The sequence below is a fragment of the Mobula hypostoma genome, chromosome 11 (genome assembly GCF_963921235.1).
Source record: "Mobula hypostoma chromosome 11, sMobHyp1.1, whole genome shotgun sequence".
NCBI lineage: Eukaryota > Metazoa > Chordata > Chondrichthyes > Myliobatiformes > Myliobatidae > Mobula > Mobula hypostoma.
The window spans coordinates 55,168,244-55,312,422 of record NC_086107.1 but is presented as its reverse complement, the minus strand read 5'-3'; the positions used below and the strand labels follow the sequence as shown (position 1 = coordinate 55,312,422).

General features: G+C 47.6%; 1 protein-coding gene and 1 long non-coding RNA gene across 3 annotated transcripts; one reads left to right on the top strand and one right to left on the bottom strand.

The window, feature by feature from the left end:
* Window positions 1-53,810: 53,810 nt before the first annotated feature.
* LOC134353760 (tryptophan 5-hydroxylase 1) lies at window positions 53,811-82,637 on the bottom strand. Its single transcript, XM_063062107.1, has 11 exons — window positions 82,300-82,637; window positions 76,229-76,375; window positions 72,541-72,724; window positions 68,814-68,914; window positions 67,247-67,314; window positions 64,808-65,004; window positions 62,626-62,761; window positions 60,920-61,046; window positions 60,728-60,823; window positions 60,085-60,218; window positions 53,811-58,223 (listed from the first exon to the last, which is right to left on the bottom strand). Exons 1-11 carry the CDS (start codon window positions 82,387-82,389, stop codon window positions 58,016-58,018), a joined length of 1,488 nt encoding a protein of 495 aa, XP_062918177.1. The 5' UTR covers window positions 82,390-82,637; the 3' UTR covers window positions 53,811-58,015.
* On the top strand, window positions 80,884-99,195 carry LOC134353761 (uncharacterized). Of its 2 annotated transcripts, none has more exons than XR_010019671.1 (3): window positions 80,884-81,028; window positions 94,461-94,664; window positions 98,952-99,195. It is a non-coding gene; the product is annotated as an uncharacterized LOC134353761 (long non-coding RNA). The 2 variants fall into 2 exon arrangements; XR_010019672.1 differs by having other exon boundaries at window positions 94,380-94,664.
* Window positions 99,196-144,179: the final 44,984 nt, after the last annotated feature.

Genomic DNA, 144,179 nt, shown 5'->3' with positions numbered 1-144,179 from the left:
TGATTATGGAGACTAAAACCATTGTCTCTTAAATTGGACTTATATTCTTTGTAGTTTAGAAGAGAAGCACGATGGTCTTACTGGAATATGTAAGACCATGATAGGATAGGTGTTAGATGTTTCCACTAGTGGGAGAGACTCAAATGAATGGACATGGTCACGAGATAAGGTGGTGGTCACTTAAAACTGAAGTGCTTAGGATTTCAAATTTCAAAGTATTTTTTAATCAAAGTATGTATATGTCACCATTTTCTTGCAGGCATTCACAGTAGAACAAAGAAATACAATAGAATCAATAAAAAAACTGCACACAAAGACTGACATGCAACCAATTGCAAAAGTAGAAAAGGGGTGCAAAGACAAAAATAAATACATGTATAAATAACACTGAGAACAAGAGTTGTACAGTTCTTGAAAGTGTCGGATCAGTTCAGAGTTGAGGTGAGTGAAGTTACCACATTGGTTCAGGAGCCTGATGGCTGAAGGGTAATAACTGTTCCTGAATTTGATGGTGTGGGACCTAAGGTTCCTGCACCTCCTTCCCGATCACAGCAGTGAGGAGAGAGTATGGCCTGGATGGTGGGAGACCTTAAAGTTCAAAGTTCAAAGTCAATTAATCATCAAAGTGCATATATGTCACCATATACATTTTCTTGTGTGTATTCACAGTAAAGACAAAGAAATACAATGGAATCAATGAAAAACTGCACACAGCAAGACAGGTAAACAGCCAATGTGCAAAAGACAACAAATGTGATAATAAATAAATTAATAATAAAAAAATAAGAAATAATTTTCGCAAGCATGAGATGAGAAACACTTGAAAGTAAGTTCATAGGTTGTGGGAACAGTCCAGAGGTGGGGCAAATGAAGTTGAGTGTAGTTTTCGCCCCACGATTGAGGGGTAATAATGAATCTGGTAGTGTGGATCCTAAGGCTTCTGTACCTCCTTCCTGATGGCAGAAACAGGAAGAGAGCATAGCCTGAATGGTGGGGGTCCTTGATGATAGATGTTGCTTTCTTGGGGACTGTTTGAAGTCATTGGCAATACTCCAACAATACTCATCATCCTCCCTACCTCAGCCAGACCCTTAATTTCCCCAACGGCACCATCAATGAAACATTCTACAATACAACCCTGCTAAATCTTTCTCTCTCTCTCTCTCCCTCTCTCACTCTCTCTCTCTCTCTCCCCCTTTCTCTCTCTCTCCTCTCTTTCTCTCTCTCTCTATCTCTCTCTCTCCCCCTTTCTCTCTCTCTATCTCTCTCTCCCTCTCTCTCTCTTTCTCTCTCTCTTTCTCTCTCTATCTCTCTCGCTCTATCTCTCTCTCTCCACCCCCACCCCACACCCCCCCCAGACCCAACACTTATCATTAAACTTACCTCTGACTGAGTTTCTTAATCATCCGTCCTTGTATTTCTTTCAGCCCTAGGTGTCAACTTTTAACAATTTTATGTTTAATAGCGTATTATGTTTGAGGTGCTAAATAAATGCAAGGTATTGTTGCAGTTGTTATGGTGTGACTGGGAAAGAATGCTGATATTTATAGAGGGACTTTGAAGGAACACTGATGGTGATGTGGACTAGGAAAGAATCACATGAGGATGGTAATGAGATCTGATGGTAATGAGAGTGATGAGGTTATAAGAAATTGACAGATTACTAATATTAGTATTAATGGGATCAGAGGTCAGCCGATGATTGTACAGATTAATGCTGGAAGATGTGCTAGCTGTAAGAGGGCATAAATATTGGTAGAGGTAAGGCAAGGAGAGGAGTCTTTGTGCCAAAACTGTTCCCAATAGGAATAAATATCAAAACAAGAGTGATTATTATATTTAGTACTGAAAGTTTATTAGGGTTCCATCTGAGCTCAGTAACAGTTATTAACCTTTTCCATTAACCGATGATACAAGCAGCCTAGGAGAGATCAGTGATGTAGCAGATGATGAAATAAGAAAGGATATCTGAAAGTGGTGAGACTTCATTATCAAACTGTAGGTTAATTTGATGTTTGTAATGACAGTGTAGAGGTTCCAATGCAATGGTGCTGGATCAGTAGTATTGTTTGGGGAGAGGCGAGGGTGTGGGGGTGTTAGGCCTGATGGGCTTGCGGGACTTTCAAGAATATTTGTAGCATTGATGATGGAATTGATAGTGAAAAAATATCTTTGCAGATCTCAGTGTGAATGGGGAGGAACTGATGCTGATAATGAGACCTGTGAGTAATGCTGATAATGGTTTTATTGATCCTGTGATATAAAATTAATCCAATTCTTTCAACATGGAGGAAAATTACTAATAATAATGTTAGTGGGATTAGTAAGTGACTGTTGCTGTGGTGGTAGTATATGTACGAAGTACTGTTGACATCGGCTCCTTTAAGGGTTAAAACCACAACTTCAACTAAACTGATAGATAACACTGGCATCAAGAATTTTGAGGATGAAAATTGTAATTACATTGTTAAGGATGGAGCTGAGGGAGAAATCTTGCACGTTGATGGGACATAGAGAGAAAATGACAAAATCTAGACCGAGAGAGACATTAAGTGTTCTTTGATAATGATTTCAGGTTGGGAAGGAATACTGTTCCAGATGGTGAGGAGAATGGAATTGTGATGGAAGAGTTAGATTCCCACCCTGCCCACAAACTGTTTTGGCCAAAGTCATCAATAGCTTTCTGTACGATCAATGCAATATTCCATTTTGATGACTGTGGTCTACCACATATTTGACCACACTATTCTTTTCCATTATCTGTTTCCTGAAGTGATTTTTTTCATGGTCTTGCATTTGTATTGTTTCGTTCATACCTGTCACGGTCACCATTATGACTTTTCTTATAGTGCCCATTCTTCATGTCTTTGTGCATTTTGTAACCCTTCTCTTTGGCGATGTCACAGCTAGTAATGCACCACCAATTGGGGAACCATTGTTCACAATCTTTTAAATATGCCTTATATACTGAGGTATCAACACCCTTAGAGTATGCAAGGTGCAATATGTTACCATAGCTTGATTATAAATACCAATGCAGTTTTGAGTTTTGATTCATTACAGTAACCCAGTGCTTTCTGTGCTAAACGTGGCAAGTCCTGCGGTGGATGTGTGGTAGTGAATAGGTCCGAAAAGCATTTGAAAGCCAGGAAGAATGATTCCAGTGTTCAGGATACAGGAGCTGAAAGCATCTAAAGTCTGCATGGACCTACATTTCTGCTTGACTCTGCCTGCTTATTTTTTACCCAGGCAAAAATTTAATGTTCAGGTTTGAGAGAATTTATGGATTGACCATAGAATTTATAGGTTTTGAAGGAAGGAGGAATTTTACGGTAAGTATGCATTCATAGCAATTCCCAAAATACACTGCACATGTCCTTGGTTATCTCTTTATCTGTAAGGGAGAAAGAGAGAAAGAATGTGCAAAATCATAAATAGAGAAGGGTTATCCCATTAAAGATTCTTGGTGAGACAGCTGTCTTCCACATCATTTCCATTCCCTTCACATCTAAAATATTCTAACTGTTCATGATGACTCAAGGATTGCAACTTAAATTAACAACTTTCTATTTGTATTTGTTGGCACCATTTATATCAAACACCCTGCAAACAAATATAATAAGAACGTATGCTGGAGACAGAAATCTGAGCAGAGATTCATGTGCATCCAGAACAGCAGGCTATATGGGATTTAACCATCTTGGCTTTCTTAGCCATTTTTCAGGAGCAATAGATCAAACATATTGTATGACATGGTGAATCGTGTTTTCATGTGGTATGAATAACAGACAAGAGGCAATAGAGGGCTTTGCATTCGTCCTCTATGGTGATTAGACAGGCTCAGCCATGATACCCAAACCCCGACTTAAAAATCTCTGGGTCTAAAATGAACCTAAAATGCAGTATGATGTTTTTGTGCAGGACCTCCATTGCTGTTTGTGGCTTTTTTCCATGCACATATCAGTTTATATATTTCTCTACATTACTTTAGAGACTATATTCCAAAAGTACTTTATTGACTGTGAAGTATAAGTATTAAGGTTGTGTGGGGTGTTGTAAAATCACAAATGACTTAATTTTTCATTTCAAACGTATCGAGCTCAAAACATTTCCAATGTATTGAGCCTCTTTTATGTAAGCAATATTTCAAGTTTCAGGCAAGGTTTAGTAAGTAAATTTCCTCAGAGCAAATTCACACTCTGCCCCAATGGCAGTGCACAGTCAAGGAATCAATGGGAAGAAAGGCCAACAGGTTCAGACTTACAGGCTTTTTCAGGAAGCCTTGATCAGGTAGCGCTTACTGTACGTAGGTAAAGGCAAGATTCAACCACAGAGTACCAGCAACCACCCCTCTCCAGCAAACTGCAGTGCATTGTCTTCGGCGACTGTCATCTCTACTTCCTAAACATTGACTTCTTCTCCAGTCAAACAGCTCTCTGAGACTGAACCAGACTGCTCACAATATTATAAACACCAGAGATTTTGAAGCTGTTGGATATCTTGAGCAACACACACATACAAAATGCTGGAGGAACTCAGTAAGTTAGGGGAATGAATAATCAGTATTTTGGGCCGAGACCATTCGTCAGGACTGGAAAGGAAGCAGGAACAAAAAGTGGGAGGAAAGGGGAAGAACTACATACTGACAGGTGACAGGTGAAACTGGGTGAGGGGGAAGGTGCGTGAGTGCGGGAAGGGAACTGAAGTAAGAAGCTGGGAGGGGAGAGGTGGAAGAGGTAAAGACCATGAAGCCATTAGGCACAGGAGCAGAATTAGGTCATTTGGCCCATCGAGTCTACTCCACCATTCAATTATGGTTGATCCTTTTTTTGCTCCTCAGCCCCACTTCCCAACCTTCTCCCTGTAACCTATGATGCCACGTCCAATCAAGAACCTATCAAACTCTGCCTTAAATACACCGAATGACCTGGCCTTCACAGCTGGCTGTGGTAATAAATTCCATAAATTTTCTACCCTCTGGCTAAAGAAATTTCTCCGCATCTCTGTTTTAAATGGATGCCCCTCTGTCCTGAGGCTGAACACCCTTGTCCTAGACTCCCCCATCATGGGAAACATCCTTTCCACATCCACTCTGTCCAGGCCTTTCAATATTCGAAGGGTTTCAATGAGCTCCCCCCTCGTCCTTCTGAATTCCAGCAAGTACAGACCCAGAGCCATCGAACATTCCATATACGATAACGCTTTCATTCCTGGAACCGTCCTTGTGAATGCCCTCTGAACCCTCTCCAATGCCAGCACATCTTTCCTTAGATGAGGAGCCCAAAACCATTCACAATACTCAAGGTGAGGCCTCACAAGTGCCTTATAAAGCCTCAGCATCACAACCTGCTCTTGCATTCTATACCTCTTGAAATGAATACTAACATTGCATTTGCTTTCCTCACCACCAGCTCAACCTGCAAGTTAACCTTCAGAGTGTTCTGCACAAGGATTCCCAAGACTCTTTGCATCTCAGATTTTTGGATTTTCTCCCCACTTAGAAAATAAAACACACATTTATTTCTACTACCAAAGTGCATGACCATGCATTTTCCAACATTGTATTTATTTGCCACCCTCTTGCCCATTCTCCTGATCTGTCTAAGCCCTTCTGCAGCCTGCCTATTTCCTCCAGCAATCTTCATAGCATCTGAAAACTTGGCAGCAAATTCATCTATTCCATCATCTAAATCATCATTATACAGCATTAGAAGAAGCAATCCCAACACTGATCCCTGCGTAACACCACTAGTCACTGACAGCTAACCAGAAAAGGATCCTTTTATTCCCACTCGTTGCCTCCTACCAATCATCCAATGTTCTAACCATGCCAGTAACTTTCCTATAATACCATGGGCTCTTAAATTGGTAAGCAGTCTCATGTTTAACACCTTGTTAAAGGCTTTCTGAAAGTACAAATATACAATCTGCATCCCCTTCATCTATCCTACTTATAATCTCCTCAAAGAATTCCAACAGGTTCGTCAGGCAAGATTTTACCTTAAGGAAACAATGTTAATTTTGTCCTATCTTGTCCTGTGTCACCAAGTACTCCATAACTTCATCCTTACCGATTGACTCCAACATCTTCCCAACCACTGAGGTCAGGCTAACTGGTCTATAATTTCCTTTCTGCTGTCTTCATCTTTTCTTAAATAACAGAGTGACATTTGCAATTTTCCAGTCCTCTGGTACCATGCCAGAGTCCAATAATATTTGAAAGATCATTGCTAATGCCTCCACAATCTCTACCACAATCACTTTCAGAACCCTAGGGAGCGGTTCATCTAGTCCAGGTAACTTATGTATACTTAGCTCCTTCAGCAACTTCTCCCTTGTAATAGTAACTGCACTCACTTCTCCCCCCTCGCACCCTTCAACATCTGGCACACTTCTACTGTCTTCCACAGTGAAGACTGATGCAAAATTCTCACTTAGTTCATCTGCCATCTCCTTGTCCCCCATTATTATTTCTCTGGCCTCATTTTCTAGTGGTCCTATATCTACTTTCATCTCTCTTTTATTTGTTACATTCTTGTAAAATCTTTTACGATCCACTTTGATATTGTTTGCTAGCTTGCTTTCATATTTCATCATTTCCCTCCTAATGATTCTTTTAGTTGCTCTCTGTAGGGTACTAAAAGCTTCCCAAAACTCTGTTTTCCCACTAATTTTTGCTCTGTTGTATGCCCTCTCTTTTGTTTTTACACTAGCTTTGACTACCCTTGTCAGCCACAGTTGTTCTATTTTGCCATTTGAGTATTTCTTCATTTTTTGAATACATCTGTCCTGTACCTTCCTCATTTTTGCCAGAAACTCATGCCATTGCTGCTCTGCTGTCATCCCTGCCAACAGCTCCTTCCAATTTACTTTGGCCAACTCCTCTCTCACACCACTGTAATTTCCTTTACTCCACTGAAACACTGTTACATCAGAATTTACTTTCTGTGATATCTACTCTACCTTCTTCCATTTCTGACCTCTTGAATAGCAACCTTCAACCACCAGGGACCTAAGATCTAGAATTCCTTCCCTGAACATTGCTACTTTTCACTCCTCTTCTAAAACTCAGCATTAAACCTATATATTTGACTAATCTGTCCTGACCCAATATTTTCTTGTAAGGTTGGGTATCATTATTTTTGTTCAATAGCGCTCCTGTGAAGTACCTTGGGATGTTTTGTTAAGAATGAATACAAATACATTGTGGTTGTTATTGAAGGTGCTATAAATATTTAAAGTGATATTTTTAGTAGCTGCAGAGAGAACTCAACGAAACACAAGTTATATTGCCTAAATTATTTCTGGTCAAGAAAATTGTGTTAAATCTACTTAACAAAGTTGTAAGAATTATAAATTCATAGATGATTGAGGTACTTGGCATGGAAAAAGGTCCTTTGGCTTTATCTCACCATTATCTTAAGCAGAATATTATTCAAAAGATTCTGTTTATTATCAGAGAACGTATACAGTACACAACCTGAAATATTTAGTCTTCACAGACATCCACAAAAGGCAGAAGAACCCCAAAAGAATGAATGACAGAAAAGCATTCAAACCCTAAAGCTCCCTCTTCTCTCTCCTGCAGATGCAGCAGCAAGCATCAGTGCATCAAACTCCCCCTCCCCTCACCCGTTTCAGCAAAAAATGCATCAGTGCCCACCACCCACCAAGCAATAGCAAAGCACCCAAGAAGAGAACTTAATCTGCAGTCAACAGAAATAGTTCGACATACCATAGACTCTCTCTCTCTCTTTCTCACAGAGAGATGTCACCCATTTCACAGTGAAAGGGGAGACTAACAGTCGCTGTTCCAATATTATAGTCTGCCGTGTTGCTTTCTATTCCGAGATCCTCCAACTCGAGAATCGACAGCAAACTCTTCCCATCATTGAGAGAAAAGAAGAGGGAGTGCGATTGCTTGACTACAGAGACCTCTGTCTGTACAACTGGCACAGCTAAATCCTGATGTTCCTTCTCCCACATCGCCGTGGTCGGCAACAGCGGCCTGGAGTCGCCATCTTCCAAGCCGTGCCTGGAAAATGTTGGAAAATGGTCGCCCAGCAAGTTCCAGGAGTGGAAACCCAACTGCCATTAAGAAAAGCTGCAGTTTGAGTGCTGTTGCAGATAGGACCTCGATAGAACCCCAGCCACCTTGAAAAGGGGGAGAAAGGATAGTAAAGAGAGGAATTAAAGATGTTTCCACAGATGAGCTCGAAGAGGCAGCCACCTGATGCCATCTTAACTCCATTTTCAGGGATTCTGGGTTGTCATCTCCATACCAACCCAGGTGTCTAACTGAGTTGGTTCCACTAGCCTCCAATCAGCTCTTATTCCTCTAAATCTTTCCTATCCATCTATCTGTCCAAATGTCTTTTAAACATTGCAATTGCACCTGGGTCCAACCATTTCCTCTGACAACTCGTTTCCATATTGTAAACTCACCACCCTCTGAGTGAAAAGGGTGCCCCTCAGGTCCCCTTTGAACTTACGCCTTCTAGTTTTAGACCCCCCTACTCAGGGATAAAGACCACGACTATCTATGCCTCTGATGTTTATACATCTCTATAAGGTCACTTCTTAATTCCGGTGCTCTAGGGAAAACAGTCCCAGCCTGTCCAGTTTCACCTTATAACTCAAGCCCTCCAGTCCTATCATCATCTTTGTGAAATTTTTCTGCACCCAATTATGAACAACTACATTTTCTTTAACTGGAATAACTTGTTCTAAGGAAAAATTTTCTGAACTCTTCAAACTTCAACAGATCTTTAATATCACAATGGGACAATTGGAAGCAGTCCTTTGAATAGTTGGACAGAACCTTATTTTACATGTAACCTGCATTCTACACGACTTGAAGCTATTGATTGAGAGAAAATAAAATCTAGTTAAAGAGCTCCATTACTATACGTCTGAAGAGGACAGAACAAACCTCGACACTCGGATAATCATGTAGTTTTCCAAAAAGGTTATTTTTAAAAACAGTATTGGTGTCCTTTCATAATGGAAAGTAATAGTGTTGTGGGGTCAGGAAAATAAAACTGTCCCTGCATAATTCTGATTATTATAAGTTGTGGAGGTAGTGTGGAGGAGCAGAGGGATCTGGGGATACAGGTCCACAGATCCCTGAAAGTTGCCTCACAGGTAGATGCTTTGGGGTGTTAGCTTTCATAAGTCGAGGGATAGAGTTTAAGAGTCACGAGGTAATGATGCAGCTCTATAAAACTCTGGTTAGGCCACACTTGGAGTACTGTGTCCAGTTCTGGTCGCCTCACTATAGGAAGGATGTGGAAGCATTGGAAAGGGTACAGAGGAGATTTACCGGGATGCTGCCTGGTTTAGAGAGTATGCATTATGATCAGAGATTAAGGGAGCTAGGGCTTTACTCTTTGGAGAGAAGGAGGATGAGAGGAGACATGATAGAGGTATACAAGATATTAAGAGGCATACATAGGGTGGACAGCCAGCGCCTCTTCCCCAGGGTACCACCGCTCAATACAAGAGGACATGGCTTTAAGATAAGGGGTGGGAAGTTCAAGGGGGATATTAGAGGAATGTTTTTTACTCAGAGAGTGGTTGGTGTGTGGAATGCACTGCCTGAGTCAGTGGTGGAGGCAGATACACTAGTGAAGTTTAAGAGACTACTAGACAGGTATATGGAGGAACTTAAGGTCGGGGCTTATATGGGAGGCAGGGTTTGAGGGTCGGCACAACATTGTGGGCCGAAGGGCCTGTAATGTGCTGTACTATTCTATGTTCTATGTTCTATAAGTCCATATGTTTCATTAAGCTGAGTGACTGTATTACACTCTATACTTATCTTCCTTCGGTAACACAGTGTTAATTAAAACACCACTTCGAGAACCAGTAAACAGTGATCTTCTATTTAAAATACAGATTACAAAACAGCTATTGAGGGCTACCTTCGCCAATTTTCTTTTCCCTTCTTCCAGCTAAGTTTTGATTCATACTGGAGTACAGTTCTGGTTCAGATACAAGCCAGATCACAATTTTCATTCCCACTGCAACTTCCAAAAATGCTCTTGATTTGTTTCAAAGACTTCTTGAGAGGGGAGAAATTTAGTAATGGTTTTCACTCATTTTCAGTTTCCAGAGGTGCGTCAGGAAAAGGCCTTTTGGTACGAGATTAATTGAAAACAACATCCAGGATAACTAAAAAGGACTTCATAGTAGAATACTCTGATGGGATTCACTGCCTTGGCCAATAGATGAGAAGATCTATATGGCAATGTACTTAAGAATCAGTGGTGACTGTACGGTTATCTCCAGCAGGAGTCCTACTTCTACCGTAAAAATAGGAAGATTTGGGGAAGAGAGCTACATACATAGAAAGTGCAGGTAGAATATGCTACAATATTCTGTTGAGATAATCTAATCTCCCCATTTTGTTCATTTGTATGATGTTAGTCTGTTGCCCAATACTAGTGGGTTAATTAGAAAAATATTTGATAGCAGAAGATTGTCCTATGAAAATAAGATACATATAGCTTAGAGAGAAAAAAAAATCGAGGAGAAAAACCGAACATAAAGAAGAATCTTGAAGGACCTAGCATTCTAAAATCAGAAATTCGAGCAGCCGTAAATAAAACAAAACATAACAGAGCAACTGGTCCAGACAACATCGCTGTTGAAATGATACTGGCCTTAGAAGATTTTGGAATAGAGAAAATAACAGAAATAGCAAATGAAATCTATGATCATGGGGAGATACATGATGAATTAAGTAAATCAGAGTTCATCACATTTCTAAAGAAAGAGGGAGCAACAGAATGTGAGTTACTTCATACAATAAGCCTGATGAGCCACGTAGCAAAAATTGTTCTCAGAGTAATCATGATGAGAGCGGGACGCTGTATAAAACCAGAAATCAGTAAAGAACAATGCAGCTTTGTAGAAAACACCGGAACCAGAAATGCAATTTTCATGCTACGGATGATCTGTGATCGAGCCATCCAGGTACAAAAAGACATCTACCTACGTTTCATTGACTATACAAAAGCTTTTGACACTGTCAGACAGCAAAATCTTCTGGAAATACTTCAAGATCTTGACATAGATGGGACAGATATACGTTTCTTAAGAAACTTATACTGGGACCAGACCGCATCCATCAGAATAGAAGGAGAAGTGAGTGAGTATATGAATATCATGAGAGGAGTCAGGCAAGGTTGTGTCTTTTCGCCAGACTTATTCAACCTGTATAGTGAAAATATCTTGAGAAGTATCAAAGACATCAAAGGATTTACAATTGGAAGCCATAATATAAATAACATCAGATATGCAGATGACATCGTACTAATAGCTGACTCAGAAACAAAACTTCAAGAACTACTCACTATAGTGGCAGCAGAAAGTAATCGCAGAGGCCCCTCAATCAACACCAAGAAGACAGAAAGCATGGTCATCTCCAGAAAGTCAAACATCCCACAATGTGTGATCAAGATCGGAAATACAAACATCAAACAAGTCAACAAATTCAAATATCTTGGCAGCCTAATAACAAGTAATGGCAGGTGTGACACAGATATCAAATACAGAATAGCAATGGTGAAAGAAGCTTTCCAAAAAATGAAGACCATCTTAACAGACAGAAAGATGAGCACGCACACTAAAAACAGAATACTGCAGTGTGACATTTATTCTATCCTGACTTATGGAAGTGAATGCTGGACTATTTCTCCAGCAATGGAAAAGAGACTAGAAGCAGCTGAATTATGGTTCTACAGGAGAATGTTAAAAATATATTGGACCACACACACATCAAATGAAGAAGTTCTCAGGAGAGCCCAAGCAGTTTGATCATTCATACCGACAATAAGAGAAAGACAACTCAGATTCCTAGGACACATCATGGGGAAAGATGAACTAGAAAAACTCATACTCTCTGGAAAGATTGAGGGGAGTAATCCTAGAGGAAAACCTCTGCTTATGTACATCAAAAGCATAGCCAGGTGGCTACACATTGAGGAAATGGAAGTCATCCAAAAAACGAAGGATAGATCTACATGGAAAACCATGGTCACCAAAGTCCGCATCGGATATTGTACCTAGACAGACATAGCTTAGACCTTCAGTATTACAAGCTACTGAAAATCTCAGGTGCATTGGCTTCTGTTCCTATGCCTGACCAAGTTAAGATCAGTAATAAATTATATTTATTTTGTGACAAGAATACACATAGATTACGATGTAGCTGTCCTGTGCTGGCACCAGTGGGATCAGCAGTTGGTCTGCCACCTGTCTTCAGGAGAGAGAGATAAGGAAAACAATGGAGCAGCATTTGGAGATGTTAATGAAGGGGAAGGAGAGCTGTCAAGATCGGCTCCCCCTTTGAACCCTGAACTGTTTGAAGTGATGGACAGGCGATACCCCCGCAGGGGGATAAAAAGGGACAGGTTCGCTAAGGCAGGACACACACGACACCCGAGGTAACAAGACCCTGGAAGCGGTGCGTCTCTCACAAGTCGGTGGAAAGTACCGGGCCATAGACGCACAGGGTGGAAAGGCACGATCGGTGGGAACCTGGTGTGTGTCCACCCTTGCCTGGGTGCCGGGTTCACTGCAGGGAAACGATCGCATCTGGAAACGGAGGGGTCACGGTCGGTGACCTCAGATGACATCACAAAGGACTCGCCCGAAAGCTGACTGCGAAGGTCTGTGTGGAAGCCTTGAGCATTCATTCGTTTTTGCTCTCTCTCTCCTTCCCCCACACTGTCCATCTCCCACGGCAGCGATTACTGCGAACTAACCTGAACTAAATTGAACTGAACTTTGCATCACTTTGAAACTGGTCATTTACCCCTAGACAACGATAGAGCTTGATTGATCCTGTTATCTTAATTCTGTGTCCATGTATGTATATCATTGCTGAACTGTTGCATTCATTATCCTTTTGATTAGAGTACTGTGTTGTTTGTTTCTTTAATAAAACTTTCTTAGTTCTAGTAATCCAGACTCCAACTGAGTGATCCATTTCTGCTGGTTTGGCAACCCAGTTACGGGATACGTAACAATTTTTACTAATACAGAAATGGATAAAGGTGCAAATAGAATATCCAAGCTGCCTATAATGTGCACTTTATTTAGGAAATTACACAATAATAATCTCTGGGATCATCTATATAACTATGCAACATTATATAACTCTCCAAAGTATCTCGACAATTGCATTTAGGTTATCAATTTTGTTATTCATTAACACTTTGGGACATTATGGTTAAGTTCAAGGACTTACAGGTTTCCTCTGTGAGGAATTACATACCTTTCTGGGACAGGTACTGCACAAGTTGTGACAGGAATAGGAATCAAATCTACAACTCTACCTTCAATACTATAATTTCAAGCAAACTCATCACCAAACTCTGGACCTTGGGAGTCAGAGTCTCACTCTGTAACTGGATCCTTGACTATTGTACCAGCAGATTGCAATCAGTAGGCAGCAACACCCCCACCAAGGTTATTCTAGACACTGTTGTGCCATAGGGTTGCATCCTCAACCCCTGTTGTGTTTCATGTACACTCATGACTACATGGCCGGATTGGAGAAGAGGAAGGAGATAGAGAGCTTAGTGACGTGGTGTCATAAAAACAACTTTTCCCTCAGTGTTAGCAAAACCAAAGAGCTGGTCATTGACTTCAGAAAGGGGGTTCGTGCACATACTCCTGTCTATATCCATGATGTTCAAGTTACGAGGGTTGAGAGCTTCAAGTGTCTTAGGATGACCATCACCAGTAGCCTGACCTGGTCTAACCATGTAGATGTCACAACCAACAAAGCTCACGAGCACCTCTACTTCCCAGGAGGTGAAGGAAATTTGGTATCTTCCCATCAAACCTTAGCAATTTCAATCAGTACACCATAGAAAGCATCCTATCTGGATGCATAACAGCTTGGTATGGCAACTGCTCTATACGTGACCACAAGAAACTGCACAGAGGTGTAGACACGGTTCAGCACATCACGAAAACCAGGCTCTCCTCCATGAACTCTTTCCAGACTTTAGTAAAGCAGCCAACATTATCAAAGACCTCACCCACCCATATACGCTGTCATCTCCCCTCTTCCATTGGGCAGAAGATACAAAAGCCTGGGCTCAAGGGCAGCTTCTACCCGACTGTGATAAGGCTACTGAATGGTTCCCTTGTAGGGGATAAGATGGTCTCTTGACTACACAGTCTAGCTCACTATGATGTTTCACTTCATCCCGTTTATCTGCACTGCACTTTCTCTGCAGCTGTTACACTTTATTTTACAATGTTATTCTTTTATATGCTCTACATCAATGTTCTGTGTGATAATATGATCTGTATAAACAGCTTTTTTAAAACTTTACCTTCATACATATGACAATTATAAACCAATATCAAACCCACATTTACCACCATGGTGCCTGTCTAATCTCGGAATCTAATATTCTTTTTAGATAGGAAAATTATTTGTCATTTCTGGAATGTAGAAAATTTGCGAACAGCAAGATTCTACCAGCAACAATTAATTGAGCACTGAGTCACAGTAGGACTTTGCAACCAGTGACGTACTGCTGCCAAGATCTCTGTCGTTTGTGATATACGTTAGTGACTTGGATGTGAATGTAGGAAGGAATTTTAAAACGGATCTGAGGGGATTTTTATTTTAATATAGAGTGGTTGGTATCTGATGCCCAGCTATACTAATCCCATTTATCCACTAAAGGTCGGTGTCCTTAAATGCCTTGCCTATGCAGGTGCCCATCTAAATGCTTCTGAAACATAGTGATTATATCTGATTCTATCACCTCCTCTGGCAGTGCATTACAGGTGTCAACAACTTGCTGTGTAAAAAACTTCCAATCAGATCCCCTTAAAACTCCTTCCTCTGATCTAAAACCTGCATCCTCTTTTTAATAATACCCATATCATAGAGAAAAGATTCTATCTACCCTAACTATGCCTATTATAATTTTATACTGAATACTCTCCCTGCACCATTTCACCCTTCTACTTCTGTTACTCCCTGGAAAACCAGCCCAAGTTTGGGGCAGCAACATCGTGGAGGTGGACAGTGTCGAGATATCTGTCCAGAGTCATGACCTTGCAGTAGGTTATCCGTCAGCCAGTCCTTAAATTGACTCTCTGATCTAAAGAGATCAAGAAGCACAGATTACCATAGGAGAGATATCACTACAGAAAATTACCCTGGGATAAAAGCATTATGCTGAAAGCCTGGGAATTTTACTATTGTTTTGTGGTTGGGGGTGGATTGAAAGCCCCTGAGGCTGATGAATTCTTGTGATGGTTTCAGAGGAGGGTGGATTGCATGAAATTTCTCTTGATGATGAACTGTATCTGTAGAAACACAAAAAATCTTCATAGAGGGTGCCTACTTGTACTGACTAATGTCATTTCAGACAAAGGTGAAATTATTGGCAGTCTTGGTGAACAAATCTTCAATAAGTTTCCATAAACACTTCTATGCAGCTGTTTCAAAGAATGGGAGGGATCTCATTGAAACCTATCAAATATTGATAGGGCTAGATAGAGTGGATGAGGAGAGGGAGAGTCTAAGATGAGAGGGTGCAACCTCAGAATATAAGTACATGATGAATCTGTGGAATTTATTGCTATGGACAGCTATGAGGCCAAGTCATTAGAGGTTGATATGTTCTTGATTAGTAAGGGTGTCAATGGTTATGGGGAGAAGGTAGGACAACAGGTTTGAGGGGGATAATAAATCAGCCATGACAGAATGGCAAAGCAGACTCAGTGGCCCAAATGGCCCAGTCTGCTCTGGTCTTATGGTCTTTAAAAGCCGAGCCTTGAAAGTAGCTTGAGACGTGTAGTATGAATGTGATGCTGAGCTTTGAGGTCACAAGTGTGGTCATCTGGTTCAGCAGGCAAGGAATCTAATTCATGGACATTTCAACTTTTTCCACCTGGTGTGATGTCCTGGAGCCCCTGAGGCATTGTGGCTCAGTTGTAAATAATACCAAATCAGCCTGTAGATGTTGCTTTATGGATAGTGTCTCCTGTGAGCTGGATTTCTTTTATCTGCCAGTCCATCTCCTACTCCCTTCTTTACTGCCCAGATCCACAGAACAAGACCAAGCCACCAGCCTTTCTTTTTCTTATGACTTCTTTGTTTTTTTTACCTTCCCAAATGGCCTGACATACCTTTTAATTTTTAGAATCTGTTTCTCAGAGAACAGAAAGAGATCAAGTTAAAGAGGCTATTTAATTTTGGAAGTAGATTCATTTTAGAACCAGCTCTATACACAATATGAAGGTTAAGCTAAATGTCTATGTTAAAACTAATCCTACTAAATATTAGATTATATTTAACCCTGTTCTATCTGAATGAATTCTCTTTGTACTTTATTCTAGTATCCTGTATTCACACATACAAATTTTTGATCACTGGTGAACAGTTCCTTTCAGACTCCAAACTCCCAGTGTCTATATTGTTCTAAGTGTTCACCCGCTCTCTCTCTGAACTCCTGGTACTTAGACTCCTAATTGTTCTATTGAAGATCATGGGAGATCAGAACCACTACATCTTTTGATTAGGCATTTTATACCTTTCCAGACTCACGATGGCTCCCAATGTTTCAAATCATAAACAATGTCAACATTTTTCTTGATGTTGGTTGTGTTATTACCCTTTACAGCTTCTCTAGAACCTTATGTCATTTACTTTACCCACCATTACTTACCACACATTTTTCATGTACCATTTCCTTATTGTACTTTAATCTCTCCTGGGTTCTGTTCCATCTCAAATGTTCCCTTTTGCTCTTTCCTTCTATCCCATCATCTCCCTCTGACTCTGACCTTCCTAGAAATTGGTTACATTGTTGAGTTAGAATTGTAGAGATCATTTGGTCCATTTTGACCTTGGCCATTCTCCAGATGTACCCAATCAGAATTGTCTCTGACTTTTAAAATTTCTATCACATATCTTTACTCTCAGGAGAAAACAACTCCTCCAACATTTCTACAGAATGATTCCCATCAGTCTGGCACCATTTGAGTGAATCCTTTCATCATGATATTGAAGATTTTTTTGTAAAGGTCAGTCAGAATTGAATGTAATTCCAACTAAGTTCGAAGAATGTTTTACAAAGGCTTATAATGTCTGCTTTAATTTTCTATTCATAAATCAAAGAATCCTGTCTATATTTTTAAACAGCTTTTGTGTCTTGTTCTGCTCTAAGAGATCTGTGGATATTTACCTGGTGTATTTCATACATCTCTTGAAAAACCATCTATCCAATATCTAATGCACTAGATATACTACTTTACTTCAAAGAATTCAATCAAGTTAAATTTGCATGATTTGTTCTTAACAATTTCATGCTTTCACTTATTAATCAAAACTTTTCCAGATGACAATTAATTTTGTCCTGGGTTAGAGGGAGTTTGGCACTGATGGTGCCAGGGTTTGTCTCTTTTCCTTTAATCTAGATGTCATCCCCCGTCAGCATCAAATAGGATCGAACTCTGTGTCCAGAACCAGCAGAATTTCTACAGCATAAGATGCATTCATCCAGACCAGGTAATCCCTTTAATTACATTCATGTTATTTTGCCCTTTCAGTTATTGCTATTTCCTTGTCATTTACTGCTCTATGAGAAGTATCTTTGTCCCAGGTGGGGACATTCAAACTTCTCTGCTACCTCAACCCAGATTCCAGAAAGACAACTCCTTTTGGACCTCATTGGACCCCCCAGACTTACTTAAACTTTTACTTAACGGGTGCCTAAAAATAATTCTGAGCCCAAACATGGGAGCATCTAGTTTTGTCTCATATTCACTTTTTGCAATTCAATCGTTTTTTTTTTAGAGTTTTTCTACATTTCCTATATTCAGCCTGGTTCTCTGCTGTAACATGAACTTTGCAGTCATCATAAATCTCATTTCTCAATCTCTATATCTTTATTTGGCTTTAGATGCCCTTCCTTTACCTTTCAAGGATTCATTGATTTTTGATTCCAATCCACCTGGGCCACATCCTTTTATCCCTCACTGAAGTTAATTCACCTCCAGTTAAGTACTCATTTTACATTTGATTGCACCTTGTCATTTTCCATGATCATTCTAAATCTGATGAAGTTATGATCATTGTTCTCCAAACCCTCTCTCGCTGAAATATGTTTCCTTGCTCTTCTTTAGTCACAGAATTGACATTTCTTCTTTTCAGACTGAGCTGGAAACTCAGTCAATAGTATTCTCGTATTGACATTACAGCCACCCGGCCCCCCAAACATCCAAAAACATATGCATACCAATGAACTGGGAATATCGAAGAATTTCATCATTTTGAGTTATTATTGTCACATGTACTGAGATACAGTGAAAATCTTGTCTTGCATACTGTTTATACAGAACAGATCATTACACAATGCATTGAGCTAGAATAAGGTAAAACAGTAACAATGCAAAATAACGTGTAAAAGTTTCCAAAACAGTGCAGTGCAGATAAACAATAAAGTGCAAGATCATAATGAGATAGACTGTGAGGCCAAGAGTCCATCTTATTGTATAAGAGATCTATTCAAGAGTCTGATAACAGAGGGATAGAAGCTGCCCTTGCGCCTAGTGGTACATGCTTTCTGCATTTGCATCTTCTACCTGATGAGAGAGGGGAGAGGAGAGAATGTCTGAAGTAGGTGGGGTCTCTGGTTATGCTGGCTGCTTTACTGAGGCAGGTAGACGTATAGACAGAGTCCATAGAGGGGAGGCTGGTTCCTGGGAAGTGCTGAGCTGTGTCCACAACCCTCTGCAGTTTCTTGCGGTCACTTGCAGAGCTGCTGCAATACTGATCTATAATGCCACCAGACAGAACGCTTTCTGCAGTGAAAGTTGGTAAGAGTCCACAGGGACATGCCACATGTTCAGGTACTGGCCAAGGCTGCCGGTTCCTTCCGCTGAGGAAACTGCGTTACAGAATGGCGCAGCTAGTAAACCTACTGCCATCCAACACCAGAGGCACAGGTGATGTCTGTGTGGAGTTTGCATATTCTTCCTGTGACCATAGTGTTCCTTATATTCTTCCTGTGACCACAGTGTTTCCTCCAGGTGCTCTTGCTTTCTCCTCAAGTCAAAGATGTGAGATAGAATCACTGATTCACTTAGCACAGAAACATGCTCTTCGGCCCAACTCGTGCCTACCAATCGGTATCTTTATCTGGGATAGACCCATTAGTCCCATTTGCTTTTAAGTTTTTCCTATTCGTGGACCTGCCCAAATGTCTTTTGAACATCGTATTTACACCCGAATCCTAATTTTTAAATGAGATTAGTGTAAGTGAATGGTTGATGGTTGGTGATCAAAGGCCAGGCTCCATGCTGTATCTCTCTGTCTCTCTGTGTCATTCAATAGTGCTTGCAACTACTGTAATTTGTGGGCTGGAAACAAAGATGTTCAGGTCAGGTTCGAACTTCACTTTCTTACCTCAGGCGATAAAATCAATTGTTTTGGATTTTAAATGTAGTTTTAATATTCTCCACAGAAAAACAGAGATCGACTTTCATTGCCTGTTTTTACCTACAGAACAGGTATGGCATAAGGTAACAAATGGGGTTGCAATGCTTGTAGGACCACACCTCACCATAAGTTAGGACAGGAGATGTGTAAGGAGACAATATTATATGAAATCTTCCTTAAGCCTTTAAAAGCTACATCGCATCTCCCACGTGATATTGTATACAGAATGACCTCATCAATTTTATACGATATATAATATATTCCACAAATAAACATGTACTCCCCAAGGATTTGTCTACCTGAATAAGGAAGTTTGTTCCTCAAAGATACTGAAATGAGTAAAAAAAAATTCTATTAGTCAGGATTAATCCCATAAGAGCGCAATAAATATCTTCTCTTCCAACCTTCCTCTGATGCACATACAACAAAAGAGGCTGCAGTCCAAAAGTCCTGGTAAAAGCTCCAATAATTGTCGGTTTTTGGACAGTACTTACCCTCAGACAGCATTGACAATCCACCTTCTTCAATACTTGCAGTCTCAAATGACTTGATCCTACAGACTGAAGTACTAAACCACTTTAGAGGACAATAAAGAGGTTTCACATCAATATCTCAGTCTCAAGGTCAAATTTGGACAGTTTGTTTTAAATTCCACATTTATTTTTACTGATTTCAAATTCTCCAACTAAAAAGGCAAGATTTGAAATCAAGATCTACAGATAATTAGTCCAGACATAAGAATTATTAGTCTGGTAACATAATCGTTACAGTTTTGGCCAGAATTTGATATAAATGTTTTAATAATTATCTATGAATGTTCATATTTTAATAAGGTCTACCTGTAGTCAATTGTACTTCTCACACCAAAATTTCTATTGGTGCATAAAATTTGGAAAATAGAAAAGGGGGCAGAACTCTTACCTCTCCAGGGTACTTCAACATTTCATTAGATCCAGATTGGTCTGCACTACCTCTTTGACAGCCTTTAATCCTTATTCTGTGATAACCATAATCACAATAAAGAAGAAATCTGTGGAGCTGTCAGGAAATGTTCGAATTGGCCCACATCCACAGCCCTTTAAGGAAGATCATTTCCAAGTTTTGGTGTGAAAAGTTATTTCCTGATTTTTTTCTTGAAAGACCTACCTCTTGTTCTGGACTCCAGGGAATCTGCCTTCTCTCTATCTACCCATTCAAACCTCTTTTTCATTTTAAATTCCTCAGTTTTGTCACACCTCATCATCTAAATTTAAGGGAATGAAATCCTAGTTTATGCAAGCTGTATCTCTCCAACATCAATATTCTTGTTCAGTTTACAAATCTACGAGCAATATTCAGTACGGATTTGGATAGAGGTGCTGCACAACTTCATATCATAACTGTACTGTATTCTAGCCCCCTTTGGATGAAGGTCTGTGTACACACATCTATTGATGCTTCTGGACACATCCTCAGTGATGTTCCTGGAATCATCGGGTATTTCGGGTCTTTCAACATCATACAACCTCCTCCAGGTGACCCAGCCGGGGCTGATCAGACCCCAGCTTGTGTCCAGATGGCTAGCTACTTATGACTCCATGGCTCCCCTCTTTTGAGCCACAGCCATCTTGAGGCCCTCTCTGCTGCATCGGTGGTACTGCGGATGGCTCTCCTCTTCCTCTCTCCCTCAATGCCCAAAATGCTGAAGGCTCTAACTAAAGAATGGGCTACGAATCCCCTACAACCAACCTCCACTGGGAGACACCTCGCTCTCCATCCAGCCTGCTGACAGTTGCTGACCAGTCCTGCGTACTTGGAGAGCTTCCTTTCAAAGGCCTCTTCCAAGCAATCTTCCCATGGGACTGTCAGCTCCAGCAGCACCACTTGCTTAGTAGACTCAGACACAAGGACGATGTCTGGTCACTGGGTGGTGGCTGCGATATGGTTGGGGAACTTCAGCTGCCCTTCGAGGTCCACCAACAGCTGCCAGTCCCTTGCAGAGGTCAGAATGCCTGTCGATGTTCTTTTGGCAGGTATTGGCTGCTCCCCAGCTCTGACAAAGGCAATGGTCTGCTTGGAGGGTCGGGACCACTTCGCCCACTCAACTCCTGCACTGACAGGATGGTCAAGCGATGGTCTTCAGGACCTGATCATGCCTCCACCTGTACCGTCCCTCACCAAGTGCCCTTGCACAGCCGCTGAGAATGTGCTCCAGGGTTCCTCACTTGGAGCACAGTGGGCACGCAGATGACTCTGCCTTGCCCCATGTGTGCAGGTTTGATGGGCTTGGAAGCACATCGTACACTGCCTGGATGAGAAATTGGATGCAGTGTGGAAGTTACCTTGAGCTTTTTTGATTTCTTTGCAGAGAATATGATTGACACCCGCGTTAGCCAGTGAGCTGGGTCTGCATGTATTGCCATCATTATCCCCAGGCAGAATTAAAGTCCTTGGGCAATTCTCCCACCTAGCCTCACTCAGAACAGCATTGAAGCTAATGTCTAGAAATGAATTCACACAAGTAATTTCTGTAAAACTTTCCCACTGCTCACTGCAGACACAATAATGTTTTATTTTTCCAAGATCTTTACATGAATAGATACTCCTGACTGATGCTGCAGTGCATTTTAAATATCTTTTGTTTGTTGATTAAGTTGCTTACTATAAAATCACTATTTATTGATAACAGTGAACACATCAGAGTGTAGGTATACCAATGTCAATTGAAACTGAAATTGAAAATAATGCTGAATGATTTATTTCAGAGCAGACAAAGTCTGCTTACTCAACAATGTATTTCTATGTTAAATTGGATAATATGAAAAGCAGACTATTGAATTTATTTTGAAAATCTTCATAACTGAGAGAAAAGCAAGTTCTTTAAGCAATAAATACAACTTCTGATGATTATTCCTCTACGGAGTTTTTATATCTGACTACCAGCATAGTCTAAAGTGTCACTGTCTAGTTCTCAGTGAGTACAAAGAAAAGGACAAGCACTAACTCTGTCAGATTTTAAAGAGTGGGATCAGTAAGAGCTGGTGCCTGAGGGGTCGTTGTGCGGGAACCTAAGAGTGCATGTCAGTAGTCAGTGTGAATAGTGGATGTCACGTCTTTATGTACCTAGTGTGATCATAACACGACACCATGTTCCTTGTAGTCATTTAGCTGGGCACCTTCTGCCAGACACCTCTCCTCTCCTCTCCTGTCCCTTTGCTAGTTTATGATTGATTGCAAGCTGTTGCTGCCTAATGTGTGAACAGTGCAACTCCCTTTAAGGGCCAGAGCTCCAAGGCAGCAGCTGTTAGAAGTTCCACTGGGTGTGTTTGCAGGGCATGTCATGTTTCAGATCAGGAAGCATCTGACACAACACAAATACAGCACTCTTGGAGCAATCCTATGGCAACTTTCAAAACCAGAACTAGGGAAAAGCATCACACAGTTCTACCACTCCTGTTTGAACATGAATTTTTCGGCCTTTATATTTAAAGAGAGCTTAGGCAATTCTAATGTAATACAGGTTTAATTTTCTAACCAATCTTGTTTGATAACTTGCAAATCATCATCTGGTGAGATCCTGACTTCCATTATTCCTTCCATGATAGTTACTTATTGTTCTGTACCAATAATTTCCTCCCCTAATTTATTTCTGGTCCCTCGCATTCTTGATCACATTTTTCTTCCTCTACCATGACAATGCATATATATATATGAATTTGACAGGACTGACATTGCCTTATCAATTGTTACTGTATTACCAACATTTATCTTTAATTGGCCTGCATTCCCCCTTTAACATTCTCTTTCTCTATACTCAGCTGAAAAATATTTTTTTTAGTATTGACAACCTTGGCAACCTTTTTTTATTCCATGCTCTCATTTCGATTCACTTTTTGTGCAGACTTCATTTATACCATATGTGCATGTTACTTCTTTATATTTTTTGCAGTCTGCATGGAATTCTAATCACTTTTGCAATTGAGCACCGCTGGCTGTTTACAGCTTCTTTATGTTTTAGTCACTCGTTGTGGCTGCGCTGCATACAGTAAGTGGCAGCGTGCAGTTTTGACAGTACATACAAGTTTGGTTTTGTACCCAGCATTAGTCTAAAATAATTACTACTGTTTATGTGTGTATTTTTACCCGCCTTTTACAGGTGCTGCTGATCTGTTAAGTTTTTACACCCTTTTCTGAAGCCTAATTTACTGAGTTTCAATAGTTTTGAATTAGTCTTAGTCTGAGGATACCCCTTTCCAAGTCAAAATAAAAAAGGCACGTATATGGTGTGACGAGAATACACATAAATTAAGATGTTTGCTGGCCTGGGCTTGCACCAGTGGCATCAGCAGTGGTCTGCCACCTGTCCTCAGGGGAGGGAGAGATAAGGCACACAATGAAGCAGTATTTGGAGGTGTTAATGAAGGAGCCATCAGTCTGGGTATTGACAAGAGCGGCTCCCCCTTTGAACCCTGAACTGTTTGAAGTGATGGACAGGCGATACCCCAACAGGGGGATAAAAAGGGACAGGTTCGCTAAGGCAAGACACACACGACACCCCGAGGTAACGAGACCCTGGAAGCGGTGCGCCTCTCACAAGTCGGTGGGAAGCTCTTGGTCGGCTGATCGGGGGATCAGCCTTAAACGCATAGGGTGGAAAGGTACGATCAGCGGGAACCCGGTGTGTGTCCACCTTCACTTGGGTGCCGGGTTCACTGCAGAGGATCGACCGCATCTGGAGGAGGGGTCACAGTCGGTGACCTCAGGTGACATCACAAAGGACTCGCCCGAAAGCTGCTTGTGAGCAATATCGCAGGTCTGTGAGTGGAAGCCGTTCTGAATGATCAGTCGTTCTCGTTCTCTCTCTCCCTCCCCCCACGTTGTCCATCGCCATGGCAACGATTACTGCGAACTGAACTAAATTGGACTGAACTTTGTGTCACTTTGAAATTGGTCATTTACCCCTAGAGAATGATAGAGCTTGATTGATCCTGTTATCTTAATTCTGTGCACATGTGTGTTTATCATTGCTGAACTGTTGCATTTATTATCCTTTCGATTACTGTGTTGCTTGTTTCTTTAATAAAACTTTCTTAGTTCTAGTAATCCAGACTCCAACTGAGTGATCCATTTCTGCTGGTTTGGCAACCCAGTTACGGGGTACGTAACAATGGTCATTGTTTGCAATAGGTTACAGTCCTTACACATCATTGAGTTTATCACCATCAGTTCCAGTAATCTCTACCTTTCAACCCATTCTGCTTATTCCAGTTTGTGAAAATTGGTACAAATATCCTATTATAATCACATTGATGCTGCTACGTACACCCGTAATTTCCATACTTATACCTTCCTCCACTCTGACTGCCTTCAGGAGTTCTGCAGATCTTTCTCCATATTTTGTTTTAGCTCACATTGCTTCCGTCACCTGTCCACTCAAGCTGATATTTTAGTCCAGTGCCCTTAATTGTTCGCTTTTTAATGAATCAGTTTCATGCCCTTTGATTCTGTAGTAGTAATGACAGTGAAACTATCACTGTTTACTATTGTTATTCAGTGAGATGCAACTTCGGAGCCTCTGTGTGAGCTATTTTTAGGGCCATGTGATTGTTGAAGCAATACACCTTTAAAATTCAGTTCTGAATTTTGCTTAAAATTCTCAGGGTGCTGCTGGGCTGCTTTGCAAATAGTTGAACCACCTCCATTCAAGTAATTTCTTTCATTTACAAAGGAGAGGCTGGAAAAAGCCAGGGAGGTGTGACAGAATTCACAGAGATCCCAAGTTGCTTCCAGTTTCACCTAGGGAGACTGGAAAAGACCAACAGCTTTGCCCTCATTACCACCACAAAATCTGGGCCATCGTACCACTTCCTTAAATTGTAAGCCTATCTAGAAATAGCAGTACTATAAAAGACAAATTCAACTGAAGCATGCTTCTCCAAGAGCATGACAGATTCCAGGTTCCTAGAATGATAAAACCTTTACTGACCTGAGAGATTTACCACCGTCTGACTGACTGCCAATCATCTTCATTCCTGATGTGGACAATTTTTAACAAGTGCTCAGAGCAAGTAAATAACAGACAAATTAAAATTATTTTGAGTGATTTGTTTCCATATCTGTCATTACCCATTTGCTTGTGGATTTACATAGATCTGAATCATAATTAATAAAGTTGAATGTGAATTAACAAATTTGAATATCAGTCAGACAGCTGAATGAATTTGCATTTAGCTGAATACATTTGCTGGAAGAACTTGAACCTTAGCCAATTTACGCTGCAAGCATCTGAATAATTTCAGGATGAGATATTTTCACATATGAAGTGTGAAGTCAAGGTGTCACAAGGATGTGCAACTCAGAAACTGTTAGAAAATCACGCTCTGTGATATTACTGGTGAGCACACCATAGTGTGGCTCATTGTAAGGCAGAAGATAACAATAACCATGTAATGCCTTGTGATGAATTGTGTTTATCAGGCATACTGAAGTAACATGACATAGAAACATAGAAACATAGAAAATAGATGCAGGAGTAGGCCATTCGGCCCTTCGAGCCTGCACCGCCATTTATTATGATCATGGCTGATCATCCAACTCAGAACCCAGCCTTCCCTCCATACCCCCTGACCCCTGTAGCCACAAGGGCCATATCTAACTCCCTCTTAAACATAGCCAATGAACTGGCCTCAACTGTTTGCTGTGGCAGAGAATTCCACAGATTCACCACTCTCTGTGTGAAGAAGTTTTTCCTAATCTCGGTCCTAAAAGGCTTCCCCTCTATCCTCAAACTGTGACCCCTCGTTCTGGACCTCCCCAACATCGGGAACAATCTTCCCACATCTAGCCTGTCCAATCCCTTTAGGATCTTATACGTTTCAATCAGATCCCCCCTCAATCTTCTAAATTCCAACGAGTACAAGCCCAGTTCATCCAGTCTTTCTTCATATGAAAGACCTGCCATCCCAGGAATCAATCTGGTGAACCTTCTTTGTACTCCCTCTATGGCAAAGATGTCTTTCCTCAGATTAGGGGACCAAAACTGCACACAATACTCCAGGTGTGGTCTCACCAAGGCCTTGTACAACTGCAGTAGTACCTCCCTGCTCCTGTACTCGAATCCTCTCACTATAAATGCCAGCATACCATTCGCCTTTTTCACCGCCTGCTGTACCTGCATGCCCACTTTCAATGACTGGTGTATAATGACACCCAGGTCTCGTTGCACCTCCCCTTTTCCTAATCGGCCACCATTCAGATAATAATCTGTTTTCCTATTTTTGCCACCAAAGTGGATAACTTCACATTTATCCACATTAAATTGCATCTGCCATGAGTTTGCCCACTCACCCAACCTATCCAAGTCACCCTGCATCCTCTTAGCATCCTCCTCACTGCTAACACTGCCACCCAGCTTTGTGTCATCCGCAAACTTGGAGATGCTGCATTTAATTCCCTCATCCAAGTCATTAATATATATTGTAAACAACTGGGGTCCCAGCACTGAGCCTTGCGGTACCCCACTAGTTACCGCCTGCCATTCTGAAAAGGTCCCGTTTATTCCCACTCTTTGTTTCCTGTCTGCTAACCAATTCTCCACCCACACCAATACCTTACCCCCAATACTGTGTGCTTTAAGTTTGCACACTAATCTCCTGTGTGGGACCTTGTCAAAAGCCTTTTGAAAATCCAAATATACCACATCCACTGGTTCTCCCCTATCCACTCTACTAGTTACATCCTCAAAAAATTCTATGAGATTCGTCAGACATGATTTTCCTTTCACAAATCCATGCTGACTTTGTCCGATGATTTCACCGCTTTCCAAATGTGCTGTTATCACATCCTTGATAACTGATTCCAGCAGTTTCCCCACCACCGACGTTAGGCTAACCAGCCTATAATTCCCCGGTTTCTCTCTCCCTCCTTTTTTAAAAAGCGGGGTTACATTAGCCACCCTCCAATCCTCAGGAACTAGTCCAGAATCTAACGAGTTTTGAAAAATTATCACTAAGGCATCCACTATTTCTTGGGCTACTTCCTTAAGCACTCTAGGATGCAGACCATCTGGCCCTGGGGATTTATCTGCCTTCAATCCCTTCAATTTACCTAACACCACTTCCCTACTAACATGTATTTCACTCAGTTCCTCCATCTCACTGGACCATCTGTCCCTTACTATTTCTGGAAGATTATTTATGTCCTCCTTAGTGAAGACAGAACCAAAGTAATTATTCAATTGGTCTGCCATGTCCTTGCTCCCCATAATCAATTCACCTGTTTTTGTCTGCAGGGGACCTACATTTGTCTTTACCAGTCTTTTCCTTTTTACATATCTATAAAAGATTTTACAGTCCGTTTTTATGTTCTCTGCCAGTTTTCTCTCATAATCTTTTTTCCCCTTCCTAATTAAGCCCTTTGTCCTCCTCTGCTGAACTCTGAATTTCTCCCAGTCCTCAGGTGAGCCACTTTCTCTGGCTAATTTGTATGCTACTTCTTTGGAATTGATACTATCCCTAATTTCTCTTGTCAGCCACGGGTGCACTACCTTCCTTGATTTATTCTTTTGCCAAACTGGGATGAACAATTGTTGTAGTTCATCCATGCAACCTTTAAATGCTTGCCATTGCATATCCACCGTCAATCCTTTAAGTGTCATTTGCCAGTCTATCTTAGCTAATTCACGTCTCATACCTTCAAAGTTACCCCTCTTTAAGTTCAGAACCTTTGTTTCTGAATTAACTATGTCACTCTCCATGTTAATGAAGAATTCCACCATATTATGGTCACTCTTACCCAAGGGGCCTCTCATGACAAGATCGCTAATTAACCCTTCCTCATTGCTCAAAACCCAGTCCAGAATAGCCTGCTCTCTAGTTGGTTCCTCGACATGTTGGTTCAAAAAACCATCCCGCATACATTCCAAGAAATCCTCTTCCACAGCACCTTTACCAATTTGGTTCACCCAGTCTACATGTAGATTGAAGTCACCCATTATAACTGCTGTTCCTTTATTGCACACATTTCTAATTTCCTGTTTAATACCATCTCCGACCTCACTACTACTGTTAGGTGGCCTGTACACAACTCCCACCAGCGTCTTCTGCCCCTTAGTGTTACGCAGCTCTACCCATATCGATTCCACATCTTCCCGGCTTATGTCCTTCCTTTCTATTGCGTTAATCTCTTTTTTAACCAGCAACGCCACCCCACCTCCCCTTCCTTCATGTCTATCCCTCCTGAATATTGAATATCCCTGAACGTTGAGCTCCCATCCCTGGTCACCCTGGAGCCATGTCTCTGTGATCCCAACTATATCATAATCATTAATAACAATCTACACTTTCAATTCATCCACCTTATTACGAATGCTCCTTGCATTGACACATAAAGCCTTCAGGCGCTCTTTTACAACTCTCTTAGCCCTTGTACAATTATGTTGAAAAGTGGCCCTTTTTAATGCTTGCCCTGGATTTGTCGGCCTGCCACTTTTACTTTTCTCCTTTGTACTTTTTGCTTCTACGCTCACTTTACACCCCTCTGTCTCTCTGCACTGGTTCCCATCCCTCTGTTGTGAACTAACCTCCTCACGCCTAGCCTCTTTAATTTGATTCCCACCCCCCAACCATTCTAGTTTAAAGTCACCTCAGTAGTATGACTAAATGAACCCGATTCTATTTCAATTGCATCATCTCCCAGGATTTTTGTTTTGTCACACCAGAACAATAAATAAACTCATGGCTGCTTCTTACTACTTTTCAAGGGGCTAACCATGTCAGATTATAGAAACATAGAAACATAGAAACATAGAAAATAGGTGCAGGAGTAGGCCATTCGGCCCTTCGAGCCTGCACCGCCATTTATTATGATCATGGCTGATCATCCAACTCAGAACCCCGCCCCAGCCTTCCCTCCATACCCCCTGACCCCTGTAGCCACAAGGGCCATATCTAACTTCCTTTTAAACATAGCTAATGAACTGGCCTCAACAGTTTGCTGTGGCAGAGAATTCCACAGATTCACCACTCTCTGTGTGAAGAAGTTTTTCCTAATCTCGGTCCTAAAAGGCTTCCCCTCTATCCTCAAACTGTGACCCCTCGTTCTGGACCTCCCCAACATCGGGAACAATCTTCCCGCATCTAGCCTGTCCAATCCCTTTAGGATCTTATACGTTTCAATCAGATCCCCTCTCAATCTTCTAAATTCCAACGAGTACAAGCCCAGTTCATCCAGTCTTTCTTCATATGAAAGACCTGCCATCCCAGGAATCAATCTGGTGAACCTTCTTTGTACTCCCTCTATGGCAAAGATGTCTTTCCTCAGATTAGGGGACCAAAACTGCACACAATACTCCAGGTGTGGTCTCACCAAGGCCTTGTACAACTGCAGTAGTACCTCCCTGCTCCTGTACTCGAATCCTCTCGCTATAAATGCCAGCATACCGTTCGCCTTTTTCACCGCCTGCTGTACCTGCATGGCCACTTTCAATGACTGGTGTATAATGACACCCAGGTCTCGTTGCACCTCCCCTTTTCCTAATCGGCCACCATTCAGATAATAATCTGTTTTCCTATTTTTGCCACCAAAGTGGATAACTTCACATTTATCCACATTAAATTGCATCTGCCATGAGTTTGCCCACTCACCCAACCTATCCAAGTCACCCTGCATCCTCTTAGCATCCTCCTCACTGCTAACACTGCCACCCAGCTTCGTGTCATCCGCAAACTTGGAGATGCTGCATTTAATTCCCTCATCCAAGTCATTAATATATGTTTGTTGTCAACAGGCTTTTACAAATTAGTGATTACCCAGTTTTGGTATTAATTGTAAAAAACATTCAGAATGTATTAGTGATAGTATTGTTCATTATAAGGAGTAAGGAGTCAGCTGTGGCCCACTTGCTCATGAGTCAGAAAGGTCAATTAACACTCAAGAAAGCTAAGTATTAAACCCAAAGTGATATCCAAGTGCAGAACTGTGGTAAAACTAGAAAAGGAATTAAGTGAACAGCAAATAAATTGGAGTGGATGTAAATTTGCAAATAAACAAAAGCAGCAAATATCCTTTCATATCTGAAAAGCTCTTCACCTGCTTCTGTTTATTTGTCTAATAAAGTTCTAATATTTACTAGAATTGATTTTTAAAAATAGCTTTTCAGTTTGCTCTTCTGATTTTTCATCAACTAATTTGGAAAAACAGCTAAACCTGCTGTAAAAGAAGATGAGAAACATTCTTCCAGAGAGGAATTCTCACCTCTAATTTTAATCCTTCCCTGTTCTCCTCCCTTCAGGTTCCTGTAACCTCCTACGGCTAAATCGCTACAGAACATCTTGAATTCTGACCGCTTAAACCTTCAGAATTAGAGGGAAATATGGCAATGATTAGCTACTGCATACAGCAGCGGTCTCCAACCACTGGGCCGCAGACCGGTACCAGGCTGCAAAGCATGTGCTACCGGGCCGCGAGGAAACGATATGATTTGCCGATAGGAGTCAGCTGGACATAGAAACATAGAAACATAGAAAATAGATGCAGGAGTAGGCCATTCGGCCCTTCGAGCCTGCACCGCTATTCAGTATGATCATGGCTGATCATCCAATTCAGAACCCTGCACCAGCCTTCCCTCCATACCCCCTGATCCCTTTAGCCACAAGGGCCATATCTAACTCCCTCCTAAATATAGCCAATGAACTGGCCTCAACTGTTTCCTGTGGCAGAGAATTCCACAGATTCACCACTCTCTGTGTGAAAAAGTTTTTCCTCAACTCGGCCCTAAAAGGCTTCCCCTTTATCCTCAAACTGTGACCCCTCGTTCTGGACTTCCCCAACATTGGGAACAATCTTCCTGCATCTAGCCTGTCCAATCCCTTTAGGATTTTATACGTTTCAATCAGGTCCTCCCTCAATCTTCTAAATTCCAACGAGTATAAGCCTAGTTCATCCAGTCTTTCTTCATATGAAAGACCTGCCATCCCAGGAATCAATCTGGTGGTTTGTTGAGTTCTCAGAAAGTTCTCAGTTGAGTACTTCTGGCATTCTTTTGGTTTTGCTTCCTTATCAGTTTCTTTGCTTCTTAATCCCTAACCAGTTCTGACATAAATATATTTTTCTCTCTCCTGACCTTCCAAGCATTCTCCTTTATCTCAGATTCCCAGCAAAAACTGCATTCTGTACTTGGTTTTCCTTCCCTCTCTCCTCCCTGTACTTCCATCTCCTCCAGACACATTAGTTGTCATTAACAAAGCCTTAGGGATCTGTATTTTCTTGGGCTCCATCCTATCACAGCCTTTTCTGGTCTCTTCATCCTTCGTAGTCACTTCAAAGAGTAATTTCTCAAATCTGCCATATTTCTGAAGCAAGGACACTAACCTGCAACATTGAAGTTGTTTCACTCTCCACAGGTGATGCCTGGCTTGCAGAGTACCTCTCCTAGTTTCTGTTCTTATTCAAGTTCCTTGGATCATTTTCTCTAAAAACACAGCAATCTGCCGTCTCTGTATGTTAAATCTCCAATCGATTGCTTGCACTGGATTACTCTGACTGGACGCTAGCTCGAAGTGGAATCCTTTGGACTCCAGAGCATCACAAGAGAAAAGAAATTGGAAGTTCTATTATTATATTCAGTGAAGTTCTTCCCTTGAAACAATCATTGTTTAAACAGACAGCAAGCAGAAGGAAAAGGAATTTCCCACTAGGCTTTGGCTAAATCTTAGTTCTCTGCTTTTGCCTCTGTACCTTCTACCTGACTGGATGAGCTTTTATGACATCTTTGTTCTCATTTCATTTGAGAGTATTTGTTGCTAGTTTGGCATGGAAGAATGTTTAAGTGGATGACTGGGACCCCTGAGCTGAGAAGAGTGGATGTCGGGTGAAAACATCTATGTTGTAGACTGCGGGTTTACCCACAACTAACCATGATTTGGACAAGGTATGAGGGAGAGGTGCGGATTTCTGGAAATATAGCCACCACTGTCTGTATTTCTCTTGCCGTGCCTGCTTTAGCACGGGAGGAGAAAACGTGACTGGCCAGCACTCCTTAGTTGCTAGTCAATGCATTGCAAGAGCTCCAATCATCTCAGAATTGCAACAACACCTAATTCCACTCTATGAGTAAGTGCTGTCGCATGCATTAACATTACAGGCAGCTCCGCCAGACACCTGTCATCAGTGTTCACTAACACAAGTCTGGCAGCCCAAGTTCCCTGTGATTACAAGAGCCAGTTCTCTGTCATTTGGGGTCTGGTTGTTGATGTTTAAACTTGTCTCCACACAGTGAACCACAGGGGACGTTTATTAGACAGTCCAAAGAGATTCACAAGACCAATTCCTGAGATAAGAGGATTGTCCTATCAAGGAAGGCTGAACAGGTTGGGTCTGTATTCTTTAGAGTTTTCAAGAATAAGGGATGATGTTATTGACACAGACAACATCCTGAGGGAACATGGGGACATGGCTGGGGTGAATGCTGGGTTGATTTCACTAATTTGAAAATGGGGACAGAGTTATAAGATAAGGGGCCATCGTTCAGGATGGAGATTCATAGAAGTTTCTTTTCATGGAAGGTTGTGGATGCCTGATCATTAGATTTATCGAAGAAGGAGGCAAATAAATTTTAGAAAGATTGTGGAATTGAAGGCTGTGGGGAGCGAGCACATATGAGGAATTAAGGCCATAATCATGTTGAATGGTGGCACCGGTCTGAGGGGCTAAATGGCCTCCTCCTGTTCCGATATCCTTGTGTGCATTCTTCTTGTGTGCAGGATCCTGGGATCTGCTAATACAGTCTTTAGTAATTCATGGAGTTGTGAATATTTTGACAGTGGAATTAGGGTACTTAACAGTCGTAAACCATTGTCAAAGATACAAATTGTTAGTAATTTTGTTTGAAAGTATCTGTGTTGTCTATAATGTTATACCTAATACTCATCCATAAGCTGCTTACAACTTTATAGACAGACTGAGAAAGGTAATTACAGGCTGCTAGCTCCATCTGCTGATGACTTTTCAAAGCAGGTTTACCATGGATGACAAGTTTCCACTGTCAAATGAGCTCCACATAGATCTAAATCTACCAAACTTGTATTTTAAAATCTGTCCTGATAGTTATCCCAACTCTAAAAGTCAACTTTGTGGAAATGGTGCCAACTCACGGGACATTGTTAGATAAAGATATGTTAAAACCCAGCAGCCCCTCCAAGAGCAGCTACCCAAACCAGTCGGCCCCTCTGAGGGAAAAACTCGAACCAGCTGGCCTCTCCGACGGCAACGACCTGAACCAACAACCTCTCCAAGAGCAGCTTCCTGAACCAGTTGGCCTCTTCGAGGGCAGTGACTCGAACCAGCCAGCCCCTCTGAGACCATCAGGACCCAACAGCCTCTTCGAGGGCAGGGTCTCAAACCAGCCGCTCCCCGCCCCAGTGGCCCCTCCGAGAACTGCTCGCTCCCCTCCACAATTGCCTTGATGATCCAATCTTCCTCGATGCTTTAGTCAGCCAGAAATGTAGTCAATCATGGCCCCTCGTCTCGTCTCTGAGCTTCTCCTCGTGGTAGCTCTTGCTCACATTGCTCTCCTGGAGTTTTTTCAGGGACAGCAGAATGCTCGTTCACTCGCTGGAACTACAGACCATAAATCCCAGGCTCCAGCAGTTTCAAAAACAAAATTCAGATAAAGAGAATAAGGAGAAGACGTAGAAACTCTGAAATGATTGACTATTTGGAAGATGTCGCCCGAAGAATCGTTGTTTGCTGATGCCATCTTGTCCGAATCTCCGTGTGGAATATAAGATATGGCTCTTCTAGTCTGAGTTGGGCCTCATCCTGGCAAAACCAAGGCAAAGTTTAGACAGGCCAGTGCGGAACTGGGCAATGGAGAGCTCAGGATGCCTGTGCAGATTAATCATAGGTGTTCAATGAAATGGACGCTGAGTCTGTACTTGGTCTTGCCAATGCAGACGAGGCCACATTGGGAGCACATGAGGTTGGGGGAGATGCATGTGAACCTTTGGTTCACCTGGTAGGGCTGCTTAGGTCCCTGGATGGTGATGAAGGAGGAGGTTAAAGACAAGTGTTACATCTACTGTGATGACAGGGGTCAGGAAGGGATGAACAGACCACGGGGTCCCTACAGAAGGCAGAAATGGATGGGAAGGAGAAGATGTGGCTGGCGGTGGGATTTCATTGCAGCTGGTGGAAATAACAAAGGATAGAATGCTGGATACCGAGGCTCATAGGGTGAAAGGCAAGGACCAGAGGAAGTCTACCTCTGTTCTTTCAGAGTGAGTGCAGGAATGCAAGAAACAGAAGAGATGCGAGATTAAGTTCCATCAACCAGAACAGAAGGAACATCATACTTCCTGAAAAAGGAGGACATTACGGATGTCCTGAAACAGAAAGCCTCATCTGGGAGAAAGGAATAGCATCCCTACAAGAGACAGGGTAGGAAGAGGAGTCAGCGGATTTGTAGTAAATGTCAGCATCTAGTTTATCTCCTGAGATGGAGACAGGGAGATCTAGATAAGGGAAAAAAGTGTTAGAAGTGGTCCACGTGAATTTGAGAGCACAGTGGAAGTTGGTGGCAAACTCCACCAAATTCCAGGGTGTAAATTGGTGATGAATTTGATGAGCTCTGAGCGGTTGCAAGAAACAGTACTAATGGAGAAAGAGTCGGGAAGTGGTGCTGGAGAAGGTTTGTAATGTAACCAAGAGAAAGACAGGCATAGCGATGATCCATGTAGGTGCCCGTGGCTACATCTTTAATTTGTACAAAGTAGGGGAGTCAAAAAAAGTTGTTTAAAGTAAGAACAGATTTGTCTACGTGGATGAGAGGGTTGATTGAGGGGAACTGGTTTTACCTTCGTTGGAGAAAGAAACAGAGGGCTTTTAGTATTTCCTGATGGTTTCTTGAGATATATAAAGACTGGATATCTGTAGGAAAGATAAGGTAGTGAGGGCTGGAGAATTGGAAGTTATTGAAATGTGGAGGGCATATGATGTGTCTCGAATGTAGGTGGGAAGGGATTAGACAAGAGGGGACAGGATAGGGTCAAGTTCTGTGGAGATAAGTTTGGTGGGGCAAAAGGGGGCAGAAGCAGTGTGTCTACCAGGATGGTCCTGTTTGTGGATCTTGGGTAAAAGATAGAAGCAGGCAGTGTGGTGTTCGGACACTGTCAGGTTAGAGGCAGTGGAAACATAGAAACATAGAAAATAGGTGCAGGAGTAGGCTATTCGGCCCTTCGAGCCTGCACCGCCATTTATTATGATCATGGCTGATCATCCAATTCAGAACCCTGCACCAGCCTTCCCTTCATACCCCCTGATCCCCGTAGCCACAAGCGCCATATCTAACTCCCTCTTAATATAGCCAATAAACCGGCCTCAACTGTTTCCTGTGGCAGAGAATTCCACAGATTCACCACTCTCTGTGTGAAGAAGTTTTTCCTAATCTCAGTCCTAAAAGGCTTGCCCTTTATCCTCAAACTGTGACCCCTCGTTCTGGACTTCCCCAACATCTGGAACAATCTTCCTGCATCTAGCCTGTCCAATCCCTTTAGGATTTTATACGTTTCAATCAGATCCCCCCTCAGTCTTCTAAATTCCAACGAGTACAAGCCTAGTTCATCCAGTCTTTCTTCATATGAAAGTCCTGCCATCCCAGGAATCAATCTGGTGAACCTTCTTTGTACTTCCTCTATGGCAAGGATGTCTTTCCTCGGATTAGGGGACCAAAACTGCACACAATACTCCAGGTGTGGTCTCACCAAGGCCTTGTACAACTGCAGTAGTACCTCCCTGCTCCTGTACTCGAATCCTCTCGCTATAAATGCCAGCATACCATTCGCCTTTTTCACCGCCTGCTGTACTTGCATGCCCACTTTCAATGATTGGTGTATAATGACACCCAGGTCTCGTTGCACCTCCCCTTTTCCTAATCGGCCACCGTTCAGATAATAATCTGTTTTCCTATTTTTGCCACCAAAGTGGATAACTTCACATTTATCCACATTAAATTGCATCTGCCATGAATTTGCCCACTCACCCAACCTATCCAAGTCACCCTGCATCCTCTTAGCATCCTCCTCACAGCTAACACTGCCGCCCAGCTTTGTGTCATCCGCAAACTTGAAGATGCTGCATTTAATTCCCTCATCCAAGTCATTAACTATCCTGATGTAAGGAGATCTATGAAAGTGCAGGAGATGATAGCCTGGTGTTTGTCGATGAGGTTATTGTACTGATGTTGCAAGAGCAGGCATCCGTGAACTGTTGTCTGGCCTCTACAGAGTGAGTGGAGGTCTGGGAGTTCAAATGGAGTGAGGTTAGAGTGGGCCAGGGGAGTGAAGATATCAAAATGTTTGAAGACACAGCAGTAATTGGAGATGGAAGGGTTGAGGGAGGGTGAAAGGTCTGAAGGGGGTGTCCAAGAGGAAAGGTGGGGTGCCGTTAGATATGTGAGAAGGGTGAGCACCCTTTAGAGAGAGGGAGGTCAGTGGAGGGGAGGAATGATAAAGATCTAGCAGGTTTGGAGCTGGACCAAAGATTAGGGTCATCAGAGGGAGATGAGGGTAACGAGAGGGGGACAGGGGAGATGAGATGAGAGAAGGTGGTGGGGTGAGAAGGGGGATCACAGGGGAAAGAGGGGATGAAGAAGCTGTAAAAGTACTAAGTGTAAAGTGGGAACAAGTGATAGGATAAAAGGTCAGAAGGTGAGGGACTGGTTAGAACATAAGAGAAAGAGCCAGAGGAACTTTGGGAGCTTGTGGTTAAGCAAGAGAGAACAAGAGGTACTAACAGAGCTTTAGAAGACAGAGGAAGTCCAGATGGATCTTCGGCTGTCTGGAGTCGGGAGAGTTTCTGATACTTTTTGGAGGTCATGAACAAAAAGAGCTGCAATTTGAAGGAATAGATCCATTGGAGACCGAAGAAGAATTGTAGACCACAGCACATTTGGAAAAGTGAGTTCCAAAGCTGTGGGAAAGAAGGATAGAGGATCAATGAATGTCCAAGATCATAAGGGAGAAATGGTGAATTGAATGCACATACATGAGACTAGATCCCTGATTACTTTCATAAGTTAGTGGAAAATCCCTACAAAAGCTGAAGCTATTTTAAATCTGTCTCTAGTGTCAAATTTTACATTATATCATGCATGCATGTCACAGCTTAGGGCACGGTGATTAAAAGGTGGTCAACCTTACCGGGTGTCACTAGACAGCCAGTGCAGTCACATCAGCACATTGTACTCTACTGCTGAAAGTCTTTCCATTGAAGTCAAAGGACTGACTTTTAGATTTGCAAGCTTTTTTATTGATTGATTGATTGAGATACAGCACGGAATAGGGCTTTCCAGCCTTTTGAGCCACAACACCCAGCAATCCTCTGATTTAATCCTAGCCTAATCGTGGGACGATTTACAATGATCGATTAACCTACCAACCAGTATGTCTTTGGACCGTGGGGAGAAACCCACATGGTCACGGGGAGAATGTACAAACTCCTGACAGGCAGAGGCAAGAATTGAACCCAGGTCGCCTGTACTGTAAAGCATGCCACTTACCTCACTTCTATAGATTCTGTGTCCGTCTCCTGTGTAAGTACAGATATAAAAAAAATAAAAATCCCCCCCCATCTGTTTTGGCTCCACACATGGATTACCATTCTGTCCTTCCAGAGGACCAGTTTTGTCCCTTGCAATCCTTTTTTCCCATATTCTGCAGGGAATTCGGTGACCCATGTTGTTCCTCAAGGATCTGTTCTGGGATGCCTGGTCTTTGTGATTTTTATAAGTGACTTAGATGAGGAAGGGGAAAGGTGAATTGGTAAATTTGCAGCTGACACAAGGAGTGGTGGTGATGTGGCAGATCTTATCAATCTCCCATACGTTACAATAGGATACTGACAGGATGAAGAGCTGCGAGAAGTCACGGATGGAGTCCAATCCAGAAGAAAATGAAAAGAGTTCAAGAGCCATGAGGTAATGTTGCAACTCTATTAAACTCTGGTTAGATAACATTTGTAGTATTGTGTTCAGTTCTGCTTGCATCATTATAGGAAGGATGTGGAAGATTCAGAGAGAGTGCAGAGGAGATTTACGAGAATCTGTCTGTATTAGAGAACATGTTTTATGAGGATACGTTGAATAAACTAGGGCTTTTCTCTTCAGAGAGCTGAAGGATTAGGGGTGACTTGAAGGAGTTGTACAAGATGATAAAAGATGATGGAGTGTACAGCCAGAGACTTTTTCCCAGGACAGAAATAGCTAATACAAGGGAGTATAACTTTAAGGTATTTGGAGGAAAGTGTACAGATATTGTCAGAGAAAGGTGGTTTCCACGGAGAGTAGTAGGTATATTGAACGCACTGCCATGAGTAGTGGTAGAGGCAGATACTTTAAGGACTTTGATCTTCCAGTAAGTTAAAGGGCTGAAGGGCCTGTACTATGCCCTACTCTTCTATGTCCTCTGTTCTATAATCTTGCCATAACATCTTGTAGGTAACCCAGTTTTAATGACCTCGAACTTTCTTGGCCATTTTGTCCAATGAACTCTGGCCTCATTCATGCTCTTTAAGCTGAGGGAGGTTATTTCATGACCAAGAGTGAAATCCTAGACTAAAACATGGTTATGTAGCAGACATGGATTCACAGATAGAAAAGATGCCTGTTCATGAATGTGTCTGCAGATTATGTGGCCAGCTTAACACTGAAAATATGTGCAGTACTGCAAGTCAATGGCCACTAACCCTTGCAGTGAGTTCCAACAGATTTAAATAAATGTATACACAGAAACAAGACCAATCAAGCTACAAAGAAAACCTGCCATTTATAAGTAGACTCTTCTATTGAAAGCCTGAGAGCAGCTCTCATACAAGAGAGAAGCTCAAAGTGTTTGCACCGAAGCAGTTGTTTTAGCTGAAGTAAGGTATGCCAATGTAGATAAGGAACTGTTAGCAGTTTTGAATGGCTGTGAGAAATTCCACACCTATCACTGTGGAAGTAAACTTGTAATAGGAAAGATCATCAACTGCTAACACAAATACTGGCGGGAATGACAGCAGAGCAGAGATGGCTGAAGTTTCTGGGAATAGTTTACAAGATGCAAGATAGTTATGTCCCACAGAATGGCTGGGGTGAAAATAATTGATATTGAAAGTTTAAGCAAATCCACTGATAGAAAGGCTGTGAGTGGTGGTAAATATCTTCTGAGGTGTATATATTTCAATGCTAGGAGTATTGCGGGGAAGGCGGATGAGTTGAGGGCGTGGATTGACACGTGGAATTATGATGTTGTAGCAATTAGTGAAACTTGGCTACAGGAAGGGCAGGACTGGCAGCTTAATATTCCGGGGTTCCAATGTTTCAGATGTGATCGAGACAGAGGAATGAAAGGTGGGGGAGTAGCATTGCTTGTTAGGGAAAATATTACAGCAGTGCTCAGGCAGGACAGATTAGAGGGCTTGTCTACTGAGTCCTTATGGGTGCAGCTGAGAAACAGGAAAGGTATGGCCACATTAGTGGGATTGTATTACAGACCACCCAATAGTCAACGAGAATTGGAAGAGCAAATCTGCAGAGAGATAGCAGACAACTGCAGGAAACATAAAGTTGTGGTGGTAGGGGATTTTAATTTTCCATACATTGATTGGGACTCCCATACTGTTAGGGGTCTAGATGGTTTAGAGTTTGTAAAATGTGTTCAGGAAAGTTTTCTAAATCAGTATATAGAGGGACCAACTAGAGGGGATGCAATATTGGATCTCCTGTTAGGAAACAAATTAGGGCAAGTGACGGAAGTCTGTGTAGGGGAGCACTTTGGTTCCAGTGATCATAACACCATTAGTTTCAATTTGATCATGGACAAGGATAGATCTGGTCCTAGGGTTGAGGTTCTGAACTGGAAGAAGGCCAAATTTGAAGAAATGAGAAAGGATCTAAAAAGCGTGGATTGGGACAGGTTGTTCTCTGGCAAAGATGTGATTGGTAGGTGGGAAGCCTTCAAAGGGGAAATTTTGAGAGTGTAGAGTTTGTATGTTCCTGTCAGGATTAAAGGCAAATTGAATAGGAATAAGGAACCTTGGTTCTCAAGGGATATTGCAACTCTGATAAAGAAGAAGAGGGAGTTGTATGAAATGTATAGGAAACAGGGGGTAAATCAGGTGCTTGAGGAGTATAAGAAGTGCAAGAAAATACTTAAGAAAGAAATCAGGAGGGCAAAAAGAAGACATGAGGTTGCCTTGGCAGTCAAAGTGAAGGATAATCCAAAGAGCTTTTACAAGTATATTAAGAGCAAAAAGATTGTAAGGGATAAAATTGGTCCTCTTGAAGATCAGAGTGGTCGGCTTTGTGCGGAACCAAAGGAAATGGGGGAGATCTTAAATAGTTTTTTTTTGCGTCTGTATTTACTAAAGAAGCTGCATGAAATCTATGGAATTGAGGGAATCAAGTAGTGAGACCATGGCAACTGTACAGATTGAAAAGGAGGAGGTGCTTGCTGTCTTGAGGAAAATTAAAGTGGATAAATCCCCGGGACCTGACAGAGTGTTCCCTCGGACCTTGAAGGAGACTAGTGTTGAAATTGCGGGGGCCCTGGCAGAAATATTTAAAATGTCGCTGTCTACGGATGAAGTGCCGGAGGATTGGAGAGTGGCTCATGTTGTTCTGTTGTTTAAAAAAGGATTGAAAAGTAATCCGGGAAATTATAGGCCGGTGAGTTTAACGTCAGTAGTAGGTAAGTTATTGGAGGGAGTACTAAGAGACAGAATCTACAAGCATTTGGATAGACAGGGGCTTATTAGGGAGAGTCAACATGGCTTTGTGTGTGGTAGGTCATGTTTGACCAATCTGTTGGAGTTTTTCGAGGAGGTTACCAGGAAAGTGGATGAAGGGAAGGCAGTGGATATTGTCTACATGGACTTCAGTAAGGCCTTTGATAAGGTCCCGCATGGGAGGTTAGTTAGGAAAATTCAGTCGCTAGGTATACATGGAGAGGTGGTAAATTGGATTGGACATTGGCTTGTTGGAAGAAGCCAGAGAGTGGTGGTAGAAAATTGCTTCTCTGAGTGGAGGCCTGTGACTAGTGGTGTGCCACAGGGATCAGTGCTGGGCCCATTGTTATTTGTCATCTATATCAATGATCTGGATGATAATGTGGTAAATTGGATCAGCAAGTTTGCTGATGATACAAAGATTGGAGGTGTAGTAGACAGTGAGGAAGGTTTTCAGAGCCTGCAGAGGGACTTGGACCAGCTGGAAAAATGGGCTGAAAAATGGCAGATGGAGTTTAATACTGACAAGTGTGAGGTATTGCACGTTGGAAGGACAAACCAAGGTAGAACATACAGGGTTAATGGTAAGGCACTGAGGAGTGCAGTGGAACAGAGGGATCTGGGAATACAGATACAAAATTCCCTAAAAGTGTCGTCACAGGTAGATAGGGTCGTAAAGAGAGCTTTTGGTACATTGACCTTTATTAATTGAAGTATTGAGTATAAGAGCTGGAATGTTATGATGAAGTTGTATAAGGCATTGGTGAGGCCGAATCTGGAGTATTGTGTTCAGTTTTGGTCACCAAATTACAGGAAGGATATAAATAAGGTTGAAAGAGTGCAGAGAAGCTTTACAAGGATGTTGCCGGGACTTGAGAAACTCAGTTACAGAGAAAGGTTGAATAGGTTAGGACTTTATTCCCTGGAGCGTAGAAGAATGAGGGGAGATTTGATAGAGGTATATAAAATTATGATGGGTATAGATAGAGTGAATTCAAGCAGGCTTTTTCCACTGAGGCAAGGGGAAAAAAAAACCAGAGGATGTGGGTTAAGGGTGAGGGGGGGAAAGTTTAAAGGGAACATTATTGGGGGCTTCTTCACACAGAGAGTGGTGGGAGTATGGAATGAGCTGCCAGACGAGGTGGTAAATGCGGGTTCTTTTTTAACATTTAAGAATAAATTGGACAGATACATGGATGGGAGGTGTATGGAGGGATATGGTCCATGTGCAGGTCAGTGGGACTAGGCAGAAAATGGTTCGGCACAGCCAAGAAGGGCCAAAAGGCCTGTTTCTGTGCTGTAGTTTCTATGGTTCTATGGTTCTGGAAGTTTTCAAATGGCAGGTCTAGGCAACCGTGGCTGACAAGGGAAGTTAAGGACTGCATAAAAGCCAAGGAAGGGGCATATAAGGTAGCAAAATGAGTGGGAATTTGGATGATTGAGAAGTTTTTAAAATCCAGCACAAGAAGCTATAAGAAGGGAAAAGATGAAATATGAGGGCAAATTAGCCAATAATATGAAGCAGGATATAAGGGAGGTGAGAGTAAATATTGGACCACTGGAAAGTGATGCTGGTGAGGCAATAATGAGGGACAAAGAAGGCTCTCAGGCCTTCAATAGAAGAGTCTACTTATAAATGGTAGGTTTTCTTTGTGGATGAACTTGATAAGTACTTTGCATCAGTCTTCACTGAGGAAGACACTAGCAGTGTACCAGAGGGCTGTGAGTGTCAGGGAGCAGGACTAAGTACCATTGCCATTGCAAAGGAAAAAATACCAGGCAAACTGAAAGGTCTTAAGGTGGATAAGTCACCTGGACCAGGTTGACTACATCCCAGAGAAGTTGATGAAGAGACTTGGAAACTAATGATAAAATAAGTCAAAGTCAGCATGGTTTCTGTAAAGAGAAATGTTGCCTGACAAATCTGTTAGAGTTCTTCAAGGAAGTAACAAGCAAGGTGGACAGAGGAGAGGCAGTGGATGTCACTTACTTGGATTTTCAGAAGGCATTTGATAAGGTGCCACATGTGAGGCTGCTTAACAAGATAAAATCCCATGGCATTACAGGAAAGATACTGGCATGGATAGAGGAATGACTGACAGTCAGGAGGCAGCAAACTGGAATAAACCCACTAGTGGTGTTCCTCAGGGGTCAGGATTGAGGCCACTAATTCTCACATTGTTTGTCAATGATTTAGATGATGGAATTGATGGCTTTGTGGCAAAGTTTGCAGATGATACAAAGATAGGTGGAAGGGTGGGTAGTGACAAGGAAGCAAAGTGATTGCGGAAGGACTTAGACAAATTGGAAGAATGGGCAAAAACGTGGCAGATAGAAAACAGTGTTAGGAAATGCATGATAATGCATTTTGGTAAAAGAAACAATAGTGCGGACTATTATCTAAATGGGAAGAAAATGCAGACATCAGAGGTGCAGCGGGACTTAGAAGTCCTTGTGCGGGACTCCTTGAAGGTTAATTTACAGGTTGAGTCTGTGGTAAAGAAGGCAAATGCAATGTTGGCATTAATTTCAAGGGGAATAGAATATAAAAACAAGGAGATAATGCTGAGGCTTTATAAGACACTGGTCAGGCTGCACTTGGACTATTGTCAACAGTTTTGGGCCCCATATCTCAGAAAAGATGTGTTGTCATTGGAGAGAGTCCAGAGGACCAGGAATGAAGGAGTTAACATATGCGGAGTGTTTGGCAGCTTTGGGCCTGTACTCAGTGGAATTTAGAAGAATGCAGAGGGATCTTGTTGAAACCTACCAAATGTTGAAAGAACTAGATAAGGTGGATGTGGAGAAGATGTTTCCTCTGGTGGGGATATCCAGAACTAGAGAACACAGTCTCAAAATTGAGGGGTAACCCTTTAGAACAGAAGTAAGGAGGAACTTTTTTAGCCAGACAGTAGTGAATGTGTGGAATGCTGTGCCACATACAGCTGTGGAGGCCAAGACTGTGGGTATATTTAAAGCAAAAATTGATAGTTCACTGATGGGTCAGGGCCTCGAAGGTTATGCCAAAAGGGCAGGTATATGGGGTTGAGTGGGATCCAGGATCAGCCATGACAGAATGGCAGAGCAGACTTGATTGGCTAAATGGCCGAATTCTGCTCCTATGTCTTATGGTCTAATACAGTCAAATAAAATAGTGTTACTCTGGGAACAAGGTACAAAAGACCGTACCAACAGGCACACATAGCACATATAAGATATCAATAACATACAGTAACACAACAAATATAGTCCAAGTCCCTGAGTCCATGAATAGTGCAGCAGTCTGCAGTCAAACACAATACAACTTGCCTTCTACTGAACGAACAACGGGGGGCAGCACCAACTCCAGCTTAGATGTGCACCACACATCTGCAGAGGAGTGCACTGACTCCAATGCTTCTCTCCTGGGCGGCTGTAAACAGGCAAGACCACGGCTTGAGGCCTAGACCTCAGTAGAGCCAAGGTCACACAGCTCCTCTGCCGTTTGCCAATAAATCAGTGAATCAGACTCGCAGCATTCCACATTAACAATGTGATCACAACAAAAGCAACTAAGATGATCAATTGCTGTTGGACTGCACACTGCCTTTGTGCACTGACTCCTCTGGTTCCCCTCTGATACAGGTAGTTCACAATCTGTACGAAGTCCAGCTTCTTCAGTTTCTCTGGCAACGAGCAACTCACCAATGGGGCAGACCTGCAGTACTTTAAGTTCTTAAACTCCAGCACGGCCTTGCGATCATATAAAATATGTTTATAAAAGACAACACCTCTGGTTGACCCTGTAAAGGTCATGCAAATGAACCCACTGCCATCTTACCTGAAAACAGCAATTAGTTTAATTAAAGAAACTTAAAAGCAATAGCAGAAACAAAATGTTTTTCTCTGTTAATACTGCTTGATCTGCTGAAAGTTGCTAGTATTTTCTATTTTCATTTTGGATTAATGGAGGTTTAAATTCCAGGAAAGTACTTTCTTTCAAAGGTAACTGACTTTCTAATTGATAGTGTGTTGACCCAGCACCACATACCTCCTTGTTCATACAGAAACTAAATAGCTACCTTGCAGAAAACACCGAACGAAGGAATAAGATTAAATCTGGTATCAGAGTGAAAATATCTCAAAACGTCACAAGATGGAGCTCATGTCCATTGTCAGAGCTCTGCAAATATCTTTTGAATCTAATAAGCCACAGACGAAGCCTTTGGTTTCATCAATAATAAGTGCATGTGCCTATTCTAATTTGCTACAGAATGAATTATTTATCCACTGAGTTCGTGAAGGCCTGATGCAACCATTTTGGGGGATGAAGTGAGATGGAACAAGGTGTCCACTTGCTATTAAACCCTAGAGCTGACAAATCTAAGCTGTGGTCAGATACTTTGTCTGGAAGCTGGGTAGAGGCCTGTATTATATCAAGTACGTTTGGGTGTTGGATAGGTGTGAATGATGGTGGACTCATTGGGAAGATTCAGGTACCAGGACCCAATACTTTCTCAATGGTTTTCAGATGGGAGGAGGTACCAGAAAGTGGGGCAAAAAAGACATCAATCCAGTCTTCGTAAAGGGGAAGAGAAACATTGATGGAAACAGCCAACTTGCTAAAGATGATTGGGATGAAAGAAATTGAGAAACAGTCAAAATGTATATCTTCCTAATATGTGCGGAGCTGAAGGGTCAGGTTCTACAGGATTAGGATTAAAACTGTCTTTGAGAATTATTGTGGCAGAGAGAACTCCCCATTGAGGACTCACTGGTTGTATAAACAACAAGTTTAAAGTTCTTGCTGGAGCTGGTGAAGTAAGCAGCATGTATCTCGATGCCCTCTGTGCAACACTCATGCAGGCCTGCTGAGTTCCTCCAGCATTTTATATGTAATGTGAAATATAGTTTTTAAGGTATGTTCTTTGGTTTTTGTGGAAAATGGAATATTTGGTGGTCTGTCTACAATTTTAAAAATTGCTAAATTGGACCTCTTTTGCAAAATTTTTACCATTATCTTTCACCATTTTATCTCATAAATAATAGCATTTTTGTCAAGATCTTCCACTTGGTTGTGTGATTTAGCCTTGCCCTACATATTATTCTCAATTATTTTTCCTCTTCTCCCTACCTTCTATTCATAATGTGGACATATGTGGAAATGACAGTATTAATACCTAGAAAGAACTGATTTTTTCCTGCTGGAAATATGAGAACAAATACAGATCAAACTTAAAAATGTTCTGTTGCATCAGTCAAAGTTGATGCTTCCAGCAAGTTGATGCTTCAGGCAAATGTTAAGTTATTCAAGAAATATCAATGCAAGTTGCTGGTTTGATAGATTATGCACACAAGCTTTAGTTTGTCCACAACTGTAACTTGACATGCAATGTGATACAATAACAAAGTTACTTTGATCCACAAACTTGTCCTTCGTGATATGTTATAAACACATACACTCAGTGGCCACTTAATTAGGTACCTGCTATACCTAATAAAGTGGTTTCTGAGTGTACATTCGTGGTGTATGTTCTGAGTGTATGTTCGTTAGCCTCTGCTGCTGTAGCCCGTGCAATTCAATGTTCAACATGTTTGTGTTCAGAGATGCTCTTCAGCACTCACATTGTAATGTATGGTCATTTGAGTTACTGCCGGCTTCCTGTCAGCTTGAACTCATCTGGCCATTCTCCTCTGATCTCCCTCATTAACAAGGGGTTTTCACTCACAGAACTGCCTCTCACTGAATGCTTTTTTTGTTCTCACACCATTCTCCGTAAACTCTAGAGACCGTTGTGTGTGGAAAATCCCAGGAGATCAGCAATTTTTGAGATACTCAAACCACCCCATCTGACACCAGTCAAAGTCACTGAGATCACTGAGATCACATTTCTCTTCCCCACCCCCCACTATGCTGATACATGATTGGCTAATTAGGTAATTGTATTAATGAGCAAGTGTACAGGTGTAGCTAATAAAGTAGCCACAGAGTGTACATTTCTTGAGAAATGGTCACATCTTCTGCCAACAACCAATTCTGTAAAAACACCAAAACTTACTGGATACTTTAAAGTTTGTCAAACCAACTTCTGTTTTGCTCTGTGCAAAAAAAAAATCAGACCTTGAGTATTATTTGTTTCTCATTTCCTTTTAATGGATTTATTTACATGGTTGGAGAAATTTATATTTTCTATAGGCCATCTTATCGACTGCTCATAGGGAACACCATTAGGATTAAAGAAATTAATTCAGATGATCTGGAAAACCATGGTGGAGATGCCCAGAATCAGTTTGAATGGATACCTTGCAACAAATTTTAAAATTTCACATCTTGCTGAGTAAAGTGAGGAGATAGACTATTTTGTCCAGGAAAGAGAGAAATATGTGAAAATGTGGCATAATTGCAATTTGTAACATGGAAATTCTGAACAGAAAAATGAAAAAAGCATGTATGTGACTTATGAATATTAGTGACAAATTTTTCCAGAGGATGAAAATTAACACTTCAAGCTTCCAGATACTTCCTGTCTGGCCCAAAATGAAAATATGTTTCCCCGAATAGGTTCCTGCTTTCTAAAAACTAAATGGACTCTGAAAAGCAACCAGAACAGCATACCGTCAGAAGTACACTAACTCTTTAACTGAGGTATTATATTCTGCTTACTGGGAAATACAGCACTATAAATAATAAAATTTGGTTTGAAACTACAAATCTAGTTTATAAGATTAATAGATAAAAGCAGCATTTAATTTAAAGAGTTTCTGGGTTTACAAATTGGAAAGATTCAGTCTGTAGTGACTATCCAGTTGGATTAAAAAATACTTTGGATTCCACTCACTGGGTGGAAGTCCATCCTTCATTACTCACTGCCCCATCTATTCATGTAACTAGAGCACAATATTGATAATGTATTTGTTAGTGGTTGATACTAGAAATGTACACAAAAACATGGTCTGTAACACACATCACAGTGCATTAACATATAATGGTTAAGCAATGATTAGTAATTAAGCTGCATCAAATGAATATAGCTCAAAACACACAATGTGCTGGAGGAGCTCAGCAGGTCGGGCAGCATCTATGGCTGGGAATAAACAGTCAACGGTTCGGGCCAAGACCCTTCATCAGAACTTGAAAGGAAGGAGGAAGACGTCAGAAGAAGGAGGAGGGAGGGGAAGGCAGGAAGATGTACAAAGGGGTAGGTGATAGGTGAAATGGAGGGGGAGGGGTGAAGTATAGTGCTGGGAAGTTGATTGGTAGAAGAGATAAAGGGCTGAAGAAGGGGGAATCTGATCTGAGAGGACAGAGAACCATGGAAGAAAGGCAAGGAGGAGGAGCACCAGAGGGAGGTGATGGGCAGGAAAGAAGAGAAGGTGTGAGAGGGAAGCAAGAATGGGGAACGGTGAAGGAGAGGAGGGGGTTGCAATTACCAGGTTCGCAAAATTGACATTCATGCCATCAGGTTGGAGGCTAACCAGATGGAATGTAAGGTGTTGCTCCTCCATCCTGAATGTGGCCTCATCATGGCAGTGGAGGCCATGGCCTGACATGTCAGAATGGGAATGGGAAGTAGAACTGAAAAGGGTGGCCACCAAGAGATTCCATTTTTTGTGGCAGATGGAGCGAAGGTGCTCAACGAAGCAGTCTCCCAATCTATGTCAGGTCTCACCAATATACAGGAGACCACACCAGGAGCACCGGATACAGTAGCTGACCCCAACGGACTCATAGTTGAAGTGTTGCCTCACCTGGAAGGACTGTTTGGGGCTCTGAATGGTAGTGAGGGAGGAAACGTCGGGGCAGGTGTAGCACTTGTTTCTCTTGCAAGGGTAAGTGCCAGGAGGGAGATCGGTGGGTAGGACGAGTGGACAAGGGAGTCGAATAGGGAATGATCCCTGCAGAAAACCAAAAGTGGGGGTGAGGGAGGGAAAGATGTGCTTAGTGGTGGGATCCTTTTGGAGGTGGCAGAAGATGTGGAGAATAATGTGTTGGATGCAGAAACTGGTGGGGTGGTAGGTGAGGACAAGAGGAACCCTATCCCTGGTGGGGTGGCAGGAGGATGAGGTGAGGGCAGACGTGTGAAATGGAAGAGATGCAGGTGTGAGCAACATTGATGGTGGTGGAAGAAAGGCCCCTTTCATTGAAGATAGAAACATAGAAACATAGAAAATAGGTGCAGGAGTAGGCCATTCGGCCCTTTGAGCCTGCACCGCCATTTATTATGATCATGGCTGATCATCCAACTCAGAACCCAGCCTTCCCTCCATACCCCCTGACCCCTGTAGCCACAAGGGCCATATCTAACTCCCTCTTAAACATAGCCAATGAACTGGCCTCAACAGTTAGAGATAGAGGATATCTCCCTAGATCTGGAATGAAAAGCCTTGTCCTGAAAACAGATGCGATAGGAGATAGAAGAATTGAGAGAAGAGGATGGCACTTTTACAAGTGGAGAAGTATAGTCAAGATAGCTGTGAGTGTCAGTGGGTTAATAAAAGATATCAGGAGGTAGACTGTTTCTGGTGATGGAGACAGGGAGATTGAGTAAGGCGAGAGAGGTGTCAGAAATGGACCAAGTAAATTTGAGGGCAGGGTGGAAGTTGGAGGCAAAGTTGATGAAATTGACAAGCTCAGCATGGGTGCAGGAAGCAACACCAATGCAGCCATCATTGTGGTGTAGGATGAGTTGTGCAATGATGCCGGCGTAGGCTTGGAACATGGACCGTTCCATGTAGCCAGTGAAAAGACAGGCATAGTGGGGACCCATGTGAGTGTCCATGACTACAGCTTGGGTTTGAAGGAAGTGTGAGGAGCCAAAGGAGAAATTGTTGAGGGTGAGGACTAGTTCTGCCAGATGGAGGAAAGTGGTGGTGGAGGGGAACTGGTTGGGTCTGTTGTCCGGATAAAAGTGGAAAGCCTTGCAGCCCTCCTGATGGGGGGTAGAGGTGTATAGGGACTAGTTATCCATAATGAAAATAAGACAATCGGGGCCAGGGAACTTAAAGTCCTTGAAGAGATCGAGAGCGTGAATATAGTTCCCACTGTACCATGCACACATCACCTGCTCTGGAAAATGGAAATAAAACCTTGTAACACAGGCAAAAGTTTGGCTCGGTAAGCATTGTACACGAGTCTGATTGGGTAAAGATGTCCTTTATTTGTGAAGTACAAGCGCATTGGACAAGTATTTGGCACAAGGACAAGCACGTTTAAAAAAACTAGAATTCAGCAAGACTCATACGGTTGAAGACCATGCCTACTAATTAACATAGGTAATTAATGCTGATCATACAGACACTGAAGGGAATTGTTTCTTCCAATTTCATTTCAATACATACAATTCATTGCATAATGCTAGATTACAACAGCTGTACATATTTGCAGCCTGGTCTACTTCCACTTGGGTTTTCATTCAAAGAAGTTAACCAGTCAGGGAGCCTCCTTTGATGCCGTCCAGCAAAAGGTGGCAATAGAGCATTGTCAAAAAGCACTATTACCCCAGGTTTCATCCCATAAGCCAAAGATCACAGGTGCAACTAAATTCTTTCTCTGTTGCAGTTTTTCTTCTTGTGCAGATGACCCTGGTGGTCTCCAAGTGCTACAGTATAGCCAGGAAATGATTGTGAAAGACTCATAACTGCCAGCAATGGGTCATTGTGTACGGCAGTATTCCAATGCCAGAAGCAAATCTCTGCTTGGGACTGTGCCCTTCAGAAAATGTAACAGCTAAAACAAACTCTACCAGCCAGGCAATACATAACTCGCTCTTTGGTTATAGAACATTCAGACACATCATGTGTTTACAGGGGGATATAGTGAGCACTAATTCCTCCACAACGCTGATGATTATTAATTAACATTGTCTGTTGACAGTCATCAACAGAAGTGAGAGCAGGGAGGAGGTCCTGAAGAGAGTTAGGTCGAAAGCTGAAAAGCAAGACCTCCAGGGTAGTAATCTCTGAATTGCTGCCTGTGCCAGGTGCCAGTGAGGGTAAGAATAGGATGATTTGGCAGGTGATTGCGTGGCTGAGGAATTGGGGCAGCAAGGCAGCATTTCAGATATTTGGATTTCTTCTGAGGAAGCTATGATGTGCACAAAAAGGACGGGTTACACCTGAACCCGAAGGGGACCAATATCCCTGTGGGCAGGTTTTGTAGAGCTATTGGGAAGGGTTTAAACTAATTTGGCAAGGGATAGGAACTAGAGTGATAGGCCATTGGTATATATCTAGATGCAGTGTGTAGTGAGACTGTGAAAAGGGACGGGCAAATGATAGGGCAAAATTGCAGTCAATGGGATGAGTTGAAGTGTAACATGGGGCAAAATCGAAAAGGGTGATGAATACCGAACTGAAGGTGTTATATTTGAATACATACAGAATGCGGAATAAGGTAGATGATCTTGTAGTGCTTTGGTGCTACGTTGTGGGCATTACTGAGTTGTGGCTGAAAGAAGATCTTAGTTGGGAGTTTAACATCCAAGGATACACATTGTATCAAAAAGACAGGAATGTAGGCAGAGAGGGTAGGGTGGTACTATTGGTAAAAAATGAAATTCTTTGAGAGGGGTGACATAGGATTGGAAGGTGTCAAGTCCTTGTGGGTGGAGTTAAGGTAAAAAGACCCTGATGGGAGTTATATGCAGGCTTCCAAATGGTAGGCAGGATGTGAGCTACAAATTACAACAGGAGATAGAAAAGTCATGTAAAAAGGACAATCATGGGGATTTCAACATGCAGGTAGATTGGGAAAATCAGGTTGGCGCTGGATGGCAAGAGAGGGAAACGGTAGATTGCCTATAAGATGGCTTTATTTTAGAGCAGCTTGTGGTTCAGCTCACTAGGGCAAAGCCAATCCTGGACTGGGTGTTATGCAATGACCCAGATTTGATTAGAGAGCGGCAGGTAAAGGAATCCTTAGGAGATAGTGATCATGTGATAGAATTCACCCTGCAGTTTGACAAGGTAAAATTGGATGCATCGTTATTACAGTGGAGTAAAGGAAATTTCAGAGGCATGAAAAAGGAATTGGCCAAAGTTGATTAGAAGGAGACTCCAGCAGGGATGACCGCTGCTGTTTCTGGAAAATATTTGGAAGGGGCAGGAAAGATATATCTCAAAGACAAAGAAGTATTCGAAAGGGAGGAAGACACAACTGTGGCTGGCAAGGGAAGTCAAAGACAGCATAAAAGCAAAAGAGAGAGTATATAATATAGCAAAACAGTGGGAATCTCATGGATTGGGAAGCTTTCAAAAAACAACAGAAGGCAATTAAAGAAATCAAAGAGAGAAAAGATGAAATATGAAAGTAAACTAACCAATAATATCAAAGAGGATAGAAAAAGTTTTTTTTCAGATATATAAAGAGTAAAAGAGACACAAGAGTGGATATCAGACCACTGGAAATTGGCAAGGTAGTAATGGGGGGAAAATGGCGGTCGAACTGAATAAGAGTTTTGCATTAGCCTTCACTGTGGAAGACACTAACAGAATGGTAAAAATGCGAGAATGTCAAGGGGCAAAAGTGAGTGTCATTGCTATAACTAAAGAGAAAATGCTAGAGAAGCTGAAAAGCCTGAATGAAGGTAGTTAAGTCACCTTGACCAGATGGACTACACCCCGAGGTTCTGAAAGAGGTGGCAGAGGAGATTGCGGAGGCATTAGTAATGATCTTTCAATAATTACTAGATTCTGGAATGGTTCCTGGGGACTAGAAAATTGCAAATGTCACTCCACACTTTAAGAAGGGAGGAAGGCAGAAGAAAGGAAATTATAAACCAGTTAGCTTGTCTTCAGTAGTTGGAAAGAAGTTGGAGTCTATAACTAAGGATGGGGTTTTGGGGTACTTGGAGGCAAATGATAAAACAGATGAAAGTCAGCATGGTTTTCCAAAGGGGAGATCCCACCTGACAAATCTGTTGGAATTCTTTGAGGAAATAACAGACAGGGTAGACAAAGGAGTCAGTAGATGTTGTTTACTTGAATTTCCAGAGGGCCTTTGATAAGGTGCCACACATGAGGTTACTTAACAAGATAAGAGTCCATTGTATTACAGGAAAGGTACTAGCATGGATAGAAGATCGGCTGACTGGGAGGAGGCAAAGATTGGGAATAAAGGGAGCCTTTTCTCGTTGGCTGCCAGTAGTATGCCATAAGGGTTGGTGTTGAGACCACTTCTTTTCATGTTATATGTCAATGATTTGCATAAAGGATTTGATGGCTTTGTGGCCAAGTTAGCAGATGATATGAAGATACGTGAAGGGGCAGGTAGTGTTGAGTAGGCAGGGTGTTTGTAGAAGGACTTAATCAGATTGGCAGAATAAGCAAAGTGGTAAATGGAATATAGTGTAAGGAAGTGTATAGTCGCGCACTTTGGCAGAAGGAAAAAAGGCATAGACTATTTTCTAAACAGGGAGAAAATTCAAAAATCACAGGTACAAAAGGACTTGAGAGTCTTCATGGATTCCCTAAAGATTAACTTGCAGATTAAGTCGGTGATAAGGAAGGGAAATGCAATGTTAGGACTAGAATACAAAAGCAATGATGTATTGCTAAGGTTTTACAAGGCATTAGTCAGACCGCACTTGAAGTACTGCGAACAGTTTTGGGGACCTTAGCTAACAAAAGATATCCTGGCATTGGAGAGGATCCAGAGGAGGTTCACAAGAATTATCTCAGGAATGAAAGGGTTAATATATGAGGAGCATTTGATGGGTCTGGATCTGTAGTCACTGGAGCTTAGAAGAATGAGGAACCATTTCATTGAAACCTATCAAATTTGAAAGGCCTAGATAGACTGGATGTGGAGAGGATGTTTCCTACGGTGGGGGCGGGGGGGAGTCTCAGATCAGGGGGCACAGCTTTGGAATTGAGGGACATCCATTTAGAATAGAGATGAAGAAAATTTTCTTTTGCCAGAGGGTGGTAAATTGGTGGAATTCATTGCCACAGGCACATGTGCAGGCCAAGTCACTGGGTATATTTAAGGTGGATGTTGATAGGTTAATTAATCAGGGTGTCAAAGGTTATGGGGAGAAGACAGAAGAATGGGGTTGACCAGGATAATAAATTAACCATGATGAATGGATGGCCTAATTCTGCTCCTATGTCTTATGGTATATAACCCATCAAGCAAGTGTTGGAACCCACCTTCACAACAAAGAATGTGGCTATTGAGTGTGGACTGTCATACTACTGCACAGGGCCAGTGTGAACAACCATAATGGCAGATCAAATTAAGCAGTAGAGACTCTCCATAATATGGTCTTAATCTCTGGTGCAGTTGCTGGATTATAATCTGCATTGTTAACCATCAGTAGAGATACAGCTTGTCCTAAATTACCGTCAGATCAGTGTCGTAACAATGTGGGGACACTCAGCCCAAAAACCTCTGGATATTCTAAGTTTTAGGGGGCCAATGTCTAAGAGAGCAATGTCCAGAATATTCATGTGGCATTCCAGAATTTCACGTTTGGTTTTCAATCCCCCACTCCCTGTTCAAGCAGCATCCCCTGCAGAGCTCCCTCCAGAAATGACATCACTGTATTTATGACTGATCTGGCCAGAAGTATCAGTCACACGCAATATGATATGCTCCCCATTAGCCTTCAGCACCATTTGCTGAAGGAAATGCTAATATGATTCTGATTTCCATCATTCCCAACTCCCCCCGCCCCACAGTGGGGAAAGGGTGAGGGACCGAAAAGCTAATCAAAGCAACCAGCCTGGAGCATTACATCAGGAACATTACCTGGAAGCACAAGGAAGCCCGGGAAAAATTTCTAACTAACACTGATCCCTTTACATTGACTGATGGGGTTCAGTGATGGATGGGGGGAGGGGCGTGCTTCCTTGCAAAAGTCAGAATTCCTGCTTGGCTGATAGCACTGTTGAAGCAGCAGGGAATCATGATTATTTTCTGCAAATGATTGCAATGGGAAGATTCTTTACCATCTCTCTCACTCCTTAACTACTCTATAAGTCCACCATTTCAATAAGAATATCCTGTCTCAGCCATAAACCTAAATATTGCAAGTTGAGCTAAGATGTTAATAAGGAATTTATTTCCTTGGACCAATGGGGGAGTGCACACAACTTTTACTGGTTCAGTTCTATTCATGGAACTTTCATTACAAAAGCAACATTCCTTAGGCTGAGTCATCATGTTCAGATTGGGCAGATGGTTAGCCAACATTTCCATGCAGAACCCCGGCTAGCTACAGCGTGCCTATCACATTCCCCCCACTACCATTAAGGAGTTTGTACGTTCTCCCCGTGACAGAGTGTGTTTCCTCTAGGTGCTCCAGTTCCCTCCCACAGTCCAAAGACGTACCGGTTGACAGGTTAATTGGTTCATGTAAACTGTTCCGTGATTAGGCTGGGTTTAAATTAGGGAATTGCTGGGCAGTGTGGTTGAAGGGATAGACGAGCTATTCCGTGCTGTAGCTCAATAAATAAATAAATATTGCAGACTTCTCTGCTTGGGCTTTGCTGAGTGGAAGAGCAGGTGTGTTGGATGCCAGATGAGTCCAGGGAGTTTTGTAGTGTTCCAAATATGCCACGTGCTACCATAGCCACCGCCCTCATTTGAATAAATCACCAGACTTAACTAGAAAAATAAATTACTCTCTCTCGCTCTCTACTTTCTATTTTAATTACTAGAGGCTCAATGTATTCAGAATAAACTTTTCTGATTTAGTTAATAATGCTGAGTTTTTATTTAATTTAATTTTAACTGACTTCCATGGACACTTGAAAAGCAGAGCAGATCTTTGGTTGCACAAGCAATGGATGGCCATCAAATTGAGGCCTCGAGTTGATTGGGAGCTCTGCTTGTTACAGCTGTGAAGCCAGTGCTTGGAACAGGCAGAGGTTACATTAAGCATGATTAGTCAGCAAGGTGGCCTTTTAATTTATATTTTTAATCATAAGTAGTGGAAAAGTGAGGAACCTGCTGCCTTGTACAACATCTTTTGATGTGAAAGACTCTGCATAACGTGCTTTGTCGTCCAACAGAGTAAATGATTGAGACTGAAGGCCAAATCTTTGTGAAACTCGGCTGCCCTCAGCACTGGAAGTGAACCACTGAAATGTGGCTGCAATATCCACCAGAAGTAGATGATTTGTTTTGGTAACCGTACTGGAGCTGAGCATTGAAAGGTTTCTTAAAGATGGTCATTTGAACAGGAAGAAGAGGATATGTGCTGAAGATTCAATCGGCTGTACAAAGATATCTGCAAAAAATGGGTAGAGGTAACTGAGAGCTATGGAGTCATTAGAAGTGATCTTTCAAAGATCACTAGATTCTGGAATAGTTCCGGAGGACCGGAGAATCACAGAAGTCACTGCACTCTTTAAGAATGCAGGGAGGCAAAAGACAGTAAATTATAGGCCAATTAGCTGACTTCAATGGTTGGGAAGATGTTAGAGTCCATTATTAAGGATGCGGTTTCGGGGTACTTGGAAGCACATAATAAAATAGGCTGAAGTCAGCATGGTTTCCTAAAGGGGACATCTTGTCTGTCAAATCTGTTGGAATTCTTTGAGGAAATAACAATCGGGATAGAAAAAGGAGAGTCAGTGGATGTTGTTTATTGGACTTACAGAAGGCCTGCGACAAGGTGCAGCAAATGAGGCTGCTGAACAAGATATCACACAGTATTACAGGAAAGATACTAGCATGGATAGAAGATTGGTTAACTGGCAGGAGGCAAAAGAGAAAGGATAAAGGAGGACTTTTCTAGTTGGCTGCAGGTGTCTAGTGGTGTTCTGCTGGTGTTGGTTTTGAGTCCGCTGCTTTTCATGTTATATGTTAATATTCTGGATGACAGAATTAATGGTTTAGTGGCCAGGTTTATGGATGATGCAAAGGTAAGTGGAGGGGCAGGTAGTGTTGAGGAAGCAGGGACATAAACAAATTAGGAGAATAGGAAAAGTGGTAGAGAGACTATAGTGTAGGGAAGTGTTTGGTCATGCACTATGGCAGAAGTAATGGACGTGTAGACAGTTTTCTAAATAGGGATCAAATTCAGAACTCAGAGGCACAAAGGTCCTTGGGAGTCTGAATGCAGGATCCCTTAAAGGTTAACTTGCTTGTTGAAGAAGGCAAATGCAATGTTAGCATTCACTTCAAGAGGACTAGAATACAAAAGCAAAGCTGTAACACTAAAGCTTTATAAGACATTGGTCAGATTGCATTTGAAGTATGGTGAGTAGTTTTGGGCCCCATTTCTGAGAAAGGATGTGCTGGCATTGCAGAGGTTTAAAAGAATGATCCTAGGAACAGAAGTGTTAATGTATGAAATGCACCTGATGGCTCTGGGCCTGCATTCGCTGGAGTTTAAAGGAATGAGGAGAGATCTCATTGAAACTTGCCAAGTATTGAAAGGCTGAGACAGAGTGGATTTGGAGAGGGTTTCCAAAAGCGGGAGAGTCTAGGACCAGAGGGCACAGCTTCTGAATACAAGGAACAGAGATGAGGAAAATTTCCTTTAGTCAGAGACTGGGTGTATTGGTGGAATTCATTGACACTAATGTTGTGGAGGCCAAGCTACTGGGTATATTTAAGGAAGAGGTTGATAGGTTCTTGATTACTATGGTGCCAAAGGTTATATGGAGGGGGAAATTAAATCTGCCACAACCGAGTGGTGGCTGAATGGCCTTATTCTGTTCTTATGTCTTATGGTTTTATGGATTGTTTCTAAACCAAGATATGACTTCAGTGATTACTTTTGCAGGTTAATGTTTTATCTGGTTATTCATCTATTCATACCAAAGCAGTAATAACCTAGTTTAACGAGCGGTGGATGTGTGGGGCTACTCTGTGGGTGGGGGCGCAGGGGGAAATTCCCAGATGCCGAACGGCTTGTTCATTCTGTTCAGAGCATCCGAAACAGTATCGAGCTCCTGACGAAGTTCCTTCACAACACTTGTGATGCTCTTGATGTCTTTCAGAACTTCAACAGACTGAGTGTAAGGATTGTATCTCACACTGAACGGGCGCTTGATAATCTTTGCAAATTCCCTTCAAAACAAATTAATAAATTAGGTTAAAAAGATTTCTGTGCAAATACAAGGCAGATCACTTTCTAACCTAGAAGATCCCAGAATACATCCCTGACCTACATCAAGTTAGCCTTCAGTGTTCCTGAACTGTATGCATATAGCTGCTAAGAGCCCATACTGACTGATTAATCAGTAACTCATTCTTATTAAATTATCTGTTTGGATAGTTGTTGAGACAAGCCAGGTTACCCATGATACATGATGGCCAAAATAGCCTGCACTGAGTTAGCCATATAGGTTCACATATAAGATGTAACCAGTTGAACAAGGCAACAAAAAAGAAAATTTGCAGGTGCTGGAAATCCAGAGCGACACACACAAAATGCTGGAGGAACTCAGCAGGCCAGGCAGCATCTACGGAAAAAGGTACAGTCGACATTTCAGGCCAAAAAAAAAGTTTTTTTTCTCCAGTCCTGCCAAAGGGTTTCGGCCCGAAACATCAACTGTTCCGTTTTCCATAGATGCTGCCTGGCCTGCTGAGTTCCTCCAGAATTTTGTGTGTGTTGAACAGGGCAACAGAAAGTTTGTAAGTGTTGAGCTGTCCCAGAGCAATGAACAGAAAAGAGGGATGAATTTCAACAGACATCTGAGTACATTGTTTTTTACTGTGGAAATATGATCAAAATCAATGACTGGCTTTCCCTCTCTTCCTCTTAACAAGAGCCTAGGTTGTTATGGATACACAGAATCATAGAAATTTTATTTTGAAGAGGGAGCCCATTATGACTGTGTCAATTGAAATAGAGCACCCCACCTCACAGGTCACAGGTCTTCAAATGCAATGCGGGTTTCTGCTTCTACTGCAGTGAATTTCAGATCCCTACCAACCTCTGGGTAAATTCTCTTCCCTCTCTTGTAATCCTTCTACCAATTATTTTAAATCTATCCCTCCCATTCCCAATCCCCCTATCACTACCCTGCTTTCTGACCTTCCTGCTAAGAGAAATTATCCTGCTTCCTCTATCTAAGCCACTCATAATGATATTCACCCCTCAACTTCTATTCCAAAGAAAATAATCACAGCCTATCCAATCTTGCTCACAACTAAAAATTTCTAGTCCTGCCAACATCCTTAGCAATCTTCTCCACACCCACTTCTGTAGACTCACAATTGTTACAACATGGTGCCCAGAACTACATGTTGAAATCAAGCTGTGGCCTAACTGGTGTTTATACAGCTTTAACATAACCTCCCTGCTTTTATAGATTGCACCTCACTAATCCTCACACTCACTAACACTAACATTCACCTCACTGTGGGTGTACCTACACCTCAGAGACTGCAGCGGTTCAAGAAGGCAGCTCATCACCACCTTCTCAAGGGCAACTAGGGATGGGCAATAAATGCTGGCTTAGCTGGCGATGCCCACATCCCGTAAATGAATAAATAAAAAAAAAAGAAATGCATCCATTAAGCTGCTTATCCATCTTATCGACCTGTCCTGCTATCTCCCTGTTTATCTTCCTACCTCCATACTTCCCAGTGTTGAATATTCCCTAAGCTTGTTGCCTCTCTTATCCCACTCAAGCAAATGCATAACCTCACAATCCCCAGGACTGAATTCCATTTATAAATCTAATAAATATCTGACCAAGCCATTGATAACATCCAGTATTCTGAAGCTTTCTTCCCTGCCCCTCAGCCACACGTCAATGTTTGTACTGGCTGTAAATTTCTCTATCACGTCCCCCTCCATTGACATCTAAATCAATAACATACACCACAACCACCGTGGGACTGAAATACCAAGTTCCAAATTTAATTCTTTACATGTTTGTCACTCACTCACTCCAATCTATTCTCATATCTGCCTACTTACCTCATCTTTTCTTTTGCCTCTTCAAAACTTTCTGAAACAAAATAAACATCCTGAAATGTGGTGATGAGACACTCCTGCTTGGAAGTGACTTTTGGGTCGAAAGGCTTCACCTTGGCATTTCCTGAGAGCGAGTACTATAACGTTACAAAAAACACAGATCAGTGGTCTTCAGAAGTGAGATTTACAACTTTGGTACTTCTGCTTGGGAGATGTATAAAAAAATGGTTAAAGGAGAAAAAGAAAATGCAGATCACCAACAAGAATAAATACTAAGATGCAATATTTTGGTTATGTCAGGGGCAGGAGACCAAAGGAGGCAAAGAAGTTCAGAGTCCTTAGGACCTGGTAAATAAGAAACAGAATCTAGCAACTGTAACTGAAGCTTAGAAAGAAAGAGAGGAACATCTATTAGTTTATTTATAAAAACAGTAATTGAGCAAAAGAATTGGAATGGTAAGAGTAAGGGTTGAACATCAGAGGTAGCTAAAAATGTAAATAACAATGTCCTCATACACTGAATGATTCCAAAGAGAATATTGTGTGAAGAAATGTTGTCACTTGGAGATCCTTACATCATATTCAAATACTAATTACGCAGATCCACTGAATGTGCAAGTCCCAGTCTAGATAGACTAATGCTAACCTTCAATTCACTGACAGATGACAGCAGTCCAGCTCCATAGACTCTCAGCTGACCATCCTGTTTACACAGTCCAAATTCCACAGTAAAAAAGTAACACTGTAAAATAAATTAATCAACATTGAATATCATAATTAAAGTTCAATTAAGCACTTCTACCATTTCAAGCATATTCACAATGTTCCCATAACTTACTGTGGCAAGTTTCTGAACTGCTTCATCAGAGGCTCCCAAAGAAGCCAAGCCAATCTCCTGAGAAAATTGGGCAAAACTCGGCTCTGCCAGAAGAGGAACATGTCCCATCAGCTCATGGCATGTGTCACTGAAAGATTAAAAAAACATGCAAATCTTTCCACTGGGGCTACAAGAAGGTTTCTGTAACTTACTGAAGCTATGGCGTTATGCAGGGAATAAGCAAAATATTATACTTTACAAGTAACAATTCAGGTGCAATTAAAGGGTTAAGTTGCTCAGCTGCATTGCAATGAATGAAATAATCCTGAATATCATGTACTTTGAGGATCAAACAACATAGCTACATTTATATAAGTATATTTTCCTGGGAAGACGCTGTTGGAGTCAATTTTGTTATAATGCGTGTTTAAATGGCCTTGTGAAGCCGTAGATTTTTCATAGACATAGTGATGTACAGCAGAGAAATGGGTCTTTCAGTTCACCAATCTATAGCCGACTTTTCACCCATCTATAATAATTGTGAATTACATATTGTTTAAATTGTACACTGAGTTGATCTGTGAGGTGGTAGCTTTGTGTTATATGAGACACAGATTTTTCTCTTTGGTTATTTTTTCATTTAACAAAAAAAATAGCAAATCCTAAATGTGAATATCTAGTTTTTTCTCAAGTAACTTTTAATTCTTGTATCATTTTACACTTTTACTTACAAAACATTTTTAAACAGAATGTTTTGAGATTAAGTGAACATTCTCCACTCTGCTCTAATGCTTTTTAATACCCCATCTCTGCTCTCTTTATCTTCACATGGTTCTTAGCAAAATCATAATCAATACCATTACCAAAAGGTACAATGCATTGTACTCTACAGAAGCTTCAATTATTATCCTAAAACATTTTACACTGCATCGTATCTTCCCTACTTCAGATTCTATCCTGTCATTTCCCATATAGTTTTTTTGTTCTCTATTAGATTCGTCAGTTTCAAACCAACATTCCCTCTAACTTTTTTTTTACAACTCTGAGCAGGAAATTTTTACTTGGCCTAAAAAGTGCATGGCACTTTAAACATTAACATTATATTAAAGCAAATTCCAGCGGCGCAGCAAGAAAGGCTATGTGCGTGGAAGCATTTCAGTAACTGCACAACTGTGCTCCCACACAGCTTAGAGGGAATAGTGTTCCTAACATTCAACCTTACAGCCTGACCTAAACTCTACTGTAATTTCTGCCCTTACTTACATCTTATCTCACACCTACTCTGTTTAAATCTTACTCAGTATTTGAAACCCATCATCATAAAGATCAAACAGCGCTGAGAAAACTACTCCAACGTTTACGTTAGAACTCATTCAATGCTTTTGACTTCCAGTTTTTAATTCTGTTAATCCAACACAATGCAGGATGGGCATTAGAATACAAATTTTATATTGCCAACACCATTAATAATGAATTAAGTATCAAGTTTGCCATCTGAATTTTATAAGTGGTTTTTACCACTACACATCCTCTAGTGATGAAATTAGAAACAGTTGTCACTTGGGCTCTATTTTTAACTACATCAATGTGATATGACTCATTCTTAAATCTTGGCAGAGTTAAAGAGACCCTTTATTACAATGTTCCATATCACACTGCCCTGCTGACCTCCCCCATCTTACCCATTATTCATCATCACACCAAACTGCAGCCAGTGAAACACTCACGGTTCAGGTGTGTAGAGAGGGTCTGAACTGTGCCTCACATATTGAGTACAATGAAAGACTCGAAAAGCCAGGCCGGCCAGGAAATCCCGGGGAGACAGATATCCAGCCACCGGTCGGATAGTGAACCCAGTACGTTCTAAAAGACAGAACCAAAGGGTATCACAGCAAGAGCATAAGAAATAAATTGAGTAATGAAACAAGTGTCAAAGATAGATACAACCAGAGGATTACTCCATATTGGTATGCCATAAATAATTAGCAGTTTTAGGCAACCAGCAGGAAGGATTTGGACCAACAAGTTTATCCCTTTGAGTTAATTAACCCAACTACCGGAGAACACCACTTCTCCCATTCCTGCAAAAATACATTAACTTTCTATTGAGTCTCTCAGTGTTCACTACGGTAACCTTTCCAAGTGACTTTACTCCACACGTGGCCAAGTGGTTAAAGAGTTTGTCTAGTGAGCTGAAGGTCGCTAGTTCGAGCCTCAGCTGTGGCAGCGTGTTTGTGTCCTTGAGCAAGGCACTTAACCACACATTGCTCTAGTGTCTGTGTGAGGAGTGGCGCCCCACACAGGCTTCCAATCTGCTCCTTGTAAGGTATGAAACTGCCCGATGCAGGTCTCTCATGGACTGAGTCGACGTTCCCTCCCTCCCTTACTCCACAAAAAGTGCATCTAACTTCTTTTCCAACAACAATTCCTCCAATCTCAACATGGACCACAACTTAACTTTGCGGACTATGCAAAAGTAGAATGTGATTCTTAAAAAGTCTTTTATATTGCCAGACAGTTTCTCAGAGTCTGTGTGCTGCTGAATTTTGAGCGGTAGGACCTCAAGTAAGACATCTGCTAACTAGCCGCAAACTTTACTTGGTTCTTTCAGACACCATATAGTCTGTGGGCTATGGAGTCAGCAGGAGCATGCACTCAGGTGTCACTTTATTGAGTACACCTGTACACCTCCTCATTATTGCAAATATCTAATCAACCAATCATGTGGAAGCAACTCAATGCATAAAAGCATGTAGATGTGTTTAATAGGCTCATTTGTTATTCAAACCGATCAGAATGGGGAAGAAATGTGATCTAAGGTTCTCTGACCATGGAATAATCGTCGGTGCCAAACAGGGTGGTTTGGGGATCTCAGAAACTGCTGAACTCCTGGGATTTTCATAGACAACAGTCTGCAGAATTTACAGAGAATGGTGCAAAAGACAAAAAGAAAAACACCCGGTGAGTGGCAGTTCCGTGGGTGAAAATGCCTCATTAATGAGAGAGATCAGGGGAGAATGGCCAGACTGGTTCAAGCTAACAGGAAGATGACTTTTTATTCAAGTAACCACACATTACAACAGTGGTGTGCAGAAGAGCATCTCTGAATGCACAACAAATTGAACCTTGGAGTGGATGAGCTGCAGCAGCGGAAGATCACACCAGGTTCTAATGAATACCTACTCAAGTGGCCTCTGAGTGTATGTGATGAATGGTCTCCTAGAGTATGGTATGGCAAAGGATCCATTTACTGTCATAGTGTCAGTAGCAAATAATCAAAAGGCACATAGTGAAATTACCGGTCATACATCTTACCCTTGCTTTGTAGGTTGGGAAGGAAGAAGGAAGCCTACAGGAATCCTTCAAGGAACACATGCATTTAATGGAACTGATTGGCAGAAAGGTTCCACTAATAAGTTCATTATAATATTTTTTCTACAGAATGAAACTGAGCTGTTGTCTTAGTCCATTCAGTTTGCTTTATTTAATTAACTCATTTGCTAATATTTGGCCTCATCTCTCCAATGTGTTAATGTTGGATTTTAGAAGAATGCACTGGGATGACTGCATCCAGTCCACAGAACCAGACATCCAAAGGAGATAGCTAACAGACTTTTAAATGCAACCTGTTTTAACACCAAACCTGCAAGAGATTCAAGGCATCAGGACAGAACAAAGCAGAATGTAATTCATTTCACCAAGCCAGTGAACGTATAAAACGTAATGCAAGACACCAACCCACAAAACGAAGGTAAAATGTATGATTTCACTATATGCCTATTGATTATACCAGCTGACACTGACAGTAAATCAATGCTTTACTAATTGTGCAATGCTATAGTAATTATCTCATCAGAAAGTAAAATCAGTGTAATGATTTCCCGCAGCATTATGATTTCTGCTACTTGCCCTTTAGAAACTTGGAGACATCTTCCAGCTGAGGAATGTTGTCTTCTCTGTAGCCACAATACTTTATTAGCAGAGGCAGATTCTTCAAATATTCTCTACAGGCATGGGTTGGATAGAGCTTGGTCAATTCTCGGAATACAGTACCCCATGTCCTTACTTCTTCCTCCGTAAATTCTATCCGTGGAATGGGATCGCCGCTGAGGAGGAAGTTGACAATTAACTTTGGAAGGCCTTGCGTAACAGCTGTGAAAAGTTACCAGAGTATACCTGTCCATATTACTATGACATCTCATTGTGCAATAATTTTTTGTAAGATTGTATCCAAATTGAGGGAAATTTACTCTTGTGGGAACAAGTTGCATTTTCATTTATTCTCATAGTGCCACCATTAATATTTCCCATCAACAATAGTCTTGCAGAGCCTCTTCCATGCTTAAGAAAAGATTAGGGCAAATGACCAAAAGCTTGATCAAAGCTGAGTCTTAAGGAATATTGTAAAAGGGGAAAGTTAGGTAGAGAGAGATGGGGGTGTTTAAGGAGTGAATTTCAAATCTTAGGCCTTAACAGCTGACGATACAGGGACCAGTTTTGGAGAAAATAAGGAACTCAAGTACACAGAACTGGTGGAGCACATACATTGGGAGGTTATGTGATTGATGGAGCTTACAGAAATGTGAGGGAAGAGGTCACAAGTGGTTGTGAAAGAAATTGTGAAAATTTAATTTGATGCGTTGGTTAGTAATGAGCCAACGTAGATCAACATGAGGCAGGAAGATGGGTGGATAGAGCCATCTTAACCTCAAATAGCAGCTGTGGTTCTCATTGAGTTAGAGAGAGAATGGAGTTCACTCTGTATCATTTTTATTTTTAAATCTTTTTTATTAATTATTATTGAAAATCAACAAAAAAAACATTAATCAAGTCAACACGTCAGTATGTACAATAAGAATTACATTATCAAATAACTGATTAACAAAGCTAAACAATATATCAATAATAATAAGAAGAAACAAAATGTTAGAACTAAATGTTTTAACACTGTATCAAAATAATGCCTTGGGTAACAATGGAGATAGAAATGTTATGCTATATAAATTGTTTTCATAGCATCAAAGAATGGTTACAGCACATGAGGCCATTCATGCTGCAATGTCTGTACTAGCTCTGTACTAGAGTAACTCACTGGTTCCAGTCCTAGCCCCTCATCATAGCTTTGCAAATTATTCCTCATATTATTATTCATTTCCTTCCTCAAGGCCACAATGGAACCTGCTTCCACCTCAGGTGGAGGAGAGGCAATGAATTTCAGATTCCTAAAGAAATGCTGCAGAGAAGCATTTTTTACTCACATCACTATGGTTATAACTGTGACATCTGACTCACAACCCCTCCAGTAAAGTGAATAGCCTCTCATTATGCACACTGCAGATCCTTTATCATTTTATTTTATTTATCCCTTTATCATTTTATTATTTTATTTACTTCTAGTAAAGGTTCCTTCAGCATTCCCTTCAAAGAATGTGTAATCCATGTTCATCTTTAATGGACTGCTCTTCTCCGTGTTCTATTTCTTTTGCTACTCACATGCCCAGAGAACACTTTTGGATTCCTTGTTATATGGCCAGCTTTTAATCATCCCTCTCTGAAAAGTGCTAATGTTCACTTCCCACCTGATGTATTTGCAACAAGCCTAGGTCTCTTTGCCCTAGGCAGCATTGTCGCCCTATATCTTCACTTGTATCTCTTTCATCATCCATGGAGCTCTGGATTTGTCTGTTTCTCCTTTGCTCTTCATGGGGAAAGTGCCTCAGCTGAACATAAACCAGAACCTTTCTATTGCTTCTGATGTTTGTTGTGCATGAGCTTTGCCTATCAATATTTGCTTCCACTTTCTCAGGACTAAACCCATTTACATCCCACTGAAGTTACTCCTTCTCCTAAATTTAATAATGTTATGATCACTATCTCCTGAATGTTCCCTCCATAAAAACCTTGTTGACTTGACACACTCATTCCTCAAACCAAGCACGGCAATGTAACACCCCTTCCTTAGATGCAGCCCATTTTACAGCACTCGATTCCAGTTTACTTGGGCTAGATCCTCATTGGATCTAAAGCTGAGTTGTATTTGCAATCTATCTATGCTGGTACTAGCCTCTGCAAAATACAATGAGCTTGAATCCCATGTCTCAGAATTCCTCATCCCAGTATAAACTCACAACTCATCCCACTATATCCCCCAAGTTCATGCTGGTCTAACAGTAACTTCTCTAGCCAGGTTCCCTCACCATCTCTGTAAGCTCCATCAATCGCATAACCTCCCAACATATGTGCAAAGACGATGCAATAAATGAACTTGCTGATATAGCAAAACAAGATAAAATCTTACATCTCCAATTGTGGGGATACACATTTCAGGGTTATTGGCAGTGCACTTACTGCTTATAGTCCATGGCCAGATCAGCAAAATATTTTCTCCTTTTTCGGTAGACGTTGTCTTTGAATCCCTTTTGAAATCAGAATAAATAATGAGGAAGTAATCAGACATTCTCCAAATCAATGACGCATTCAGGAAAGACAGTAATACATAATGAAAAGAAACTTTAAATTATATTACCTCAAAGGGTTCTTAAATGTGCTTCACATAACCTGGACATTCAATGAATTAATTATATACTGTATTCAGACTCTGGTCTAATGTGCATTGGCTATTGAGCCCCAGTAACAAGTTCAATCTGTACGCTCACTTTCAGTCTCCATAGAGTGACCACCTCAACCTCACCTATGACGAAACTATTTTGTGCAACTGAGTTAGACTGACACTCACTGTTGCAGCTCACACAGGATGAGGGTGGGACTGCAGGTGCTACAGAGAGCCTGCGAGGAAGTCACACAGTTCCCAAGATGTGTAGGAGTCAAACAAATCCAAACTAAACACTGTAAAACCAAATCCAATGGATACTGCTTCTGATGCAGCTGTGATGGTGCTTACACAACCTTGTCCCTCAGAGTCCCGTAACACGGGCAGCTCCAACATCACATCACAGCAAACGGTGTGTGTGGGGGGGGGGCAAGTTTCTGAATAAAAGCTCATCACAGCAAGTCTTGATGGCCTTTTTCAAAAGCTTGCTACTATCAAAGGCCCTTACATCATTCATCTATTTAAATCAGACACTTGCAAATGGGCTTAAGTAATTTAACAAATTAAAGAATAAATTTAATTGAAAATGCCTTAAAGTACTAGAAATAAAGGAAAAGAAGTAAACTGCATATCTACATCTACCTTTTTACTCAAAGTCAGCAACCTCATCCAATATGTCAGCCATGGTTGGGATAGCATGAATGCGAGGTGCATCCAGCCCATTTCCCCAAAACATCAGGGACTGCTCTGTCACTGGACCCAGTTTGAGTCCTATGGGGAGGTGGCAGGCGCACCAATCATCTCCAGATTCTGCTTTTAAATGCATAGGTCTGGAAGTCAAAGACAGGGCAACCAGCAAGGAGGATGTGGTAAACCATATATATATGTTGTAACTGGGTTACCTGTCTGGACACGCCCCTCTGCTGACTGCTCCTGTGGTTCCTCCCACAGACCTCTGAATAAAGGCGATTGTGTCACTGCTCCTCCCTCAGTCCAGGACAAATACTCAGCATAGACGTTGGTCCATTTACTGTTATAAAAGCCTTTCAGTATTTACTCTACTTCCAGTCTTTTGGAGTAATTGATAGTACATCAGAGGACTTTACCAAAAAGTTCCCTATGGAAACGCTGGCCATGGGTGTGAGCATGCTCCCACCCAATCTTTCCTCAAACCTGCCCACTTTGTTTTACTGGAACCAGGAGGAGAGGCAGGAGGATAATCCATTCCCGAGAGAATGGCTGGCCATTCGAGTAGAATGACAAGGCTAGAAACCTTGATTTAAGAAGTGATTTATTTCATAACCATAAGCAGCCAGTGAAAGCAGGGGAGAAGGCTGACTTCATGAGGTAACTGCCTTTACATACCGGGTGATCTGCATCCAGGTCAGAACCGTACATCAGCACCCGGTTTGCACATTTATCCAGGTCCTGGATCTTCCTTGGAAACCATGGAGTAAATTCCATATCTGCAGAGAGCAGAGTACTTACATTATAAAGCAAGTGCTGTCTTCATCTTTACACAGAAATATGTTCAGTCGTCACGTCAGCACATTATACACAGAAGCAACATTAGTACTGAATAGAAGCATTTGGGAATTTGTATTAGCTTCTCTTGGAACTCATTTGTAAAAAAATGAAACAGGCCATTTTTAATTTCAACGCTGAGGAGACGATGCTACTTAACATTATTCCATCAGCTGAAATGAGAATCACAGAGTGAAAATTGAGTAACATCTTCTCCTCAGCATTGAAATTTAAAATTGATCTGCATGTCTATTAACAAACAAAGATGGTAATGTCTCTCTTATACATTGAGAAACATGCTTGTTGTAGAGAAGAAACAGTCCATATTTACATTGGGACAGAGGCATATGACCGGTAGCATTCCATAATTAGATAAAGATAGATATGACAAATAAGTATTACAATTTTAAATGGAAAAGCAGTTTATATTCATATAATGCTCACACAGCAGACAGACGATACATCACATATGTAAATGCAAAGGCAAATATTATAAATTAATATTACCCCTTTATAAGAGGAAGACAAATAATGCCATAAAGATTCTTTATATACAAAGAAAGCTATACATTACTAATGACTATTATTTGTTTGTAAACAAAAATGAATATATTACTAACAGTTTATATTCTATGTCCATAAAGAGAAACTACATATTGCAGATAAATAACATTAATTTCCTTTGAGACTGGTAGAGAGGTAAAAAATGAGTAATAACATGTACTTACGTAGAGACAAGCAAAGATTAAAGACAAGTAATATCCTGTTTTAAGTATTTATGTAGGGAAAGACATTAAATCATACATAAGCAGGTCCTTTTGATCCACCTTAACAACGATGTGTGTCTACCCTAATCCCATTAGCTTGCACTAGGCCCACCAGGCCCGTATCCCTCTACACCCTTCCTTCCAAGTACCAGTCCAAATCCTTTTAAATGATATACAGTAATTGTATCTGCTTTCACCACCTCCTCTGATGGCTCATTGCAGATATTGACCCTCACCCTGTTTGAATCCTTTACATTTCCCCCTTTCTTCATTGTATTGACTTTAAAATGCTCACCTTCATTTTTAAATCCAATTTTTACCTCACTTAACCACGTTTGCCACCAACCTCTCAACATTATCACTTTCTTTTCTCTTGTAGGCCTCTTAATTTTCCTTGTTCATTCCCTATTCTCAATGGAAGAATCTTCCATCATCACCCCCTCTGTGTTAATTACTGATACAAACTCTGACATCAATGACCAGTCTGTTCTGAAAAGACCCATTTACTTTATTGTTGCTGTGCCAATTATTATATCTGTGGTTAAATGTTTAAACACTTATGGATTGTTTAATAAAATATGCTACTGGCTCGTCCATGGAATCACACTAACATACTGAGTAACATGCACTCACAGTGATACAGCTCCACTTACGAACACATTTACTGATAGAAAATGACATATACACGCAGTGACTACTTTATTAAGTACACCTGCACACCTACTCGTACTCACAGTGATACAGATCCAGTTCAAAGGCATCCGTTAGTCTTGTGAGACCGTGGATCTGCGCCTGGAAAGTCTTCACTCTCCAGGGCGTAGGCCTGGGCAAGGTTGTATGGAAGACCAGCAGTTGCCCATGCTGCAAGTCTCCCCTCTCCACAACACCAATGTTGTCCAAGGGAAGGGCATTAGGACCCATACAGCTTGGCACCAGTGTTGTCGCAGAGCAATGTGTGATTAAGTGCCTTGCTCAAGGACACAACACATTCCCTCGGCTGGGGCTTGAACTCACAACCTTCAGGTAGCTAGTCCAATGCCTTAACCATCTGGCCACGTGCCCACACTTACAGATCCACTTACGAACACATTTACTGATAGAAAATGATACATACACTCAGTGACTACTCTATTAAGTACACCTGCACACCTACTCGTTAATGCGACTATCTAATCAGTCAATTATGTGGCAGTAACTCAATGCATAAAAGCATAGAAATATCGTCAAGAAATTCAGTGGTCTGAGTATCTCAGAAACTGCAGACTTCCTGGGATTTTCCCACACAGCAGTCTCTAGGATTTATTGAAAATGGCATGTAAAACAAAACATCCAGTGAGCAGCAGTTCTGTGGGTGAAAACACTTGTTAATGAGAGTGGTCAGAGGAGAAGAACCAGACTTGTTCAAGCTGACAGGAAGGTGACGGTAACTCAAATGACCACACATTACAGCAGTGGTGTGCAGAAGAGCATCTCTGAATGGTCAACATTGGCAGTGAAGTGCTTGAGCTACAGCAGCAGAGGAGGTACCTAATAAAGTGGACACTGAGTGTATATTATCATGGACTGACATATGAACAGTAATACTCAGGTTCATAAATGCCTGTGGCCTGCTGGGTCTCAAAACCTCTCCCTATACCTGGACCTTGGATTTCTTGACAGAAAGACCACAGTCAGTCTGTGTTGGCAGCAACATATCTAGCCCACTGCTGATGCATGAACGCGCTGCTAGATCCATTTCATACCAAATATTGTGTTCGCTGATGAGATAACAGTCGTTGGGCACATCAACAATAATGATGAGGTGGCACACAGAGAAGAAGTAGAGTGGCTTGTAGAATGGTGCAGGCACAACAATTTGAGTCTCAACCTGGACAAGGCCAAAGTTTTGATTGCGGAGTTTAGGGAAGTGCAGGCTGAACAAACCTCACTGCACATAAACATCTCCTCCATGGACAGAGTTAGGAATACCAGGAATCTGGAAGTACACCTAACAACGATCTCACCTGGTCCCTCAACACCACCTCTTTAGTGACAAAAGCACAGCAATGTTTCCACTTCCTGAAGAGATTGAGTTGAGCAAGGCTCCCCACCCCCTCCTGTTGTAACCAAGTTTTACAGGAGCACCATTGAGAGTACCCTGATCTACTGTATTGCCGTTTGGTGCGTGAATTGCAAGGCACCAGACCACAAGACTCTACAAAAGAGTGTGAGATCTGCTGAGGGGATCATCAGGGTCTCCCTTCTACCCATCTGGGATACTTATCAGAGCAATCCTTAGCATTGTCAGTGATCCCTCCGATCTATCTAACAATCTCCTTGACTCCCTACCAACAGGCAGAAGGAATCATAGCATTATGACAAGGACTGCAATGGGAAAAAGCTTCTTCCCCAGGCCGTGAGACTACTGGACAACCCGCCACCATCCAAGTCTCATCTTGTACAGTATGAAGCACCAGTAGCATTTATACTGTTTTACTTTTTAACTTGTGTTGTAAATGCAACTTATTATTTGTTGATTTATTTGTGGTAATATTACTTTATGTGTTGTGCATGAGTTATATGTACTGTGTTGTGCACCTTAGTCCAGAGGACATTATTTGGTTTGGCAATACTGTACACAGTACTGTACATAGTTATGGTCGAATGACAATAAACTTGAGCTTCAACATAAATACACATAAATCAGCTCAATGATAATGACAGACATATTTTCATAAAACACTCTTACAGAACCACTGTTACACTCACTGGGACTCCTCCAATAAAGCACATTCACACAAACAGACTGCTTTGATTCTTACCATCGTCCTGTGCATAAGAGTTGTCAGGCGAGTTCAGAGTGACTACGTTAACATGACTTTTCAGAATCTGGATGATTTCATTAAGTTGTTCTCTGTTACTGTCACAGTCTAAAAAAATCTCAAACTCAGAGTTCCTCCGTTTGGACTTTCGGGACTCGATGTGAAGCAGATTCACGTGCTTCTCCTGGGGAGTGAGAAGACACAATAGATAAAACCAATGAGGTTTAAGCTAAGAATGACAAAACTACACAGCAAACTTACAACAGTAAGCAACCTGACTTTGAACTTCACAAATGTTGTGCTATCTTTGACTGTAAAATATTCCAAAAGAACCTTGAGAGCATCTACTTCTCTTTAACTAAACTTTAATAAAAGCTGCCATGATTAAACAACCAATAGAGGGAGGTAATAAATACTGAATCTAATTGGCTCCTTATTATACAATCCTCAGGTACAGCTCCAAATAGAGAATATCCATACAAGTGGAATATTAGATCAAGGGATCAGCCTATCTCAACTGAGTAAACCTTTTGAGGTGGAAGTTGACAAGGACCAAATCAACTTGAGATGGAGTGAGTTGTGAGGGTCTTAACTGAGCAGCAACACAAGTTGTGAAGCACTAACAGTGTCCCCGGTAAATAAATATGAGAATCTCTTCCATTGTTATTGTTTCGCAGTGCTATTCATAATTTCTTCAAATGGCTTTTGCATTAACTATGTTGGAGATATCTTTAGGAAAGCTAGCTACATAAAGCATTAATCGTTAATCAAAATAAAAGAAGGAATTACTGGAAATGCTCACAGAGTCAGTCAGCATATTTAGAGACAGAAACAGAATTGTTATTACAGGCTGATGATCTTTCATCAACATGATGTTATTTATTTTTGCATTTGCTGCTTTTCCTGTTTTCTAACGTTCCATATTTTAGTTGCAGATATCCAGTGTTCACTAGGCTTTAATTTTACTAATTATTACATGTGCATGAAAACTTCCCTGGCTTGGTGAAAAGGATCATGTTGAACTCATGCACTTCTGTACGGGGTAGAATAAATAGTCAGACTGGGTTCATTGCTGAGAATTGTATAAAGCAAGAGAAGGTTATCAAAATCTAGGTGGTATCAGCAGAATGAAACTCAGATTTAGGATGCACCTTCTAATTAATCCAATTTAAGATGCCTTATGAATCCCACAGACAGAATTTACAGCTGAAAAGTCCGTGAGTTAAGATGACCATAAAGTAATTTATCCATTTCATTTAAGCTTTTTTTGTATTAACAGTGAAACACTCCTAAATATTCACATTGGTTCTACATTTTCTGATGCTACAGTTTAGACTTCTGTTATTAATGGAACTTAGGTCAGTTTAGTATGTGGAAAGCAATTGTAAAGTTGCAGGTGAACGACTATGGATTTATTATCTTTCTATTAGATGATGTCGTCTAATTACAAAATCTAGATTCGTTCTACCTAGGGACACTTAAGCATTACATGCAATTTTACTGAAAATAGAGGTTCTCCAAAGTAGTTGTATATAAAAATGCCTCACTGTGAAATATTTTACTTCCATTGGCATTTAATGTTAACAGTTTATTTTCACTAAAGCTGCACAAATGGAAATTCTATAGGAAAATAACATGGCTTTGGCATATTTCATTTTGCATGACTATTTTCTAAAAAACTGAAGCACTAAAACAGGAACTGTGTACTTCCCAAGAGCAACTGGTAATTGAACCAAATTGCTGGCACTTTGCTGTGAATGAATCACAAAAGGACACCAATTCTTAAAGAAAGCTTGACAGCCAGTCAGCCACCACATGTAATGAGAAAAGAGAGTCTGCAGGAAAGAGGGAGAACACTTCCAGATCCATTCAGTGGTAGTGGGGCTCGTGAATGCCAGAGGCAAGGCTGAAGGATTCACTATAGTGTTCAGCCAGAAGTACTAAAGAACTAATCCATCGCAACTTCAACCATCAACTAATTCAGTCTTTGGCCAATACAATTTACTCCATGGGATGTAAGTAAACAGCTGAAGCACTGAATATACTGTATACGGCAATAGTTTTGATGATCCTTTGGTAATTTCATCTCTGTGAGACTTTATGGGTGCAGCTGAGGAATAAGAGAATGATCACCTTGTTGGGGTTGTACTATATGCTCCCAAATGGACAAAAGGAGGTAGAAACACAAACAGTTGAAAAAATTGTGAAAAACAAAGTTGTCATAGAGAGGATTTTAGCTTTCAAACATGGACTGCGGCTGCCATATTATTATATGGGACAGCTATAGGCAGCTGAGATCAAGTGATTCCCACAAGAAAATACAGGGGACATTGAAGTGTACTCGAGAAGCAAGTCAAGAGTGCGAAGGGGCACATTAGATTGCTTTGGCAAAGAAAACTGAAGATTTATGTGTAAAGATTTTTTTTAATATATTGAACAACTAAAAGGAGAATAAGGCCCCTCAAAGACCAAAGTGGACATCTATGTGTAGAGACACAGAGGATGGGAAAGATCATCAATTAATATTTCACCTATTTTTTTTATTTTTGAGAAGGGCCTGAGGACTGGAACAAGGAAGGGGATACTTGAATTAAAACTCCTCTTCCTGTGTATCATCTGCATCCCTCCATTCCTTTCATATTCATAGGTTTATCTAAAAGTAAGTGCCCACTGTCTCCTAGTAACCCACTCCAGGTACCTAACCCATCTCTTATATTTTATCTATATATCCTTTGTTTTCTTCAGAGTAATGGAGCCTGATAGAAATTCAGTATATAAAATTGAAATACATAGACAGGGTAGATAGTCAAGAGTCTCTATCGTGGGGTGGAAATATCAAAGATGAGGTTGGGGAGGTTTAAAAGAGATTTGCAAGGCAGTCTTTTAACAAGGGTAGGAACATGCTGCTAAGGGAGGCAGATAGAACAGAAACATTTAAGAGGCAGTTAGGCAGGCACATGAACAGCAGGGCTTGAAAGGATATGCAGGCAGATGAGATTGGGTTAAATTGGCATCATCACAGGTGAAGTCATTGTGGGTCCATGATGTACTGTTGCTGTGATATAATATTTAATGCATGCCCAAATTTAGGAACAGGCATGAAGACAACCAAGATGATCGGGAGAGCTGATTTGTAATAATAATAAGTTGTAGACTCAGAACGTGAGTATCCATATCCAGTAAGTGTCATCAGACCTGGAGCTGCTCCTTCAACAAACTTTGGAAGTAGATGTTATTGTTTGCTCAGGATTTGTATTTGAAGACACTGAAGTTTCACTCTCAGACTCCTTAAGGACTTCCTTTGTGCATGTCCCTAGTGTGAAAGTTGGCACAGTGATGCAGATGTCTCAATGATTCTGCAGCTTGGGTTCAATTTTGTACTGTGATGCTGCAGGTATGGACTTTACACATTCACTCTGTGGTAGATTAATTGGTTAATATAAAGGTCTGGGTGGGTGGGAGAAGAAGCAGGGTGAATTTAATAGGCACGCACATGAGAGTTGGTTACTAGGAGGTAAGTGGGGGAACTGAGTTGACAGGATTCCTCAGAGAACTGACCGCGACATGACGGGCCGAAAGAACTCCATGTACAGCATGCAGTACGCTTTTTAAAAAGAATATGAATGAACTGGAAAGTGAATAAAAAGAATTTGTGTTGCTAACTCCAAATTTAATGCAGTAATGTCACCTGGAAAAGTCTCAGTGCCTTTGCCAGACCTCCAACCTCATTCTTCAAAGAGAAGACAACTGCCACTCGTCCCCGCTCCACAGACACATTGCAATTCTCCTTATTCTCCTTGCTCTCTTCAATCTTGCAGAAATTCGATTTGTTGATCTGCAATAATGACAAAAGAGTGACAGGGATAGTCCTGAGAGGTTACTTAAGAAAAGTGTCTTCTGGTAACATGAAGTTGTCTCACTAAATTGGATGTGATTAAAAAATGCGTAGAATCTAGTGTATTTACAAATGTAGTGAATCCAGTGAGATAGCAATTTCCATGAGGCAGCACACAAATGTAAAAGTGGATGCCTGAGGCAGAGATACAGAAAGGGCAGAAAGGCCATGCACAGGCTCTCACTTCAATTACATCATTAAAAGTGTAACTAACACAATTCTGCTCAATTGCACAAGGGAGAAGAGGCCCTGGGGGAAAAATGGTGTGGCAGATTGTACCAAAAGTTGCAGACAGGTCTTAAAAAAAAAGAAATGATAATGCACAACAGGGGCTATTATTAGAGTTTTTTAAAGTTTTATTTATGTCAATGTGCGTCATGTGCTTACTGTCTGTAAACTGTCAAGTTGTGTACTATATATATTAAGTATTTGTAAAAGTGTAGGATACCTTTGTGTTAATGAGATGTCCTCTGTAATAGTATGTTGGTGCAAAGGATGACAATATCACTAATGTGTCTTCTGGTGGGCATCTCACTCACTGATAGCCAATACTGGAAAATCACTCAATATTTCCCAGTATGTATTGCCAATTTTGGCTAAATTGGATAACATCCACTGGAAGAACATTCTGCCATGTTTTCATCTGCTGTGGATAGTCCATACTGCACTACTCTTTAAAGTGAAGAGTACTATGGGAGGTGATGGCATGAAGAGGTAAAACAGGGAACCCTCAATCTTCATGCCCATTATTGACTGTCCAATTGTTAGTAAATTGGTGAAGTGGAATTAATTATTGCATCTCTGTGTTTGTTTGTGTGTAGTAACCCTTTGTGTAATGAGTTATTTGGCCAGTGTGTGCATAGTTACCACCATTTGTGTGTGTTATGCACTCTGAGTGTATCTTTATTAGAAACCTTGTTTATTCATCTGTGTGCCTTTAGTGGCTCAATATCCTGAATATGAATGCCTATCCATATACAATGATATTATTTTCTCAACAAGGTGGCACACATACGAATCTATGAACTACAAGAGGAGTAGGTTACCTGACCACTCAAGCCTACTCTGTCATTTAATGAGATCATGATGGATATGATGGTAAATTCAACTCTGCGTTTTCATCTATCCATGGTAACCTTTCCATCTCTCACTTATTAACAATCCATCCACTTCTGCCTTAAAATATTCAAGGACTCTGGTTTCAATGCTCTTTGAAGAAGAAAATTTCGAATACTCATGATCCTCCAAGGAAAAAAAATCATCTCAGTTCTGTCTTAAAAAGGCAATTCCTTTTCTTTAAACAGTGATCATTGTTCTAGATTCTTCAAGGGGAAGTTTCACATTCATTTTGTCAAGATCCCTGAGGATCTTGTATATTTCAATCACGCCCCCTCTCCTGCTGAGCCTGTGCAACCTTTCTTCATAATGTGCATGGCACAATCAGTATGTTTGCTGATAATCTTAAATTAGCAGATCGGGTTGATAGTGAAACAGATTATAATGAATTGCAAAGCGGTCTTGATCAGTCAGGAAGATGGGCTGATCAACGGCAAATGGGTTTCAATTTACAGCAAACACATAAAATGGTGGAGGAACTCAGCAGGTCAGGCAGCACCTGTGGAGAGGAATAAAGAGTTGACATTTTGGGCCAACACTATTCATCAGGTTTGGAAAGGATGGGGAAGAAGCCAGAATAAGAAGGTGGGGAAGGGGAAGGAGTACAAGTTGGAAGGTGATAGGTGAAGCCAGGTGAGGGGGGAAGTAGGTGGGTGGGGAAGGGGGCGGTTGAAGTGAGAAGCTGAGAGGTGATAGGTGGAAAAGATTGAAGAAGAAGGAATCTGATAGAAGAGGAGAATGGACCATGGGAGAAAGGGATGGAGGAGGATTACCAGAAAGGGTGATAGGCAGGTGAGAAGAGAAGGGATAAGAGGGAAGCCAGAATGGGGAATGGAAAAGGAGAGCAGGGGGATGGGTGAGAATTTACCAGAAGGTGGAGAAATTGATGTTCATGTAGTCAGGTTGAAGGCTACCCAAACAGAATATGAGATGCTGTTCCTCCATCCTGAGAGTGGCCTCATCATGGCAGCAGAAGAGGTCAAGTACCGACGTGTTGAATGGGAATGAGGATTGGAATTAAAATGTTTGGCCTCCGGTAGATCTTCCCTGGTGTGAACGGTGCTCGACAAAGCGATCCCCTAACCTATATCGGGTCTCGCCAGTGTAGAAGAGGCCACACCGGGAACATTAGATACAGTAGATCATCCCAACGGACTTGCAGGTGAAACGTTGTCACATCTGAAAGTGTTTTGGACCCTGAATGATGGTGAGGAAGGAGGTGAATAGACAAGTGTAGCACTTGTTCCGATTGCAAGGATAAGTGCTGGGAGAGATCAGTGGCAGGGACAAATGAACAATGGAATGAAAGAGAGAGAGAGAGAGAGAGAGAGGTCCCTGTGGAAAGTGGAGAATGGGGGGAGAGGGGGAGGGGTGAAGGTAAAGATGTGTTTGGTGGTACGGTCCTGTTGAAGATGGAGGAAGCTGCATGATGTGCTGGACGTGGAGGCTGATGAGTGGTAGGTAAGGACAAGAAGAACTCTATCCCCGTGAGGCTGTGGGAATATGGGTTTGGATGGATGTCCAGGAAATGGAGGAGAGGAGATGAGCAGTGGATAGCATCATCATCATCTCCTCCAGGTCACTGGTTTCAACTTAGATAAATGTGAAGTGATGCATTTTGGACAATCATACCAAGGTAGGACACATGCACGGAATGGTAGTACACTGGTGAATATGGCGAAAACAGGGTGATCTGGGAATAAAAGTGCACAGTTTGCTGAACGTGTAGACAGAGTGGTGAAAACGGCATTGGGCATGTTGACCTTCATCAAGTTTAGGAGTAAGGACATTATGTTGCATTTGCGCAAGTTACTGCACATGGACTATTGTGTACAGCTTTCGTCAATAAGAAACACGCGATCAAGATGGAGGGACTGCAAAACGATTTATCAGGACGCTGCCCGGATGCTGACTAGAGGGTATGAGCTATCGGGAAACCTGCACCGAACTGCTTCCTTGCATTAACACGTTGCTTACATAAATAAGTCAATACTGCATACACTTGTCTCAATGTGGTCACCAATGCCCTTTAAAACCACTTTAATTCCCCTAGTAAACGATATCATTGACAAGGCAAACAACAGAATTCTGCAGATGCTGGAAATTCAAGCAACCCACATCAAAGTTGCTGGTGAACGCAGCAGGCCAGGCAGCATCTCTAGGAAGAGGTACAGTCGAGGTTTCAGGCCGAGACTCTTCGTCAGGACTGACTGAAGGAAGAGTTAGTAAGAGGCCCCACCCCCTCCAACTTTCAAATCTCTTACTAACTATTCCTTCAGTTAGTCCTGACGAAGGGTCTCGGCCTGAAACGTCGACTGTACCTCTTCCTAGAGATGCTGCCTGGCCTGCTGCGTTCACCAGCAACTTTGATGTGTGTTGCAACGATATCATTGAGTTAGCTTTCCTAGATGCCTGTTGTACCTGCAAATCAGGTATCCACATCTCAGTGCTCTGAAATTTCTCAACGTTTTTGAGAATATGCTTTTCTTTTCTCTCCCCTGCCAAAATACTCAATTTTACCTTCCCCAACATTAAATCCCATTTGCCAGAAATTTGCCGATTTGGGTAACCTGACTGTGAGTCCCTTGTAGCCTCCTTGTATTGTCCCCAAATATCTCTTTCCACTCTCTCATTGTTATCATCAGCAAATTTAGCAATTGCGGTCTCAATCCAAGTCATTTTATAAATTGTAAAACGCGGAAGTCCAGCACCAGTCTTTGTTGCATCTTGCCTATCGGATCAAGCATATCATTCGGTCTTCTGCCCATTGCAGTGTTACGTCTTGTCAGCTTTTATTTTCTGCAGTAATATTTAATTTGGTACCTTGTTAAATGTCCTCCGGAAATCTAGATGTTATACATTCATTGAGAAAGGTAAAGTGCAGCAATTTGGACTTCTCCTTGCCCTCTCGGTCATGCTAACATTTTACGCCACAGATTGCCGGCAACCGTGGGCTGATAACTGTGACCTTAGCTAACAGAACCAGGCAGCCGTGAACACCGGAAGCTCTCAGATTGAAGGACTGTTCGTTTACTGGTAAGGAACTGTGAATCATTAAACGTGAAAGCATTTAAAATCAGGTGAAATTACAGCAAGTAATAGCAAGTTTGAATAACTGAGGAGGAAAAACTAGAAAGGAAATGTTTCTTTAAAAAATAATTAATGGTGTTAATTTTTAAGCAATTAAAACCCAAAGGTGTACCGCACGGTTAATTTTATGGGCCTGACGTCAAGATTAACAGTAAACAGTAACATTAACGTCAAGATCAGTTTTCCAATTTTTCCAATCATTTATTTCTACGTGCAAAGTTCATCCTACAATCCTACTTAATTTGACGAGTTTAATGAAGGTCGGCTATGAATAGCTGGCTTTAGTTAATACGTAATAAACAAGGCTCTCTGAACGTTGGATTAAATAATTTCGTCTCCAGCCGGTACCTTTATGAAGCTCCAGCGGCAAGAGACAAACACCTAAAAGTGAGTTTGGGGTGTCAACATTTAATAACTAATATCAAAAAAAACTCCACCGCTATGTTTACGCCGCCAATTCCCAACTCTTTTATGTCTAATTAACAAGGCGAAATACAGTAATTAAAAAATCCCTATTCGCACTTAGCGACTAATGGTGTAGCCTCAAATATCGCAGCCTGCACCCAAGTAACGGAAGCGTGAGGTAGAATTTTGTGACCTTCAAAGTAAGCGGGGATCGATTTGCACAAATCTCTTTGCTTAATACCTTAATGCCAGTAGAATCGCCATGGCAATGGGCCAGACTCAGGGAACTGAGATGCTTTCAGTTTTTGGTAAATTTCTGGCGAAACTTTGTGTATGATCACTGGATGACCGATTCTTCTTTTGGTTAATAACACAGTGTGTTAAGAATTTGGTATTTGTCAGTACTGTATCTAAATTTGCATGGAGGATTCCGACTCTGTCCTCTCAAATCCTGTCAAAGCGCCTGCTGGTGGATTACACGGTCGTAATATTTCAAGATCACTGCGACCCAAAGAACTTCTCTAAACCCCAGAAATTCTCACTCTTGGACAGGAGCCTGAGCTGGACAATTCAGATTTATAAGGATGATAAGGATATCGGAACCGACTGCCAAAATATTTTTGTAGGAGGAAGGAGGGAAAGCGACCGATAATGGGGGTTGGGAATCCATTTGAAGTTTTGTGAATCCTGACTATGTATCCTAAAAACGCAATTGGTTATTAGATTCAGATAAATTCAATAACAAAAAAATTATATCGAAAAGCTCACAATTTATCACCAACTTCCTCATTACTTCAGCTTGTTCTCATCCAAGCGCGTTAAATAAAATGACACGTAACACACAAAAAGATTCTTGCCCTCGTCAAATATTGCTACGCTCGGAGTAATTTTAGAAATAACGCTAAACAAAAACCCGTTTTACGTGTTCGCTGCGCTTCCCTCTACATTTAGCCTAATACTGTTGTGCATGCTCGTTCTACTCTCAGGCCTTTCCACCCTTCTCTCTGGACTACCCCACTAGGGATGCATTTATCCCGTATACGTTTTCTTCAGCTTAGTGACAGGGAGTCCACGGCCGGTAACTTTTGCCCACCTAAAGGAATAGGCAGAGTACAGAACTGGCAAAGCACATTCAACCTTTATCTTGACGAACGTCCCAAAATAGTTTCAAATCCTTCCTATACAAATAATGAGATTGTGTTGCAGGCGACAACTGACGCATTCACCTGACGTATCGACTTCAAGCGACTAACCTCGTTATTTAGAAGTTTCTCGTCCAAGTTGGAGTTCATGGATTCAAACGATTGTCCTCTCCTGGGTCCCTCGTTCTTGTAAGAGTACATGATGCCACGATCCGATGTGCTCTTCTGTCCGGCTCCTAGTGGCTCCTGTCTGGTTCCCTAGCTTTGACAGACCTAACACTGCGCCCACACTTCTGTCCTGTCGCACACTCTGTTTCTCCTGTTATTCGCACCACTCGGCTGCCCCTTTGCCTTGCTGCCTCCTCCTGCTCTGCTCGCCACTGCTGCGCTCTGCTATTTATACCCGACCGGGGAACCGATGCCACGCCGCCCAGCGCCCCAACTCCTCTTAATCTCCAAGGAAAAGGCAGACAGGGAGGATTCGCGTCATCTTTACAACAACCACACTGCCCAAACGGAGGGCACCGGGAGGATGGGCAGTGGTGGGGGTGGGGGGTAGGATCTGATCAACATCCACCCTCTACACCTCACCCTATTAAATTTACAATCTGGAACAAACTGTTGTTGCCGGATGACGTTAGAAGTATAAAAATATAAGCCGGAAGGCGAACAACCGATCCGTGTCACTTGCTGCGGTGAAAGGGGAAGGTAGATCAGGAATTGAACGCCGGAATGTCAATATGCAGAGTAAAATGTTCGACGATTAGCTCAGTGCAGTACCTTGTTTTGTGTTTTAACAAGTTGCTAATTACAAATACATATATATATATATCTATCTCACAGGTTTTCCTTGCAGTGAAAGCTAATACTTGCAGTGAGAGCAATCATGTAACTCCGCAAATTAGTTGAAATATTGTAACCATTCCCTGAAATCTGAATCGCTTGTGTCTCTTCAACTCGTATTAACCGACCACTCTCTATCTCCGTCTCATCGATTACTTTACCTTTCACTCCTTTTTGTGCATTTGCATCTTGTTCAGTCTCCCTTTGCTTTTTTGAAATCTATTTTGCTACCTTTTAATTTCACTTTACATCTGTTTCGTTCACGTGTCCGTTTCTTCCGGTTTCCCGCCACTTTATTTATTCCACATCGTTTCTGATCATCTTTCTCTCTTTTTCGGCTTCTTAATCAACAACCACCCCCCGCCCCCCCCGTCCTTTCTGAATTTGAATTTGATTCTGACTGTTACTGTCATTCAGCACCATCAGTCACTATCTGCCCACCCTGTTTCGTTTCTTTCACTATCTTTTATATTTTCCCTCGGTAGCTCCTGTCGTTTCTCCATCTCTGAACTGCTCCGTCGTTTGCCTTTTTCATTATATGGTACTGTGCAAACGTCTTCGACACACATATACAGCTGGGGTGCTTAAGCCCTTTGCTCAGTACTGTATATTGGTTAAAATAGGAAACAGAAATGAGAGTACTAGCTCAGTTATTTGGTAGCTGAAAAGACATGATATACAGTACTGTACTGTGCGAAGGTCTTGGGCACCCTAGCTCTGTCTATGTACCGAAGACTTTTTGCACTTGCACTTGCTACATCTGTTTCCCTGCCTTTTGTATCTTTATTAACATGTTTTCGCTTTAATTTCTCCCTGTCTATTGAACCGGTTCCGTCACCATCATTCTTTGGTTTGTTGCATTATTTGCCACGCGCTGTGCTTTACATTATTGTTTAAAACGCTGGCGCAAAGAACAGATCAAAGGTTTCCTAATGCCTAATACAGTACTCCAATCGTTCGGTTTACCAACACGACACAACTGCAAGGGCGACTTCGCTGTCATTCAATGTGTGGTGCATTTTTCACATTTCGGAATGACTTATATTAAACCTAAGAGACCATGCTCGGGTAAAGCGGTCCAAAAGGCTCTCATAGTCATCGTTGCGCAGACTTTTTTAATTTGTATCCCTTCAAGAAAACTAGGGACGCTCGCGTAAATCATCGCGACGTGAAATGCAAATATCTCATTGTCATCACCGAAAATGATCACATTTGTAACCAAAATGTAAATATCGGGACAAAGAGGATCACCAACAAACTGAGGGAGATGCCGAACCAATTTCAAAAGCCTAATACACAACGTAAAAAGATGAAAATAATTAGTAATAGAAAGATTCCAACTGTTGTAAATTGAATGGAAAGAACGGAAATATTTCAGTTGAGAATCCCAACCATGGCGCGACACGGAAGCCAACAAACTGAGCTACTGCCTCATCGCTTCAGTGACAGGGGTTCGATCCTGCCCCTCCGGCTCTGTCCGAGTAAACCTTTCACGTTCTCGACTTTAGCGCGTGCTTTTCCCCGGAGTGCTCCGGTTCTTTCCCACACCTCCAAAATGTACCGGTAGATGAAGTGACTACTGTAAATTGTCCTCAGTGTAAGCAGGTAGCGGGAGCTGACGCAAAAACAAGGAAATCTGCAGATGCTGGAATTTCAAGCAACACACATAAAAATTGCTGGTGAACGCAGCAGGCCAGGCAGCACCTATAGGAAGAGATACAATCGACGTTTCGGGCTGAGACCCTGACGAAGGGTCTCGGACCGAAACGTCGACTGTACCTCTTCCTATAGAAGCGGGGGCTGACGGACAGTTTACAGAGGGCGGGACCCTCATGTTCAAGAGGTAGCAGAGTCGTCGGGCCGAATGGTCTCCACAATAGCATGCCACCACTGATTATATTGATAAGTTGATCATGAGTAAGCTAGGTGTCAATTTATTCAACAAAAGTTGAACTTTATTGTCTGAACACTCGCCCTGTTATTGCCACTGAAATGAAACCCCTCTTTCCGCTTTTGCTATGTCAATGCCTGTTACTGGGATGGAATAATTTCCTCAAAACAGCACGTTTTTCACGCTGGAAGGAGAACGTGCAACTTCACCATGCACTGGAAAATTTCTGAACCAGTGATGTAATGGAAGGGACATTTCACAACATGTTAAGTTCATGTTACAAAAAGAGAGGCGTTCTAGTGTTGTAAAAGAAATGATGGTGGCCCATAGTATTATTGAGATATTCCGGATTATTTTCGAAAGAAAAGATCCCATTCATTATTGTTACCTAAAAAAACTTGAGGTCAGTCTCGCTCCAAAACCCATCGTGCACTTATTTCATTGAGGAGGGGCACAGACCCCTAAGGTTTGGTGTCTGTTCCTTCAGCAGTCACACTCAAGTGTCCACAAATTAACGAGTGTAATAGAAGTGATGGAAGATCGTCTATGTAACGCTTTCATCGGACGATAGGACTCTAAAAGTACTGTCAGTAGCATTTGACAAAGTTGCAGCCAGAAACTAGCTTTCTTATTGGCAACAACTTTTTCTGAACACAAAAATCACTATCCGTTCTCTCTGCAATTCCCCAGCAGTTGTATGTTCATGGAAAAAAAAAGTGCAGATGCCAGTAATCTGAAATAAGAATAGAAATACTGGGAACAGCGCATTCACAGTTTGTGAAGTGAGAGATGTGTGGGAATAGAAGAGCTTTAATCAGTGGAGATCAAGAATTCAAGAGTTAGGTGGGGTCAAGGGGAGAGTCATGATCAACATGGGAGTGTCAAAGTTAGAGGCATGAAAGAATCATGGAAGAGGTTAGATTGCTCTCTATCGGGGCCACCAGATCCACCAGGTTCAAGAACAGTTACTACCCCTCAACCATCAGGTTCTTGAACAAAAGAGGATAATTATACTCATCTACTGAGATGTTCCCACCAATTATCTGAATTTAAGGACTCTTTATCTTGTTATTACATGCTCTCATTATTTATTGCTATATGTTTGTAGTTACATTTCAACAATTTGTTTTCTTCTGTGCTCTTGCTATTTCATTGATCCTGTTTACAGTTACTATTCTATAGATTTGCTGAGTATGCCCACAGGAAAAAGAATCTCAGGGTTGAATGTGATGGCATGAGTGTACTCTGATAATAATTTTTTACTTTGAACTTTGAAGTCCTAAAGAGCCTGAAGAAAGCCTGCTGGGTCCATTGTTATTTGTCATCTATATCAATGATCTGGATGATAATGTGGTAAATTGGATCAGCAAATTTGCTGATGATACAAAGATTGGAGGTGGAGTAGACAGTGAGGAAGGTTTTCAGAGCCTGCAGAGGGACTTGGTCCAGCTGGAAAAATGGGCTGAAAAACGGCAGATGGAGTTTAATACAGACAAGTGTGAGGTAATGCACGTTGGAAGGACAAACCAAGGTAGAACATACAGGGTTAATGCTAAGGCACTGAGGAGTGCAGTAGAACAGAGGGATCTGGGAATACAGATACAAAATTCCCTAAAAGTGGCGTCACAGGTAGATAGGGCCGTAAAGAGAACTTTTGGTACATTGGCCTTTATTAATCGAAGTATTGAGTATAAGAGCTGGAATGTTATGATGAGGTTGTATAAGGCATTGGTGAGGCCGAATCTGGAATATTGTGTTCAATTTTGGTCATCAAATTACAGGAAGGATATAAATAAGGTTGAAAGAGTGCAGAGAAGGTTTACAAGGGTGTTGCCAGGACTTGAGAAACTCAGTTACAGAGAAAGGTTGAATAGGTTAGGACTTTATTCCCTGGAGCGTAGAAGAATGAGGGGAGATTTGATAGAGGTATATAAAATTATGATGGGTATAGATACAGTGAATGCAAGCAGGCTTTTTCCACTGAGGCAAGGGGAGAAAGAAACCAGAGGACATGGGTTAAGGATGGGGGGGGAAAAGTTTAAAGGGAACATTAGGGGGGGCTTCTTCACACAGAGAGTGGTGGGAGTATGGAATGAGCTGCCAGACAAGGTGGTAAATGTGGGTTCTTTTTTAACATTTAAGAATAAATTGGACAGATACATGGATGGGAGGTTTATGGAGGGATATGGTCCGTGTGCAGGTCAGTGGGACTAGGCAGAAAATGGTTCAGCACAGCCAAGAAGGGCCAAAAGGCCTGTTTCTGTGCCGTAGTTTTCTATGGTTCTATGGTTCTAAAAGCCACAGTGAGAAGGAAAAAACATGGTGTGTATGAGGTTGCCAATGCTATAATATATAGTCCAGTCTAGTGGAGCAGCTTCCCTTTAAGTTATTGTGAAACAGACCACAAATGAAATTCACACCTGTAATTTTGATGGGCTTCATATGTGCAAATTAATTTTGTGGAAGTGTCATCAAAATATGCATTGAATGTAGTTTTGGCACCATAGAATTTGCATGGCACTCAATGTTCTTGGAACTAACTTGAGATCACTGCACAGTGAGTACCACATCACTTTTTGATATTTGATTCTGATTAAACTGTGATGCATTATATACATTAATTTTGTGCTCTGTTAAAATATTCCTAACACATATCTTTTAATCACATATTTGCCATCCTAGTCTCACAGGATGACAAGATAAGATAGGAAGTGGTTTGGAATTTAACTCAATCCTTGAGTTTTTCCAGCACTTCAGTTTCAGCTAGAGCAGGGCTGTAGTTCGCTGAATATAAAATTGTTTCTGGTGTCATCCTCATAACAAAACATACAGTTTTTGGCCAAAGTTTATTTTCTTTGCCAAGCCATCCACACTCACCTCTAATCTACATGGTAAGAACACATTCTACCTATTGCTGATAGATGCCTTCACTCCCTGAGGCTGTCCAGGCACTAATAGTGAAGTCCTGAAGTATAAAGTCTGCTTATCAATGGAAGTAGGGCAGGCGGAGAGGGCAGAAGATTCAGAACAAGTCCCACCCACATACAACAGCTGAACAAAATGTCAGCTGACTGTGCCATATTCCCAGTTTAGCCAGCTTTCAAGGATGTGAAACTCTATGTTTCTGAATAAAACTGGCAAAAATTAAGTACCGAGAACACATAAACAATTAGAAATACTTTAAGTTCAATTAATTCAAAAAGCTGTGAATGACATAATACTTACCCTTCTCCTTTGCCTCTGTTCTCCACAGTTGAGGTGAGAGATTTCCCAGTGTAAGTGCTGGGCAGTTGTAGGATGTTCGCACTTCGCAGATGCTTTCCATAAGCAGTGGAGCACAGTCAGAAAAATTCCGGCAAAGAGTGGGCAGCATGTTCGGGATTTCTGCAATTGCATGGGGATCCCAAACTTCATTACATCATACGGAAAAATTCTGGGTGTTCCATGCAGAACTGCTGGCATTTTCCGGCAAGGTCCAATCCAATGGTTTAGCATTTATAACCAATAAAAGTGGGTACAGTAAGGCAACAATGTTCCATAGCACAAGGGAGCCAGACTGCCTGTTAAATACTGATTAAATATTAAATAGAAGTATAAAGACAAAGCTGAAGCAAATCCTAACCTCCTTTGATTGGCACAAAGCTCTTTCTTATCCATTTGCTGAATGGCCTCCAACCCCATTAGTTAAATTGCTTGCTGACTACAGCAGCAAATGTACTGCAGGTTGTCTAGCCTGCCACAGTGTGAAATCCTTTTTAATAGTTACACGTAGACTACAGTACTGTCATTTGAAAATAGAAAGAACACTTGGAATATTTGGAGATAAAACGATGAGTACTCTAATAAAAGATATCCCATACAAAGTGATGAGAGGACATTTTCATGCAGTTATTGGAGTTGTATAGTGAGCAGTGAGAAAGCATTCATCCTTTGCATGCATATAAAAAAAATGTAATCCCTTGGTTGCCAGAAGTATTTTTGGCTAGTAGGAGGAGAAATAATTGCGAAGTTAGGTCCTCCATTTCAAAGTTTGAAATGTTAAGAATGCAAGTTCACTAGCTGCTTGTGCATATATGGCCAAATTGGAGTTTGACTCTTCCCCCAGTCTAGCAAACTTCCCCGTTTATTTCAAGAACCAAAGCCCCGTAAATGTGGCAGGAATTGTCCAGTTTGAATGATTTTACTTACCCCACAAATATTGTCATTTTTCTCAATGCTGCTAAGCTAACTTTATGAAAAAAGGTACTATTTTCTAAAGAGTACTTGATGCCTTATTCCCTAACTCTCAATATACTAGCAAAACAAATAAAAGCTGTGTCTCCATAAACGGAATCCTAATCCTTAAAGGCATGGAAAACCATAAACGGAATTTTGTAATTAATCCAATGCACAGTATCCAGTTTATTGGCCAGATTGCAAAAGCATCCTCCTTGATTTGTCAGATCACTTTAGGAGTTTTCTTTGGCATTCCCTTGGGATAGAGGATGACCGGCTTCTACTGGGAAGTGGAAGGTGCCTGTGTGTGATTTTTTTTTTAACCTGGGGTAGCCCCTGCACAATAGACTTAACATAGCCTTGACAGAACAAGTTCCTGGTCTAATGCCAACGAGATCCAAGACAATAAGAATCCATAGTCTGACTAAGACTTGTTACGTACCCCATAACTGGGTTGCCAAACCAGCAGAAATGGATCACTCAGTTGGAGTCTGGATTACTAGAACTAAGAAAGTTTTATTAAAGAAACAAGCAACACAGTACTCTAATCAAAAGGATAATAAATGCAACAGTTCAGCAATGATAAACACACATGTACACAGAATTAAGATAACAGGATTAATCAAGCTCTAATCGTTGTCTAGGGGTAAATGACCAGTTTCAAAGTGACGCAAAGTTCAGTTCAATTTAGTTCAGTTCAGTTCGCAGTAATCGCTGCCGTGGCGATGGACAGTGGGGGGGAAGGAGAGAGAGAGCAAACGAATGAATATTCAAGGTTTCCAGACAGACCTTCGCAGTCAGCTTTCGGGTGAGTCCTTTGTGATGTCATCTGAGGTCACCGACCGTGACCCCTCCGTTTCCAGATATGATCGTTTCCCTGCGCTGAACCTGGCACCCAGGCAAGGGTGGACACACACCAGGTTCCTGCCGATCGTGCCTTTCCACCCTGTGCATTTATGGTCCGGTACTTCCCACTGACTTGTGAGAGACGCACCGCTTCCAGGGTCTTGTTACCTCGGGTGTCGTGTGTGTCCTGCCTCAGCGAACCTGTCCCTTTTTATCCCCCTGCTGGGGTATCGCCTGTCCATCACTTCAAACAGTTCAGGGTTCAAAGGGGGAGCCACTCTTGACAGCTCTCCTTCCCTTCATTACACATCTCCAAATGCTGCTCCATTGTTTTCCTTATCTCTCTCTCTTCTGAAGACAGGTGGCAGACCAACTGCTGATCCCACTGGTGCCAGCACAGGACAGCTACATCTTAATCTATGTGTATTCTTGTCACAGTTCCCCCCTTTAAGGATTTTTACCGGGGGTAAAAATTACAAACATGAATACATTATTTGATACACACAAATATACATCTTTATCAGCTATTTGGCTAATACAGCGAATTTGAAGTTGTCAACACCTTGACAGACAGTCAGCAATCACATTTTCCGTTCCTTTTATATGTTATTAGTAATCCCTTAGACCAGGCTCCAACTTAGCAAACTTCATAGTGGCCAAAAACACTGATGAATTGCGATCAATGTAACCTCTCATCGGGTTTCGTCCCGGACCATAATAACAAGGGTCATCCCATTCCGACTTAGTTTTCTCTCGCAAGGGCTTAGTAGGAGGGGGAGGGGTAGTGACCGCAGAGTTATTGCAAAACTTCCTACAGTACCCCACCATCTCCAAGAGCCTTCTGAGGGCCCTCTTGTCTGTCGGGGTTGGGAGGTCAGCGATAGCCTGCACTGTAGCTTGCATCGCTGCCAGCTGCCCCTATGTCACCACAATTCCCAGGTAAGTGACCTTCGTGTGGCCGAACTCATTTTTTTCAAGGTTCACTATCAAGCTGGCTTCAGACAGCCGTATTAAATTGCCAATACACACCTCTGTGTTCGTCAGCCCTTTAGTCACTGAATTACTCATTCTATATGAATGTTGCTCACTAGGGTGACCTAGTGTAACATACACCACCCAACGTCCCAGTTCTTTGCATCGCCTCGGGACAATCAAACACATGGGTGCGAGTCGTTTAATTACTTCTCCTAAAGAGTCGCTTTGTTCGGGGATTAAGGGAGAGACCTTATCAGCAGACCTGGCCAAAACAATAGCCTTCTCCCATCTGGTCGATACCATACTCATCTTTTCAAAATGGGTTTTTTCTCTTATCGGGGGGACCCTAGCTTCATTGATTTCCGCGCTAACACCGACTAGGTTTGTTAGCATATCAAAAGCCTGTGACCGTCTCAGTTCGCGTCGGTCATAATCAATAACATCCTTCCCCCGGGCAGCCGGTAAACTTCTTTCATGATTCCACCAACTGTTCCCTCCAGTACCGCAAAATGTCCACCGGGGGGTACCTTGTGGGCCAGGTTAAAAACCTCATCCCCATAACTCTTTTGCACCACCCTCCATTCCTCATCTGCGGGCACAGCACTTGGTCTCCCTTGCTTCCTTAGCACTTCCTCCTCTACACAATAGCCTACTAGTTCCCTTGTTAAGTCTGTGTCAGAGAGAGCTGTCTCTGCCAAAACCATCAGCCCCTCGTCTCGCCCCTGCATCTGCACAAATTCTTTCCTGGCTACTGCTACGTCTGTCCCAGCTCCCTCACTACCTCTTGTCTCACTACACTCCTTTTCACTTTCTACCCCCTTCTCATACAAGGCTGGCAGAAACGTCTCAGCTAAATTTACTACCGCGGTCCTGTGATGAACCTGTGAGTTCATGGGCGGGGCCTCAATGCTGGCAGGCTGACCTGTCAATCTCACTGCTTCGAACACGATTCCCCCGGCGAGGTCATTACTGAGCAAGACTTCCACACCTTTCATCGGTAATTTGGACCTCACCCCGATTGTGACTAGTCCAGAGACCAGGTTGCTTTGTAAGTGTACCTGGTGCAAAGGGACTGTCTCTGTCCCTTCTCCAATACCTCTGACCTTGACCTCCCCAGTCTGGGTCTCTGAGCTAAACTCTAATACACTCTTCAGTATTAGTGACTGACACGCTCCCGTGTCTCTCCAGATCCGCACTGGAACTGGTTTTAACCCCTCCTTCACTGACACTAATCCGGCCGAGATAAACTTCTCGCGCCCTTCCTGAACTTTGGCAGACCTGTCCTTCCCTAGCGGTTCGTTTACCAGCTCAATACAGCCAGTCAAAATCGCCGTTTTTCCTTTTCCCATCTCTTCTTTGGGGCAAAGCACCTGGACGCAAAGTGTCCGACTTTCCTGCAATTATAACAGACGACCCCAGGAGACTTCCTACCAGACTGCTCCCGGTCTACCTTATCCTTCTCACTAGTCCCCGGCTTACTTTCTGACTTTTCCGGCGGACTCTCCCCGCCGTCCTGACTACCCTTCTGGTAGCCTTTACTCGGGGCAAACTTCATTTTATGCATCAACGCATACTCATCCGCTAACTTAGCAGTTGCGGCTAACGTGGCTGCCTCTTTCTCATCTAGGTAGGGTCTCATACCCTCAGGGACACAACCTTTAAACTGCTCAATCAGGATCAGCTGTAGCAGTCTGTCATAATCCCCCTCTACCTCCTTCGAGGCGCACCAACGCTCACAATATGTCTGCATCTCACCGGCAAACTCTAAATACGTGCGGTCCCACTGCTTCCTCGCATTCCGGAACCTCTGCCGGTATGCCTCCGTGACCAACTCATAAATCCTGAGGATGGCCTCTTTCAGCACCTCATACCTCTGGGCATCTTCCGCGGACAAAGCTGAGTAAGCTTGTTGGGCTTTCCCTTTCAGTACACTCTGAAGCAAAACAGCCCACTTATCCCTCGGCCAGTCCTAACTTATAGCCACTTTTTCGAAATGGAGAAAGTACCGATCCACATCGGTATCGTCAAATGGGGGAACCAGCCTAACCTCCTGGGTCACCCGGAACCCTCCACCTTGGTTCAGCACAGGCCCCTGCTCTGCCCTTATCTTTAACTTCTCCAGCTCGAATTCCCTTTCCCTCTGTTTCTCCTCTCACTCCAGCTGTCTCTCTCTCTCTCTCTCCTGCCTTTCCTACTCTCTCTCTCTTTCTCCTGCCTTTCTAACTCTCTCTCTTTCTCCTGCCTCTCTAACTGCTTCTCTTCGTGTTCTAACTGCCGTACCCGGAACTCGTGCTCGAGTCTCAGTTTTTCAAGCTGCACCTGTACCGCGTCTCCAGCTGGTTTTTCAATAGACACCACCTCCAGCTCGCCTTGGGGAAACACACCTTTAGATACATAGTGCTCTATGATAGCTCTGTGTATCTCCTCTCTCCTCATTGTCGACTTCCCCTTAGCAAGATTCAACCGTTTGGCCACAGCCACCAATTCCGTTTTCCTGGCATCCTCTAATGCCTCCAAGGTCGGCACCTTTATAATTTACTCAGCTTCCATTTCTGCTGTTTGTCTTTTCTTTCTTTCGGGAATTTTGACCCAATCAATTTACTCCGTCCCAAATTTAGCGTTCAAAATCGCGGACTAGAACCCCACTTATGTTACGTACCCCATAACTGGGTTGCCAAACCAGCAGAAATGGATCATTCAGTTGGAGTCTGGATTACTAGAACTAAGAAAGTTTTATTAAAGAAACAAGCAACACAGTACTCTAATCAAAAGGATAATAAATGCAACAGTTCAGCAATGATAAACACACATGTACACAGAATTAAGATAACAGGATTAATCAAGCTCTAATTGTTGTCTAGGGGTAAATGACCAGTTTCAAAGTGACGCAAAGTTCAGTTCAGTTCGCAGTAATCGCTGCCGTGGCGATGGACAGTGGGGGGGAAGGAGAGAGAGAGCAAACGAATGAATATTCAAGGTTTCCAGACAGACCTTCACAGTCAGCTTTTGGGCGAGTCCTTTGTGATGTCATCTGAGGTCACCGACCGTGACCCCTCCGTTTCCAGATACGATCGTTTCCCTGCGCTGAACCTGGCACCCAGGCAAGGGTGTACACACATCAGGTTCCCGCCGATCGTGCCTTTCCACCCTGTGCGTTTATGGCCCGGTACTTCCCACCGACTTGTGAGAGACACACCGCTTCCAGGGTCTTGTTAGCTCAGGTGTCGTGTGTGTCCTGCCTCAGCGAACCTGTCCCTTTTTATCCCCCTGCTGGGGTATCGCCTGTCCATCACTTCAAACAGTTCAGGGTTCAAAGGATGAGCCGACCTTGACAGCTCTCCTTCCGTTAGACTCTCCCGTCCCTTCATTAACATCTCCAAATGCTGCTCCATTGTTTTACTTATCTCTCTCTCTCCTGAAGACAGGTGGCAGACCAACTGCTGATTCCACTGGTGCCAGCACAGGACAGCTACATCGTAATCTATGTGTATTCTTGTCACAGACTGCAAGTACAGAATTTTGAACACATCTCCTCTTCTCCCCACCCTTCATCCTGATCTCCTCCTCCTGCGAAGTTGCAGCAAGACAAAAGTTAAAATGATGTGCAGACAGAAAAAAAGTGCAAAGATTGCGCAGTCTCAAACTGAACAAAACTTCTGAGAGCTGGACTTCCCTTCGTACAGCCTTTTCTGCATGTAGAAGTAAGGTAAGAGTCATGATGATAAGCTGACTGAGACAGTGTGCAGACATAGTGCAGTCATCCAGGCTGAACAAGGCCCTTGAAAGCCTCAATCCCCTATGTGCGGCTTTTCTGTTCAAGCATGGGAACCAAGATCACCAAGCATAGCAAGACAAGATACAGATGCAAATGAAGGATTCCAGGGCAACACTTACTATTAGACAATTATTTTACTAATTCTCAAGTATTATTGGCCTTTATTAACACCTGAAATATGATTGGTACTTGAATATGTAAATGATGGAATTCAGAAGTGCACAAAGTTTCTGTTGGATTAGTATTTGCATACAACTAGTCAATTTTTGTACCTGGAAAGTTAAGCATTCTATTAGAATATGGTTTAAGCAATTACTGAGATCCTCTGTTGGTCAGGGTCAACCATGGATGGTGCATCCAAGCTGTCTACTTGATGCACAAGCCAGTATGCAGGCCAGGGCAGTACAATATGGACAGCAAGTCAATGTAGCAGATTCCCCCTCTGCACAGCTGATGAATCCAAAGGAACTGCATAGACCAAAACAGTCTGGCACCAGCAACATCTTAGGGTTGCCAGTCAGTGTTGAACTCAAGAGAGGATCTTCTTGGGGACTAAGCCTTCCACATAAGTGGAGGTTTGAGATCAGAATTTTCCTTCTCATTGATGAGCTGCCTACCACAACTGATGAGACCCATCTGCCCAAAGCAATTGGCTCTGCAAGCCTTAGTAGCTAAGCTGCACGTGAAGGCCAGGAGCTGGACTTGGTTGTCACGGGCTATTTGAGATGCATGTCATTGGGAGCAATTAATAGGTAATGGGAGTTTATCACCACTAGCTCCCCCAACTATGACAACCTTAAAGAACCTTTAAGCTATAAAGTAGTGAGATTATTTTACAGCAAATGAATATGACAACACAGAGTATAACTTTTAATATTTCCATGTTACTATTTTCACATTATGACAAAACAAGGTTTCACAATATGAATTCTCAATATTAAACCAACCTTTGAAACTCTATTTTTTATATCTGACATTTGATTTTCAAGGTTATAGTCTCTGATGTTCCCTTATCATTGATGCAAGTTCTCCAAAAATAAAATGACAGTGTCCTTTAATCAATATTTCTCTAACTCAAACAGAGCAACTAAACTTATACATTAAAAAAGAAATGAATTTTAGATAGATCTTTTGTGAAGAGAATATCTCATTTATACCCATTATGCACTTGTAAGTGTTTTGTACTGCATTATCAACCGTTGAACAATATGAGTAAGGCTAAAGTGAAGAGGAAATGTTTTCCTCCCTAGGTAAGAATGAGCTTTTGAATTAATAGTGGTCTTTATGCTTCCATATTGGGTTTTCTATTAATACCTATCCACTTACAGTAGAATGTTTTCAAAAGGTTATGCAGATCTATTTTTCCTATGCTAATCTGACGTCAGTGTACATTTAGCCAAGTATTGAAGATCCAAGGGTTACACTGATTGTTTTGGAATTCCAGTGCTGCCATAGCTTACACTGAGGTCAAATCGTGACTCTCTTCTCCTTATCTTTGTATTTAAACTTTGTTCAATAGCTTATATGCACAAAATCTATTTTTGATTTTCATTGCTTTTCTCATGTGTGTATAAGTATTCCGAACCTTTATGTTGTGGGAAGGAAAAACGACATCTCTCAATACCTATCCTATTTACTGGAATATGCACTCCATCCATCACCTAAAGAAGTGCCAGAGAACAACAATGAGAAAAGTACCAATGAAAATTCCTTCCCCTTTTCCTTACTTCAGAGATTGTTTTCCTCATAATTAATCGCTAGTTGACCTTCTGCACTGAGACAATATTCCATTAACCAATTCCCACTCATCATCTTACCTCACCCTCACCTCTTACTCATTGTCCAATACTCATGTGTTCAGAACTGGGAACTGCTGTTTCCATCCATAAGGCTACAGTCACTGGTAACAATCTTCACATTCTCCTTCGTGATCCTCTCAACTTTTTTAAAATTTGATACCATTTATCAACTTTGAGTGGAAAAGCCCTTTTTAAAAATAATATCAAAGTATTGTTGATACATATTAAACCAACTCTTTCTCATCTATGTTCATTGATCATACCATTGAGACCATAAAGCATTAACATGTTAGATAACGTATCCTAGGCCCAGTACATACTGTAGATGCAATCAAAAGAAAAATGCACCCACATCTTTATTTTCTGAGGAGGTTCAGAAAGTTCAGTTTGCACAGAGCACTCTAACAAACTTCTGTAGATGTACTGTTGAAAGTGTCCAGACTGATTGTATCATGGTCTGGTACAGCAACTCAAATGCATAAGAATTTCAGAAGCTGCAGAGAACACCAGGTTCTGCCTATCATGGGCACATCCAATCCATTGTTAGCATCTACAGCAGGTGTTGCTTCATCCAGGATCCCCACCATCCAAACCACGCCATCTCCATGCAGCAGGAGGTACAAAAAGCTTCAAGTTCCACACCACCAAGTTCAAGAAAAGCTACCTCCCTTCAACCATTCAGTTCATGAACCCACTGGCAAAACCCTAATCACTACAGTTTAGCAACAATATGACCACTTTGACCACTCTGCACTAAAATCAACTTTATAAAACCGTAGGAGCAAAATTAGGCCATTTGGCCCATTGAGTCTGCTCTGCTATTCAATCATGGCCAATCCTGTATTTCCCCTCCTCAGGCCCACTCCCTGACCTTCTCCCCGTAACCTTTGATGCCATGTCCAATCAAGAACCTATCAATCTCTGCCTTAAATACACCCAACGACCTGGCCTCCACAGCTGCCAATGGTAACAAATTCCACAAATTCACCACCCTCTGGCTAAAGAAATTTCTCCGAATCTCTGTTTTAAATGGACGCTCCTCTATCCTGAGGCTGTGCCCTCTTGTCCTAGACTTTCCCACCATGGGAAACATGCTTTCCACATCTACTCTGTCTGGGCCTTTCAACATTCGAAAGGTTTCAATGAAATCCCCCCTCATCCTTCTAAATTCCAGTGAGTACAGACCCAGAGCCATCAAACGTTCCTCGTATGATAACCCTTTCATTCCTGGAATTATCCTTGTGAACTTTGATTTTCATTTTGTTTTAATTTGTTTTTATTGTGTTCTTTCTTGTAAAAATTGTATATACTTTAAGTTTATGTTTTCTTGTGAAATTTGCTTTGTGCCTGTGATGCAGCTACAAGGAAGTTTTTTATTGCATTTTCACACTGTACTTGTGCATACGGCAATACACTTGAATATAATTTGTCTCTTCAAACATCTTGTATTATATTTAATTTACACTACATTAGGGCTCTAAGTATGATTAACCTTTTCTCATAGGTCAGTGGCTCTGTTCTCCAACTCCACTCATTAACTTCTACCCCTATTTATTATCCATAAAGGTGAGGACAGGAGCTGCACCCACATGCAGTATGTCCACATTTGACTAATTTATCATTTATTCCTAATTCTATTCTAAATTTGAATCTTGGTACAAAATATATTATTACCCTGGAAGATATTATAGGAATTAGAAACTCAAGGCAGATTGCTGGATGCACCCAAATCTCAAATTGTACGGTAGGTGCACTTCATTAAAACATATTGTTATTAAATTAGAGCACACCACATCCTCAGTTTGTTTCTTGGAGAACATGGAAAGCCTTTAGAAAAACAAGGAGTTGAGTAATTAGGCACCTGGTTAAGGTCAGTTTCTTGGCCGTGGTGATCCCTAGCATGTTGATAGTGGAGGGTCTGCCAATGGTAACCCCGCCGAATGTCAAGGGAAAAGTGTTGGACGACTCTTGCTGGAAATGGTCAATGCTTTGCACCCTATGCAAGTATGTAATTTTCTATCCTATCTGCTCGGTCAGAATCTTGTCAAGGTCAGGATAGGAGACTTTCAACAATAACACTGCAACCAGACCTTGCACCTTCAGGTACTTCAGCTTAATGCATTAAATAAATTGCCGTAAAACAATAAGAAGGTAAACCCTCTCGCAGACAGGATTAAGTGAGGCTAATTCCAAATTCATTCTAATGATTGCTGATGCAAGTTCACTCATGGCTGTTATTCTATTTTAGGGAAGTGCAACTCTCAAGCCACCACACCAATTCACTGAATGTGGTCTCAGAATTTATTCAAGGGGCAAGACACCAAATCTCTGTGTCACATTTCAGAAGTTTCTGTGAGAGGTGAATTGCTTCAGTTTGTCTCCTGTGTGATGAAAAATAACTATGTTCATCTCTTTTTAGAACAACTGCAATGTTAGCTCACAAAGCTATTTATGTGCCTATGTGTCAGAGAATGTCAAACACCAACAACTGAGCACTGGGGATGTTACCTCGGCTGGTGACTAAACGTCTGCAAAATAATTGCCAAGTTCGGTGAACACCACGACGTCCAACACCTCAACCCAAGCTACCAATATTCACGACCATCCTAAACATCAATCTATCTCAAATAATGAATTGAAAATGCATCAAATAAAACCAGTGAAAATGTACTCCATTTGTTTGTTTTTTTTTGTTCCTTCTCTTCCTCCTCGTTATTTTTTCTCTGTCTCCATTTCATTCTATACCTTAGCCATTTCTTCTTGCCATCTGTAGTGTCAAAGAGGCCAGTCTTTAGACAACTCAATTCAGTGACATCAAAAGCAATGGACAGCACTGACCAAGCAATACCCAGCCGTAATACTAAAGACTTGTTCTCCAGAATCTAGCCAAGCCATCTGCCCACACAACTTCCATTATTTAGTTCTATGCTCCTCCTTCCTTTCATATCAGATTTCATCATCTACCACCCTTTGTTGCCTCTACCTATCACCTCCCAGACTCTGTCACTACTTCAACTCTTCCCTCCTTCATTGACCTGTCACTCTTCCTTCCCTGGTTCTACCTAGCTCTTGTTCCAGCCCTTCCTCTGATCTCATCTCCCCTCGATCTTTCGGTCCAGATGAAGAATCTCAACCCAAAACCAGTTCTGTCCACAAAGCTGCCTGACCCACTTAGTTTCTGTAGCAGTTTCCTTTCTGCCCTGATTCTTAATGTACAGTACATGTGCTGTGAGCCTCTAATCTCATCATAATCCCTTTGCACTGATGGAGTACCTTTCTAAAGTTTTTAGCTTTGTTCCACTATCTTTGAAATATGAGAGGTCAAAATGCAAACAAAATTTTGATAAAATGATATATATGAAGATGAGAGTGAGAACAGAAAATATTGTTCTAATCCTATACCTGTTGTAAGTTTGGATTCCCTATTCTATTTTATAGCTTTCTGCCTCAGACTTTCTCTTGAGTTCAAAGATTCAAAGGTATAATTTAATGTCAGAGAAGTGTATACTATATACATCTTTAAATGCTTTTTCTTCACAACCATCCACAGAAACAGAGTGCCCCAAAGAATGAACGACAGTTAAATATTAGAACCCCAAAGTCCCCAGCTCCCCCCGCGCGTAAGCGGCAGCAAACAACAATCCCCTCCCCCCACCAGCAAAAAAAAGCATCAGCATCCGCCACCAAGCACATAAGTGTGAGCAAAGCACCAGCAAATTCACAGACTTGCAGTACCCCGAAGACTTTGCGTTTCATCCAGTTTCAATAGTAATGATCACTTACATAAGCAATCTTTGGGTTAGATAGATATCTCCAAGCCTTACAATTAAAATTGTAATATTATAGTGCTGCACTTGTTAAACTGTTTTTGAAATTTCATTCCTTTGACACCAATGCAATTAAATTCAGGGGGTATTCCAATCTGATACATTTCTAGCTATGTATTGGATAATACAGTCTGTGACAACAAAATCTTCAGTTGTAGGAACTAGACTTTGCTCACTTTATGTATCCTCAATTGTGCTTTTCTACTCCACTGAAAGGTGCTACTGAAATGAGCTCCAGATTGGTGCAATCAATGAAAAATGAAAAAAAAAGTCAATTTTATTGTGTAGAGTAAACCATTTTACTAACACTTATGCATGGTAATCTACACTCAGTGACCATTTTATTAGGTCTGTTAATGCAAATATCTAATCAGCCAATCAAGTGCAGCAATTCAATATATGAAAGCATGCAGACATAGTCGAATAGTTCAGTTGTTATTCAGACCAAACATCAGAATGGGGAAGAAATGTAATCTAAGTGACTTTGACCATGGAATGATTGTTGGTGTCGGATGCAGATCTCCTGGAATTTTCATGCACAAGCCTCTGGAGTTTTCAGAGAATGGTGCGAAACATCCAGTGAGCAGTAGTTCTGTAGGTGAACACACCTTGTTAATGAGAGAGTTCAGTAAATGGCCAGACTGATTCAAGCTGGCAAAAAGGTGACAGTAACCCAAATAACCACACATTACAACAGTGGTGTGTGCTGTAGCCCACTTAAAGAATGGACTACAGCAGCAGAAGACCACAAACATACAGAAAGACACTCAATAGTCTCTTTATCAGGTACCTCCTCACTGAATTAAGTGTATAAACCAATAATGTCAAATCAGAAGTACTTTTGAAGGGGCAGATGCTCACTCTGTTCCTTTATATATTTAGCGTCAATATCTTACCCACAGTTCGCTTATTTTTTCTTCTGGTCCAGTCCCAATTCAAATCCAATTCCCAGCCTTGATCTTGACCTATTTCTCACAGCAGCTGTTACAAATGACCTCAGATCTGTTCTTTTGTGGCTCTCCAAGACAAAATGTTTGGCAATTGGCCACTGGCTCATTCCCTGTCCAGTGTTGGGCTAGTGGTAAATCTCTCTTGAAATTAATTTCTGCAAATGTTGGAATATTAAAACATTTCAAACTCTAAAGTCTATAAGGGCCCCTGGCATTTTCTTTTTAACAAATTTTCATTTCTGTGAGCCTACCTGAGGCAAATTTGCAGGAGAATTCTGAGCCACTGCACAAGTGCCGTGAATCTAACAACTTTAAAGTATGTTTCAATACAAGTTACACTCAAATCCTCCATTTTTGTTACAAAAATTCCAAAGTACAATGACCTTATAAAGTGAACTAAAACAAGAGAAGATGGATAAACTCAGGATTGGAGGGCCAGGGTGTGTGAAGGAGAGCAGTAGAGTCATTAAAGTTGTGTTTACAGAAATAAACAAGGCTATATATGTATGTGAGATTTTCATTCCCAATCCCATGAGACAGACAAAAGTCAAACAGATTTGGAAAAATATAGATATATAATTACTCTCCAAATTTTAATTTTTTTTTGTTAGATATGAGAAATAAGATAGTAGGAAGCAAGGAAGGAACCAATTGAAGGTGAAGATCTCTAGCTTTTTCCAATCAGCTTTATGGGAAGCAGGTTGAAGTGGGTTGAATGTTAGAAAACTAAAAGGTGAAATAAGCAACAGCAAAACAAGACAGCAATGGGAACTTGGACTGAATGGATTATTCCAGTAATGAAACTGCAGTAAGAAGAGGAATAGAGAGCGGGCACTTGAACAGCTAAAAGGAGGGCATCAGAGGGGTCAACCTTCATTACCAAACTCTTGGCCACCTCTCACCCAAGAGGAATAAAGCAAAACTAAGCCGATAGTGAAGCAGAAGACAAAAGAAAAGAAGTGAATTAAAAGGAAGAGACAGTAAGAAACTGTAACACAAAAACATAGCTACTAGATAAGTGAGAGCGTATACTGTATCCTCTGCCTTGCCATGCAAAAAGTCGAGCTGTAGATATATAGCAATACATTAAAATTATAGATGCAAATACATGCATTTTTCATAATTCTCATTATAAGTGATTAATTCCATATTTATAGTGGTGTTACAGTGATTGTTGCCTCTCCTCCCCTCCTCTCTTCCCCTTCCTCCCCTCCTCCCCCCTTCCCCTCTGTGACTCCTAAGGCTGTCAGTTTATTTGTGATGTTCTGACAAATAAAGAGGCTGCTTCATGTCTACCAGTACTTCTTTCCAGTGACCTCATTCACAGAACAACAGTGGAAACTGCCTGAGTAAACCTGTTTCACTGTAATGACAGCTTCTTGCAGAAATGACAGTTCTGTACAAGTTAAAAGAATTCACGACTTTAAAGGGAAAATTTGCATGTACTGAGATGATTATATTTGTGTCTGCCGCACTTCACCTGAACAGCTCAGTAAATGTAAATCTACATATCTACAGTGTAATGTTTATCCCTATGTAGACAGTTAGGGACAATTTGCAAGTGCTGCAGCAAATGTTTTGTGACCCTTCATCAGAACTGGGAAAGAGACCAAGGAAGCTGGTTATGCTCTAGGAAGGGTAGATATCACTGATAGTGTGAAACTGGGGTGAACATAGGGATATGCTATGAACATAGTTATCTGGTCAATGAGTGAATGGGAACAGATATAAAGTGAAAGCATAGATATGCATATCCGTCATGCCTTCTCAGCTGTGCAATTTTGGTCACTCTGTCCTCCAAGTTAACAATGTACATTGTTCACCCACAAAATGATCCAGCCACTTCTATTACTTTCATCAGTAGCCAGTGAGCTGTAACAAGTGCTGGCTGGCAGCACCTTGACAACTGTTCCAAAAAGGATTGTCCACAACCTTCCTAAAGGAAAGTCAATGATCTATTGGTCTGTCACCTCACGGGCAGAAACTCAGCTCCAGAGAGAAAGGAAATTATATATCATGAGAGGAAGCATAACCACCTTATAATTCTTGGGCTAAAGTGAAGTTTAAAAAAGGACAAAGAACAGAGTGTTCTCAGATATTACATGTACAGCAGGAGCTATTAGACAATATCACAAAGAAAATGGACCGAAGCCTTCATCTATATATATCTAGTCAGGACTGAATATCACCAATAACCTGCCCTGATCCACTATCTTGATGCCATGGCCAAATAACCTGACAAATAAGTGGAAAGATTGTTGATGCCAGATAGGGTGGTTTGAGGATCTCAGAGACTGATAGAAAACATAGAAAACATAGAAAATAGGTGCAGGAGTAGGCCATTCAGCCCTTCGAGCCTGCACCGCCATTTATTATGATCATGGCTGATCATCCAACTCAGAACCTGATGATCTCCTGGGATTTTCATGCACAGCAGTCTCTAAAGTTTATAGAGAATGGTGTGGTAAAAACAAAAAAACATCCAGTGAGTGGCAGTTCTGTGGGCAAAACCACCGTGTTAATCAGCGAGATGAAAGGAGAATGGTCAGGCTAGTTCAAGCTGACAGGGATGTGTAGAAGAGCATCTCTGAAGCTGCAACACACCTTGAACCTTGAAGTGGATTAGCCACTGCAGCAGAACATACACTCAGTGGCCACTTTGTTAGGTACAGGTGGTATCTAAAAAAGGTGGCCATTGAGTGACCGTGTGTATGTGTATATATAAGTAAATTATTTGCCTCACTGAACTTTTTCCATCTGCTTTTTAAAATAGTTTCGAGAACCCCTATGGTAAAGAAACAACTCTGGTGAAAGGATCATTTCAGTCATCTTTTCTTCCAATACTTCTGCTTCCTCCTGCTAAACACAAGCTGGCGAGCTGTGCTTGATGACCTTTTCATCCTTCAGTGACTGATCTGTCTGCAGCTTACATAAAAGCACAACACCTGCCCTCGTTTACTCACTCGTGTTTGCTGTTGTAATATCAACATATTCAGAGGACAATAAACAATTATTATGTAGCTTTTAATAGGCTCCTGTTTGTCTCAATTACATTGCAAAGAAAACATAGTGGAGTTGAGGTAGATATCACAATTCTGAATCATCCCGGTGCGTAAAATAGATATGGAAATAATATCTTATGTCACTGCCGGTGTGATAGGATTACTTAAATTTCCCTGTTTAAAAGAAAACATGGAATAAGTTATTTTACCCAAATAACCTTTGCAAAAGCATTAGAGGTGAACAATGTTCAATACTATACAAGCAAGGCTAAGTTTATATTGCTTTACTCATTATGTTAATAAATTTGTTACACAAATCAGACAATGCCACAAATATCTTTTGTACAGTTTCAGAATGATTTCTTACCATTAATACTTAAGCAAACACTATAATAATGTGAGTGGTGTCACAGATAAAAAAAAATCAGATAACTAAATTTAATCCAACTATATTGGTCAACAAACTTGCTGCTAGCCCAGCTTCAAGCTGGTATTGTCACAAGGGGGTGCTGGGAATGGACCCAAAGGCAAGACACAGACACTGAAGTACAAGGAACAGGACTTGACCAGGGTAGGGACGAGACAGAATTCAGGCAAGGAGCAGGGACAAGAAAGCAGACTTGGGCTAGGGAAAGCAGGACTAAGACTAGGAACCACGGACTAGGAGACAAGGCTTGGACTCCGAGCCCGAGACTGGACAAGGACACAGAACCTGGGTCTTGCCTCGGACTCGGACCCGACAACCAGGCAAGAACATGACATGGCTTGAGGCTGGGGTCTTCGGTCTTGAGGCTTGGCTTGAAGCTGGGGTCTTGGGTCTTGAGGCTTGGGTTCTTGGTGCTCGGCTGCGGGATACTCGAGGCTCGGGCTCCTGGAACTCCACTGTGGGATCCTCGAGGCTCGCCGTTCCTGGAGCTCGGCTGCAAGATCGTCGACGCTCAGGATTTTGGAGCTCGGCAGCGGGATCCACGAGGCGAGGGTTCCTGGAGCTTGGCAACAGGATCGTCGAGGCGAGGGTTCCTGGAGCTCGGCTGCGGATTCCTCGAGGCTCGAGTTCCTGGAGCTCGGCTGCGGGATCGTCGAGGCAAGGGTTCCTGGAACTCGGCTGCGGGATCATCGAGGCTCGGGTTCTTGGAGCTCGGCTGCGGGATCCTCGAGGCTCAGGTTCTTGGAGCTCGGCTGCGGGATCCTCGAGGCCTGGGTTAGTGGAGCTAGGCTGTGGGATCCTCGAGGCCTGGGTTGGTGGAGCTCAGCTGCGGGATGGTCGAGGCTCAGATTTTTGGAGCTCGGCTGCAGGATCCTCGAGGCTCGCCATGCCTGGAGCTCGGCTGCGAGATTGTCGACGCTCGGGATCTTGGAGCTTGGCTGCGGGATCATCGAGGCAAGGGTTCCTGGAGCTCGGCTGCGGATTCCTTGAGGCAAGGGTTCCTGGAGCTCGGCTGCGGATTCCATGAGGCAAGGGTTCCTGGAGCTCGGCAGCGGGATCCTCGAGCCCAGGTTTCCTGGAGTTCGGCTGCAGGATCGTCGAGGCGAGAGATCCTGGAGCTCGACTGCGGGATCGTCGAGACGAGGGTTCTTGGATCTCGGCTGCGGGATCCTGGAGCTCGGCTATGGGATCGTCGAGGCTCGGGTTCTTGGAGCTCGGCTGCGGGATCGTAGAGGCGAGGATTCCTGGAGCTCGGCTGCGGGATCGTCGAGGTGAGGATTCCTGGAGCTCGGCTGCGAGATCGTCGAGGCTCGGGTTCTTGCAGCTCAGCCACGGGATCCTCAAGGCGAGGGTTCCTGGAGCTCAGCCGCGGGATCATCAAGGCGAGGGTTCCTGGAGCTCAGCCGCGGGATCATCGAGGCGAGGGTATCTGGAGCTTGGCTGCAGGATCGTCGAGGCTCAGGTTCTTGGAGCTCGGCTGCGGGATCCTCAAGGATTGGGGATCTTGCAGCGCGGCTGCAGGTTCGTCGACGTTCGGGTTCTTGGAGCTCAGCTGCAGGAACCTCGAGGCGAGGTTTCCTGGAGCTCAGCCGCGGGATCGTCGAGACGAGGGTTCTTGGAGCTCAGCTGCGGGATCCTCGAGGCAAGGATTCCTGGAGCTCGGCTGCGGGATCGTCGAGGCGAGGATTCCTGGAGCTCGGCTGCAGGATCGTCGAGGCTTGGGTACTTGGAGCTCGGCTGTGGGATCGTCGAGACTCGGGTTCTTGGAGCTCAGCTGCGGGATCCTCGAGGCCCAGGTTAGTGGAGCTAGGCTGTGGGATCATTGAGGCAAGGATTCCTGGAGCTCGGCTACGGGATCGTCGAGGCGAGGATTCCTGGAGCTCGGCTGCGAGATCGTCGAGGCTCGGGTTCTTGCAGCTCAGCCAAGGGATCCTCAAGGCGAGGGTTCCTGGAGCTCAGCCGCGGGATCGTCGAGGCGAGGGATCCTGGAGCTTGGCTGCGGGATCGTCGAGGCTCAGGTTCTTGGAGCTCGGCTGCGGAATCCTCGAGGATCGGGGATCTTGCAGCGCGGCTGCAGGTTCGTCGATGTTCGGGTTCTTGGAGCTCGGCTGCAGGAACCTCGAGGCGAGGTTTCCTGGAGCTCAGCCACGGGATCGTCGAGACGAGGGTTCTTGGAGCTCGGCTGCGGGATCCTCGAGGCGACGATTCCTGGAGCTCGGCTGCGGGATCGTCGCGGCGAGGATTCCTGGAGCTCGGCTGCAGGATCGTCGAGGCGAGGATTCCTGGAGCTCGGCTGTGGGATCGTCGAGGCGAGGATTCCTGGAGCTCGGCTGCAGGATCGTCGAGGCGAGGATTCCTGGAGCTCGGCTGCGGGATCGTCGAGGCGAGGATTCCTGGAGCTCGGCTGCGGGATCGTCGAGGCTCGGGTTCTTGGAGCTCGGCTGCGGAATCCTTGAGGCCCGGGTTCGTGGAGCGAGGCTGTGGAATCCTCGAGGCCTCGTTTGGTGGGGCTCAGCTGCGGGATCCTCGAGGCTCGGATTCTTGGAGCTCGGCTGCGGGATCGTAGAGGCGAGGATTCCTGGAGCTCGGCTGTGGCATCGTCGAGGCGAGGATTCCTGGAGCTCGGCTGCGGGATCGTCGAGGCGAGGATTCCTGGAGCTCGGCTGCGGGATCGTCGAGGCTCGGGTACTTTGAGCTCGGCTGCGGGATCCTTGAGGCCCGGGTTCATGGAGCTAGGCTGTGGGATCCTCGAGGCCTGGTTTGGTGGAGCTCAGCTGCGGGATCCTCGAGGCTCGGATTCTTGGAGCTCGGCTGCGGGATCGTAGAGGCGAGGATTCCTGGAGCTCGGCTGCGGCATCGTCGAGGCAAGGATTCCTGGAACTCGGCTGCGGGATCGTCGAGCCTCAGGTTCTTGGAGCTCGGCTGCGGAATCCTCGAGGCCAGGATTCCTGGACCTCGGCTGCAGGATCCTCGAGGCTCGGGTTCTTGGAGCTAGGCTGTGGGATCCTCGAGGCTCAGATTCTTGGAGCTCGGCTGTGGGATCATGGAGGCGAGGATTCCTGGAGCTCAGCTGCGGGATCGTCGATGTGAGGATTCCTGGAGCTCGGCTGCGGGATCGTCGAGGCTCAGGTTCTTGGAGCTCAGCTGCAGGATCCTCGAGGCTTGCCGTTTCTGGAGCTGGCTGTGAGATCGTCGACGCTTGGATTCTTGGAGCTTGACTGCGGGATCGTCGAGGCGAGGGTTCCTGGAGCTCGGCTGCAGATTTCTTGAGGCAAGGGTTCCTGGAGCTCGGCTGCAGGATCATCGAGGCAAGGGTTCCTGGAGATCGGCTCCGGGATCGTCGAGGTGAGGGTTCCTCGAGCTCGGCTGTGGGATCCTCGAGGCCAGGATTCCTGGAGCTCGGCTGCAGGATCATCGAGGCGAGGGTTCCTGGAGCTCGGCTGCAGGATCGTCGAGGCGAGGGTTCCTGGAGATCAGCTCCAGGATCGTCGAGGTGAGGGTTCATGGAGCTCGGCTGCGGGATCGTCGAGGCGAGTGTTCCTGGAACTCGGCTGCGGGATCCTCAATGCTCAGGTTTTGGAGCTTGGCTGGGGGATCGTCGAGGTGAGGGTTCCTCGAGCTCGGCTGTGGGATCCTCGAGGCCAGGATTCCTGGAGCTCGGCTGCAGGATCATCGAGGCGAGGGTTCTTGGAGCTCGGCTGCGGTATCCTCGAGGCCCGGGTTTGTGGAGCTAGGCTGCAGGATCCTCGAGGCTCGGATTCTTGGAGCTCGGCTGCGGGACCGTCGAGGCGAGGGTTCCTGGAACTCGGCAGCGGGATCGTCAAGGCGAGGGTTACTGGAGCTCAGCTGCGGGATCGTCGAGGTGAGAGTTCCTGGAGCTCGGCTGAGGGACCGTTGAGGCGAGTGTTCCTGAAACTTGGCTGTGGGATCGTCGAGGCTCGGGTACTTGGAGCTCGGCTGTGGGATCGTCGAGACTCGAGTTCTTGGAGCTCAGCTGCGGGATCCTCAAGGCCCAGGTTCGTGGAGCTAGGCTGTGGGATCGAGGCAAGGATTCCTGGAGCTCGGCTGCGGGATCGTTGAGGCTCGGGTTCTTGGAGCTCGGCTGCGGGATCCTCGAGGCCTGGGCTGGTGGAGCTCGGCTGCGGGATCCTCGAGGCTCAGATTCTTGGAGCTCGGCTGCAGGATCGTCGATGCGAGGATTCCTGGAGCTCGGCTGCGGGATCGTCGAGGCTCAGGTTCTTGGACCTCAGCTGCTGGATCGTCGAGGCGAGGGTTCTTGGAGCTCGGCTGCAGGATCCTCGAGGCTCGCCATTCCTGGAGCTCGGCTGCGAGATCGTCAACACTCAGGATCTTGGAGCTTGGCTTTAGGATCGTCAAGGCGAGGGTTCCTGGAGCTTGGCTGCGGATTCCTTGAGGCAAGGGTTCCTGGAGCTCGGCAGCGGGATCCTCGAGCCCAGGGTTCCTGGAGCTCGGCTGCGGGATCGTCGAGGCGAAGGATCCTGGAGCTCGGCTGCGGGATCGTCGAGACGAGGGTTCTTGGAGCTCGGCTGTGGGATCCTCGAGGCGAGGATTCCTGGAGGTCGGCTGCGGGATCGTCGAGGCGAGGATTCCTGGAGTTCGGCTGCGGGATCGTTGAGGCAAGGATTCCTGGAACTCGGCTGCGGGATCGTCGAGCCTCAGGTTCTTGGAGCTCGGCTGCGGAATCCTCGAGGCCAGGATTCCTGGACCTCGGCTGTGGGATCCTCGAGGCTCGGGTTCTTGGAGCTAGGCTGTGGGATCCTCGAGGCCTGGGTTGGTGGAGCTCGGCTGCGGGATCCTCGAGGCTCAGATTCTTGGAGCTCGGCTGCGGGATCATGGAGGCGAGGATTCCTGGAGCTTGGCTGCGGGATCGTCGAGGCTCAGGTTCTTGGAGCTCGGCTGCTGGATCGTCAAGGCTCAGGTTCTTGGAGCTCAGCTGCAGGATCCTCGAGGCTCGACGTTTCTGGAGCTGGCTGTGAGATCGTCGACGCTTGGATTCTTGGACCTTGACTGCGGGATCGTCGAGGCGAGGGTTCCTGGAGCTCGGCTGCAGATTTCTTGAGGCAAGGGTTCCTGGAGCTCGGCTGCAGGATCATCGAGGCAAGGGTTCCTGGAGATCGGCTCCGGGATCGTCGAGGTGAGGGTTCCTGGAGCTCGGCTGCGGGATCCTCGAGGCCAGGATTCCTGGAGCTCGGCTGCGGGATCGTCGAGGCTCGGGTTCTTGGAGCTCGGCTGCAGGAACCTCGAGGCGAGGTTTCCTGGAGGTCAGCCGCGGGATCGTCAAGGCGAGGGATCCTGGAGCTCGGCTGTGGGATTGTCGAGGCGAGGGTTCCTGGAGCTCAGCTATGAGATCAGCGAGGCGAGGGTTTCTGGAGCTTGGCTGCGGGATCCTCGAGGCAAGGATTCCTGGAGCTCGGCTGCGGGATCGTCGAGGCGAGGATTCCTGGAGCTCGGCTGCGGGATCGTCGAGGCTCGGGTTTTTGCAGCTCGGCCACGGCATCCTCAAGGCAAGGGTTCCTGGACTTCGGCTGCGGGATCAGTGAGGCGAGGGTTCCTGGAGATCGGCTCCGGGATCGTCGAGGTGAGGGTTCCTGGAGCTCGGCTGCGGGATCGTCGAGGCCAGGTGTTCCTGGAGCTCGGCATAGGGATCGTCGAGGCTCAGATTCTTGGAGCTCGGCTGCGGGATCCTCGCGGATTGGGGATCTTGCAGCGCGGCTGCAGGCTCGTCGAGGCTCGGGTTCTTGGAGCTCGGCTGCAGGAACCTCGAGGCGAGGTTTCCTGGAGCTCAGCCGCGGGATCGTCGAGGCGAGGTGTTCCTGTAGCTCGGCATAGGGATCGTCGAGGCGAGGGTTCCTGGAGCTCGGCTGCGGGATCAGCGCGGCGAGGGTTCCTGGAGATCGGCTCCGGGATCGTCGAGGTAAGGGTTCCTGGAGCTCGGCTGCGGGATCCTCGAGGCCAGGTTTCCTGGAGCTCGGCTGCGGGATCGTCGAGGCGAGGGTTCCTGGAGCTCGGCTGCGGGATCGTCGAGGCGAGGGTTCCTGGAGATCAGCTCCAGGATCGTCGAGGTGAGGGTTCCTGGAGCTCGGCTGCGGGATCGTCGAGACGACGGTTCTTGGATCTCGGCTGCGGGATCCTTGAGGCAAGGGATCCTGGAGCTCGGCTGTGGGATCGTCGAGGCTCGAGTACTTGGAGCTCGGCTGTGAGATTGTTGAGACTCGGGTTCTTGGAGCTCGGCTGCGAGATCCTTGAGGCCCAGGTTCGTGGAGCTGGGCTGTGGGATCATCGAGGCAAAGATTCCTGGAACTCGGCTGCGGGATCGTCGAGGCGAGGATTCCTGGAGCTCGGCTGCGGGATCGTCGAGGCTCGGGTTCTTGCAGCTCGGCCACGGGATCCTCAAGGCTAGGGTTCCTGGAGCTCATCCGCGGGATCGTCGAGGCGAGGGTTCCTGGAGCTCAGCCGTCGGATCGTCGAGGTGAAGCTTCCTGGAGCTCGGCATAGGGATCGTTGAGGCGAGGGTTCCTGGAGCTCGGCTGCGGGATCCTCACGGATTGGGGATCTTGCAGCGCGGCTGCAGGTTCGTCGAGGCTCGGGTTCTTGGAGCTCGGCTGCAGGAACCTCAAGGCGAGGTTTCCTGGAGCTCAGCCACGGGATCGTCAAGGCGAGGGATCCTGGAGCTCGGCTGTGGGATTGTCGAGGCGAGGGTTCCTGGAGCTCAGCTATGAGATCAGCGAGGTGAGGGTTTCTGGAGCTTGGCTGCGGGATCCTCGAGGCAAGGATTCCTGGAGCTCGGCTGCGGGATAGTCGAGGCGAGGATTCCTGGAGCTCGGCTGCGGAATCGTCGAGGCGAGGATTCCTGGAGCTCGGCTGCGGGATCGTCGAGGCTCGGGTTCTTGGATCTCGGTTGCGGGATCGTCGAGGCGAGGATTCCTGGAGCTCGGCTGCGGGATCGTCAAGGCGAGGATTCCTGGAGCTCGGCTGCGGGATCGTCGAGGCGAGGATTCCTGGAGCTCGGCTGCTGGATCGTCGAGGCGAGGGTTCTTGGAGCTTGGCTGCGGGTTGTCGCGGCGAGGGTTCTTGGAGCTCGGCTGCGGGATCCTTGAGGCGAGGGATCCTGGAGCTCGGCTGTGGGATCGTCGAGGCTCGGGTTCGTGGAGCTAGGCTGTGGGATCCTCGAGGCCTGGTTTGGTGGAGCTCAGATGCGGGATCCTCGAGGCTCAGGTTCTTGGAGCTCGGCCACAGGATCCTCGAGGCGAGGGTTCCTGGAGCTTGGCTGCGAGATCGTCGACGCTCGGGATCTTGGAGCTTGGCTGCAGGATCGTCGAGGCGAGGGTTCCTGGAGCTCGGCAGCAGGATCTTCGAGCCCAGGTTTCCTGGAGCTCGGCTGCAGGATCGTCGAGGCGAGGATTCCTGGAGCTCGGCTGCGGGATCATTGAGGCGAGGATTCCTGGAGCTCGGCTGCGGGATCGTCGAGACGAGGGTTCTTGGAGCTCACTGCAGGATCGTCGAGGCGAGGGATCCTGGAGCTTGGCTGCGGGATCGTCGAGATGAGGATTCCTGGAGCTCGTCTGGGGGATCGTTGAGGCGAGGATTCCTGGAGCTCGGCTGCGGGATCGTCGAGACGAGGGTTCTTGGAGCTCGGCTGCTGGATCATCGAGGCGAGGGTTCTTGGAGCTCAGCTGCGGGATCCTCGAGGCCTGGGTTGGTGGAGCTCGGCTGCGGGATCCTCGAGGCTCAGATTCTTGGAGCTTGGCTGCAGGATCGTCGAGGAGAGGATTCCTGGAGCTCGGCTGCGGGATCGTCGAGGCTCAGGTTCTTGGAGCTCGGCTGCGGGATCGTCGAGGCGAGGGTTCCTGGAGATCAGCTCCAGGATCGTCGAGGTGAGGGTTCCTGGAGCTCGGCTGCGGGATCGTCGAGACGACGGTTCTTGGATCTCGGCTGCGGGATCCTTGAGGCAAGGGATCCTGGAGCTCGGCTGTGGGATCGTCGAGGCTCGAGTACTTGGAGCTCGGCTGTGAGATTGTTGAGACTCGGGTTCTTGGAGCTCGGCTGCGAGATCCTTGAGGCCCAGGTTCGTGGAGCTGGGCTGTGGGATCATCGAGGCAAAGATTCCTGGAGCTCGGCTGCGGGATCGTCGAGGCGAGGATTCCTGGAGCTCGGCTGCGGGATCGTCGAGGCTCGGGTTCTTGCAGCTCGGCCACGGGATCCTCCAGGCTAGGGTTCCTGGAGCTCATCCGCGGGATCGTCGAGGCGAGGGTTCCTGGAGCTCAGCCGTCGGATCGTCGAGGTGAAGCTTCCTGGAGCTCGGCATAGGGATCGTTGAGGCGAGGGTTCCTGGAGCTCGGCTGCGGGATCCTCACGGATTGGGGATCTTGCAGCGCGGCGGCAGGTTCGTCGAGGCTCGGGTTCTTGGAGCTCGGCTGCAGGAACCTCAAGGCGAGGTTTCCTGGAGCTCAGCCACGGGATCGTCAAGGCGAGGGATCCTGGAGCTCGGCTGTGGGATTGTCGAGGCGAGGGTTCCTGGAGCTCAGCTACGAGATCAGCGAGGTGAGGGTTTCTGGAGCTTGGCTGCGGGATCCTCGAGGCAAGGATTCCTGGAGCTCGGCTGCGGGATAGTCGAGGCGAGGATTCCTGGAGCTCGGCTGCGGAATCGTCGAGGCGAGGATTCCTGGAGCTCGGCTGCGGGATCGTCGAGGCTCGGGTTCTTGGATCTCGGCTGCGGGATCGTCGAGGCGAGGATTCCTGGAGCTCGGCTGCGGGATCGTCAAGGCGAGGATTCCTGGAGCTCGGCTGCGGGATCGTCGAGGCGAGGATTCCTGGAGCTCGGCTGCTGGATCGTCGAGGCGAGGGTTCTTGGAGCTTGGCTGCGGGTTGTCGCGGCGAGGGTTCTTGGAGCTCGGCTGCGGGATCCTTGAGGCGAGGGATCCTGGAGCTCGGCTGTGGGATCGTCGAGGCTCGGGTTCGTGGAGCTAGGCTGTGGGATCCTCGAGGCCTGGTTTGGTGGAGCTCAGATGCGGGATCCTCGAGGCTCAGGTTCTTGGAGCTCGGCCACAGGATCCTCGAGGCGAGGGTTCCTGGAGCTCGGCTGCGAGATCGTCGACGCTCGGGATCTTGGAGCTTGGCTGCAGGATCGTCGAGGCGAGGGTTCCTGGAGCTCGGCAGCAGGATCTTCGAGCCCAGGTTTCCTGGAGCTCGGCTGCAGGATCGTCGAGGCGAGGATTCCTGGAGCTCGGCTGCGGGATCGTTGAGGCGAGGATTCCTGGAGCTCGGCTGCGGGATCGTCGAGACGAGGGTTCTTGGAGCTCGGCTGGGGGATCGTTGAGGCGAGGATTCCTGGAGCTCGGCTGCGGGATCGTCGAGGCTCAGGTTCTTGGAGCTCGGCTGCTGGATCGTCGAGGCCAGGGTTCTTGGAGCTCGGCTGCAGGATCCTCGAGGCTCGCCATTCCTGGAGCTCGGCTGCGAGATCGTCGACACTTGGGATCTTGGAGCTTGGCTGCGGGATCGTTAAGGCGAGGGTTCCTGGAGCTTGGCTGCGGATTCCTTGAGGAAAGGGTTCCTGGAGCTTGGCAGCGGGATCGTCGAGGTGAGGATTCCTGGAGCTCGGCCGCGGGATCATCCAGGCTTGGGTTCCTGCAGCTCGGCCACGGGATCCTCGAGGCGAGGGTTCCTGGAGCTCAGCTGCGGGATCATCGAGGTGAGTGTTCCTGGAGCTTGGGTTCCTGGAGTTTGGCTGCGGGATCGTTGAGGCAAGGATACCTGGAGCTCGGCTGTGGGATCGTCAAGGCGAGGATTCCTGGAGCTTGGCTATGGGATCGTCGAGGCTTGGGTTCTTGCAGCTCGGCCACGGGATCCTCGAGGCGAGGGTTCCTGGAGCTTAGCTGCGGGATCGTCGAGGCGAGTGTTCCTGGAGCTCAGCTGCGGGATCATTGAGGCGAGGGTTTCTGGAGCTTGGCTGCAGGATCGTCGAGGCTCAGGTTCTTGGAGCTCGGCTGCGGGATCCTCGAGGCGAGGTTTCCTGGAGCTCAGCCACTGGATCGTCGAGGCTCAGGTTCATGGAGCTCGGCTGCGGGATCGTCGAGGCGAGGGTTCCTGGAGCTCGGCTGCGGGATCATCGAGGTTCAGGTTCTTGGAGCTAGGCTGCGGGATCCTTGAGCCCAGGTTCGTGGAGCCCAGCTGCGGGATCGTCAAGGCTCAGGTTCTTGGAGCTCGGCTGCGGGATCGTCAAGGCTCGGATTCTTGGAGCTCGGCTGCGGGATCCTTGAGCCTCGCCATTCCTGGAGATCGGCTGCAAGATCGTCGACGCTCGGGATCTTGGAGCTCGGCTGCGGGATCCGCAAGGCGAGGGTTCCTGGAGCTCGGCTGCAGAATCGTCGAGGCGAGGGTTCCTGGAGCTCGGCTGTGGGATTGTCGAGGCGAGTGTTCCTGGAACTCGGCTGCGGGATCCTCAATGCTCAGGTTTTGGAGCTTGGCTGGGGGATCGTCGAGGCTCGGGTTCTTGGAGCTTTGCTGCGGGATCCTCGAGGATTGGGGATCTTGCAGCGCGGCTGCGGGATTGTCGAGGCTCAGGTTCTTGGAGCTCGGCTGCGGTATCCTCGAGGCCCGGGTATGTGGAGCTAGGCTGCGGGATCCTCGAGGCTCGGGTTCTTGGAGCTCGGCTGCGGGACCGTCGAGGCGAGGGTTCCTGAAGCTTAGCTGCGGGATCGTCGAGGCGAGTGTTCCTGGAGCTCAGCTGCGGGATCATTGAGGCGAGGGTTTCTGGAGCTTGGCTGCAGGATCGTCGAGGCTCAGGTTCTTGGAGCTCGGCTGCGGGATCGTCGAGGCGAGGATTCCTGGAGCTCGGCTGCGGGATCGTCAAGGCGAGGATTCCTGGAGCTCGGCTGCGGGATCGTCGAGGCGAGGATTCCTGGAGTTCGGCTGCGGGATCGTTGAGGCAAGGATTCCTGGAACTCGGCTGCGGGATCGTCGAGCCTCAGGTTCTTGGAGCTCGGCTGCGGAATCCTCGAGGCCAGGATTCCTGGACCTCGGCTGCGGGATCCTCGAGGCTCGGGTTCTTGGAGCTAGGCTCTGGGATCCTCGAAGCCTGGGTTGGTGGAGCTCGGCTGCGGGATCCTCGAGGCTCAGATTCTTGGAGCTCGGCTGCGGGATCATGGAGGCGAGGATTCCTGGAGCTTGGCTGCGGGATCGTCGAGGCTCAGGTTCTTGGAGCTCGGCTGCTGGATCGTCAAGGCTCAGGTTCTTGGAGCTCAGCTGCAGGATCCTCGAGGCTCGACGTTTCTGGAGCTGGCTGTGAGATCGTCGACGCTTGGATTCTTGGAGCTTGACTGCGGGATCGTCGAGGCGAGGGTTCCTGGAGCTCGGCTGCAGATTTCTTGAGGCAAGGGTTCCTGGAGCTCGGCTGCAGGATCATCGAGGCAAGGGTTCCTGGAGATCGGCTCCGGGATCGTCGAGGTGAGGGTTCCTGGAGCTCGGCTGCGGGATCCTCGAGGCCAGGATTCCTGGAGCTCGGCTGCGGGATCGTCGAGGCTCGGGTTCTTGGAGCTCGGCTGCAGGAACCTCGAGGTGAGGTTTCCTGGAGGTCAGCCGCGGGATCGTCAAGGCGAGGGATCCTGGAGCTCGGCTGTGGGATTGTCGAGGCGAGGGTTCCTGGAGCTCAGCTATGAGATCAGCGAGGCGAGGGTTTCTGGAGCTTGGCTGCGGGATCCTCGTGGCAAGGATTCCTGGAGCTCGGCTGCGGGATCGTCGAGGCGAGGATTCCTGGAGCTCGGCTGCGGGATCGTCGAGGCTCGGGTTTTTGCAGCTCGGCCACGGCATCCTCAAGGCAAGGGTTCCTGGAGTTCGGCTGCGGGATCAGTGAGGCGAGGGTTCCTGGAGATCGGCTCCGGGATCGTCGAGGTGAGGGTTCCTGGAGCTCGGCTGCGGGATCGTCGAGGCCAGGTGTTCCTGGAGCTCGGCATAGGGATCGTCGAGGCTCAGGTTCTTGGAGCTCGGCTGCGGGATCCTCGCGGATTGGGGATCTTGCAGCGCGGCTGCAGGTTCGTCGAGGCTCGGGTTCTTGGAGCTCGGCTGCAGGAACCTCGAGGCGAGGTTTCCTGGAGCTCAGCCGCGGGATCGTCGAGGCGAGGTGTTCCTGGAGCTCGGCATAGGGATCGTCGAGGCGAGGGTTCCTGGAGCTCGGCTGCGGGATCAGCGCGGCGAGGGTTCCTGGAGATCGGCTCCGGGATCGTCGAGGTGAGGGATCCTGGAGCTCGGCTGCGGGATCCTCGAGGCCAGGTTTCCTGGAGCTCGGCTGCGGGATCGTCGAGGCGAGGGTTCCTGGAGCTCGGCTGCGGGATCGTCGAGGCGAGGGTTCCTGGAGATCAGCTCCAGGATCGTCGAGGTGAGGGTTCCTGGAGCTCGGCTGCGGGATCGTCGAGGTGAGGGTTCCTGGAGCTCGGCTGCGGGATCGTCGAGACGACGGTTCTTGGATCTCGGCTGCGGGATCCTTGAGGCAAGGGATCCTGGAGCTCGGCTGTGGGATCGTCGAGGCTCGAGTACTTGGAGCTCGGCTGTGAGATTGTTGAGACTCGGGTTCTTGGAGCTCGGCTGCGAGATCCTTGAGGCCCAGGTTCGTGGAGCTGGGCTGTGGGATCATCGAGGCAAAGATTCCTGGAGCTCGGCTGCGGGATCGTCGAGGCGAGGATTCCTGGAGCTCGGCTGCGGGATCGTCGAGGCTCGGGTTCTTGCAGCTCGGCCACGGGATCCTCAAGGCTAGGGTTCCTGGAGCTCATCCGCGGGATCGACGAAGCGAGTGTTCCTGGAGCTCAGCCGTCGGATCGTCGAGGTGAAGCTTCCTGGAGCTCGGCATAGGGATCGTTGAGGCGAGGGTTCCTGGAGCTCGGCTGCGGGATCCTCACGGATTGGGGATCTTGCAGCGCGGCTGCAGGTTCGTCGAGGCTCGGGTTCTTGGAGCTCGGCTGCAGGAACCTCAAGGCGAGGTTTCCTGGAGCTCAGCCACGGGATCGTCAAGGCGAGGGATCCTGGAGCTCGGCTGTGGGATTGTCGAGGCGAGGGTTCCTGGAGCTCAGCTACGAGATCAGCGAGGTGAGGGTTTCTGGAGCTTGGCTGCGGGATCCTCGAGGCAAGGATTCCTGGAGCTCGGCTGCGGGATAGTCGAGGCGAGGATTCCTGGAGCTCGGCTGCGGAATCGTCGAGGCGAGGATTCCTGGAGCTCGGCTGCGGGATCGTCGAGGCTCGGGTTTTTGGATCTCGGCTGCGGGATCGTCGAGGCGAGGATTCCTGGAGCTCGGCTGCGGGATCGTCAAGGCGAGGATTCCTGGAGCTCGGCTGCGGGATCGTCGAGGCGAGGATTCCTGGAGCTCGGCTGCTGGATCGTCGAGGCGAGGGTTCTTGGAGCTTGGCTACGGGTTGTCGCGGCGAGGGTTCTTGGAGCTCGGCTGCGGGATCCTTGAGGCGAGGGATCCTGGAGCTCGGCTGTGGGATCGTCGAGGCTCGGGTTCGTGGAGCTAGGCTGTGGGATCCTCGAGGCCTGGTTTGGTGGAGCTCAGATGCGGGATCCTCGAGGCTCAGGTTCTTGGAGCTCGGCCACAGGATCCTCGAGGCGAGGGTTCCTGGAGCTCGGCTGCGAGATCGTCGACGCTCGGGATCTTGGAGCTTGGCTGCAGGATCGTCGAGGCGAGGGTTCTTGGAGCTCACTGCAGGATCGTCGAGGCGAGGGATCCTGGAGCTTGGCTGCGGGATCGTCGAGATGAGGATTCCTGGAGCTCGGCTGGGGGATCGTTGAGGCGAGGATTCCTGGAGCTCGGCTGCGGGATGGTCGAGACGAGGGTTCTTGGAGCTCGGCTGCTGGATCATCGAGGCGAGGGTTCTTGGAGCTCAGCTGCGGGATCCTCGAGGCCTGGGTTGGTGGAGCTCGGCTGCGGGATCCTCGAGGCTCAGATTCTTGGAGCTCTGCTGCAGGATCGTCGAGGAGAGGATTCCTGGAGCTCGGCTGCGGGATCGTCGAGGCTCAGGTTCTTGGAGCTCGGCTGCTGGATTGTCGAGGCCAGGGTTCTTGGAGCTTGGCTGCAGGATCCTCGAGGCTCGCCATTCCTGGAGCTCGGCTGCGAGGTCGTCGACACTCGGGATCTTGGAGCTTGGCTGCGGGATCGTCAAGGCGAGGGTTCCTGGAGCTTGGCTGCGGATTCCTTGAGAAATGGGTTCCTGGAGCTCGGCAGCGGGATCGTCGAGGTGAGGATTCCTGGAGCTCGCCGCGGGATCGTCCAGGCTTGGGTTCTTGCAGCTTGGCCACGGGATCCTCGAGGCGAGGGTTCCTGGAGCTCAGCTGCGAGATCGTCAACACTCGTGATCTTGGAGCTCGGCTGCTGGATCGTCGAGGCCAGGGTTCTTGGAGCTCGGCTGCAGGATCCTCGAGGCTCGCCATTCCTGGAGCTCGGCTGCGAGATCGTCGACACTTGGGATCTTGGAGCTTGGCTGCGGGATCGTTAAGGCGAGGGTTCCTGGAGCTTGGCTGCGGATTCCTTGAGGAAAGGGTTCCTGGAGCTTGGCAGCGGGATCGTCGAGGTGAGGATTCCTGGAGCTCGGCCGCGGGATCATCCAGGCTTGGGTTCCTGCAGCTCGGCCACGGGATCCTCGAGGCGAGGGTTCCTGGAGCTCAGCTGCGGGATCATCGAGGTGAGTGTTCCTGGAGCTTGGGTTCCTGGAGTTTGGCTGCGGGATCGTTGAGGCAAGGATACCTGGAGCTCGGCTGTGGGATCGTCAAGGCGAGGATTCCTGGAGCTTGGCTGTGGGATCGTCGAGGCTTGGGTTCTTGCAGCTCGGCCACGGGATCCTCGAGGCGAGGGTTCCTGGAGCTTAGCTGCGGGATCGTCGAGGCGAGTGTTCCTGGAGCTCAGCTGCGGGATCATTGAGGCGAGGGTTTCTGGAGCTTGGCTGCAGGATCGTCGAGGCTCAGGTTCTTGGAGCTCGGCTGCGGGATCCTCGAGGCGAGGTTTCCTGGAGCTCAGCCACTGGATCGTCGAGGCTCAGGTTCATGGAGCTCGGTTGCGGGATCGTCGAGGCGAGGGTTCCTGGAGCTCGGCTGCGGGATCATCGAGGTTCAGGTTCTTGGAGCTAGGCTGCGGGATCCTTGAGCCCAGGTTCGTGGAGCCCAGCTGCGGGATCGTCAAGGCTCAGGTTCTTGGAGCTCGGCTGCGGGATCGTCAAGGCTCGGATTCTTGGAGCTCGGCTGCGGGATCCTTGAGCCTCGCCATTCCTGGAGATCGGCTGCAAGATCGTCGACGCTCGGGATCTTGGAGCTCGGCTGCGGGATCCGCAAGGCGAGGGTTCCTGGAGCTCGGCTGCAGAATCGTCGAGGCGAGGGTTCCTGGAGCTCGGCTGTGGGATTGTCGAGGCGAGTGTTCCTGGAACTCGGCTGCGGGATCCTCAATGCTCAGGTTTTGGAGCTTGGCTGGGGGATCGTCGAGGCTCGGGTTCTTGGAGCTTTGCTGCGGGATCCTCGAGGATTGGGGATCTTGCAGCGCGGCTGCGGGATTGTCGAGGCTCAGGTTCTTGGAGCTCGGCTGCGGTATCCTCGAGGCCCGGGTATGTGGAGCTAGGCTGCGGGATCCTCGAGGCTCGGGTTGTTGGAGCTTGGCTGCGGGTTGTCGCGGCGAGGGTTCTTGGAGCTCGGCTGCAGGATCCTTGAGGCGAGGGATCGTGGAGCTTGGCTGCGGGATCGTCGAGGCTTGGGTTCTTTAAGCTCGGCTTCGGGAGCCTCGAGGTTCAGGTTCTTGGAGCTCGGTAGCGGGATCATCGAGGCTCGGGTTCTTGGAGCTCGGCTGCGGGATCATCGAGGCGAGGGTTCCTGGAGATCGGCTCCGGGATCGTCGAGGTGAGACTTCCTGGAGCTCGGCTGCGGGATCGTCGAGGCTCAGGTTCGTGGAGCTAGGCTGTGGGATCCTCGAGGCCTGGTTTGGTGGAGCTCAGCTGCGGGATCCTCGAGGCTCAGGTTCTTGGAGCTCGGCCACATGATCCTCGAGGCGAGGGTTCCTGGAGCTCGGCTGCGAGATCGTCGACGCTCGGGATCTTGGAGCTTGGCTGCAGGATCGTCGAGGCGAGGGTTCCTGGAGCTCGGCAGCAGGATCGTCGAGCCCAGGTTTCCTGGAGCTCGGCTGCAGGATCGTCGAGGCGAGGATTCCTGGTGCTCGGCTGCGGGATCGTTGAGGCGAGGATTCCTGGAGCTCGGCTGCGGGATCGTCGAGACGAGGGTTCTTGGAGCTCACTGCAGGATCGTCGAGGCGAGGGATCCTGGAGCTTGGCTGCGGGATCGTCGAGATGAGGATTCCTGGAGCTCGGCTGGGGGATCGTTGAGGCGAGGATTCCTGGAGCTCGGCTGCGGGATCGTCGAGACGAGGGTTCTTGGAGCTCGGCTGCTGGATCATCGAGGCGAGGGTTCTTGGAGCTCAGCTGCGGGATCCTCGAGGCCTGGGTTGGTGGAGCTCGGCTGCGGGATCCTCGAGGCTCAGATTCTTGGAGCTCGGCTGCAGGATCGTCGAGGCGAGGATTCCTGGAGCTCGGCTGCGGGATCGTCGAGGCTTAGGTTCCTGGAGCTCGGCTGCTGGATTGTCGAGGCCAGGGTTCTTGGAGCTTGGCTGCAGGATCCTCGAGGCTCGCCATTCCTGGAGCTCGGCTGCGAGGTCGTCGACACTCGGGATCTTGGAGCTTGGCTGCGGGATCGTCAAGGCGAGGGTTCCTGGAGCTTGGCTGCGGATTCCTTGAGAAACGGGTTCCTGGAGCTCGGCAGCGGGATCGTTGAGGTGAGGATTCCTGGAGCTCGGCCGCGGGATCGTCCAGGCTTGGGTTCTTGCAGCTTGTCCACGGGATCCTCGAGGCGAGGGTTCCTGGAGCTCAGCAGCGGGATCGTCGAGGTGAGGATTCCTGGAGCTCGGCCGCGGGATCGTCCAGGCTTGGGTTCTTACAGCTTGGCCACGGGATCCTCGAGGCGAGGGTTCCTGGAGCTCAGCTGCGAGATTGTCGACGCTCGTGATCTTGGAGCTCGGCTGCTGGATCGTCGAGGCCAGGGTTCTTGGAGCTCGGCTGCAGGATCCTCGAGGCTCGCCATTCCTGGAGCTCGGCTGCGAGATCGTCGACACTCGGGATCTTGGAGCTTGGCTGCGGGATCGTTAAGGCGAGGGTTCCTGGAGCTTGGCTGCGGATTCCTTGAGGAAAGGGTTCCTGGAGCTCGGCAGCGGGATCGTCGAGGTGAGGATTCCTGGAGCTTGGCTGTGGGATCGTCGAGGCTTGGGTTCTTGCAGCTCGGCCACGGGATCCTCGAGGCGAGGGTTCCTGGAGCTTAGCTGCGGGATCGTCGAGGCGAGTGTTCCTGGAGCTCAGCTGCGGGATCATTGAGGCGAGGGTTTGTGGAGCTTGGCTGCAGGATCGTCGAGGCTCAGGTTCTTGGAGCTCGGCTGCGGGATCCTCGAGGCGAGGTTTCCTGGAGCTCAGCCACTGGATCGTCGAGGCTCAGGTTCATGGAGCTCAGCTGCGGGATCGTCGAGGCGAGGGTTCCTGGAGCTCGGCTGCGGGATCATCGAGGTTCAGGTTCTTGGAGCTAGGCTGCGGGATCCTTGAGCCCAGGTTCGTGGAGCCCAGCTGCGGGATCGTCAAGGCTCAGGTTCTTGGAGCTCGGCTGTGGGATCGTCAAGGCTCGGATTCTTGGAGCTCGGCTGCGGGATCCTTGAGCCTCGCCATTCCTGGAGATCGGCTGCAAGGTCGTCGACGCTCGGGATCTTGGAGCTCGGCTGCGGGATCCGCAAGGCGAGGGTTCCTGGAGCTCGGCTGCAGAATCGTCGAGGCGAGGGTTCCTGGAGCTCGGCTGTGGGATTGTCGAGGCGAGTGTTCCTGGAACTCGGCTGCGGGATCCTCAATGCTCAGGTTTTGGAGCTTGGCTGGGGGATCGTCGAGGCTCGGGTTCTTGGAGCTTTGCTGCGGGATCCTCGAGGATTGGGGATCTTGCAGCGCGGCTGCGGGATTGTCGAGGCTCAGGTTCTTGGAGCTCGGCTGCGGTATCCTCGAGGCCCGGGTATGTGGAGCTAGGCTGCGGGATCCTCGAGGCTCGGGTTCTTGGAGCTCGGCTGCGGGACCGTCGAGGTGAGGGTTCCTGGAGCTTAGCTGCGGGATCGTCGAGGCGAGTGTTCCTGGAGCTCAGCTGCGGGATCATTGAGGCGAGGGTTTCTGGAGCTTGGCTACAGGATCGTCGAGGCTCAGGTTCTTGGAGCTCGGCTGCGGTATCGTCGAGGCGAGGATTCCTGGTGCTCGGCTGCGGGATCGTCAAGGCGAGGATTCCTGGAGCTCGGCTGCTGGATCGTCGAGGCGAGGGTTCTTGGAGCTTGGCTGCGGGTTGTCGCGGCGAGGGTTCTTGGAGCTCGGCTGCGGGATCCTTGAGGCGAGGGATCCTGGAGCTCGGCTGTGGGATCGTCGAGGCTCGGGTTCGTGGAGCTAGGCTGTGGGATCCTCGAGGCCTGGTTTGGTGGAGCTCAGATGCGGGATCCTCGAGGCTCAGGTTCTTGGAGCTCGGCCACAGGATCCTCGAGGCGAGGGTTCCTGGAGCTCGGCTGCGAGATCGTCGACGCTCGGGATCTTGGAGCTTGGCTGCAGGATCGTCGAGGCGAGGGTTCTTGGAGCTCACTGCAGGATCGTCGAGGCGAGGGATCCTGGAGCTTGGCTGCGGGATCGTCGAGATGAGGATTCCTGGAGCTCGGCTGGGGGATCGTTGAGGCGAGGATTCCTGGAGCTCGGCTGCGGGATGGTCGAGACGAGGGTTCTTGGAGCTCGGCTGCTGGATCATCGAGGCGAGGGTTCTTGGAGCTCAGCTGCGGGATCCTCGAGGCCTGGGTTGGTGGAGCTCGGCTGCGGGATCCTCGAGGCTCAGATTCTTGGAGCTCTGCTGCAGGATCGTCGAGGAGAGGATTCCTGGAGCTCGGCTGCGGGATCGTCGAGGCTCAGGTTCTTGGAGCTCGGCTGCTGGATTGTCGAGGCCAGGGTTCTTGGAGCTTGGCTGCAGGATCCTCGAGGCTCGCCATTCCTGGAGCTCGGCTGCGAGGTCGTCGACACTCGGGATCTTGGAGCTTGGCTGCGGGATCGTCAAGGCGAGGGTTCCTGGAGCTTGGCTGCGGATTCCTTGAGAAATGGGTTCCTGGAGCTCGGCAGCGGGATCGTCGAGGTGAGGATTCCTGGAGCTCGCCGCGGGATCGTCCAGGCTTGGGTTCTTGCAGCTTGGCCACGGGATCCTCGAGGCGAGGGTTCCTGGAGCTCAGCTGCGAGATCGTCAACGCTCGTGATCTTGGAGCTCGGCTGCTGGATCGTCGAGGCCAGGGTTCTTGGAGCTCGGCTGCAGGATCCTCGAGGCTCGCCATTCCTGGAGCTCGGCTGCGAGATCGTCGACACTTGGGATCTTGGAGCTTGGCTGCGGGATCGTTAAGGCGAGGGTTCCTGGAGCTTGGCTGCGGATTCCTTGAGGAAAGGGTTCCTGGAGCTTGGCAGCGGGATCGTCGAGGTGAGGATCCTGGAGCTCGGCCGCGGGATCATCCAGGCTTGGGTTCCTGCAGCTCGGCCACGGGATCCTCGAGGCGAGGGTTCCTGGAGCTCAGCTGCGGGATCATCGAGGTGAGTGTTCCTGGAGCTTGGGTTCCTGGAGTTTGGCTGCGGGATCGTTGAGGCAAGGATACCTGGAGCTCGGCTGTGGGATCGTCAAGGCGAGGATTCCTGGAGCTTGGCTATGGGATCGTCGAGGCTTGGGTTCTTGCAGCTCGGCCACGGGATCCTCGAGGCGAGGGTTCCTGGAGCTTAGCTGCGGGATCGTCGAGGCGAGTGTTCCTGGAGCTCAGCTGCGGGATCACTGAGGCGAGGGTTTCTGGAGCTTGGCTGCAGGATCGTCGAGGCTCAGGTTCTTGGAGCTCGGCTGCGGGATCCTCGAGGCGAGGTTTCCTGGAACTCAGCCACTGGATCGTCGAGGCTCAGGTTCATGGAGCTCGGGTGCGGGATCGTCGAGGCGAGGGTTCCTGGAGCTCGGCTGCGGGATCATCGAGGTTCAGGTTCTTGGAGCTAGGCTGCGGGATCCTTGAGCCCAGGTTCGTGGAGCCCAGCTGCGGGATCGTCAAGGCTCAGGTTCTTGGAGCTCGGCTGCGGGATCGTCAAGGCTCGGATTCTTGGAGCTCGGCTGCGGGATCCTTGAGCCTCGCCATTCCTAGAGATCGGCTGCAAGATCGTCGACGCTCGGGATCTTGGAGCTCGGCTGCGGGATCCGCAAGGCGAGGGTTCCTGGAACTCGGCTGCAGAATCGTCGAGGCGAGGGTTCCTGGAGCTCAGCTGCGAGATTGTCGACGCTCGTGATCTTGGAGCTCGGCTGCTGGATCGTCGAGGCCAGGGTTCTTGGAGCTCGGCTGCAGGATCCTCGAGGCTCGCCATTCCTGGAGCTCGGCTGCGAGATCGTCGACACTCGGGATCTTGGAGCTTGGCTGCGGGATCGTTAAGGCGAGGGTTCCTGGAGCTTGGCTGCGGATTCCTTGAGGAAAGGGTTCCTGGAGCTCGGCAGCGGGATCGTCGAGGTGAGGATTCCTGGAGCTTGGCTGTGGGATCGTCGAGGCTTGGGTTCTTGCAGCTCGGCCACGGGATCCTCGAGGCGAGGGTTCCTGGAGCTTAGCTGCGGGATCGTCGAGGCGAGTGTTCCTGGAGCTCAGCTGCGGGATCATTGAGGCGAGGGTTTGTGGAGCTTGGCTGCAGGATCGTCGAGGCTCAGGTTCTTGGAGCTCGGCTGCGGGATCCTCGAGGCGAGGTTTCCTGGAGCTCAGCCACTGGATCGTCGAGGCTCAGGTTCATGGAGCTCAGCTGCGGGATCGTCGAGGCGAGGGTTCCTGGAGCTCGGCTGCGGGATCATCGAGGTTCAGGTTCTTGGAGCTAGGCTGCGGGATCCTTGAGCCCAGGTTCGTGGAGCCCAGCTGCGGGATCGTCAAGGCTCAGGTTCTTGGAGCTCGGCTGTGGGATCGTCAAGGCTCGGATTCTTGGAGCTCGGCTGCGGGATCCTTGAGCCTCGCCATTCCTGGAGATCGGCTGCAAGGTCGTCGACGCTCGGGATCTTGGAGCTCGGCTGCGGGATCCGCAAGGCGAGGGTTCCTGGAGCTCGGCTGCAGAATCGTCGAGGCGAGGGTTCCTGGAGCTCGGCTGTGGGATTGTCGAGGCGAGTGTTCCTGGAACTCGGCTGCGGGATCCTCAAGGCTCAGGTTCTTGGAGCTGGGCTGGGGGATCGTCGAGGCTCGGGTTCTTGGAGCTTTGCTGCGGGATCCTCGAGGATTGGGGATCTTGCAGCGCGGCTGCGGGATTGTCGAGGCTCAGGTTCTTGGAGCTCGGCTGCGGTATCCTCGAGGCCCGGGTATGTGGAGCTAGGCTGCGGGATCCTCGAGGCTCGGGTTCTTGGAGCTCGGCTGCGGGACCGTCGAGGTGAGGGTTCCTGGAGCTTAGCTGCGGGATCGTCGAGGCGAGTGTTCCTGGAGCTCAGCTGCGGGATCATTGAGGCGAGGGTTTCTGGAGCTTGGCTACAGGATCGTCGAGGCTCAGGTTCTTGGAGCTCGGCTGCGGTATCGTCGAGGCGAGGATTCCTGGTGCTCGGCTGCGGGATCGTCAAGGCGAGGATTCCTGGAGCTCGGCTGCTGGATCGTCGAGGCGAGGGTTCTTGGAGCTTGGCTGCGGGTTGTCGCGGCGAGGGTTCTTGGAGCTCGGCTGCGGGATCCTTGAGGCGAGGGATCCTGGAGCTCGGCTGCGGGATCGTCGAGGCTCGGGTTCGTGGAGCTAGGCTGTGGGATCCTCGAGGCCTGGTTTGGTGGAGCTCAGATGCGGGATCCTCGAGGCTCAGGTTCTTGGAGCTCGGCCGCGGGATCCTCGAGGCGAGGGTTCCTGGAGCTCGGCTGCGTGATCGTCGACGCTCGGGATCTTGGAGCTTGGCTGCAGGATCGTCGAGGCGAGGGTTCTTGGAGCTCACTGCAGGATCGTCGAGGCGAGGGATCCTGGAGCTTGGCTGCGGGATCGTCGAGATGAGGATTCCTGGAGCTCGGCTGGGGGATCGTTGAGGCGAGGATTCCTGGAGCTCGGCTGCGGGATGGTCGAGACGAGGGTTCTTGGAGCTCGGCTGCTGGATCATCGAGGCGAGGGTTCTTGGAGCTCAGCTGCGGGATCCTCGAGGCCTGGGTTGGTGGAGCTCGGCTGCGGGATCCTCGAGGCTCAGATTCTTGGAGCTCTGCTGCAGGATCGTCGAGGAGAGGATTCCTGGAGCTCGGCTGCGGGATCGTCGAGGCTCAGGTTCTTGGAGCTCGGCTGCTGGATTGTCGAGGCCAGGGTTCTTGGAGCTTGGCTGCAGGATCCTCGAGGCTCGCCATTCCTGGAGCTCGGCTGCGAGGTCGTCGACACTCGGGATCTTGGAGCTTGGCTGCGGGATCGTCAAGGCGAGGGTTCCTGGAGCTTGGCTGCGGATTCCTTGAGAAATGGGTTCCTGGAGCTCGGCAGCGGGATCGTCGAGGTGAGGATTCCTGGAGCTCGCCGCGGGATCGTCCAGGCTTGGGTTCTTGCAGCTTGGCCACGGGATCCTCGAGGCGAGGGTTCCTGGAGCTCAGCTGCGAGATCGTCAACGCTCGTGATCTTGGAGCTCGGCTGCTGGATCGTCGAGGCCAGGGTTCTTGGAGCTCGGCTGCAGGATCCTCGAGGCTCGCCATTCCTGGAGCTCGGCTGCGAGATCGTCGACACTTGGGATCTTGGAGCTTGGCTGCGGGATCGTTAAGGCGAGGGTTCCTGGAGCTTGGCTGCGGATTCCTTGAGGAAAGGGTTCCTGGAGCTCGGCAGCGGGATCGTCGAGGTGAGGATTCCTGGAGCTCGGCCGCGGGATCATCCAGGCTTGGGTTCCTGCAGCTCGGCCACAGGATCCTCGAGGCGAGGGTTCCTGGAGCTCAGCTGCGGGATCATCGAGGTGAGTGTTCCTGGAGCTTGGGTTCCTGGAGTTTAGCTGCTGGATCGTTGAGGCAAGGATACCTGGAGCTCGGCTGTGGGATCGTCAAGGCGAGGATTACTGGAGCTTAGCTGTGGGATCGTCGAGGCTTGGGTTCTTGCAGCTCGGCCACGGGATCCTCGAGGCGAGGGTTCCTGGAGCTTAGCTGCGGGATCGTCGAGGCGAGTGTTCCTGGAGCTCAGCTGCGGGATCACTGAGGCGAGGGTTTCTGGAGCTTGGCTGCAGGATCGTCGAGGCTCAGGTTCTTGGAGCTCGGCTGCGGGATCCTCGAGGCGAGGTTTCCTGGAACTCAGCCACTGGATCGTCGAGGCTCAGGTTCATGGAGCTCGGTTGCGGGATCGTCGAGGCGAGGGTTCCTGGAGCTCGGCTGCGGGATCATCGAGGTTCAGGTTCTTGGAGCTAGGCTGCGGGATCCTTGAGCCCAGGTTCGTGGAGCCCAGCTGCGGGATCGTCAAGGCTCAGGTTCTTGGAGCTCGGCTGCGGGATCGTCAAGGCTCGGATTCTTGGAGCTCGGCTGCGGGATCCTTGAGCCTCGCCATTCCTAGAGATCGGCTGCAAGATCGTCGACGCTCGGGATCTTGGAGCTCGGCTGCGGGATCCGCAAGGCGAGGGTTCCTGGAACTCGGCTGCAGAATCGTCGAGGCGAGGGTTCCTGGAGCTCGGCTGTGGGCCTGGAACTCGGCTGCGGGATCCTCAATGCTCAGGTTTTGGAGCTTGGCTGGGGGATCGTCGAGGCTCGGGTTCTTGGAGCTTTGCTGCGGGATCCTCGAGGATTGGGGATCTTGCAGCGCGGCTGCGGGATTGTCGAGGCTCAGGTTCTTGGAGCTCGGCTGCGGTATCCTCGAGGCCCGGGTATGTGGAGCTAGGCTGCGGGATCCTCGAGGCTCGGGTTGTTGGAGCTTGGCTGCGGGTTGTCGCGGCGAGGGTTCCTGGAGCTCGGCTGCGGGATCGTCGAGGCGAGGGTTCCTGGAGCTCGGCTGCGGGATCGTCGAGGCTCAGATTCTTGGAGCTCGGCTGCGGGATGCTCGAGGCTCGCCGTTCTTGGAGCTCGGTAGCGGGATCATCGAGGCTCGGGTTCTTGGAGCTCGGCTGCGGGATCATCGAGGCGAGGGTTCCTGGAGATCGGCTCCGGGATCGTCGAGGTGAGACTTCCTGGAGCTCGGCTGCGGGATCGTCGAGGCTCAGGTTCGTGGAGCTAGGCTGTGGGATCCTCGAGGCCTGGTTTGGTGGAGCTCAGCTGCGGGATCCTCGAGGCTCAGGTTCTTGGAGCTCGGCCACATGATCCTCGAGGCGAGGGTTCCTGGAGCTCGGCTGCGAGATCGTCGACGCTCGGGATCTTGGAGCTTGGCTGCAGGATCGTCGAGGCGAGGGTTCCTGGAGCTCGGCAGCAGGATCGTCGAGCCCAGGTTTCCTGGAGCTCGGCTGCAGGATCGTCGAGGCGAGGATTCCTGGAGCTCGGCTGCGGGATCGTTGAGGCGAGGATTCCTGGAGCTCGGCTGCGGGATCGTCGAGACGAGGGTTCTTGGAGCTCACTGCAGGATCGTTGAGGCGAGGGATCCTGGAGCTTGGCTGCGGGATCGTCGAGATGAGGATTCCTGGAGCTGGGCTGGGGGATCGTTGAGGCGAGGATTCCTGGAGCTCGGCTGCGGGATCGTCGAGACGAGGGTTCTTGGAGCTCGGCTGCTGGATCATCGAGGCGAGGGTTCTTGGAGCTCAGCTGCGGGATCCTCGAGGCCTGGGTTGGTGGAGCTCGGCTGCGGGATCCTCGAGGCTCAGATTCTTGGAGCTCGGCTGCAGGATCGTCGAGGCGAGGATTCCTGGAGCTCGGCTGCGGGATCGTCGAGGCTTAGGTTCCTGGAGCTCGGCTGCTGGATTGTCGAGGCCAGGGTTCTTGGAGCTTGGCTGCAGGATCCTCGAGGCTCGCCATTCCTGGAGCTCGGCTGCGAGGTCGTCGACACTCGGGATCTTGGAGCTTGGCTGCGGGATCGTCAAGGCGAGGGTTCCTGGAGCTTGGCTGCGGATTCCTTGAGAAACGGGTTCCTGGAGCTCGGCAGCGGGATCGTTGAGGTGAGGATTCCTGGAGCTCGGCCGCGGGATCGTCCAGGCTTGGGTTCTTGCAGCTTGTCCACGGGATCCTCGAGGCGAGGTTTCCTGGAGCTCAGCCACTGGATCGTCGAGGCTCAGGTTCATGGAGCTCGGCTACGGGATCGTCGAGGCGAGGGTTCCTGGAGCTCGGCTGCGGGATCATCGAGGTTCAGGTTCTTGGAGCTAGGCTGCGGGATCCTTGAGCCCAGGTTCGTGGAGCCCAGCTGCGGGATCGTCAAGGCTCAGGTTCTTGGAGCTCGGCTGTGGGATCGTCAAGGCTCGGATTCTTGGAGCTCGGCTGCGGGATCCTTGAGCCTCGCCATTCCTGGAGATCGGCTGCAAGGTCGTCGACGCTCGGGATCTTGGAGCTCGGCTGCGGGATCCGCAAGGCGAGGGTTCCTGGAGCTCGGCTGCAGAATCGTCGAGGCGAGGGTTCCTGGAGCTCGGCTGTGGGATTGTCGAGGCGAGTGTTCCTGGAACTCGGCTGCGGGATCCTCAATGCTCAGGTTTTGGAGCTTGGCTGGGGGATCGTCGAGGCTCGGGTTCTTGGAGCTTTGCTGCGGGATCCTCGAGGATTGGGGATCTTGCAGCGCGGCTGCGGGATTGTCGAGGCTCAGGTTCTTGGAGCTCGGCTGCGGTATCCTCGAGGCCCGGGTATGTGGAGCTAGGCTGCGGGATCCTCGAGGCTCGGGTTCTTGGAGCTCGGCTGCGGGACCGTCGAGGCGAGGGTTCCTGGAGCTTAGCTGCGGGATCGTCGAGGCGAGTGTTCCTGGAGCTCAGCTGCGGGATCATTGAGGCGAGGGTTTCTGGAGCTTGGCTACAGGATCGTCGAGGCTCAGGTTCTTGGAGCTCGGCTGCGGTATCGTCGAGGCGAGGATTCCTGGTGCTCGGCTGCGGGATCGTCAAGGCGAGGATTCCTGGAGCTCGGCTGCGGGATCGTCGAGGCGAGGATTCCTGGAGCTCGGCTGCTGGATCTTCGAGGCGAGGGTTCTTGGAGCTTGGCTGCGGGTTGTCGCGGCGAGGGTTCTTGGAGCTCGGCTGCAGGATCCTTGAGGCGAGGGATCCTGGAGCTGGCTGCGGGATCGTCGAGGCTTGGGTTCTTTAAGCTCGGCTTCGGGAGCCTCGAGGCTCAGGTTCTTGGAGCTCGGTTGCGGGATCATCGAGGCTCGGGTTCTTGGAGCTCAGCTGCGGGATCATCGAGGCGAGGGTTCCTGGAGATCGGCTCCGGGATCGTCGAGGTGAGACTTCCTGGAGCTCGGCTGCGGGATCGTCGAGGCTCAGATTCTTGGAGCTCGGCTGCGGGATGCTCGAGGCTCGCCGTGCCTGGAGCTCGGCTGCGAGATCGTCGACGCTCGGGATCATGGAGCTTGGCTGCGGGATCGTCGAGGCAAGGGTTCCTGGGGCTCGTCTGCGGGATCCTTGAGGCGAGGGATCCTGGAGCTCGGCTGTGGGATCGTCGAGGCTCAGGTTCGTGGAGCTAGGCTGTGGGATCCTCGAGGCCTGGTTTGGTGGAGCTCAGCTGCGGGATCCTCGAGGCTCAGGTTCTTGGAGCTCGGCCACAGGATCCTCGAGGCGAGGGTTCCTGGAGCTCGGCTTCGAGATCGTCGACGCTCGGGATCTTGGAGCTTGGCTGCAGGATCGTCGAGGCGAGGGTTCCTGGAGCTCGGCAGCAGGATCGTCGAGCCCAGGTTTCCTGGAGCTCGGCTGCAGGATCGTCGAGGCGAGGATTCCTGGAGCTCGGCTGCGGGATCGTTGAGGCGAGGATTCCTGGAGCTCGGCTGCGGGATCGTCGAGACGAGGGTTCTTGGAGCTCACTGCAGGATCGTCGAGGCGAGGGATCCTGGAGCTTGGCTGCGGGATCGTCGAGATGAGGATTCCTGGAGCTCGGCTGGGGGATCGTTGAGGCGAGGTTTCCTGGAGCTCGGCTGCGGGATCGTCGAGACGAGGGTTCTTGGAGCTCGGCTGCTGGATCATCGAGGCGAGGGTTCTTGGAGCTCAGCTGCGGGATCCTCGAGGCCTGGGTTGGTGGAGCTCGGCTGCGGGATCCTCGAGGCTCAGATTCTTGGAGCTCGGCTGCAGGATCGTCGAGGCGAGGATTCCTGGAGCTCGGCTGCGGGATCGTCGAGGCTCAGGTTCTTGGAGCTCGGCTGCTGGATTGTCGAGGCCAGGGTTCTTGGAGCTTGGCTGCAGGATCCTCGAGGCTCGCCATTCCTGGAGCTCGGCTGCGAGGTCGTCGACACTCGGGATCTTGGAGCTTGGCTGCGGGATCGTCAAGGCGAGGGTTCCTGGAGCTTGGCTGCGGATTCCTTGAGAAACGGGTTCCTGGAGCTCGGCAGCGGGATCGTCGAGGTGAGGATTCCTGGAGCTCGGCCGCGGGATCGTCCAGGCTTGGGTTCTTGCAGCTTGGCCACGGGATCCTCGAGGCGAGGGTTCCTGGAGCTCAGCTGCGAGATCGTCAACGCTCGTGATCTTGGAGCTCGGCTGCTGGATCGTCGAGGCCAGGGTTCTTGGAGCTCGGCTGCAGGATCCTCGAGGCTCGCCATTCCTAGAGCTCGGCTGCGAGATCGTCGACACTCGGGATCTTGGAGCTTGGCTGCGGGATCGTTAAGGCGAGGGTTCCTGGAGCTTGGCTGCGGATTCCTTGAGGAAAGGGTTCCTGGAGCTCGGCAGCGGGATCGTCGAGGTGAGGATTCCTGGAGCTTGGCTGTGGGATCGTCGAGGCTTGGGTTCTTGCAGCTCGGCCACGGGATCCTCGAGGTGAGGGTTCCTGGAGCTTAGCTGCGGGATCGTCGAGGCGAGTGTTCCTGGAGCTCAGCTGCGGGATCATTGAGGCGAGGGTTTGTGGAGCTTGGCTGCAGGATCGTCGAGGCTCAGGTTCTTGGAGCTCGGCTGCGGGATCCTCGAGGCGAGGTTTCCTGGAGCTCAGCCACTGGATCGTCGAGGCTCAGGTTCATGGAGCTCGGCTGCGGGATCGTCGAGGCGAGGGTTCCTGGAGCTCGTCTGCGGGATCATCGAGGTTCAGGTTCTTGGAGCTAGGCTGCGGGATCCTTGAGCCCAGGTTCGTGGAGCCCAGCTGCGGGATCGTCAAGGCTCAGGTTCTTGGAGCTCGGCTGTGGGATCGTCAAGGCTCGGATTCTTGGAGCTCGGCTGCGGGGTCCTTGAGCCTCGCCATTCCTGGAGATCGGCTGCAAGATCGTCGACGCTCGGGATCTTGGAGCTCGGCTGCGGGATCCGCAATGCGAGGGTTCCTGGAGCTCGGCTGCAGAATCGTCGAGGCGAGGGTTCCTGGAGCTCGGCTGAGGGATGGTCGAGGCGAGTGTTCCTGGAACTCGGCTGCGGGATCCTCAATGCTCAGGTTTTGGAGCTTGGCTGGGGGATCGTCGAGGCTCGGGTTCTTGGAGCTTTGATGCGGGATCCTCGAGGATTGGGGATCTTGCAGCGCGGCTGCGGGATTGTCGAGGCTCAGGTTCTTGGAGCTCGGCTGCGGTATCCTCGAGGCCCGGGTATGTGGAGCTAGGCTGCGGGATCCTCGAGGCTCGGGTTCTTGGAGCTCGGCTGCGGGACCGTCGAGGCGAGGGTTCCTGGAGCTTAGCTGCGGGATCGTCGAGGCGAGTGTTCCTGGAGCTCAGCTGCGGGATCGTTGAGGCGAGGATTCCTGGAGCTCGGCTGCTGGATCGTCGAGGCGAGGGTTCTTGGAGCTCGGCTGCGGGATCGTCGAGGCGAGGGATCCTGGTGCTGGGCTGCGGGATCGTCGAGGCGAGGATTCCTGGAGCTCGGCTGCGGGATCGTCGAGGCGAGGATTCCTGGAGCTCGGCTGCGGGATCGTCGAGGCGAGGGTTCTTGGAGCTCGGCTGCGGGATCATCGAGGCGAGGGTTCTTGGAGCTCAGCTGCGGGATCCTCGAGGCTCAGATTCTTGGAGCTCGGCTGCGGGATCGTCGAGGCTCAGGTTCTTGGAGCTCGGCTGCTGGATTGTCGAGGCCAGGGTTCTTGGAGCTTGGCTGCAGGATCCTCGAGGCTCGCCATTCCTGGAGCTCGGCTGCGAGGTCGTCGACACTCGGGATCTTGGAGCTTGGCTGCGGGATCGTGAAGGCGAGGGTTCCTGGAGCTTGGCTGTGGATTCCTTGAGAAACGGGTTCCTGGAGCTCGGCAGCGGGATCGTCGAGGTGAGGATTCCTGGAGCTCGGCCGCGGGATCATCCAGGCTTGGGTTCCTGCAGCTCGGCCACAGGATCCTCGAGGCGAGGGTTCCTGGAGCTCAGCTGCGAGATCGTCAACGCTCGTGATCTTGGAGCTCGGCTGCTGGATCGTCGAGGCCAGGGTTCTTGGAGCTCGGCTGCAGGATCCTCGAGGCTCGCCATTCCTGGAGCTCGGCTGCGAGATCGTCGACACTCGGGATCTTGGAGCTTGGCTGCGGGATCGTTAAGGCGAGGGTTCCTGTAGCTTGGCTGCGGATTCCTTGAGGAAAGGGTTCCTGGAGCTCGGCAGCGGGATCGTCGAGGTGAGGATTCCTGGAGCTCGGCCGCGGGATCATCCAGGCTTGGGTTCCTGCAGCTCGGCCACAGGATCCTCGAGGCGAGGGTTCCTGGAGCTCAGCTGCGGGATCATCGAGGTGAGTGTTCCTGGAGCTTGGGTTCCTGGCGTTTGGCTGCTGGATCGTTGAGGCAAGGATACCTGGAGCTCGGCTGTGGGATCGTCAAGGCGAGGATTCCTGGAGCTTGGCTGTGGGATCGTCGAGGCTTGGGTTCTTGCAGCTCGGCCACGGGATCCTCGAGGCGAGGGTTCCTGGAGCTTAGCTGCGGGATCGTCGAGGCGAGTGTTCCTGGAGCCCAGCTGCGGGATCATTGAGGCGAGGGTTTCTGGAGCTCGGCTGCGAGATCGTCGACGCTCGGGATCATGGAGCTTGGCTGCGGGATCGTCGAGACAAGGGTTCCTGGGGCTCGTCTGCGGGATCCTTGAGGCGAGGGATCCTGGAGCTCGGCTGTGGGATCGTCGAGGCTCAGGTTCGTGGAGCTAGGCTGTGGGATCCTCGAGGCCTGGTTTGGTGGAGCTCAGCTGCGGGATCCTCGAGGCTCAGGTTCTTGGAGCTCGGCCACAGGATCCTCGAGGCGAGGGTTCCTGGAGCTCGGCTTCGAGATCGTCGACGCTCGGGATCTTGGAGCTTGGCTGCAGGATCGTCGAGGCGAGGGTTCCTGGAGCTCGGCAGCAGGATCGTCGAGCCCAGGTTTCCTGGAGCTCGGCTGCAGGATCGTCGAGGCGAGGATTCCTGGAGCTCGGCTGCGGGATCGTTGAGGCGAGGATTCCTGGAGCTCGGCTGCGGGATCGTCGAGACGAGGGTTCTTGGAGCTCACTGCAGGATCGTCGAGGCGAGGGATCCTGGAGCTTGGCTGCGGGATCGTCGAGATGAGGATTCCTGGAGCTCGGCTGGGGGATCGTTGAGGCGAGGATTCCTGGAGCTCGGCTGCGGGATCGTCGAGACGAGGGTTCTTGGAGCTCAGCTGCGGGATCCTCGAGGCCTGGGTTGGTGGAGCTCGGCTGCGGGATCCTCGAGGCTCAGATTCTTGGAGCTCGGCTGCAGGATCGTCGAGGCGAGGATTCCTGGAGCTCGGCTGCGGGATCGTCGAGGCTCAGGTTCTTGGAGCTCGGCTGCTGGATTGTCGAGGCCAGGGTTCTTGGAGCTTGGCTGCAGGATCCTCGAGGCTCGCCATTCCTGGAGCTCGGCTGCGAGATCGTCGACACTCGGGATCTTGGAGCTTGGCTGCGGGATCGTTAAGGCGAGGGTTCCTGTAGCTTGGCTGCGGATTCCTTGAGGAAAGGGTTCCTGGAGCTCGGCAGCGGGATCGTCGAGGTGAGGATTCCTGGAGCTCGGCCGCGGGATCATCCAGGCTTGGGTTCCTGCAGCTCGGCCACAGGATCCTCGAGGCGAGGGTTCCTGGAGCTCAGCTGCGGGATCATCGAGGTGAGTGTTCCTGGAGCTTGGGTTCCTGGCGTTTGGCTGCTGGATCGTTGAGGCAAGGATACCTGGAGCTCGGCTGCGGGATCGTCGAGGCGAGGATTCCTGGTGCTCGGCTGCGGGATCGTCAAGGCGAGGATTCCTGGAGCTCGGCTGCGGGATCATCGAGGCGAGGATTCCTGGAGCTCGGCTGCTGGATCTTCGAGGCGAGGGTTCTTGGAGCTTGGCTGCGGGTTGTCGCGGCGAGGGTTCTTGGAGCTCGGCTGCAGGATCCTTCAGGCGAGGGATCCTGGAGCTGGCTGCGGGATCGTCGAGGCTTGGGTTCTTTAAGCTCGGCTTCGGGAGCCTCGAGGCTCAGGTTCTTGGAGCTCGGTTGCGGGATCATCGAGGCTCGGGTTCTTGGAGCTCAGCTGCGGGATCATCGAGGCGAGGGTTCCTGGAGATCGGCTCCGGGATCGTCGAGGTGAGACTTCCTGGAGCTCGGCTGCGGGATCGTCGAGGCTCAGATTCTTGGAGCTCGGCTGCGGGATGCTCGAGGCTCGCCGTGCCTGGAGCTCGGCTGCGAGATCGTCGACGCTCGGGATCATGGAGCTTGGCTGCGGGATCGTCGAGACAAGGGTTCCTGGGGCTCGTCTGCGGGATCCTTGAGGCGAGGGATCCTGGAGCTCGGCTGTGGGATCGTCGAGGCTCAGGTTCGTGGAGCTAGGCTGTGGGATCCTCGAGGCCTGGTTTGGTGGAGCTCAGCTGCGGGATCCTCGAGGCTCAGGTTCTTGGAGCTCGGCTGCGGTATCGTCGAGGCGAGGATTCCTGGTGCTCGGCTGCGGGATCGTCAAGGCGAGGATTCCTGGAGCTCGGCTGCGGGATCGTCGAGGCGAGGGTTCCTGGAGCTCGGCTTCGAGATCGTCGACGCTCGGGATCTTGGAGCTTGGCTGCAGGATCGTCGAGGCGAGGGTTCCTGGAGCTCGGCAGCAGGATCGTCGAGCCCAGGTTTCCTGGAGCTCGGCTGCAGGATCGTCGAGGCGAGGATTCCTGGAGCTCGGCTGCGGGATCGTTGAGGCGAGGATTCCTGGAGCTCGGCTGCTGGATCGTCGAGACGAGGGTTCTTGGAGCTCACTGCAGGATCGTCGAGGCGAGGGATCCTGGAGCTTGGCTGCGGGATCGTCGAGATGAGGATTCCTGGAGCTCGGCTGGGGGATCGTTGAGGCGAGGATTCCTGGAGCTCGGCTGCGGGATCGTCGAGACGAGGGTTCTTGGAGCTCGGCTGCTGGATCATCGAGGCGAGGGTTCTTGGAGCTCAGCTGCGGGATCCTCGAGGCCTGGGTTGGTGGAGCTCGGCTGCGGGATCCTCGAGGCTCAGATTCTTGGAGCTCGGCTGCAGGATCGTCGAGGCGAGGATTCCTGGAGCTCGGCTGCGGGATCGTCGAGGCTCAGGTTCTTGGAGCTCGGCTGCTGGATTGTCGAGGCCAGGGTTCTTGGAGCTTGGCTGCAGGATCCTCGAGGCTCGCCATTCCTGGAGCTCGGCTGCGAGGTCGTCGACACTCGTGATCTTGGAGCTCGGCTGCTGGATCGTCGAGGCCAGGGTTTTTGGAGCTCGGCTGCAGGATCCTCGAGGCTCGCCATTCCTGGAGCTCGGCTGCGAGATCGTCGACACTCGGGATCTTGGAGCTTGGCTGCGGGATCGTTAAGGCGAGGGTTCCTGTAGCTTGGCTGCGGATTCCTTGAGGAAAGGGTTCCTGGAGCTCGGCAGCGGGATCGTCGAGGTGAGGATTCCTGGAGCTCGGCCGCGGGATCATCCAGGCTTGGGTTCCTGCAGCTCGGCCACAGGATCCTCGAGGCGAGGGTTCCTGGAGCTCAGCTGCGGGATCATCGAGGTGAGTGTTCCTGGAGCTTGGGTTCCTGGCGTTTGGTTGCTGGATCGTTGAGGCAAGGATACCTGGAGCTCGGCTGCGGGATCGTCGAGGCGAGGATTCCTGGTGCTCGGCTGCGGGATCGTCAAGGCGAGGATTCCTGGAGCTCGGCTGCGGGATCGTCGAGGCGAGGATTCCTGGAGCTCGGCTGCTGGATCGTCGAGGCGAGGGTTCTTGGAGCTTGGCTGCGGGTTGTCGCGGCGAGGGTTCTTGGAGCTCGGCTGCAGGATCCTTGAGGCGAGGGATCCTGGAGCTCGGCTGCGGGATCGTCGAGGCTTGGGTTCTTTAAGCTCGGCTTCGGGAGCCTCGAGGCTCAGGTTCTTGGAGCTCGGTTGCGGGATCATCGAGGCTCGGGTTCTTGGAGCTCAGCTGCGGGATCATCGAGGCGAGGGTTCCTGGAGATCGGCTCCGGGATCGTCGAGGTGAGACTTCCTGGAGCTCGGCTGCGGGATCGTCGAGGCTCAGATTCTTGGAGCTCGGCTGCGGGATCCTCGAGGCTCGCCGTGCCTGGAGCTCGGCTGCGAGATCGTCGACGCTCGGGATCATGGAGCTTGGCTGCGGGATCGTCGAGGCAAGGGTTCCTGGGGCTCGGCTGCGGGATCCTTGAGGCGAGGGATCCTGGAGCTCGGCTGTGGGATCGTCGAGGCTCAGGTTCGTGGAGCTAGGCTGTGGGATCCTCGAGGCCTGGTTTGGTGGAGCTCAGCTGCGGGATCCTCGAGGCTCAGGTTCTTGGAGCTCGGCCACAGGATCCTCGAGGCGAGGGTTCCTGGAGCTCGGCTGCGAGATCGTCGACGCTCGGGATCTTGGAGCTTGGCTGCGGGATCGTCGAGGCGAGGGTTCCTGGAGCTCGGCAGCAGGATCGTCGAGCCCAGGTTTCCTGGAGCTCGGCTGCAGGATCGTCGAGGCGAGGATTCCTGGAGCTCGGCTGCGGGATCGTTGAGGCGAGGATTCCTGGAGCTCGGCTGCGGGATCGTCGAGACGAGGGTTCTTGGAGCTCACTGCAGGATCGTCGAGGCGAGGGATCCTGGAGCTTGGCTGCGGGATCGTCGAGATGAGGATTCCTGGAGCTCGGCTGGGGGATCGTTGAGGCGAGGATTCCTGGAGCTCGGCTGCGGGATCGTCGAGACGAGGGTTCTTGGAGCTCGGCTGCTGGATCATCGAGGCGAGGGTTCTTGGAGCTCAGCTGCGGGATCCTCGAGGCCTGGGTTGGTGGAGCTCGGCTGCGGGATCCTCGAGGCTCAGATTCTTGGAGCTCGGCTGCAGGATCGTCGAGGCGAGGATTCCTGGAGCTCGGCTGCGGGATCGTCGAGGCTCAGGTTCTTGGAGCTCGGCTGCTGGATTGTCGAGGCCAGGGTTCTTGGAGCTTGGCTGCAGGATCCTCGAGGCTCGCCATTCCTGGAGCTCGGCTGCGAGATCGACGACACTCGGGATCTTGGAGCTTGGCTGCGGGATCGTCAAGGCGAGGGTTCCTGGAGCTTGGCTGTGGATTCCTTGAGAAACGGGTTCCTGGAGCTCGGCAGCGGGATCGTTGAGGTGAGGATTCCTGGAGCTCGGCCGCGGGATCGTCCAGGCTTGGGTTCTTGCAGCTCAGCCACGGGATCCTCGAGGCGAGGGTTCCTGGAGCTCAGCTGCGAGATCGTCGACGCTCGTGATCTTGGAGCTCGGCTGCTGGATCGTCGAGGCCAGGGTTCTTGGAGCTCGGCTGCAGGATCCTCGAGGCTCGCCATTCCTGGAGCTCGGCTGCGAGATCGTCGACACTTGGGATCTTGGAGCTTGGCTGCGGGATCGTTAAGGCGAGGGTTCCTGGAGCTTGGCTGCGGACTCCTTGAGGAAAGGGTTCCTGGAGCTCGGCAGCGGGATCGTCGAGGTGAGGATTCCTGGAGCTCGGCCGCGGGATCATCCAGGCTTGGGTTCCTGCAGCTCGGCCACAGGATCCCCGAGGCGAGGGTTCCTGGAGCTCAGCTGCGGGATCATCGAGGTGAGTGTTCCTGGAGCTTGGGTTCCTGGAGTTTAGCTGCTGGATCGTTGAGGCAAGGATACCTGGAGCTCGGCTGTGGGATCGTCAAGGCGAGGATTCCTGGAGCTTGGCTGTGGGATCGTCGAGGCTTGGGTTCTTGCAGCTCGGCCACGGGATCCTCGAGGCGAGGGTTCCTGGAGCTTAGCTGCGGGATCGTCGAGGCGAGTGTTCCTGGAGCTCAGCTGCGGGATCATTGAGGCGAGGGTTTCTGGAGCTTGGCTGCAGGATCGTCGAGGCTCAGGTTCTTGGAGCTCGGCTGCGGGATCCTCGAGGCGAGGTTTCCTGGAGCTCAGCCACTGGATCGTCGAGGCTCAGGTTCATGGAGCTCGGCTGCGGGATCGTCGAGGCGAGGGTTCCTGGAGCTCGGCTGCGGGATCATCGAGGTTCAGGTTCTTGGAGCTAGGCTGCGGGATCCTTGAGCCCAGGTTCGTGGAGCCCAGCTGCGGGATCGTCAAGGCTCAGGTTCTTGGAGCTCGGCTGCGGGATCGTCAAGGCTCGGATTCTTGGAGCTCGGCTGCGGGATCCTTGAGCCTCGCCATTCCTGTAGATCGGCTGCAAGATCGTCGACGCTCGGGATCTTGGAGCTTGGCTGCGGGATCCGCAAGGCAAGGGTTCCTGGAGCTCGGCTGCAGAATCGTCGAGGCGAGGGTTCCTGGAGCTCGGCTGTGGGATTGTCGAGGCGAGTGTTCCTGGAACTCGGCTGCGGGATCCTCAATGCTCAGGTTTTGGAGCTTGGCTGGGGGATCGTCGAGGCTCGGGTTCTTGGAGCTTTGCTGCGGGATCCTCGAGGATTGGGGATCTTGCAGCGCGGCTGCGGGATTGTCGAGGCTCAGGTTCTTGGAGCTCGGCTGCGGTATCCTCGAGGCCCGGGTATGTGGAGCGAGGCTGCGGGATCCTCGAGGCTAGGGTTCTTGGAGCTCGGCTGCGGGACCGTCGAGGCGAGGGTTCCTGGAGCTTAGCTGCGGGATCGTCGAGGCGAGTGTTCCTGGAGCTCAGCTGCGGGATCATTGAGGCGAGGGTTTCTGGAGCTTGGCTGCAGGATCGTCGAGGCTCAGGTTCTTGGAGCTCGGCTGCGGGATCCTCGAGGCGAGGTTTCCTGGAGCTCAGCCACTGGATCGTCAAGGCTCAGGTTCATGGAGCTCGGCTGCGGGATCGTCGAAGCGAGGGTTCCTGGAGCTCGGCTGCGGGATCATCGAGGTTCAGGTTCCTGGAGCTAGGCTGCGGGATCCTTGAGCCCAGGTTCGTGGAGCCCAGCTGCGGGATCGTCAAGGCTCAGGTTCTTGGAGCTCGGCTGCGGGATCGTCAAGGCTCGGATTCTTGGAGCTCGGCTGCGGGATCCTTGAGCCTCGCCATTCCTGGAGATCGGCTGCAAGATCGTCGACGCTCGGGAGCTTGGAGCTCGGCTGCGGGATCCGCAAGGCGAGGGTTCCTGGAGCTCGGCTGCAGAATCGTCGAGGCGAGTGTTCCTGGAGCTCGGCTGTGGGATTGTCGAGGCGAGTGTTCCTGGAACTCGGCTGCGGGATCTTCAATGCTCAGGTTTTGGAGCTTGGCTGGGGGATCGTCGAGGCTCGGGTTCTTGGAGCTTTGCTGCGGGATCCTCGAGGATTGGGGATCTTGCAGCGCGGCTGCGGGATTGTCGAGGCTCAGGTTCTTGGAGCTCGGCTGCGGTATCCTCGAGGCCCGGGTATGTGGAGCTAGGCTGCGGGATCCTCGAGGCTCGGGTTCTTGGAGCTCGGCTGCGGGACCGTCGAGGCGAGAGTTCCTGGAACTCGGCAGCGGGATCATTGAGGCGAGGGTTCCTGGAGCTCTGCTGCGGGATCGTTGAGGTGAGGGTTACTGGAGCTCGGCTGAGGGACCGTTGAGGCGAGTGTTCCTGGAACTTGGCTGTGGGATCGTCGAGGCTCGGGTACTTGGAACTCGGCTGTGGGATCGTCAAGACTCGAGTTCTTGGAGCTCGGCTGCGGGATCTTCGAGGCCCAGGTTCGTGGAGCTAGGCTGTGGGATCGAGGCAAGGATTCCTGGAGCTCAGCTGCGGGATCGTCGAGGCGAGGATTCCTGGAGCTCGGCTGCGGGAGCATCGAGGCGAGGGTTTCTGGATCTTGGCTGCGGGATCGTCGAGGCTAAGGTTCTTGGAGCTCGGCTGCGGGATCCTCGCGGATTGGGGATCTTGCAGCGTGGCTGCAGGTTCGTCGAGGCTCGGGTTCTTGGAGCTCGGCTGCAGGAACCTCAAGGCGAGGTTTCCTGGAGCTCAGCCGCGGGATCGTCGAGGTGAGGTGTTCCTGGAGCTCGGCATAGGGATCGTCGAAGCGAGGGTTCCTGGAGCTCGGCTGCGGGATCAGCGAGGCGAGGGTTCCTGGAGATCGGCTCCGGGATCGTCGAGATGAGGGTTCCTGGAGCTCGGCTGCGGGATCCTCAAGGCCAGGTTTCCTGGAGCTCGGCTGCGTGATCGTCCAGGCGAGGGTTCCTGGAGCTCAGCTGCGGGATCATCGAGGCGAGGGTTTCTGGAGCTTGGCTGCGGGATCATCGAGGCTCAGGTTCTTGAAACTCAGCTGCGAGATCCTCGAGGATTGGGGATCTTGCAGCGCGGCTGCAGGTTCGTCGAGGCTTGGGTTCTTGGAGCTCGGCTGCAGGAACCTCGAGGCGAGGTTTCCTGGAGCTCAGCCGCGGGATCGAGGCAAGGGTTCCAGGAGCTCAGCCGCAGGATCGTCGAGGCGCGGGTTCCTGGAGCTTGGCTGCGGGATCGTCGAGGCTCAGGTTCTTGGAGCTCGGCTGCGGGATCGTCGAGGCGAGGGTTCCTGGAGCTCGGCTGCGGGATCGTCGAGACGAGGGTTCTTGGAGCTCGGCTGCAGGATCCTCGAGGCGAGAATTCCCGGAGCTCGGCTGCGGGATCCTCGATTCAAGGATTCCCGGAGCTCGGCTGCGGGATCCTGAAGGCGAGGATTCCCGGAACTCGGCTGCGGAATCGTCGAGGCGAGGATTCCTGGAACTCGGCTGCGGGATCGTCGAGGCTCGGGTTCTTGGAGCTCGGCTGCGGGATCGTCAAGGCGAGGGTTCCTGGAGCTCGGCTGCGGGATCGTCAAGGCGAGGATTCCTGGAGCTCGGCTGCGGGATCGTCGAGGCGAGGATTCCTGGAGCTCGGCTGCTGGATCGTCGAGGCGAGGGTTCTTGGAGCTTGGCTGCGGGTTGTCGCGGCGAGGGTTCTTGGAGCTCGGCTGCAGGATTCTTGAGGCGAGGGATCCTGGAGCTCGGCTGCGGGATCGTCGAGGCTTGGGTTCTTTAAGCTCGGCTTCGGGAGCCTCGAGGCTCAGGTTCTTGGAGCTCGGTTGCGGGATCATCGAGGCTCGGGTTCTTGGAGCTTGGCTGCGGGATCATCGAGGCGAGGGTTCCTGGAGATCGGCTCCGGGATCGTCGGAGTGAGACTTCCTGGAGCTCGGCTGCGGGATCGTCAAGGCTCAGATTCTTGGAGCTCGGCTGCGGGATCCTCGAGGCTCGCCGTGCCTGGAGCTCGGCTGCGAGATCGTCGACGCTCGGGATCATGGAGATTGGCTGCGGGATCGTCGAGGCAAGGGTTCCTGGGGCTCGGCTAAGGGATCCTTGAGGCGAGGGATCCTGGAGCTCGGCTGTGGGATCGTCGAGGCTCGGGTTCGTGGAGCTAGGCTGTGGGATCCTCGAGGCCTGGTTTGGTGGAGCTCAGCTGCGGGATCCTCGAGGCTCGGGTTCTTGGAGTTCGGCCACAGGATCCTCGAGGTGAGGGTTCCTGGAGCTCGGCTGCGAGATCGTCGATGCTTGGGATCTTGGAGCTTGGCTGCGGGATCGTCGAGGCGAGGGTTCCTGGAGCTCGGCAGCAGGATCTTCGAGTCCAGGTTTCCTGGAGCTCGGCTGCAGGATTGTCGAGGCGAGGATTCCTGGAGCTCGGCTGCGGGATCGTTGAGGCGAGGATTCCTGGAGCTCGGCTGCGGGATCGTCGAGACGAGGGTTCTTGGAGCTCATTGCAGGATCGTCGAGGCGAGGGATCCTGGAGCTTGGCTGCGGGATCGTCGAGATGAGGATTCCTGGGAGCTCGGCTGGGGGATCGTTGAGGCGAGGATTCATGGAGCTCGGCTGCGGGATCGTCGAGACGAGTGTTCTTGGAGCTCGGCTGCTGGATCATCGAGGTGAGGGTTCTTGGAGCTCAGCTGCGGGATCCTCGAGGCCTGGGTTGGTGGAGCTCGGCTGCGGGATCCTCGAGGCTCAGATTCTTGGAGCTCGGCTGCAGGATCCTCGAGGCTCGCCATTCCTGGAGCTCGGCTGCGAGATCGACGACACTCGGGATCTTGGAGCTTGGCTGCGGGATCGTCAAGGCGAGGGTTCCTGGAGCTTGGCTGTGGATTCCTTGAGAAACGGGTTCCTGGAGCTCGGCAGCGGGATCGTTGAGGTGAGGATTCCTGGAGCTCGGCTGCGG

Excerpts from the sequence above, each read along its gene's own strand:
- LOC134353760 (XM_063062107.1), bottom strand. The coding sequence starts at position 82,389 with ATGTACTCTTACAAGAACGAGGGACCCAGGAGAGGACAATCGTTTGAA. Across the intron at positions 76,376-82,299 it reads AGAAACTTCTAAATAACGAG|ATCAACAAATCGAATTTCTG; the intron begins GTTAGTCGCTTG and ends TCATTATTGCAG. Across the intron at positions 58,224-60,084 it reads GAGGCAAAAGAAAAGATGAG|GGAATTTGCAAAGATTATCA; the intron begins GTAAGTAGGCAG and ends TTTGTTTTGAAG.